Source organism: Artemia franciscana, chromosome 1 (genome assembly GCF_032884065.1).
Source record: "Artemia franciscana chromosome 1, ASM3288406v1, whole genome shotgun sequence".
Classification (NCBI taxonomy): domain Eukaryota; kingdom Metazoa; phylum Arthropoda; class Branchiopoda; order Anostraca; family Artemiidae; genus Artemia; species Artemia franciscana.
In genome coordinates this window covers 11,390,294-11,534,472 of record NC_088863.1, presented here as the reverse complement: position 1 = coordinate 11,534,472, position 144,179 = coordinate 11,390,294, and the positions used below count along the sequence as shown (strand labels likewise).

The 144,179-nt window shown below is 35.3% G+C and overlaps 1 protein-coding gene and 1 long non-coding RNA gene across 4 annotated transcripts; both read left to right on the top strand.

Moving 5' to 3' along the window:
* Positions 1–36,942: 36,942 nt before the first annotated feature.
* LOC136025542 (UDP-glucose 4-epimerase-like) lies at positions 36,943–105,068 on the top strand. 3 transcript variants are annotated; one of them, XM_065701583.1, is made up of 9 exons: positions 36,943–37,153; positions 65,254–65,350; positions 69,700–69,852; positions 76,132–76,245; positions 84,779–84,955; positions 91,363–91,543; positions 98,444–98,532; positions 101,142–101,334; positions 104,586–105,068. In XM_065701583.1, exons 2-9 carry the CDS (start codon positions 65,261–65,263, stop codon positions 104,726–104,728), a joined length of 1,140 nt encoding a protein of 379 aa, XP_065557655.1. In that variant the 5' UTR covers positions 36,943–37,153; positions 65,254–65,260; the 3' UTR covers positions 104,729–105,068. The 3 variants fall into 3 exon arrangements, with proteins under 3 accessions (XP_065557655.1, XP_065557645.1, XP_065557650.1); XM_065701578.1 differs by lacking the exon at positions 36,943–37,153 and adding an exon at positions 65,055–65,152; XM_065701573.1 differs by lacking the exons at positions 65,254–65,350; positions 69,700–69,852; positions 76,132–76,245; ... (3 more) ...; positions 101,142–101,334; positions 104,586–105,068 and adding an exon at positions 51,714–54,484 and having other exon boundaries at positions 37,080–37,153.
* An 11,684-nt stretch (positions 105,069–116,752) lies between these two features.
* LOC136025536 (uncharacterized) lies at positions 116,753–130,022 on the top strand. Its single transcript, XR_010617110.1, has 3 exons — positions 116,753–116,899; positions 124,875–124,989; positions 129,525–130,022. It is a non-coding gene; the product is annotated as an uncharacterized LOC136025536 (long non-coding RNA).
* Positions 130,023–144,179: the final 14,157 nt, after the last annotated feature.

Genomic DNA, 144,179 nt, shown 5'->3' with positions numbered 1-144,179 from the left:
TAAATAATAGAATGAGTGTGGTTGTGGCACCTACTATAATCAAAGTGTGAAGTAGTATTATCAACCACATATCTGTCATAATAAATAGCTCATCTTAGCATGGTTGATAATCCTAGGAAGGATTAATTAAACTAAAAAATTATGAACATATGACGTTCCTGCTTCTGTTCTTGTCTTCAGTTATGTACTTGTTTCAGTTGTGAACCTGTCTTGTCTCTTTTTTTATATGTTTGTTTTGTTCACAGGATAATGAACACACAGTAGCCACAGGATAATGAACACAGTTTCTAGATAATGAAGTAGCTGGCAGTAAATTTCGGAACTCTCTGTATAAGCCTGTTCTCTGTTGCATTCGTCTTTTTGTGTATAGACGCTTATTTTTACATAAAAAGACAGTGCAGCAGAACTGGTTTCTTATAATTTTAAAGTTTAAATAAAAAAAAAACGCGGGTTCTAAACCTCAAGTTAAATAGAATCTCAGTAAAATTTGCGTATTTTTTTTTCTCCCCTTTTTATATTTTACTAAAAAAATAGAACCCTCAAAAAATTTTTAATCAATTTTGCTTCAATTTTTTGCTCATCCTTCACCTAACGAATTTACTGCTCATTGAAGCTGTGCAATTATGTGGCCTCTGCTCCTGCCAAAGAACCTCTTCCTGACTCAACATACAACAACATTTTTTTTATTTTATATTTTAATATAAATTTAATCAATAAAATATTGTTTCTTTGTATTCTTGCAAACTGCTTGTTGTTCTTAGAGCTAGGGATAGTTCATAGGGACGGAGTACAAGATAGAGAAAATTAAAATAAATGCATAACTATGTTTATCAAAACAATTTATGAAGAGCACTTACTATACACGAACAACTATTGTATACTTTCAACTTTAAGCATCCCCTTTTAAGAAGGGGATGCCATGAAGGAAAAGTGATATTGTGGTTATGTTTCAAAAACAGTTTCGACACACCTATTTTGGGCCCGCCATTTTATATTTGCGGATGCCATGAAGGGGATGCCATGAAGGAAAAGTGATATTGTGGTTATGTTTCAAAAACAGTTTCGACAGACCTATTTTGGGCCCGCCATTTTATATTTGCGGATTAATGCTAAACTTAAAAAATGTAGCTAGGAATTTTTTATATATAGAGTGAACCTGATAAAAGTAGGAAAGGGGATCTTGCTTGTCCAAAAAACCCAATGCCAGGGTTTACTGTATCTAGTATGTTATATATGTTGTCGGCGGTGTTTGTGTCAAAAGAAATAAAACAAATCTGGTGAATTTTTTGATCCAATTAAATCTAAAGCCGACAATTATTTTTTTTATAATTCCAAAATAATTATAAAACCTATTTCGAGTTTGCATTTTGGTATAATATATGCTTCCTGGCCACAGTCCCAAATACTTTACATATTTGTGTTCCGAAGTCAAAAATTCCCCTCAAGAGACTAGATCCAACTGTAATTGGAGTGTGTGAGAATGAATAAATTACACCAAGGGACTAACCATCCTGATTGTTAAAGAGCGATTCAGTCTAGTATTAGTTAGTTGTAACTTGCTTAAACAGAATCTAGAGAATAAGTAGCGTGCAGACATCAAACTACCGGTTAATAAATACATGTAAAAAATTATATTGTGTTAATAATTACAAGAAGAATTGCTAAGGATAGCCTAATCGTAATTTTGAGTGATAAAGCTCTTCAGTTCAACCTTCTTATGTTTGTTTAGCTGAAGCGAGGAAGAAAACTAATACCTTTGTATTTGACCGAGTTGCCGCCTAAGAAAAAGAATTGACTAGGGAATAAAATGCTTGGACTTAGGCTAGACCTTAAGTTTCCTGTATAACTCGAGTAGTTTCGTTTATCTCTCCAAAAATACCAGCTGTTTTAGTTTCTATAACTGAGCTGCCAAGATTATAAAGCTGGCCACTGCAAGCTAAAGTTTTTTATGGTTAAAAGTTGTTTTCTTGTTTCTTGGAAAATCGTGTTTCATTTTGTTTCCCAGAGATGGCTCTCTGCCCCGTAAGTCTCCAATGACAAGAATTGAACATTTCCCAAGGTCTCACTTTGCTCTTTTTCTCATAAAAAAGAAAAAGAAAAAACAAGAGCTAAGAGCTCGTATGGCATTTGTGACGAGGTCGAAAGGGCTAAGAGCCAAAAGCTCATATGGTATGAGCTCTAGCAAAATTTTAAGAATCAATAGATTGCTTTAATAGAAAATCCGAGGCCTAATGCCGGTTGGGATTTAAAATATGAGCTCTGAGTCACGAGGTCCTTCTAATTATCAGAATTCATTAAGATCCGATCACCCACTCGTAAGTTAAAAATACCTCAATTTTTCCTGTCCCTTCAGCCACCCAGATGGTAGAATCGGGGAAAACGACTTTATCAAGTCAATTTGTGCAGCTCCCTGACAAGCCTACCAATTTTCATCGTCCTAGCACGTCCAAAAGCACCAAACTCGCCAAAGCACTGAACCCCACCACCTAACTCCGTCAATGAGAGCGGATCCAGTTCGGTTACGTCAATCACGTATCTACGACATTTATAAGCGTTTTCCAAGATTTTCGGTTTCCCCTTCCAACTTCCCCCAATGTCAGCAGGTCTGGTTGGGATTTGAAGTAAGAGCTCTGAGACACGAGTTCCTTCTAAATGTCAAATTTCATTAAGATCAGGTCACCTGTTCTTAAGTTAAAAATACCTCTATTTTCCTAATTTTTCCAATTAACAACCCCCAGCTCCCCCAAATAGAATGGGTTCGTACCAATTATGTCAATCTCGTATCTATAACTTTTGCTTATTTATTCCCATCAAGTTTCTTCCCGATCCCTCCACTTTAAGCGTTTTCCAAGATTTTAGGTTCCCCCCTTAATTCTCCACATTGTCACCGGATCCAGTCGGGATTTAAAATAAGAGGTTTAAGACACGATATCCTTCCAAACTTCAAATTTCATTAAGATCCGATAACTATTTCGTAAATTAAAAATCCCGCATTTTTTCAAATTTTTCAGAATTAACCCTCCCCGCCAACTCCCTAAAACAGAGCAGATCCGTTTCGGTTATGTCAATCACGTATCTAGGACTCCTGCTTATTTTTCCCACCACGTTTCATCCCGATCCCTCCACTCTAAGCGTTTCCCAAGAGTACAGGTTGCCCCCTCCAACTCCCCCAGTGTCACCAGATCTGATCAGGAATCAAAATATGATCTCTGAGACAAGATATCCTTCCAAACATCAAATTTCATTAAGATCCCATCACCCGTTCGTAAGTTGAAAATTCTTCATTTTTTCTATTTTTTACGAATTAACCGCCCGCCTACCTCTAGATGGTCAAATCAGGAAAATGACTATTTCTAATGTAATTTGGTCCGGTCCCTGATATGCCTGCCAAATTTCACAGTCGTAGCTGACCTGGAAGTACCTAAAGTAGCAAAACAGGTAAAGACCGACAGAATTTGCGATCGCTATATGTCACTTGGTTAATACCAAGTGCCATAAAATCACAAAAGTAAGTTGTTTTTCAAATGAGAGTAAACATTGAAATTAAACAGTTGAGATTCTCAGCTGATTCCTTGATATTTTGAATCCATCACGAGTTTAATTACGTAATAACTGCAAAGCCTTAATGATGATTCAGATGTAATACCCTTTTGATTATGGAACACGATAAAAATAATATCATTCCCGCCAAGTTAGCTAAATTCTATTCGGGTAAAAGCATACCGAATAAAAAAGAAAATTTTAAAACAGAAAATAATGAAAGAAGATCACTTTATCAAAGCAAGAGTGAAGACCAGACTCAAAGAGGATAGCACGGTCAGAAAAAGTTGAATGAAATTTCGTGAGACCGCACCTATTATAATATCCGCGGTCTTCAACTACAAACCCATATACTGACGCCTTGCCATAATTATTAGTTAAATATTAATAATTAAATAATAAATTAATAAATTAAAATAATAAATATTTAATAACTAAATAATTATTAATTAAATTAATAGTTAATGTTCCTTTTTGTTCTTCCAGGCTTATTCTTCTTTTTTCGTAAGAATTTTTCCGAAATTTTAATTTTGGACCGAATATTAATTTGGTTTTCTATTCGAGGGTCGGTTTTTTGTTCTAGCCCTCTTTTTCTCTTCCTTGTTGATTTAGTCCTCTTCTTATTTTCTGAGTTTATTTTTTATTACTTCTTTACTTGTCTTTTATCTCCAATCAGTTAATGTCCTTTTTCTTTTCTAGGTTAAAATCAGAGAGCTGATCAGTAAATTTTGAACTTAATTCTGTGTAGTCCGTATACTGTTGCTGTCTTTTTGTGTGATAGCATTCATTTTCACAGAAAAAGGCGCTGCAACAGACATGGCTGCTTTTAATTGTAAAATTTAAATAAAAATCAAGGGTTCTCAACATTTAGGTCGTTTCATTCTCCGTAAAATTGTCGTCAATGACTTTTTTCTCCCCTTTTCACATTTTAAAAGTAATAGAACCCTTTACTTTTTTTAATAAATTATATTTTTGACTCATCCCTAGCTAAACGTATTTACTTCTCATTCAAGCTCTTCGGCTCCTTTTACAGCCTCTGCTCATCAGCCAAGAAATCGTATCCTAAGTCAATAAACAGTTAGACAAGAAAATAAGTTGGAGACATTATATCTAATAAACATTGAAAAGTTCGTTTGAATAAAACTCTAGAATTTTGTATTCTTACAGCTAATCATATACTTACTACTTGCTGCTCCTAGAGTCAGGATTTGTTTAAGGAATCCTGATAAAAAGATTGAGTCAGTTGGGAAGGTGATCTTGCTCAAAATAATAGTTCTGGAATCCTCGAATTGTTTCTTTTGTTAGAAAAAAAGTACCATATCTGTACGCTCATTAATCTATACCGCTGAATTAATAGAATAAAAATTATAAAATAAATAAAATAGACTAATAAGTTGAATATAATTTTAGAGCAATTCACTGGCAAAGCAATACTTTCAGTCTTAAATTTGATAACAGGGAATTTATGCTAAGGGGAAGAGTTCAACGTCAGTGTTCCATAAGAATCTTTGTGGAAAATTAAGAATGTCCTGCAGCGTCCCGTATTACTGCAGGGAATTGTAACAAAGTTCATGGTTTATATTTTAAATATTTATAAACAGATAATAGCATGAAGTGGATAGCATGAAGAGCGAGGCGTTGAGGAGAGAACAGCCCCTTTCATATAAGGAGTCATTTCTGTTCGTTTTAAGTTTTAATGTCGCTTCTTACTTTCAGTTGAAAAAACCTTTTTTTTTTTTTTTTTATTTTCCTTCAAAGTCTGCATCAACTGTCTTTTGAAGTAAGGAAAGTCATGCTTTTAAAAGATTCAAAGTTTCTCCTAAGTTTTATGTCCTAATCTTTTCCTGAGCTATAATCTACTTAATTACTTATTATCTACTAACTTTTTGCTGTATTTTTCGGAATCGGTTGCTGCTTCCCGAAGACAACTATTTTCAAATATTTATGAAATTATTTGGATGTTCGAATTTTTTCATCTATAAAAGATTTTGGTTTTCATTGATTTTACGCTACAGTCAACATACTAGGCAAGCAGGCATTTTTTCTGTTAACATTCCCTTCCAGCATCCAATAGTCGGGGAAAAACACCTTTCCCTTCTTGTTCACCTTACCCACCCCTTCTTGTTCTCTTTTCCCCAAATGTTTCTAATAGAAGTTTTTGTATAGTAATTTTGTTAAGAAAAAGTAAAAAAAAAAAAAAAACAGGTAACAAGGCTTTCGGGGTTGATACCAACTCCCAAAGGCTAGGGATAAGAGTTGTCAGTTATGCCTCAGGGGCATACAAGGCTTTTATGGAAAGGGTGGTCGTTAAAACTTTTGAAGAGGCTTTTTTGATTAGAAATTTTAGTTTTTGTTCTCTTTCAAAAATCAAAAGTAATAGGATGGGAGTTAGCCCCCTCCCGTAGCCCTCTTTTCTCCAAACGTATCTCATTGAAGTTGCGATATACCAATGTAGTTTAAAATAGTTCAACGAACATTCAGGTCACTATCAAAGTTCATAGAGTGCAGAGCTAAACAAGTTTTCAATTGAATCGGATATAATCCTTACTGAAATTTCATAAACTTGTTTGAAAAGCCCAGCGCATATTACAAACATGTGTACGTTTGGGGTGGCAAATTTTACTATTGAATTTGATACCTATAGTGTCCCCGTCGTGACTGCAGATCGTAAAAGGGTAAAATACAAACCGTTTGATCTTTTTCTAACTTCATTTTAGAGATACCACTTATGGCCATCAGTAGTTATTAAAATTATAAGGCAGGGCATTAATCTGAATTAGAAGACAGAGAGTTGACCAGCTTGAACAGGATACCTAACTTGATATTTTATCTACGGTAGGAAACCAAACCCCAATATTGTATTGATGGAATCTTAATGGAGTGAAAACACAAATAATGCACTCTCAACATTTTATAAAAAATGGACCTCTAAAAGGCTAATCGCTTCCATATGCCTGCTACTCAAACTGAGAATGTGAAAATCGCCACCGTTCTGGTCAAATTTTCAAACTTGGATATTCCTGGAAAAGTGTTTGCAGCAAAAATTAAGCTCGCAATGTCAGGTGTATTTGTTTCGGAAAACCTAACTAAAAAGCGTCACGATCTATTAAACGCGGCTTGTAGCACCTTTGGCCCAAGAAGTGTTTGGTCTGATCCTGGACAGGTTCTTGCCAATGTTCCGGGTGAAACTCTTATTCGTAAAATAAATTATTTGCATTAATGCATTAGTATGTGACTAGTTAATATTTTTCTTGATTTGCAAATACCTTCATCAGGTCATTATATTTCATTCTTTCACAATTTATTTTTCATTTCGTTTTATTATTTTTTTCTTTATTCATTTAATAAAATACCATAAAATACCACACACAAAATACCGTACGCACCTGGAGAGACTAGTCCTCTAAAGGACTAGTACTTTGACTCATTCTTAGAGTACTTATACCAACGTAATTTTACAATGAATCAAAGTTTTCAAAATTTGCTTACTGAGAAAGAAATTACAAAATAACAGTGGCTTGCAGCCAAAATGTAATAAATGACACTTCGAATTCTAGTGCTGTAAATAGCACAACAATATGACAAGTGTCTGAGATCAGTGTGGTGGCAAAGGCTAATTAAAAATGATTCAGCCTCACAAGAATAGAAACCTCATAAAAAACGTTCCATCAGAGGTAACGCTATAGTGTTGCTTATAGAAAACATAATAAGGCTCAAATGTTTTATTTTTTTCCCCAGAGGCACTTCATATGGAAGGGGTTGTCGTATAAACTTCAAGAGTTCTAATGTCCTCTTTAAGAGTCAAAGTAATCGGAGGGCAACTAGCCCCTCCACGCACTTTTCTCCTCAGATACATCCAATAAAATTTTTAGGTAGGCATTTTTTTTTTAATTGCTAAAAAACCACACAACAAAAACTCCAGGGTCAACACAACTCCCCAGGGCCCAGGGACGGCCGTTTTAAGTTATGCCCTGGGGGCAAATATGAATCTTATAGAAGAGCTCGAATAAATTTCAGAGAGGGCTCATTTGATTGGAAATTAAAAGTCAAAAGGTTGCATTTGATGGCAAAAATGGAATCACAAGACCAAAGAAAACTTCAGAAATAAAGTTTTATTGCAGTCAGAAAAAGGAAACATAATTTCCAAAGGAGGAATTAGAGCCAGTCTGGGGATTATTCAGGTTCAGGAAGAGTTACCTGTTGCTGCAGAAATTCTGAAGTGAGAGTGGATCAGGAAGACTTGCTGTTTGTTACCCCCTAGTGAAGAAAATCACTAAATCAACAAACACTAAACTACAGTGTTTTTCTATCACCGGGTGAGAACTCTGAGTCAGAGCAGCCGAGAGCTGTTTTTCAGGACCTTTATATATGTTTATATCTGATCCAAAAAAATTATTTTTCCGTTCACTTTAAGGTTTGAATGAAAAAAAATATCTATAAACAGTAATTTTTTTTAGTACAGAAAAAGTGACAGTTGTCTTCAGGGGGGTAGATTTACGAAAGAACCGCTCTTATTTTTGTTAATTAATTTTTTTTAAATTGGAATCTATTGACACCACATTTGTAACCCAAAATTTGAAAGAATGTTATATGCATGAAGTCAACAAAGATCGTAAAACACTTCCAGAAATCTGATTCTTTTCTTAATTGTGTGAATGTTAATAAATTAAGAAAAATTAGCTATTAAATTTTCAATAAAAAAGAATAAATTTTAATAAAATGCAGATTGGACCCTAGATATGATCAACAAGGTTACTTCCAGATTGAGTCATTCTTCTGACATTAACTATAGTAGAAATTTCTCACTGATAAAAAACTGAAAAAGAGGATAAATTTTGGTCCCCCTCTCCCACAACAGATATTGAATATAATAGTAGTTTGAGTGGGATGAAAGGGAAGCAACTGCTTACTAATGTTTTCTTAGTTCAAGAAGAATCTTATCGACTCAGGAAACAAAAAAAAATAAAAATCTATTAAATCTATTACAAACGTCATTTCCTGGGATTCTTTAAATTCTACTTTTATGGACAGTTCATCGCAATATCCAACTGCATGAGGGTGAGGGCAACTCAACTTTGCACGCTTCATCTCCTCCCCAGACCGTTTGGAGCTTTACTCCTTACTCTCTCTGATGAGCTCTTTCCTTTTTTGAGACCATCCACCCTCCCTAAAATAGGTCCTAGCCATCTTATCGTCGTAAACTTGGTGCACATTTTCGAAGTTATCATCTGGTATTAATTGTTCAAATGAGTACCCAAGGCTGTATCCAGGGGGAGGGCTAGTAGTTTTCAACCCCCACCCCCCAAATGTTGGTTCGACTCGTAGAAACGTAACAAAAATGAATATTATATAATTTTGTAGGTGTTTTTTAAAGTTTTTTTTAACAGTAAAAATAAACCGTCAAAAGAAATTGTTTTGTATCCCCCTCCCCCCAGTGGAGGTTTTTTGTCAACATACGGCACACACTCCGCAATCGTTCAAAGCCTCCATGTTTCATAGCCAACTTTATAGCTGTCATAATCCTGACTTCTAGCATTCTTATCTTGTTTTTAGGACTTTTATTCATTTTCTTTAAACTTTCTTCAACTGCGAGAAAACTCCCTGCGCCTTGAATATTCCTCCTTCAAATCTTAACGGCATCAATTTTCTTCCTTAAATATTCTAACTGGGTATGAACACCTGCTGAAACGGTTCACTACTACCCCCAAAAGTCCCCTAAGCCATCTAGCACTGGCAATTCTTGACATTTTCTTTCAAGCTTTTGTAAATCTGTTTTCCTCTAAAACTGAGATCAGGCAGTTATTGTTACAGTAATATTCCTCAACTAATTTTGCTTTATTACACGAACAATGGGAGAAGGGGTATTGCGGACAGTTAGGATAAAAACTCGAAAAGATGGCAACGATAACTCAGCATTGTGAAAGTACAATTCAAGGAATATTTATAAGTTACTGTCAATTACTAATCTTCAGCTGTGAAAATAATTGTTTAAGTTTATACAACGGGTACCTGAAGTTTCATGCTGATCGAGTCTCGTTACTCTGTTAGTAGGTTTCACTAAAAGGGTGGCTAATTTTATACATAGTTTTAAAAATCCTACCATGCTTTGTCTCACAGCTGAGGATTGAGCTGGAACTTTCAGGAATCTATCCTTTGGAGGGGGGTGTAAGTGAACTTCATTTTTTCCGACGGGGGTAAGGGGGCAACATATATTTTGTCTCTGGTCATCACAAAACAGTATATGCTATGGCTTTAGTTTTGATACCTGCTATAGTAGTTTTTACAGTCAAAAACTAGATTTTTCAGTTCTCACAATGGGTAACCTATATTTATGAAATCGGCCAAAATTGCAAAGAAGAAGAAAGAAGTCTATATGAATCGTCAAAGTGATGTAGACATACTTGCTCGTTACCTTATGAAGGTAAAGAACAGTTTCGTTTGGCGGAAAGTCCTTCTTGAGAAATTTAAACACGCTGAAAATTTAAAAAAGCTACAAATGCACACTTTTTCTCATAAACCCAGACCCGAAACTTACCCTCTGGGTAAAAACAGGAGGGTTCGCCTTCTTTTTCCTTAATAATCTTTATCCTTCTGAAATATACGTTTCATGTTTAGCTCCATTTGATGGAATTTTATGGGTGTGTGTTTGACCTAAGGTCTTACCACGTCCTTTCAATTTGATTGTCCTGTGTTGTTTTATCACTCTCCTAGGTAGAAAACGGGTAGCAAAATTAATTTTATTGAAAAATTGCATGCCATAGCTGACTATGTGCTATCCAAATACCCATATGCTGGTTTTTTTTCCGGTTAGGTGATGCAAATGAATTAGAACTTTAATCTACTTGCAATACTTTTAGTCTAAAACAGATTGTAAAAGTCACTACAACCAAAGGCAGCTCTACTCTTGATTTTATATGCACCAATATGTCAAATTTCTAAAATAGTTGATAAATAGTGTTAGCCTTTCACAAAGCTTTAGAGTAATAATAGAAATAAAAAAAATGTTTTCATCGAGAAATGAAATCAATCGTTTTTATTCAACTTGAAAAAGTTGAGCCAGCTTCACCTCTCAGAGAGACTATCTGTCTTGGCTTCCCTCCAAATGGCTATGGCTCTCAAGTCTTTCATCAATTCCATAAAGTTATTAATCTTTCATATCTAAAGATTTGACTCTTGGTGGGGGGGCTAGTTGCTCTCCGATCAGTTTTGAATCTTAGAATGGAGCTAGTAATTAAATAAGCACCCTGCGAAGATTATACGACCACTCCTTCCACAAAAAACTTATTTGCCCCGAGGCATAGCTTACAAAACTTTTCTCTGGACTCTGCGGAGTTGTGTCGATTTGTTATCCGATGTTTGGACTATTTTGAACAAAATGAATATGTCAAAATTTTGACCGAACGCATTTGGGGAAACGAGGGTGTGGGAGAGGGGTTTAGTTGCCGTGTAATCAGTTTTGACTATTAAAAAGAGCACTATAACTTTCAATTTCCAATCAAATGAGCCCCTTACGAAGTTTGTGCAACCACCCCTTCCATAAAATCTTAAATGCCATAAGTATAATATTCAGCAGTATATTACTCTGAGAGTTTGATAAAACTATAGCATTGTCTGTATCAAAAATTGGTACTCAGGAGACAAGCATGATTTTTTTTTGCGTTTTCAACGTGGCAGATGAGCAATACTCTTGACCTTATTAATTTTTGATAAGGTCAACATTAATTTTAACCTCATTGCATACTTTTGGTCTATTAAAGTAAAGAGGAAGTCCCCCTCCGATGGGAACGCTTAGGCAGGAGCTATATCAAATGCTGGTTGTAAACTTTGAAAGTAGTGAAAGTAGTTTAGATACATAATTAAATTCTTAATCATAATTAAGTTCTGTGAAATTCCCACTTCCTAGATGACAACATTAATATTATAAATTATGAATATTTGCAGGAACTGACAGATTAAATCCGCTTTGACAGATTAAATCAAAAATTATTTTGAAATATATATCTTTTTCTTGGTCGAGTGGAGCTTCAAGCCGAAAAAGGCGGAAAGCAAGTGCCGCTTCACCAATCCTAAATTTAAATATACAAAACAAAATGAAAACAAAAAGAATGGTGAAACGTAAAAGTAATAGGCTACATTTTTATCCACTTCTGTAAATAAAATCTAACTGACTTGGTAACGGTATTAACAACGGTCTAACCATCAAGTATGGGTTATTGGCCATTAAAAGATCATAAAAAAAGTGACACATTTGCATAAATGCGAGTGTGGAATTTTTTGGCATCATTTGAAATCGAGGCCTGATACTTGACTCACTTTTCTTAGCCCAGTTAATACGTCTCCCCTAACTACATCGGATACATCACGGGCCAACAGCCAGACAGAAGAGGTAGAAGAATATCCAAAACAAAAGCGATTTCATACTTTTTCACCTCTTACCAAATTTATTTTATTTTCTTAATTATGTAGTTTTGAATATAATGTTGGCTATAATTCAAAGTAATTTTTGTTATTTTTACTTTTTTATATTTAAGATTTCAGTTGCCTGTCTCATGTGCAGCTACGTTTTCCTCCCATTCTGCAGCATCATTTGAAATCTGAGGCCTGACTAGAGTGACTACTTGACTCTTGACTCGTTTCTTCTCTCAGTCCAGTTCAGCTACTCTATCAGTCAGGAGCCTTGTGACATTTCTCTACAAATATGGACTGTATGGCTGAAGGAGCCCCATAAAGATGGCTTGAATAGTCTTATGAATGTGTGTATAGTCTGTTTAGGGCAAATTTTTCCGTTTTTTGGGGTAATGTCGCTGCCAAGAAAAGGGGTAAATGCTTTATCTGAACTTATAATACGTCTTTTTAAATACACCTATAATTTTGAAACTGGCATTTGAAACATGGTGTTAAATTAAATAAAAAAAAATAGTTTTTTCAACTAAATGTAACGATCGGATATAAACAAACGGATTTTATTACATATGTGAGGGAATCCTCACTTCAAGACCTCGCTCTGTATATTACAGTTTGCTTTAGAACTCTTATTACTTTAGCTTTTTTTCTGAATTTTGCTTTGGAAAAAGCTTATTATTCTAATTGAGCAACCCTTTTGCTTCAGGAGTCGAACTTGAAGAATTGGGACAAAAAAAAAAAAAAAATCAAACACCTTGTGGTAACGAACTGTAAGTAAGGAGCGATCCGGCTAAATAGAAATAATAAAAAAAAATGATACCAATAGACATATCAAAAGAATCAGCTAACTATACTGTAACTAACTATACGAAACTATATCTAACTATACTAACTAACTATAACTAACTATACGAAATATATACTATATATTTCTAATATATAAGTTTCACTAAGTTTAGTTTTACTCATTAAAGGCTACAAGCCTGAGAAAATTTGCCTGATCTTCAAAAAAAGAGGGAAACACCCTTTAAAAAGCATATAATCTTAATGAAATCCACACAATCAGATTTGTTCTATCAGAAAATCCAACTTTAGAGGTTAAAAAGTCCTATCTTCAATAATGTTGAATTTTGTATTTTTGCCAGAAGAAGATACGTGTTTATTTGTTTGTATTTTTCGTTGTTTTTTTTCCATGAGTAATTATATTGACCCAGTGACCCGAGAATATCATGTTCGAAAGAAAATGAAAAATTATAGTGCCGTTTTAAGTGAAAAAAAAAGATTAGAGGATGGCCATCCCCCTCCCCTTTATATCCCACAGCCGCCCGATCAAAATTTTGAGATAGCAATTTTGTTCATCTTAGTTGAAAGGCCCAATAACTGTGTCTCTAGATATAAAATTAACCCCACAGAGTCCCAGGAGAAAGGTCTTCAGTTTATAAAATTTGTCTCTTTGTTTGCGCGTAGTATTTGTTACCGGGAAGTATGTACACATTTTTGGGTGGGGGGGGGAGAGGACAAATTTTATGCTTTGGGCTTTTCCACAAGAGAATTTTCCATGGGGTGAACTTGTCAGGAGAAATAATACACTGTTGGAATTTGCCAGAATTCTCATATAAAGTTTCTTTTTATAGGTCTTGATTTCTCAATTCCGCCTCAATTTTACGCGTGGAGTTTTCAACGGTAATTGTCCGGAGTAAATTTTCAACAGGATTGAATTGTTTACAGGATATTTCCTTGGGGAGTGGGATTTCTCAGTGAATGTGGGGCCAGATTTCCTGACATTATTAAAAAAAAAACGATCAGAAGTTAAATTTAAAAAAGATAAGTTTTTTCGACTGAAAGTAAAGAGTAAAATTGAAACTTAAAACGAACGGAAATCATTACGTTTATGAAAGAGATTGCACCCTCCTAAACTACTCACTCTTTACACTAAATTTTATGTTTTGTTGAATTTTGAAAGAGGCGTTTAATTAGAACAATAAGAAAAACAACAATAAGAAAATAACAAAAAAAGAAAAAAAACAACTCAGATCTAAATAATCAGCCGAATTGTTTGATATATCTATTGATTTCAAAATTCTGGTTTTTAGAATTTCGGCTACTATTGAGCCCCGTCACTCCTAGCTTACAATTTATTGTCATAAGACTGTTTGATTAAACTTAAAAAGATCTGAGCTTTTTGCATAAGAAATTGATAAAGACAAGTGGTCAAAAATATTAATTATTATTTAATTATTTTCCAATTTTAATTTTTGGTAAGTTTTTCTTATAATCTACTAATGGAATAGCTAAGATACAGACATAGCCCACTTTCATATTCAGGATTTCATCCAGAATCCAAATGTAGAATCCTTTGCATTGAAAATTAGTTTTACCCCCCTCTCCGCCCTTTCCCCGCTGTAAAAGTATATATCTTGAGTTGTGTATACACACTGAATTCTCCACAAGTTACTCTTTTCTTTTGCAAAAAGTTGCACTTTCTAGTGTCGTGGCAGTTATTTCTTATATTATGGCATTGTTTTTTTTTGTGTTGTGGTGTTTATTTTCGTACACTGAAAAGATTCAACGCTACCTTGATATTTCAAAGTTTCTAGACCTACAAGTTTATTTTTGTGCAAATTTGAAGATTTGGAAAGCCTTTCAGCATCTTTGTAATAAAAATCTAATTTATTTTAACCATTATTATAAGTAAATAGCTCTGTTTTGGCTATTCTTCAACCAATTGAAGTTTTTAATAACACATTCCTGTAAGATAGGTGTCTTCACCTCGGCTGCTTCAACATTTTTACAAATTCAAACCTTATTAGTCTACCTCTGAGGACTATAGAACATAGTCCTTAACTGGTCAGGTGTTTTCTGTTTCTTATATTCCATATAAGTGGGGTAAATATTTGCACCATAAGTTATGCAATTGTAAATAAAAACTATCTCAGATATTACTACTCCTACTGCTAACAACTCATTTCAGCACCAAGTAGCCTGAAGTAATTACATCTACACATGGTCCTCCCCCATCCCAATCTATTTAATACCTTGTTCCTTACAAACTCCCAGGTAGATCAAGATCTTTCCTTACGGCATCCTCCCCCTAACTGGGATGATGTTCGGCCCTGAATTGTCGGCTTTAAAGGACAATCTGTAGCAATCATTCCTCCCTCATCTGCACAAAGTAATCTAACCATCTAGACCTTTCTTTCATTATTGCTTTGAAAGCAGGACTAGACCACACGCTTTTTACAGGCTACTGTACAAGCGGGGGTTCCCCATTTGACTTGTTGGCCCTGACCCCTAAACATTCAGGTGAGAACACATTATCCCGAACAAAAAAAAAGAATCTACTATTACGTAACAGACAGGTGTACTATAGTATTACGTGACACACCCCTGTGTGCCCCGTCCTCAGCTACAACCAGGGATTCAACAATCAATAAATATGTTTGTATCTTGATTCGGCGGGCCCTGGTGGTTTTCCTCCTACACCCCTAGGCTTTTAAACAATCAAAGAAACTGTTACGTAACACTTACGTTTACATAATTTACAATCCTTGCCCTTGAGGCTGTGGGTGGCATTGCGTCCCCTGAGATATTGTTTCCGACTGGTTTCTGGTCGGAAACCAGTTCAGTTTCCGACCGGGTCTGGGTTGTGCTCACGCTCTCTTCAGTCTTGCCGCTATTCTAGCAGATTCTCACGAATCGGGTGATCCTATGATATGATTCTATATATACGTGAGATCCTATGATTCTCACGAATTGGTGCTTTTGATATGAGTAGAGCGTTTGATTCGTCGATTCATGCTCAGGCCCTTTTAGCCGCTTACCAGCAAGGTGTAAACCTCCGTGCCACTAGCGTACTGTACAATATGTATTGCCATTTAAAAGCGCGTATAAAAATAGGTAACCGCATCACATCAGTGGTTGTCCGCCAGGGTTCATTATTATCCCCAAGTTTGTACAATAGCAGTGTTTTAAATGCCCAGGCATGTGCAAATGTTTCATGTATCTCCAAGAATATAAATGTGTCGCTACTTACATACGCGGACGATCTATTAAATCTAAGTCGGTCTATTAGGGGTCTGCAATCGAATTTCTCGATCCTGCGTGATGAATATAAAAAAATCGGCCTGGCTTTCAATACTTCTAAATCTGCAGTTCTTTTTTTCAACGATAGTCCTTCTCAGCCTGAACACCTCCTACTGGGTAGCGAGTCAATTACCGTTTCATCTCATGTCGTGTATCTGGGTTTACCCATAGGCCGTAACCTTAATGAAACTCGTCTACTGCTCGTCAAACACGTCGAGAAAAAACTCCGCACCGCGTATGGGTCTATCGTCGCCAGCAGACTCCTCTTATGCCGAAAGTATCTCGCCAATATGTATAACGTTGTCGCACTGCCGCATATTTTATATATCGCGCCATTTTGGAATTTATTAACTGACACCCAAAAACGCAAGCTCCGGTCCCTTTATTTTAGGTTCGCGAAGTTCCTGCTGCGATGCCCCCTGTGGACGAGAAATACTTATATGATTGATTAACATAGGATTAAAGACCCCAGTATCGCGGTAAACCGGTTGATTTCTAATTTCCAGGCAAAATGGAACCACCCCTGGCTTAAACATTTCTACAGTTCTTGATTATGTATTTTTCCATGTTGTGTCTTAAATTTTTCTCCGTTTTTCTTCTCTTTTTTTTCTTTTCTTTTATTTGTTTTTTCATTGTACTCCGTTTTGTTCCATGTGAAAAATACGGGTAATAAATATTTTACTTACTTACTTACTTACTTACTAGACCTTTTAACCGTTTTAAACAAAATCACATATCCTCAGGCGTTGTGAAATAGTGCAGATCATTCTTTTACATAAATTACGTGCGCATAGTATATTTTGATTTATTTTAGCATACCCTTCAGCCTAAACAAAAGTTTTAACTTTATAACCGGCCTTTTTGAATCAAATAGTTCGTGGTCAGGACCAACCCGGTTCAACAGTAACCGAAACTCTAAAAAACCTATAAACTCTAAAAATTTTGATACCAATAGTCACACTGAAAGAATTGCATTCTTATGCTGATTCTAAATATTGAAGTTTCATCAAGTTTAGTTTTACCCATCAACAGTTACGAGCCTGGGAAAATTTGCCTTAATTTAGAAAACAGGGGGAAAACCCCCTAAAGGTCATTGAATCTTAACGAAATTCACACTATCATATTCAGCGTATCAGAGGATCCTATTGTTTCAAGTTCCTGTCTACAAAAGTGTGGAATTTTGCATTTTTTTTTCTCCAGAAAACCGATTACGGGTGCGTGTTTATTTGTATTTTTTCCAGGGGTGATCGTGTCGATCCAGTGGTCCTAGAATGTCGTGAAATGGCTCAAACTAACGAAAATTAAAGCTCTAGTATCATTTTTAAGTGACCAAATTAATTGGAGGGCACCTAGGCCCCCTCCCACGCTCATTTATCCCCAAAGTCACCAGATCAAAATTTTGATATAGCCGTTTTGTTTAGCATAGTCAAAAAACCTGATAATTATGTTCCTTGGGACGACTTAATCCACCACAGTTCCCGGGGGAGGGGCTGCAAGTTACAAGATTCAACCATTGTTTACCTATAGTAATGGTTATTGGGACATGTACAAACGTTTTCAGGGGGAGTTTTTTACGTCAAAGGGGGTCGCGGGGAGGGGATTACGTGAGAGGATCTTTCCATGGAGGAATTTATCACGGATGAAGAAAATTTCCATGAAGGGACCGCAGAATTTTCTACAATTATTAAAAAAAAACAATTAGGAAAAAAAAAAGTTTTTTTCAGTTGGAAGTAAGGAGCACAATTAGAAGCTAAAACGAGGACAAATTATTTCGTATATAAGGGGTTTTTCTCCACAATACCTCACTCTTTACGCAAAAGTATTTTTAGTAACTTCAACTATTTATTCTAGGGTTTTTGTGATTCAGGGGTCAATCTTGAAGAGTTGGGACAAAATTTAAGCTTTAGCGTAAAGAGCGAGGTATTGGCAAAGGGAGGAACCTCCTAATATACGTAATAAAACTATACAAATATAGAAGTTCATTACGTTAGTTAATTCGTAAGCTACGTATATTTAGTACAAATAAAAATGCTTGTAAAATAAAAAGTTTTTGTTGAATTTTTAAGTGACCAACAATTGGTTTGCAACTAGGCCTCCTCCCCCACCTCTTTTTAAGGTAATAAGGGCCCAGCCCTAAGGATGATTCAAATGTAATATCCTGTGATTATGCAATAGAATACACATAATATCAGTTGCGCCTAACCGAGAAGTTTATTTTAACTTTCTTGTCCAGCGAGAACATAGGTAATAAAAGATAAACTTTTACAACAGGAAATAACAGATATATATTTTATTCAGATCACTTATTCGAAGCAAAGAGTGAAGGCTATAACCAAAAAAGATGGCGCGGTCAGAAATAGTTAAAAAGAAATTTCGCGAGATCGCACCTGTTGTTAAAGCAATGCAGTAAACACACTCAGTTTTAAGAACCATGTTAGTAGTAGTTCTACTAATAAGTGTCTTCCCATGCACTAACAGTCAGAGACAGTTTTAGAGGGAGGGCGCGAAATATCAAGAAAATAATCTAACAGCTATAATAATTTTGTAATCAGAATCTATTTTATTATACTAGAGGGTATTTAAAAAAAAGTAACAATTATAATTTACTAATATAGTAAACATAAGCAAACTGCATCTGAAATTGTCATTTTCCCAGATTTTTTCCTATATAAAGTACAAAAAGTCAAATTCAAATAAATGAATAAATTTGATAATAAATGATAATATTGTTAACTAATGATTTTTTTTTTAATTTGACCTGGAAACTTTTGGAGACAAAGGGATTGGTGCTAACTCATCAAGATTTTGCCCTGGGGTACAAGAGAGGCCAGAACCAGTCACCATTTGCTTGGCTTTGATTTGTTTATTTTAGTTATTCTTTGGCTGATAAAAGCTAAGACTAATTATGAATAAACGTCACATTAACTGCTTTATATCTGATTTAATACAATCCGACGAGAATTTTTATGATTTTATGGTTTAATGGTTATTAAATGATTATTAAATGGTTTAATGATAGTTTAAACCATAAAATGATTTTATGGTTTAATGATTATTATGGTTTTATGATTTTATGGTTCAATGATTATTAAATGATTATTAAATGGTTTAATGATCATTTAAACCATAAAATGATTTTATGGTTTAATGATTATTATGGTTTTATGATTCTATGGTTTTATGATTTTATGGTTTTAGAATTTTGTGGTTTAATGATTATTAAATGATTACTAAATGATTTAATGATCATTTAAACCATAAAATGATTTTATGGTTTAATGATGATTATGGCTTTAGGATTTTGTAGTTTAATGATTATTAAATGGTTTAATGATCATTTAAGCCATAAAATGATTTTATGGTTTAATGATTATTATGGTTTTATGATTTTATGGTTTTATGGTTTAATACAATCTGATGCTGATATTTATGTCAAGCTGAGTCGCAAATTTTTGCTGATTGCCTTTCTCAAATCACTTCTTTGTAGCTTGAGAGCGATCTATACTTGCTTAGAAAATAGGAAAAAATTCCTTTTTTCACAGGGTTTCAGTCAAATTTTCATCACATTTTTCAATTAAACAAAATAATGTAAATTTCAAATTGTAATTCGGTTGGTTGATATATTCGCCATTATGATCAGTAAAAAACTGGAGGGTCCAGGGCTTAACAGCTTGGCAGAATATTTCATACCATTTCATATATAGGTTTATGCGTAAAGTTTTCCGAATTTTATTTATAGAATTAGAGTGAGAGAGGGAATTACCGAATACATAATTTGCTTGTGATTCAGTATAATATGTATGTCCATTTAATTTATGGCTTGAATTATTAAGGAGTGGCCAATAATCACGTCTTCCACTCTTTAGATATCTGGATAGAGCCATCTCTTTGGCTCTAAAGTCAATAGGAAGGCATCCTGCTAAAACCGTTATTGTCTCAGTTTTAGTGGATAAAAAAGCTTTGGAAATCAAAACCGTAGAAATTCTTAGGACAGATACTAGCTTTTTTACAATTTTCTTTTTATTCAGCGCTAACAACCATAAAATGGTGGATTCAATAGCAGCTTTTTGTAACTTTCTTAGGGCAAAAGGCTTAAGACCCCAAGTGGTTCTAGCGGCACATAACAATTTTGTTGAATATTGTCTTGCGACTTCTACTTTACTTTCAACATGGTCATCTTTACATGGTATCTTACTTTATCAGTTATCGGTATTCTATGACTTAAAAACTGATATTAATTTGTGGGATTACTCTTTTCTTAGTAAAGATGATAGCTTCGCATTCACTAACATCGAATTTAGTCTATTTTTATCTGTCTATTTCTCAAATATTGTAAATACCTTTTTAGCTGTATGATCTAAGAAATTCGCATCTTTAGAAGATATTAAATTAAAAAAACTAGTTTTTTTTAGCTGAAAGTATGGAGCTACATTAAAACTTAAAACGAACAGAATTTACTCCGTGTATGAAAGGAGCTGTTCCCTTCTCAACGCCCCGCTCTTTATGCTAAAGTTTGATTCTTTCTCTCAATTCTACTTTATTAGACAGTAAGAAACTTTAGCGTAAAGAGAATGATAATTTTCCTCAGTTGCGTGAATTTTCAATTTTTTTAATGCTCTTCTGTAATTTCGCTTTAATTCAGTTAGTTCTGGGGTCCACCATCTTGCACACTTGGAGTTTGGGTTTTTTCTCAGGTATAACGATTTTAATTCTGATTTGTATTCCAATCCACTTTCTTGCAACTGGACCGTGGATCAACTAAATTTATTTTGAAGGAGTTGTCAGTAGAAAACCTTAGCTTAAAAGAAATATGCCCGTGACCAGAAAGACTGGGATAACTTAAAACTTTCCAATCATAAATATCACGGGACAAACAATTACCGACAGCTTTTACGTCCTGTCTCGTGATGTTCATTCTTGTAGGGACGACTTAGAATAAGCCTCAAGACAATTAAATTTTTCTGGTAAATTGACTTCTAGCTTTTTACATATATGGTTAACTTGAACTTGGTTAAATTTTCCGTTTCTGTAATAATACATTTTCTTTTCCGGTAGCTGGTCAAGAGCAGTTGGTATTAACTTATGTGGACTTCCTATATCGAGATCTTTCCCTGTTATATATTCAGCTATTTGCAGGATCTGACAAGCTGAAAATGTTAGGTCAATTGTGCTTAAGCAATTAATTTGAGGATTCATATATTTTAATGAACTAAATCTGGTTGCTGTTATAAATGTTTCTGCCTTAAACGCTAATATCTTTGTTATTCTGACTAGTCCCTTGATCCACTCCCTGTTGTTGGTAAAAATTCTTCTTCTATTTCAGATCTTGTTTCGTCAAAACTAGTTATTCCAAGGAACAGTTTTTCTGCAGCTCTTTTTAATTTCTTCAATCTTCAACTTTTCATTTACGTTGGGTTTTAATACAATTTTCATTGTACGGATAAGGAGTTTTAATTCTTTCTGGATTTGTGTAGTTACATTTATTTCTGGATTTTCAACTGTCGTCGGTCTTTCTTGTTCTGTTATTGCTATTTCAGCATATTTCATTTTGGCTTCTCGCCATGGAACTTGATTCTTGGATGCTTATACGATGCTTGATCCTTTATACGAAATTTTTATCCCCACTGATGTGGTCTGTGCTGTGACAGTTTCTGCGTTTAATTTGATTTTGGGTACTATTTTCTGCGGAGTGGCCTCTGCTGGCACATTTTCCACAGGTCTTTGTGCTATTACGGCACACATCTTTCGCATGGCCAAATAATTTGCATTTAGTACACCTTTTAGGTTTGGTGTCCATGGCCTGACGGAAAAACTTAGCGGCCCAATAGTAACTTTATCTGGTGTTGTAACATTTGAGTATAATATTAAAAATATAGTGGGCTTCAAATCCTCCCCAATTTTTAGAAGCTTCTCAATTTTTGAAATTCCGTATTTATTTTTCCGTTCAATCTTCTTTTTATTCCCTTTCTTCTAAGCTAATATTTTCGTACAAAGTACCAACTTTCTTAAAGTGGTTTTCGCTTTATGGTCATGATACTTCAACGGGGTATTCGTAAATAACAGAAGGGTCTCAAAATCATCGAAGTCAATTTTACTTGTTTTGGAGAGCCAAAGGCATGCGGTAATTTTGTTAATCTTATGGCCTTTTCCATTTTCTTTTAGTTTGATTATTGTTGGTACAATTTCTAGGCTATTCTGTGAGTTATTTCTTCACTTATGAGAGATACAAACTTTTTGGTTTTTAGCCATCCCTTTTGAATCCTGTTTTCAGGCACCGGTGCACGTTTGAGGCATACGTTTTCAGGCACACGATCAAAGACGTGTTTTAAGCAGGTTCGGTAAATATTTGTCTTCAGGTTCTCTATGTTCAACCCAGTGGGAATTTAAACGTTTTCAAAAAGTTCGTGGTAACGAACTGTAGTAAGGAGCGACCCGGCTCAATAGTAACCAAAACTCGAAAAAATTGAATTTTGACATCAATAGCTACATCAAAAGAATCGCATTTTAATGCTGATTTTAAATATATAAGTAACATCAAGTTTAGTCTTACCCATCAAAAGTTACAAGCCTGAGAAAATTTGCCTTATTTAAGAAAATAGGGAAAACACCCCATAAAAGTCATAGGATCTTAACGAAAATGACACCATCAGATTCAGCGTATCAGAGAACCCTATTGTACAAGTTTCAAGCTCCTATCTAGAAAAATGTGGAATTTTGTATTTTTTGCCAGAAGACAAATCACGGGTGCGTGTTTATTTGTTTTTTTTTTTTTTTCCCCAGGGGACATCGTATCGACCAAGTGGTCCTAGAATGTCGCAAGAGTGATCATTCTAACGAAAATGAAAAGTTCTAGTGCCCTCTTTAAGTGACCAAAAAAATTGGAAGGCATCTAGGCCCCCTCCCACGCTCATTTTTTCCCAAAGTCAACGGATCAAAATTTTGAGATAGCCATTTTGTTCAGCATAGTCGAAAACCATAATAACTATGTCTTTGGGGTTGACTTACTCCCCCAAAACCCCTGGGGGAGGGGCTGCAAGTTACAAACTTTGACCAGTGTTTACATATAGTAATGGTTATTAGGAAGTGTACAGACGTTTTGGGGGGATTTTATTTTTTTGGGGGGTGGGGCTGAGGAGAGGGGGCTATGTTGGAGGATCTTTACTTGGAGGAATCTGTCATGGGGGAAGAAAAATTCAATGAAAAGGGCGCAGGATTTTCTAGCATTACTATAAGAAAACAATGAAAAATAAACATGAAAACTTTTTTCAAATGAAAAGAAGGAGTAGCGTTGAAACTTAAAACGAACAGATATTATTACGAATATGAGGGGTTCTAATAATACTTTAGCATAAAGAGCGAGGTATTTAGGAGGAGATAAATACCTCGCTCTTTATGCTAAAGTATTTTTAGTAATTTCAACTGTTTATTCTACGGCCTTTCTGATTCAGGGGTCATTCTTAAAGAATTGGGACAAAACTTACGATTTAGTGTAAAGAGCGAGGTATTAACGAGGGTACAAACCCCCTCGTATACATAATAAAAATATAAGGTTATGAAAGTTTGTTACGTAAGTTAATTCTTAAGTTACGTATATTTTTTACTAATAAAAACCTTCGTTAAAAATTTAAAGTTTTAGTTGCCTTTTTAAGTAACCGAAAAATTGGAGGGCAACTAGGCTTCCTTCTCCACCCCTTATTTCTCAAAATCGTCCGATCAAAACTAAGAGAAAGTCATTTAGCCAAAAAAGAATTAATATACAAATTTCATTTTAATAATTTATGTGCGGAGAGCCAAAACCAAACATGCATTAATTCAAAAACGTTCAGAAATTAAATAAAAAAAAACTAATTTTTTTAGCTGAAAGTAAGGAGCGACATTAAAGCTTAAAATGAACAGAATTTACTCCGTATATGAAATGGGTTGTCCCCTCCGCAATCCCTCGCTCTTTACGCTAAAGTTTGACTCTTTGCCACAATTCTACTTTTTAAAACAATTAAAAGCTTTAGCGTAAAGAGCAAGGGATTGCGGAGGGGACAAACCATTTCATATACGGAGTAATTTCTGTTCGTTTTAAGTTTTAATGTCGCTCCTTACTTTCAGCTAAAAAAATCAGTTTTTTTGTATTTATTCGTTTACGGGCTCGAAGCGTGTTGGACATGTGTCTGTCCGACTTTGGATTGGAAATATTTCTGGATTTGGCTCAAATCCAGAAATGTTACATTTGGAGTGTTAATGTTCTGCCTGCTTTATTACGTATTTGCTTACTCCTTACTTTTGCTATTCCAGTGTGCTTGTAAGCAACGTTCGAATTTTTCCCACAAAAACGATATATTTCCCCCTAAAATTTATGCAATCTAATCTTGGGTGGGAATTTGGAACCCTAGTAATGTTGACTTTCCATTAAGTAAATAAAATTATCTCCATCTTAGGCGTTTGACGTGATGAAGTATTTTATTATTTAGGAATCGATTAGGTCTAGGAATAAGAATCAACAATCCTTACTACGTCTGCTCTGGTTTGAAAGTTTTGATTTGGGATAAACAAGAAAATATTGTAATTGTAAGTCTATTCTCTACTGTCAGGGCCGTATCCAGGATTTTGTGTCAAAGGGGGGAGGGGTAAGAAACTATAAAAGCTCATCAAAAAAAATTTATACGCATTTTTGTTATGTTTTTAAGATTTGGATAAACTTTGTTTTTCTTTGGGGGGGGACCCCCTCCCTAGATGCGGCCTTACCTACTGTCTGGCTAATTGTGCTTACCTAGTACCCTCATTTCTAAGATGAAGAAAAATATACTAGATGGAGCGACAGCGCAGGTCATAATGCTCCCAAATTAATGAATCAAAGAAAATAATGTTATTCCAAAATCATGTCCTGTGGCCTGGACGGGAACTAGGACTTTTGTTTGTGGGATAATTTTGTTCGGGAGAAGGATTAAAGAAAAACAACTTCAAAACGGGACAAAGATTTTCTTTTACTTCTATGCTGTTACTTTTTTACGAGTCGAAGAAACATTTCTGGGGGGGGGAGGTCGAACCAGATGAAACCCCATTCTGAATGCAGGCCTTCTTGTACAAAAAGATAATAATGAAAATCTTACTAAGCTACAGAGTAAGTGTTTTATGTCTTAGTATATGGGCCATATTTGTCAATCCTGTAGTTTATTAAACAAAAAAAAACAAGTTTTTTTGAATGAAAGTAAGGAGCGACATTAAAACTTAAAACGATCAGAAATTACTCCGTATATGAAAGGGGCTTTTCCTCCTCAACGCCCGGCTCTTTACGCTAAAGTTTGACTCTTTCTCTTAACTCTACATTTTAAAACAGTACAAAAATTTAGCGTAAAGACTGGGGCGTTGAGGAGGAAAAGCCCCTTTCATATACGGAGTAATATCTTTTCGTGTTAAGTTTTAATGTTACTCCTTACTTTCATTTAAAAAGACTTGTTTTCTTTTGTTTAATTTCTGGACGTTTTTGAATTAATGCATTTTTTGATCTTGGCTCTCCGCGCATAAATAATTAAAACGAAATTTGCATATTAATTTTTTGGGGCTAAATGGCTTTTTCATAGTTTTAATTTGAAGATTTTGAGAAAAAAGAAGCGAGAGAGGAGGCCTTGCTGCTCTCCAATTTTTTGATTACTTAAAAAGGCGACTATAACTTTTAATTTTTACGAACGATTTCATAAGTAAAAAATATACGTAACTTACGAATTAACTTACGTAGCGAACTTCTATATTCGTATGTTTTTATTGCGTATATGAGGGGGCTCACCCCTTGTCGATACCTCGCTTTTTACACTAAAGCTTAAATTTTGTCCCAATTCCTTAAGAATGACCCCTGAATCACAAAGACCGTAGAATAAATAGTTGAAATTACTAAAAGAGCTCAAGCGTAAAGAGCGAGGTATTACGAGGAGGTAAACCCCTCATATACGTAATAATTTCTGTTCGTTTTAAGTTTTAATGCTGCTCCTCACATTCAGTAGAAAAAATTTTCATATTTATTTTTTCATTGTTTTTTTAAATAATGCTAGAGAATCCTGATCCCCATCCATTGAAAGTCTCTTCCCCCATGAGAAGTTCGTCCATGGAAAGATCCTCCCATGCACAACCCCCCTCCCCTCTCCCCCCGGACCAAAAAAAAATCCCCCTGAAAACGTCTGTACACTTCCCAGTAACCATTACTATATGTAAACACAGGTCAAAGTTTATAACTTGCAGCCCCTCCCACGAGAACTGCGGGGGAGTAAGTCGTCCCCAAAGACATAGTTATTAGGTTTTTCAACTATGGTGAATAAAATGGCTATCTCAGAATTTTGATCCGGTGACTTTGGGAAACAAATGAGCGTGGGAGGGGACCTAGGTGCACTCCAATTTTTTGGTCACTTAAAAAGGGCACTAGAACTTTTAATTTCCGTTAGAATGAGCCCTTTCGGGACATTCTAGGACCACTGAGTCGATACAATCACCCCTGGGAAAAAAACAAACAAATAAACACGCATCCGTGATTTGTCTTCTGGCAAAAAATGTAAAATTCCACAATTTTGTAGATAGGGGCTTGAAACTTCTGCAGTAAGGTTCTCTGATACGCTGAATCTAATAGTGTGATTTCCGTTAAGATCGTATGACTTTTAGGGGGTATTTTCCCCTATTTTCTAAAATGATGCAAATTTTCTCAGGCTTGTAACTTTTGACAGGTAGAACTAATATTGATGAAACTTATATATTTAAAATCAGCATTAAAATGCGATTCTTTTGATGTAACTAATGGCATCAAAATACCATTTTTTAGTTTTGGTTACTATTGAGCCAAGGCGCTCTTTACTACCGTTCGTTACCACGAACTGTTTGATTCCATAAGGATGTGCATCTTACGTGCTGAATTTGGTCAATAGCTTTAAGAAGGTTCATTCCTAAAAACCTAGGCAAGTACTAACCAATGTTTCTCCATTTTAGTGTGTCACTGAAGAACTGGATATACCAGACACTGAAAATGAAATTACTTTTGAAAGGTCCAATTTTCCAATTTCTGATGAAGGATCCATCACTCTTGAAATGCCGCCTGAATTGACCGTGGACGATGATATAAATGATGATATAAAGCTGGTAATTCTTTGTTGTGTAGGACTGGTCAGGGATAGCTGTATATAGGTCCATCGGCTGCCGCAACCTACCGAATCTGCCTAAAAATATGAATTAAAGTCACAGCAACTAATTATAAAGTAAAATGAAAAATAAATAAAATAATGGTTATCAAGATTATAATTTTAAAGCTATTTAATACCATAGATTATAGATCTGAAGTTGAGATGACAATGGGGATAGGACGTTTCTTTTTCTTTTTAATTAATATACCCTCTCAAAAAACTTCCATTTTAAAAGTTTAGCACAAATACTGAGCATTGTGCTCGCTTTTTTCTTCTACTTTCATGCTTTCGACGTATGTTTTGATTTAATTTTAGTAGTGATTATTGGCTTGAAATTTAAGGGTAAATTTGTCACTCAATCATTTGTATATTGTACCGAAGATGTTTTAATAGAGAGTGTTTAGAAATTGGTACCCTTCTGAGTGGTTTAGTTAAAAGTGAACCATCCTTTGAAGTAACATCAACTGCTTTTTAAAATGCCCCGCAAACATTACTCTTATAATAAAGGCACATATATTTAGATCTGGCTTTTTATATGCATTAAATAGGATTCTAATGGATTATTTGCTGTTAAATTTTCGTCATTGATAAATTGATCTTGTTAGTGAATACCTATATTTAACCTTCAAATTAATTTATTCATGGTTGCACTCAGATTTGAAAATTAAGGAAGGGGGGGGGAACTAATTTTTCTGATGGGAAGAAACTAGAAACCGGAAATAAGTTTTCTTTGGCCAAAATATGTTTGGGACTCAGCTTCATGCAGTGGTGTTGGAGCAGTGGTCTATTGGCGACTTGCCAAGAGCTGTGTCCCCGCCGCTTTGCGGTTAAAAGGTTCACAAAATATTTACTAAAAATAGGAAAATATTCCCCAACGTCAATATAAAAACAGACATTGCTTAATTCTTAAAGAATATCTATGGAAATCCTTGCTTCCCCACCTTCGGAAAATAATTGAAATAAACTCTCAACAATTGACCAGCATCATAGGAAAAGGGGGTCTAGTGACCTGTTGTATGACCAAAAGTATTCCCGGGAATCAAGAGGGGATATATATTAATTTCTGTCCCTCTTCCTCCTTTTTCTGTTGAAAGAAGCTTAAAGCTTCTGTTGAAAAATTCTTTCTTTGTATGCTTAGTGTTTTTCTTCCTTTTTGGGGGTATTTCCAAGCAGGACTTTCTGGAAAAGAATTGAGTTTCTTTAATTTTCTGAACTATATCTCTTTTTTTATTAAATAAATGATATGAATTGAGTTTCTGTTATTAAGGCAGGACGGATTCTCAAGGAATCTTCCTATACCTCACATGTTAAACATTTGGAGTTTGCCTTACGTTCCTGAATCTGTGATTTCGGCGGTGTTTGTGTCAAAAGAAATAAAACAAATCTGGTGAATTTTTTGATCCAATTAAATCTAAAGCCGACATAATTTTTTTTATAATTCCAAAATAATTATAAAACCTATTTCGAGTTTGCATTCTGGTATAATATATGCTTCCTGGCTGCAGTCCCAAATACTTTACATATTTGTGTTTCGAAGTCAAAAATTCCCCTCAAGAGACTAGATCCAACTGTAATTGGAGTGTGTGAGAATGAATAGATTACACCAAGGGACTAACCATCCTGATTGTTAAAGAGCGATTCAGTCTAGTATTAGTTAGTTGTAACTTGCTTAAACCTAATCTAGAGAATAAGTAGCGTGCAGACATCAAACTACCGGTTAATAAATACATGTAAAAAATTATATTGTATAAATAATTACAAGAAGAATTGCTAAGGATAGCCTAAGCCTAATCGTAATTTTGAGTGATAAACCCCTTCAGTTCAACGTTCTTATGTTTGTTTAGTTGAAGCGACGAAGAAAACTAATACCTTTGTATTTGACCGAGTTGCCGCCTAAGAAAAAGAATTCACTAGGGAATAAAATGCTTGGACTTAGGCTAGACCTTAAGTTTCCTGTATAACTCGAGTAGTTTCGTTTATATCTCCAAAAATACCAGCTGTTTTAGTTTCCATAACTGAACTGTCAAGATTATAAAGCTGGCCAGTGCAAGCTAAAGTTTTTTATGGTTAAAAGTTGTTTTCTTGTTGCTTGGAAAATCGTGTTTCCTTTTGTTTCTCAGAGATGGCTCTCTGCCCCGTAAGTCTCCAATGACAAGAATTGAACAGTTCCCAAGGTCTCACTATGCTCTTTTTCTCATAAAAAAAGAAGAAAAAACAAGAGCTAAGAGCTCATATGGCATTGGTGACGAGGTCGAAAGGGCTAAGAGCCAAAAGCTCATATGGTATGAGCTCTAGCAAAATTTTAAGAATCAAAAGATTGCTTTAATAGGAAAATCTGAGGCCTAATTCCGGTTGGGATTTAAAATTAGAGCTCTGAGTCACGAAGTCCTTCTAATTATCAGAATTCATTAAGATCCGATCACCCACTTGTAAGTTAAAAATACCTCTATTTTTCTAATTTTTCTTTCCCTTCAGCCACCCAGATGGAAGAATCGAGGAAAACGACTTTATCAAGTCAATTTGTGCAGCTCCCTGACAAGCCTACCAATTTTCATTGTCCTAGCACGTTCAAAAGCATCAAATTCACCAAAGCACTGAACACCACCACCTAACTCCCTCAAAGAGAGCGGATCAAGTTCGGTTACGTCAATCACGTATCTATGACATTTATAAGCGTTTTCCAAGATTTTCGGTTTCCCCTTCCAACTTCCCCCAATGTCAGCAGATCTGGTCGGGATTTGAAATAAGAGCTCTGAGACACGAGTTTCTTCTAAATGTCAAATTTCATTAAGATCAGGTCACCCGTTCTTAAGTTAAAAATACCTCTATTTTCCGAATTTTTCCAATTAACAACCCCCAGCTCCCCCAAATAGAATGGGTTCGTACCAATTATGTTAATCTCGTATCTATAACTTTTGCCTATTTATTCCCATCAAGTTTCATCCCGATCCCTCCACTCTAAGCGTTTTCCAAGATTTTAGGTTCCCCTCTCAATTCCCCATATTGTCACCGGATCCAGTCGGGATTTAAAATAAGAGGTTTTAGACACGATATCCTTCCAAACTTCAAATTTCATTAAGATCCGATAACTATTTCGTATATTAAAAATACCCCATTTTTTCAAATTTTTCAGAATTAACCCTCCCCGCCAACTCCCTCAAACAGAGCAGATCCGTTTCGGTTATGTCAATCATGTATCTAGGACTCCTGCTTATTTTTCCCACCACGTTTCATCCCGATCCCTCCACTCTAAGCGTTTTCCAAGATTTCAGGTTTCCCCCCCCCCCCTCCAACTCCCCCAGTGTCACCAGATCTGATCAGGAATTAAAATATGATCTCTGAGACAAGATATCCTTCCAAAAATCAAATTTCATTAAGATCCCATCACCCATTCGTAAGTTGAAAATTCTTCATTTTTTCTATTTTTTACCAATTAACCGCCCCCCCACCCTACCTCTAGATGGTCAAATCAGGAAAACGACTATTTCTAATGTAATTTGGTCCGGTCCCTGATATGCCTGCCAAATTGCACAGTCGTAACTGACCTGGAAGTACCTAAAGTAGCAAAACAGGTAAAGACCGACAGAATTCGCGATCGCTATATGTCACTAGGTTAATACCATGTGCCATAAAATCACAAAAGTAAGTTGTTTTTCAAATGAGAGTAAACATTGAAATTAAACAGTTGAGTTTCTCAGCTAATTCCTTGATATTTTGAATCCATCACGAGTTTAATTACGTAATAACTGCAAAGATTTAATGATGATTCAGATGTAATACCCTTTTGATTATGGAACACGATAAAAATAATATCATTCCCGCCAAGTTAGCTAAATTCTATTCGGGTAAAAGCATACCGAATAAAAAAGAAAATTTTCAAACAGAAAATAATGAAAGAAGATCACTTTATCAAAGCAAGAGTGAAGACCAGACTCAAAGAGGATAACACGGTCAGAAAAGGTTGAATGAAATTTCGTGAGACCGCACCTATTATAATATCCGCGATTTTCAACTACAAACCCATATACTGACGCCTTGCCATAGTTATTAGTTAAATGTTCCTTTTTGTTCTTCCAGGCTTATTCTTCTTTTTTCGTAATAATTTTTCCGAAATTTTAATTTTGGACCGAATATTAATTTGGTTTTCTATTCGAGGGTCGGTTTTTTGTTTTAGCCCTCTTTTTCTCTTCCTTGTTGATTTAGTCCTCTTCTTATTTTCTGTGTTTATTTTTTATTACTTCTTTACTTGTCTTTTTCTCCAATCAGTTAATGTCCTTTTTCTTTTCTAGGTTAAAATCAGAGAGCTGAGCAGTAAATTTCCAACTTAATTATGTGTAGTCCGTATACTGTTGCCGTCTTTTTGTGTGATAGCATTCATTTTCACAGAAATAGGCGCTGCAACAGACATGGCTGCTTTTAATTGTAAAATTTTAATAAAAATCAAGGGTTCTCAACATTAAGGTCGTTTAATTCTCCATAAAATTGTCGTCAATGACTTTTTTCTCCCCTTTTTACATTTTAAAAGTAAAAGAACCCTTTACTTTTTTTTAATAAATTATATTTTTGGCTCATCCCTAGCTAAACTAATTTACTGCTCATTTAAGCTCTTCGGCTCCTTTTACAGCCTCTGCTCCTCAGCGAAGAAATCGTATCCTAAGTCAACAAACAGTTAAACAAGAAAATAAGTTGGAGACATTTTATTTACTCTCTATCTAAATAAAGATTGAAAAGAATAACACTAGTATTCTGTATTCTTACAGCTAATCATATACTTACTACTTGCTGCTCCTAGAGTCAGGAATTGTTCAAGGAATCCAGATAAAAAGATTGAGTCAGTTGAGAAGGTGATCTTGCTCAAAACAATAGTCCTGGAATCCTAGAATTGTTTCTTATGTTAGAAAGACAAGCACCGCATCTTCACGCTCAATTATCTATCCTGCTAAATTAATAGAATAATAATTATAAAATAAATAAAATAGACTAATAAGTCGAATATGATTTTAGAGCAATCAACTGGCAAAGCAATACTTTCAGTCTTAAATTTCATAACAGGGGATTTATGCTAAGGGGAAGAGTTCAACGTCGGAAAACCCAGTGTGTTTTCATAAGAATCTTGAATGTCCTAAGACATTAAGAATGTCCTTCACCGTCCCGTATTACTGCAGGGAATTGTAACAGAGTTCATGGTTTATATTTCAAATATATATAAACAGATAATGTTTATCAGTCAAAAATAGAAACATTTTAAACCAATGGAAATCTGTAGAAGAAAGTTGTTAGTTTTGCTAAAATTATGCGATTAAGATGGATTTTGACATACTTAAAAAAGGGGTTTTCACACACGAAACTGATCAAGATGCTAATGGTATTTGAAGCAAATATTTTCCTAATTTTCTACTGAGTTTCTGCCTTTTCAACCGTCTGGTTGCACAGATTGGCTTATGATCAAACAGTTTGTGGTAATGAACTGTAGTGAGCAGCAACTCGTCTCAATATTATACGAAACTCTAAAAAACGGAATTTTGATACCAGTAGTCACATCAAGGGAATCAGATTTTTATACTGGTTTTAAACATATAAGTTTCATCAAATTTATTCTTACCCATGAAAAGTTACGAGTTTGAGAAAATTTGACTTAATTTGGAAAACGGGGGAAAAAATTCATAGAATACTAACGAAAATCAAACCATTGCATTCAGCATATCAAAGAACCCTACAGGTAGAAAGTTTCAAGCTCTTATCTAGAAAAAAGTGGAATTTCTTATTTTTTGCCAGAAAGCCGATCACGGGTTCGTGAGTATTTGTTTGTTGTTTTGTTTTCCAGGGGTGAGCGTATCAACCCAGTGGTACTAGAATGTCGTGAGAGGGCTCATTCTAAGGGAAATTAGAAGTTCTAGTGTCCTTTTTAAGTGTAAAAAATGGAAGACAACTAGGCCCCCTCCCACGCTAAGTATTTTCCCAAAGTCACTGGATTAAAATTTTGAGATAGCCATTTTGTTCAACATAGTCGAAAAACCAAATAGCTATGTCTTTGGGGACGATTTACTCCCTCACAGTCCCCAGGGGAGGAGCTGCAAGTTACAAACTTTGACCAGTGTTTACATCTAGTAATGGTTATTGGGAAGTGTAGAGACGTTTTCAGGGGGATTTTGTTTGGTTGGGGGGGGGGTGAGATAGGAGAAAGAGTTACGTGAGAGGATCTTTCCAGGGAGGAATTTGTCATGTAGGAAGAGAATTTCCTTGAAGGAGGCAAAGGATTTTCTAGTATTATTTAAAACAAAAAACAATGAAAAAATTAATACGAATAAGTTTTTTCAACTGAAAGTAAGGAGCAGTGTTATAACTTAAAACAAACAGAAAGTATTACGCATTCGAGGGTTTCACCTCCTCTTAAATATGTCGTTCTTTACTTTAAAGTATTTTTAGTAATTTCAACTATTTATTCTACGGCCTTTATGATTCAGGGATCATTCTTAAGGAATTGGGGAAACATTTAAGCTTTAGTGTAAAGAGCGAGACATAAACCAGGGGGAAAATTTCCTCGTATAAGTAATACAAATATTCAAGTATAGTTCGTTAATTCGCAAGTCGCAAGGTCGCAGGTTAATTCGTAAGTTACGTATATTTTTTACTAATAAAAATGCTCTTAAAAATTTAAACGTTCCAGTTGCCCTTTTAAGTAGCCAAAAGATTGGAGGGCAACTAGGCCTCTTCCCCCAAACTTTTTTCCTTAAAATTGTCCGATCAAGAATAAGAGAAAGCCATTTTAGCCAAATAAAAATTAACATTTAAATTTCGTTTTAATTTTTAACGTGCAGAGAGCCATAATCAACACATGCATTACTTTAAAAACTTTCAGAAATTAAATAAAAAAACAAGTTTTTTCAATTGGAAGTAAGGATGCGATGTTAAAACTTAAAACTAACAGAAAATACTCCGCATATAAAAGGCACTGTTCCCTCCTCAACACCCCGCTCTTTACGCAAAGTTTCTTACTGTTTTAAAAAGTAGAGTTGAGAGAAAGAGTCAAACTTTAACGTGAAGAGCAGGACAATCAAATTGAAAGGACGCGGTAAGACCTTAGGTCAAACATACACCCATAAAATTTCATTAAAGGACCGAAAGGGACGAAACGCTGCCGAAAGCAACGAAACAGACAAATCAGGACAAATTCATTGTCTCTCTGGAATATCACAATGCAATAAAACAGCATCCGGGATAGAGTTGGTCATCTGAAATTGAAATCCAGCAAAATGAAACAGTTTATTATTATTTAAAAAAATCTCGTATGCCTCTGGTTGAAATAATTATAATTAAATACAAATCAAGAAAAATGTATTGCGTTCGGCAAATTGCATAAATCTTTTCGCTTTCTAATCTGAAAGAATCACGTTGATGCTTTACAAAATGCATTTCATTTTAAAGTTTATTATAAGGTTCAAACATGTCTGTGCCCGATTTTGCGGAAAGTCATTATTTGAAGTATTTGAGAATTGACTATTATAAGTACTATTATAAGTATGGCTCAGTCTATATTCTCAGTCATCTCTATTTAAAAGATCCCCTCATAGATAATTATTCTGTAATTTCTATTATCTGCCAAAATCTTTATAAGGCAGAGAACTATAATCAATTTCTTTTTTGTGTCAAATTGTGGCTTATGGTGCGAAAGATCAAACTAATGTTTCGTGGCTGCTGATTTTTATTTCATTTTAAACAAGGATCAATTGCGTTTTTATGCTGTTGAATCCTAAATTATGTTGTGTTCTGCCCATAAAAAAAAATTATGCAGGAACAAGGTAATTATATGCTCCGCTTTGTATATTTTTTCTTGTTACATGTTTCGGAAAAATCCTGTTACTAGTTGGGATTTAGAAGCAATTGATATAGTATGGTTTTTAATTCCTTTCTCAATTTTTACACGAAATAGGAACAAATGGTAAAATCATGCAATATTTCTTATATAATTCTTTTTTCTTCTTTTCCTCTGGGCTCATGTAATTTTTGATTATTTTTTTCTATATAAAAATATATTATAATTATACAAACTAGAACTATAAAGACATATTATATCATCTGCTTTTGAATCACAACTATCTATAGGATCTTTACTGTATAGTGAAAAAGACATAATGTCAAAAAGAATATACGAAGCGGAATATATAGAATATGTTGTCCCCGTGGAAAATTTTATGTGGGCAAACAACAGCGAAAATTTCGAAAATGCACAACAGCAGCACAAAATTGCAATAGATTCTTATTTAAAAGAAAATTTAAAACCGGATATTTTTGATTCAGCAATCACGGAGCATTTGTGTGAACTTGCTTACCATAGCATACTGTTTAATTAAACAAAAATAATTGATAAATAGTGTTGGCCTTTCACAAAGTTTTCGAGTAATAACAGAAAAAATTTTTAAAATCTATCATCAAGAAGTGAAATTAATCATTTTTCTTCAACTCTGAAAAAGTTAAGCCAGCTTTACCTCTCACAGAGACTATCTGTCTTGGCTTTACTCCAAACGGCTATGGCTCTCGAGTTTTTCATCACTTCCACAAAGTTATTAATCTTTCATATCTTAAGATTTTGCTTTTTGGGGGGGGGAGGGGGTGGCAAGGCATTTCCTGATTACAGAGGCAAGAAATTATACTCTCAATAACAAGCTGATGACCTAAATTGGATTCCTTACTTTCAATTTTAAATGATAGAACATCATAAGTAACAAAAAAAGTGTAAAATATGCCTTAAGTTACTAATGAAATATAATTGCTAAAGAAAATTTTTTCTGTTCCCTTTACAGTGTGGAACTGGTCAAGTCTGGATATTCATCGATTTTTTTTTTCTCAAAAATATTCTTTTCTTTTTAAGGTCAGAGATGTGCTTGGCAGCAGTATTGTATCAATGTCCTTCACTTACTTTCTTATGTATATTCTATTTTTATCCAGGTATACGGAAATATTAGAAACAGCAGTGAAAAAACAAAAGCTGTTCTGGAGTTTTTTTTACCTTCACCATAAATTTAAAACTATTGTTAACTTTGTCCTCTGGCCCAAATTCGAGTTTTGACGTAACAGCATTGTAAGAAGAATCGAACTGGTATAATTGCCTTTGAAACTTCCACAGATATTTAATTTCCGTATAAAGTCATGGTGGTAACATTCAGATGCAAAGGCATATTAAAGTTGGCGAGAATCAATCTACTAACGCTGACGAACAAGGATTTTTTTTACCTCCCCCCCCCCCACCAAAGGGCACTAGATATTTTTGTGTGTGTGAAGCTTTCAGAATTTGGCCAGACCATGACAAGCCTAATAGACAGTAAAAATGTTTACTGTAAAAATGTCTTGTTTAGAACCATCAGTTTTTTTTTACGATGTGGATCATTCCCTATATAAAGCAAAGAAGAGAAAGAAGGCAAGAAAAACCTGGCAAGAAAGAAACATGTTATATGTGTTCTTTCATGTTTATGCGAGTTTGGCCTTTCGGGGCTTGTGATAGACATTTTTAAAAAATAAATATCTTATGTTTCCCGTGATTTTCGGAAAATCTACCAGCTATCGCTTGAATCATAGACAAAATATATTATATTCATTTTGTATGCGGTTTAAACACTTTTCCTTTCGTACCCATTGGTTTTCGGTATCCATCGGTATCTGGTATCCTATACATCTGTACCAAGCATTAGGACATGAGAATTTTCCAATCTTCTCTTAAAAAGTAATAATCGCCATCTAGGAAGTAGAATGTCAAAATAAATTAAAGTAAGAATATATTGATTCTATTCACGTATATTTGCCAAAATCTTTACAGAGTAAGGGAGAGAAATCTTTTCATTAAAGATAAACATAAAAATTAAAACACAACTCATAAAGATTACCAAACTCCAAAGGCTGATAAAGTGTAAATGTTAAAACACTAATCTGTTCAGAAACACTACACAAGTGGAACACTTCATCAAGTCTCTGAAAAGCTGAAGGTAATATAAACCTGTCATTTTCAGGTTGTGCTAGTAGCCTAATTAAGGCTTTCAAGAGCCAATACAGGAACCCAAGACAAATAGTTTTACAATTTGTTTATTACTATTATCCCGATCTTTCTGTGGTAGCTGGTACTAATTTAGTGGTTAGTCTCTCCAGAAGAAAATTTGGTAAAATTCTAGTTGATTGACTTCTTGCTATATCAGAAAGGGTATAGGTTAGGAAAATAAACTTTCAGGGATGTGTCTACAGGCTAAAGTATGTCTGGGAAAGGTATTTTAAAGTACCCACCTCTACTCCTCCCTCTAGAGGGCCATGAAATTTGCCTACATGACAGGTGTATGCCTATTGAAATTTTGACAAAACAACATTTTACCTTCATTTTCAGTTACTAGTTGCTTTTTCTCTGCCTTTAGTTCTGGAAAATGCAATTCCTGTTATTTGAGTAGAATTTTGGGTAAAATTGTAGTTAATTGACTTCTTGCTATCTTGGAAAAGATTTAGGTTAGGAAAATAAAACTTTCAGGGATAGATCTACAGGCTAAAGTATATCATGGGAAGGTATTTTAAAGTACCCACCTCTGCTCCTTCTCCCTCTAGATGGCCCTGAAATTTGCCTACATGACAGGTCTATACCTATTGAAATTTTGACAAAACAACACTTAATTTTTAGTTTCTAGTCACTTTTTTGCTGCCTTTAGTTCTGAAAATGCAATTCCTGTTATTTGAGTTAAATTTTGAGCCATATCAATGTTTTTTTTCAAAATTCAGGGAATCTGTTTACATATCTTTAAAACCTTGTAAAATGGGATTGAGCAAAGTTATGAAGCTGAAAACAATTTTGTTGTACTTCCATTAAGCAAAAGATCTATTTTGCAAGGTTTCACTTTTATAGCACACATATTTTTAAAGGTCATCAAAGGTCTGGGCCCTCTAGAGGGAGAAGGAGTGGAGGTAGTTGCTTCAAAATACCTTTCCAGGACATTCTTTAGTCTGTAGACCCATCCCTGAAAGTTTCATTTTCCTAACCTAAACCCTTTCTGAGATAGCAAGAAGTCAATTAACTAGAATTTTACCAAATTTTGAGCCATATCAATGTTTTTTTTTCTTCAAAATTTAGGAAATGTATTTGTATATCTTTAAAACCTTATAAAATGGAATTGAGTAAAGTTATGAAGCTGAAAACAATTTGGTTGTACTCCAATAAGCAGAAAATCTTTTTTGCTAGGTTTCACTTTTATAACACACATATTTTTAAAGTTCATCAAAGATCAGGGCACTCTAGAGGGAGAAGGAGTGGAGTTAGTTGCTTCAAAATAACTTTGCAGGACATACTTTAGTCTGTAGATTCATCCCTGAAAGTTTCATTTTTCTAGCTTAAACTCTTTCTGAGATAGCAAGAAGTCAATTAACTACAATTTTACCTAAAATTTGTTTGAAAAAATAATTCTTGGTTTACTCTTTAAAAGCATAGGCTATGCAGAAACATTTTAGCTAACATATATTCCAGAGGCTTCCACTTTCATTAAATTTCTCCTTCTTTTTCTTGACAAAAGGACCAATTGCATGTTGCTACAATCTTAAAAGAAAAGAAATACAAGGAATATCCCCCTCCCCCTGTAGGAAAACTTACAGTAAAATTCCCTGCAGTAGGCCTGTAGCATAGGTAAACTTGTAGTTGACAAGATTATTTAGCTAGAATGAAAGTCAATACACACTTGACGTTTTATATATCTTAGACCTTAGTTCCTCCTGTGTTGCCCAAGGCATCCAGAAAGAGCCACCAATCATCCCTCATAGCTGCTGCCCAGACATCTTCCCATTGGGGTTGGACTGTTGAATTGATAAATTTCAGGTACCACCAGTATGTACAATGAAGTGTATGTTTTGGCTTTCTTCTTCTTTGGGCTCCCTCTGGTTGCCACTCAAGTACCATTCTGGGGAGTCTATCTTCTGTTACATGGATAATATGTCCCAAATAGTGCCATATTTGTTGGTGTATGATATCTGTTACCAGGGACTGATACATGATAGAGTAAACTGTCTGGTTAGTTATGTGGTACCTCTAGTTAATATTCAGTATCCTGCAAAGACAGTAATTTTCAAAAGCAAGAATCCTCTTTCCTTGCTGTTGGTTGAGTTTCCAGCATTCACAGCTAGAGGAGGGCACAGATGACATTACCATTGAACAGCCTTTTTCAGGGAATACTTTTTCAGTTGCCAAAATTGCTTCAGTTGATTGAAAGCTAAACTGGCTTGTCCAATCTTAAACTGTACCTCTTTTTTGCTTGATCCAGCTCATTAAACTATACCTCTGAGTTGTCTGAATTTGATTACCTACTCTGCTGAGTTGTCCCTGCACTTTATGCCAAGCAGTGAATTGCTGGTTGCCATGCTTTTTATCTTGCCTAAACTAATCTTCAGTCCCAAAAGACTTGCTTTCTCTCATATGATATTGAGAAGCTCCTGGAGCCTTTCCTTGTTTGCCTCAATCAGGGTGATATCATCAGTGAAATTAAGATCTGCTAGTTGTTTATTATTGCATATTTGGATCCCAAACCTTATGCAATCTCAGAGCACATAATTGATAACAAGGACAGAAAGCAGGAGGGAGAGGACACATCCCTGTTTGACCCCAGAAAAGATACTGAAATACCTTGTATTTCCTTCATGGGTCCAAGTGCAGCACTCCATGTTTTTGTACAGTGCAATGATCAGGGATATCAGTTTATCTGGAATACCATAGTGTTGGAGGATTTTCTACAGCAACTCTTGGTGTATTGAATCAAAGGCTTTTTAAATCCACAAAGACAAGGTACATCTTTTGCCTCCATTCATTGCATTCCTCAATCAACATGCACAGGACATATACAAGGTCTGAGTAGGAGCAAGATGGGTGGAAGCCATGCTGCTTGTCTCTCAAGTGCTTATCTAGTGCTCTCTGGATGTGGTGGGGGATTATCTATGAGAATAGTCTCCCCAGGGTAGAAAGGAGGCTGATTCCTCTCTAGTTATTGCACTTCAATGCATCTTCTTTCTTGAAAAGCTTGATGAGTGTGCTTTTTCTCCATTCTTCAGGGATTTTTTTCTGATTTCAAGAAGCATGCAAAGAATGCATTCCACACCATTATGCAAGTACCTAAAGAGGTTTTGGTCATTTCTGCTGATATCTTGTCATTTTTTGGTGCTCTACCATTCTTCATCTTGCAAGGGGCTTGAACCATTTCTTTGGTCAATGGCTGTTCTGTATTGATTTGCAGGTCCAGGAAAGGGGTTGTGGGGATGTCTGCTATGTTCAGAGGACTAGGTCTGTTGATACAGCCAAAACTTTAGAGATTTCATCATGGTTTCAGAGGTGCCATTTGGGGGGGGGGGTCAGGGTGGGCAAATGCCCACCCCAAATTTTTCAGGGGGGCCCAAGCTTCCACCACAAAGGGCCCTTTGCTGGCCATAATAATCCATTATGTCCAACATAATCCATTCTGTCCAATTGATTTGGAATTACTGCACGCCTATTAACCAAAGAGCACAATTACCTGACGACCCTTTGGGTAATTCTGCTATTTGCTATTAATCATTGTAAACTTAGAAAGTATGCTAGATGCATAATAGAAGTCTCTAGTTCTGTCAAATGCCCATTTCCTAGATGATTGGCAGGGCCAGCCTGTAGTCTGGTTGAATTTTCCACTTTCAGTTTAATCACTTAACCTTGTTGATTATGATCTTTGATGTTATAATTAATCTTAGGTCAGTGTGGCTGAGTTCCACATTTGGTTACAGTACATTTCCATGTAACACATGGGTGCTGAAAATGCGTTTTGACTTAGAATATTCAATCAATGTGCTGCAAAAACTCGCATTTTTGTCTTACGCGAAAGTTGGGGGGGGGGGGGCAAAATGGATTTCATGCCCTTCCCAAGATTTGGCCCAAATGGCGCCTCTGCATGGGTTATATATATATATATATATATATATATATATATATATATATATATATATATATATATATATATATATATATATATATATATATATATATATATATATATATATATATATATATATATATATATATATATATATATATATATATATATATATATATATATATATATATATATATATATATATATATATATATATATATATATATATATATATATATATATATATATATATATATATATTAGGGTGTCTCTTATATGACAGTTGTTTTTTTTGCAATTTCAAAATGCATACCCTCTATAGTTTTTACTTATGCTATAAGATACTCAAATAAAAAATTTCGTCTTTCTAGCATTATTGAAACCAGTGCTGACTGAGCTTCAAAGTTGAATACAAAACTTTATTTTGTCCTGATACTTTAGTCTGCTATAAAATCACTATAAATACTATAAAATAAGTGAATAAAAGTAAAAATTTCAATTAGATGAACATTAACTTTTAATTAAAATTATAAATTAATAACAATCAGTTAGGGTAATTTCTTTCTAGAGTAGTTTTTTTTTTTTTTTTACAGTCCAGATACGATTTTTATGTTCCTTCACACAGCACAGCAAGAAATTTTTTTTTTCCGTGATAAATCCATTAAAATCTTGCATTAATTTAACAACCCTTTTGGCAGTATCATTCACAACTCTCAAACCACTTATTCTTCTTTTATCTTCGAGAAAAGCAACATTATTGTTCCATGAAGATGCATCTTCCTTTAGAAAACTATCGTCGATCTGCAGTCGTAATAAAAACTGTTTGTTCTTTTCCACTACAAAATCACCCAGTGTTTTTTTTTGTCCAAAAAAAGATAAAAATTATTTTAATAACAAAAAATCAACAACAATTAAAAAATATCACAAAAATTCATTTTAACTTACTAAACAATTTTTGAGTGTTCTTCCTCTGATGGGTCATAACGTTTGCTAAAATTTGGGATTCTGTCCCTGTTGAAGTTGGTAATCATTTTCTTCTTAGCTTGGCTATCAACTTCATCATCGAACAGTGACAGAATGACTGTCTCTTCACGCAAATACCACAAATGATGGCTAAACTTGCTTATAGAGGCTTTAGAAATTATTGCGTCAACTTTTTCGCACTCTTCAAACATCTTTAAGAAGTGCAATAATTGAGAAGTGCGTGGGCCATCAAACACTTTTAGCACTCAGCTTTATAGATTATGAGCAAGCATTTGATATGGCTGATAGAAGAGCTATAGCAAACGTCTTATCCCTGTATGCTGTGGTATACCAGGCAAATATATTAAAGTGATTTGTGATATGTATGAGAATAACACTGCAGGCAGTTAAATTAGGAAATGAGGTTAGTAGCCAGTTTTGTATCAAATAAGGGGTTAATCTGAGTTGCATTTTATCTCTATTTTTGCGGATTGTTAAAAATAAATCATTCAAAATTACCCTCTAATCGACAAGTTCTATCAGTTCTATTTTAAACTGACTGTTAGTGTTAAACTGATGGTTAGTGAAAGTGCAAATTGTTAAACTGACTGTTAGTCAGTTTGACTGTTAGCGAGGTTAAACTGACTGTTATTGAAAGTGCAAATCTTTTGATTAAAGAGTGTATCATAATTTGGGAAAAAAAGTAAGAATTCGAACAAGGTTATTTCCTAACTGCGTGAAGACACTTATTGATATACATCATGTTTTGAGAGAGTTGCAAATGTTTGTAAGAAAACTCAGAATGCTTTCAGAAGCCCTGAAAACAATTTTAAAATTGATATTTATAATTTGTTTGATATTGCACATGCTGATGCTTTGGAGAGAGTGAAAATAGAGGAAGATAAATTGTTTTTAACGAAACAGAGAGAGCCAGATTGACTGGAATGCTTGGGTGGCGTTGATAAAAAATTGAATAAAAGGGAAAAATCTAGACAACGACGATTGAAAGAACATGTTAGGATTGCAAGACAAAGAGAATCACTAGCTGTTGCATCTACTTCCACCACAAATAAGTTAGAGAGTTTAGAAGATTCAGACAGAACAGATCTTAAATTCTGAACTCAGCTTACCAGATGCTCCCTGCTGTAAACAAATTTCAAAAAGTGGTTGAAAGATTCTCATTACACCAAAACTATTTGCAGCTTTAGATCGTTGTCAGCTAAGCATTAGAGACTCCGGTTACATTCTTAATGTGGTGGTAGAAGTGCTTGGTCTGAGCAGCGATGGTTTCCCTATTAATAAATCATCGATTCAGTGAATTCGTACTGAAACTAGGAAATTAAGGGCAGAAGCAATCAAATCTGACTTCCAAAACAGTGTACCCGACGTAGTCACAGTTCATTGGGATGGGAAAGTATTACCCGGACTGGATGTACGAAGTTCAAAAGAAGAATGCTTGCCAGTTATTGCTTCGTTTCACCATAGAGAACAGCTCCTTGCAGTGCCAAAACTAGAAAGTTCTTCTGGAAAGCATCAAACAAAGGCTATCTCAACAGCTGTCTTTGACTTGAATGTTCTCGATAACGTACAAATAATGGGCTGTGACACAACAGATTCCAATACTGGCCGTTTCAATGGAGCTTGATCAAAGACGAAGAACAGATCTTAAATTCTGAACTCAGCTTACTGGATGCTCCCTGCCATAAACAAATTTGGATTTCAAGCTGGCCGTTTCAATGGAGCTTGTGCTATTTTGGAGCAAACTTTAGGAAGAGAATTGCTGCTTTTCACCTGTCGTAGTCCTAAAAGCTGTCTTTGAAACCAAGATTAAGCAAATTGCTAGTAGCCCAGATATTCCTATGTTCAAAAAGTTTAAAAAAATTGGAAAAAATACAGATTCTAGTAACTTGAACCATCTCTTAATTTCTTAACAGGACGTGTTGCCGAGACAGATATTCAAGCTTTGTTAATAGTTTATAAGGCAGAATTAGAGAAATATTTTGTTAGAGATGACTACTGCGAATGAATCGAACTGTGCTTAATATTTTTGGGAGGAGACACAGAGAAAAAGCTGAAACTAAGGCCCCCCGGAGCTGTGCATCAGCCACAACACTTGGCGGGGTAGAGAATTTAAAGTGGCGAAACCCCATATAGGCCAGTGTATTCTCCTGACGAGCCCTTGTGTTGGGTTGTTGCCTCTGAATTATTTGTCTCTATTATTTTTTCTATTGTTTGGTAAATGACGACTTATACTTATTGACGACATGACTGCCTGTCCATGGATTATTCTTTATGGTTGATTGTGTATGGCTATGCTGTTTGACCTATGTGATTGTATGGATGAGTAGGGTTAAGGCCTCATTCAAGTGCTGGTCTATATTAATCACTAATTTAGGAAAACAGTCTTCCTTTTCTCCTTCTCTCTTTTTTTTTTTTTTGTGCTGTTGCATTGGTGATTTCTCTTTTCATGATATTATTCCAGGTTGGATCCAGTGCTGGTGGAGAAATTTTTTTTTTAGTTTTCTCCCCGACAGACCTTTACCCTGGTCCAGGTTTTTAACCTGATATTGTTAATTATTGGTGAGATGGCACTTATGCAAATTTCATGTTCTTTCATGTTTTTGTTTATGTATTTATTGACCTTGGCATGTTTTTTGGACTTTGATTGTTGGATTTTGATTTGGATGTTGGTTTGTTTTGGATTTATTTTCAATAACTTTTTATGCAACAAAACACAAATATTAGCCTCGGAACTCGGAACGATTTTTTGAAAGTTAGTAAGTGTAAGAGTCGTTGTTTTCTTTGCCAAGATCATTTTGTCCCATGGACTTCTGTTAAGAGTACATTGTATAATAAAAATTTTGCATGCAAGTTACGTGGTAATGTTAATTGTAGAACAACCAATGTAATTTACCTATTAGAATGTAATAAATGCTGCCTACAATATGTGGGGGAAACAACTAATAATATATATAAAAGATTTTCTGGACATAAGACAACAGTTAATAATAAAAAAAACTAATAACTATCTAGTTCAACATTGTAATAATGGTAAATGTTCCATATCAGATATAACTGTCACAATTTTAGAAAATTTAGAATTAGAAAATTTAAATAAAGAAGAGAAGAATAACAGACTACGTAAACAGGAGGATTTCTGGATCCATACTCTTGGTACAGCTTATCCTTTTGGGCTAAATGATCATGTAGCAAAATATGGCGACATGTCTCATGTTGTTGTTAAATGTATTGATGGTTTTATGGACCATCCTTCTTTTACTTGTCCTACTAAATGTAAAAAACGATCGAAAGGACATAGGAAAAATACTAGAAAAAATGAATTAGATGTACATATGCTTTCTATAGATCTATGCCAGCTACTTGAATCTAGGGGTATGATTTCTGTAATAAAATGTCTAAATAATTTATCCAAGAGGAATTTAATCAAACTTTTCTGGATTGTTAAGAATAATACAGCTCTTGATTATAATTTTAAAGTAATATGTGATACAATTTGCATTCTAACTAAAACGAAATTTATTTCAAAAAAGAAAAAGTTCGATAAGATTAGCAATAAGGATAACAGATTATATTTACCTATTTATTTTACTTGTAAGCAGATTGAAGATATTAATTTACCAGAAATTTTAAATCAGCGGCATGTGAAACAGGCCCTTCTTAGTAATTTGAATTATAATGATAGTCCAGTTTTAACTTATAAATTTTCAAAAACTATTGGGCAAATTATTTTTAATTTAATTTAATACTAAAAAGATTATATAGTGATATAAATTGGAAACCGGTTTGTAATTGTAAGCAACTTGGCCCATTTGTAAATCCTACTTACAAACATGTTACAACAGGGGACTTGTCAATAATAAAGCAAGATGATCTTCAAATTATAAGGAATAAAGGGGCTAATTTCCGTCTTTCTCATCATCTGAAACCATCGAGTGTTCTTGATGGCTTGGAAAATGATTTTGATTTATTTATTGATAAGTGGTGTAAGAAAGAGAATAAAAATAAAGAGAGTTTTCAAAGTTGGAAGAATTTAATTATTAGTAGAATAAGAAATAAATTATATTCTAACTTAAAAAATAGTAACACTAAATCATTATTTTATAATGCGAAGATTAAACAAGCAATTGCTAATCTAAAGAATGAATTTGTAATTGTGCCAGTGGATAAAGCTAATAATCATTTTGCCATAATTTGTCAGAAGCTGTATTGTGATATCTTAAAAAGGGAGTTATGCACAACTAATGTTTACGAAAAGGTAAATATAGAGGATGAGAATTTAATTGAAAAGACTGAAGAAATACTTTTTAAAAATTTTAATATTAAAATAAATGACAATGATAAAAAGTTCCCTTTCCTATATTGGACTGTAAAATTTCATAAGAATCCCCCTAAACCACGGTTTATTGCTGGAGCAGCTAAATGTCCAACCCGTATTGCTGCTACTGACCTCTCTTTAATTTTAAAGGAAATTGTAAATAAACTTAAAACCTATTGTTCTGGTATTAAAAAATTTTCGAATTTTAATCCATATTGGAGTGTTAATAATTCACTGCAGGTGATAGATTCTTTAACAATGGTTTCAGCTAAAAGAATTGAGTCTTTCGATTTTGTGACAATGTATACTAATTTATCACTTAATGTAGTGTTTGATAATTTAAAAACTGTCATCAAGAAATCTTTCCTCTTATCTAGTAAAAGGTTCTTAAAAATAGACACTTATAATAAAAAAGCTATATGGACAAATTGCTTTAATACTACAGTTAACTTGAGATGTTACAGCTTGGATATGATTTTTGAGTTATTAGAATTTGTTTTATACAATACTTATATAAGATTTGGTGGTGATTTGTATAAGCAAATTGTGGGAATTTCCATAAGGGGGGGGGAATGCCAGCCCATTTATAGCTGACTTGTTTTTAAGTCAACTAGAATGTAAATATATGATGGATAAGAATAATCCAATTAATTTAAAACATGTTTTGTCAAATAATAAAAGATATTTAGATGATATTTTGGTCTTAAATTGTAAGGATTTCATTGATATTTCCAAAAATATATATCCATCAGAGCTTATTCTTGAACCTAGTCATGGCGCTGGTCATGAAGATCATTTCTTAGATTTAAATATTAATATTTGTGCTAATAATAAATTAAGTTTTAAAATGTATAATCAAACGGATGATTTTGATTTTGAAGTGATTAGTTTCCCATTCCCTGAAAGTAATATACACTCAAATATCACATATTCAGCGTTTTTCTCACAGTTACTTTGTTATGCAAGGATTTGTAGTTATTATATTGATTTTAAAAATAGATGTAAAATCTTAAGCCAAAAATTGATATCAAGAGGTTTTTCTGCAAATAAATTAACTTGGCAATTTAAAAAATTTTGTTTTCATTATAACGAACTTTTAAATAAATATCAAAAGAATTATCTAGAAATACTTAAAGAAATTTTCAACTAGTTTCGGAGGTTCGAGAATTGTTGTTGCAGCGCCATTTATTTTGAATTGTGTTTCTAATTGAGCGGATTTTTTTTTTTTTTTTTTTTTTTTTTTTTTTTTTTTTTTTTTTTTTTATTAGCCACATGGTAAAGATGAATTCTATTATTGTTTAGTTCATTCAGATTTTTTGCAATGTGTTAATATTTGTGATTTGGTAAAATTTATTATATTTAGTTTACCTATTGTTGCAAAAAAGAGGGATATATTAACAGGATAAGCTTTTTTTGGTGTTACTTGGTTGTTTTACATTTGCTGTTTTTTTTCTTTCATAGGCATGTATTTTGGGGGTGATACCTGACACGGGGATGCCATGGATATTCTGTGGTAGCCACAACACTTGGCGGGGTAGATAATTTAAAGTGGTGAAACCCCATATAGGCCAGTGTATTCTCCTGATGAGCCCTTGTGTTGGGTTGTTGCCTCTGAATTATTTGTCTCTATTATTTTTTCTATTGTTTGGTAAATGACGACTTATACTTATTGACGACATGACTGCCTGTCCATGGATTATTCTTTATGGTTGATTGTGTATGGCTATGCTGTTTGACCTATGTGATTGTATGGATGAGTAGGGTTAAGGCCTCATTCAAGTGCTGGTCTATATTAATCACTAATTTAGGAAAACAGTCTTCCTTTTCTCCTTCTGTCTCTTTTTTTTGTTTGTGCTGTTGCATTGGTGATTTCTCTTTTCATGATATATATATATATATATATATATATATATATATATATATATATATATATATATATATATATATATATATATATATATATATATATATATATATATATATATATATATATATATATGTATATATATATATATATATATAATTCTTTTGAACTTGTTTTTAAAATGGACTGCCATGTAGAAATTGTTTTAAAACTGGACTGCAATGTAGAAAAAGATTTTTTCTTGAGAATCTATGAATATAATTGAAAATGAGGGGCATAAAATCGATTGGGCCTTACATAACTTTATCTTTTTACCTTGTTTTCTTCAACTTACCCACTATTTTGATTTATGCATGTATAACTTAGATCAATTTGATATTTGTGTCATGCAAAGTCCAATCTGTTCGGCAGTTGGTTTTCTAAAGCCAAAAATGGTATTTCCCTCCCCTGAAATATCATCATTTTGACAACGCTGTTCATATTTTCGGTAAAAAAGTGCAGAACTTCCAAGAGGTAGATATACTCACCCAAAGACCCCTTGCTTGTAAGGGGGACCCAGCCACACTGCTGGTTGAAAAAAAGTGAGTCCAAAGCTAGATTTCTGAGCGATACAAATTTCTAGAGTTCTAGAAATATTTCCTTTCTTTAGACTATTATTATTAATGTTAACAGGATTTAGACTATTTATGACTTGTAATAGTTTTAATTTTGTACCCTTTTGAAATTTGGCACTCAAGTGAAGAGCCTCATGTTATTAAATGGATATGTTTGAATAGACTATATTTGAGTTTAAACTAAAACACATCTCCTGTCAAAAACTAAGAATTCAGTAAATTTTCTTGATTCCAATACTAATTCTGATGATTCAAACATTGTACATTGTTTTTGACACAGACTACAGGCTGTTTTCTGCTCCAAACAATTGAATAAAGTGGAGGGGGATTTGTTGAAATAGGTGTTTTACATGAAGACTCTAGAAAGTTACACGAGATACCCTTCATCTATGGACATTCGGTTGTTTGTTTAAAACTGATAAGCACCAAAACGTTTCTTGGCTAATTTTCTGGCCCACTGATACCTTCTCTCCCAACAAAAACATGTGCTCCTCTTGGCACATGGAGGAATTCTTGAATGTTTAGGCCAATCTGGTGGCCAAGATAAAATGTGGCTATTTTTCCACTATGGAACTCGTCTGTTAACAATGGCTAATGGGAATTATTTAGGGCCTCTGTTCCAGAGCTAATCGGTCTTGTAATCCCTGGAGGCATTTCTATTGGACCTTTTAACTCTTTTGAGACAAATGGTTATCTGCAAATTTGTTCTCGATATCTTGGAGGTTATATGAAGCACGAGGGGGGGGGGGCACGGGTAGTTGGCTGGTTGCCCTCCAATCCCGTTTGATCCTTACAAATGGCAAGAAAACCTCCAATTTTGATTTGAGTGAACTCCTCCCCAGTTTCTACATACTATTTACATACACTGTGGCTGGCAATTATAATAATGATAATGCAAGGGAGACAGAGACAACGGTAGTGTGTTGACTCTGAAAAAGTGACCATATGTCACTTTGCGAAAACCAGCATCTTGTAAAGGATTTGAGATACCAGTGTACAATTGAAGGCATACATTGGCCCACGGTTAAGTCCAAGCTGCTGAATCAAAGGAGTTAATCATGGTTGAATCATGGTAATGTTGAAAAGCAGGCTAAGTCTTTGAAGCAGAATTTTGCTGCATAGCCAATTCACTGACTCGGTGCAGAAACGAGTTAAGTCCTGATTAGGTATAGAAACGATCTAAGTTCTGAGTTGGTTCAAAAAGGAGGTGTATCCAAGCTGCAGAATGTTTATGATGAGCTAGAAATACAAACAGCAAACAATTCCTGACGCCAAAATGATCTAAGTCTAAGCTACAGAATTTTGAGGATGTATTTCACAAATAAACAAAATTCTGATTCAAGACTCTTAGACTTCCATCCGTTTTTCACCTTCTTTCACTGGCCATGCTTGTTATGGTTGGCAGCTTGTAAAAGACCTAAGCTTTTTTTGTAGTGCTTAAGAGTGTTGGCCCTTTTTAATGTTTGACCTTCTTTGCCTTGGGCAACAGGAAAAATCTATAAATAGCAATTTAGTTGAAAATTGAACAATATATATGCTGTTTGCCATCTCCAATGACTTACTTCCTTTTCTATGATTGACAGTTCAGGTATTTGGCCCTCGCAGCAATGGTGTCAATTCACAAAAATGCCGGGGAGGGGCAAAACGTATTTTTGAAAACCTAAGGGGAGAGCAACTTGTTTATTTTTCTATTAAAATACCAAAAACGGTGTCGTTCCAAATCTAGAGGATGGAAAAGCACCTGGGACAAAGTTATGGTTATTAAACCAAAAATCTTTTGCCCCCCCCCCAATAAGTGCTAGGGTCTTTGGCTCTTCTTATGACGTCGCCCCTATGGTTGTCTTCATGTTGTTGTTTTTTCAGTGAGTTTAATATTTTGGCGATTCAAGAATACAAAAAATCATCCTCTTGGTCCCTATATTAGTCTACAAAGATGTGACCTTATGACCAAGCAAAGATAGCTTGAGCAATTTAGTTATAAAATGGTTTAATATGGTCAACAAGTATAGAAATAAAAAAAACACGCTTTTGCCTCTTGCGTACTTTTATCACTGTATACAGCAATTGTTTTAAGAGGAGTATCTGTTTTTTCATGTTGTTTTTTTTTCTCAGAAAGGAGGGCACTTAAAATGCCGAAAAATTGTGTTTTCAGGCAATAGTTTTCTAATATACAAGTTGTGTACTTTATTATTTAGGTAGGTAGGTTTTTATTTAAAACCTTTATATCACATACACAACAATTAGTCGCAAAAATGCCGTTCTAGCCTATAATAGTGACTATATTCATATTACTTCAATCATCAATAATGCTAACTTATCAAATAGGCCTACACAAAAAAATTTTCAGATAATAACTCAGACCTGAAAAATTCCGGATAGCCCACTCGCATTCAATACGCTTCTCTTTAACATTTTGATCATTTATCGTTAAAAAATGCACTTTTAACCGGCACTTATGCTGTAGGGGACTCTCAGACTCCCTTATATACTCTGGGAATGCATTCAAAACTGTCGGGCCTATAGAAATAAGTTAGGAATGTGAAAATTAGACAAAAAAAGAAGCTTTTACGTCCAAATTTCGTAGGTCTTACTGGGGGGTCCTTTGAATTGACTTTAAATGTAATATCCCTCCTGTTTTAAGGTGTTTCACCTTTAGACAAGGGCTGTACAGAGTGCTTAAAAATGTCCTATGGTGAAACATGGTGAACAGCAAATCTTGTATTAAAGAAGGCCAAAGTAAGACCAACCATCAAAACGCAAGTAAAATGCTCAATAAGAAGGGATTTTATTACCAAAGTGATTTTTCTAAATGTTAATTTTAACTGTAAAACCTTCTTATTGAGCTTTTATTTGCAGGTCCTTTTGTAAGATGGCAGCACAGGGCATCCGATTAAATTTGCAAAGGGACATATTTGCACCAAATAATGAAGTTTTGGAAACCTTTGTACATGTCACAAAGTCAAAACATGCCCACGGAAAGCGTAAGAAGGAAGGTGGACATAGTGACTCTTTCCTATGCGTATCAATTTGGAAGGATAGAATAGGAGCAAATATTACACAAGTAAAGAAAAATGAAAAGAATATTTATTCTAAGAAAAGGGCTTGGAACCTGTCAGAGCTTAATACAGTTGATGGAAAGAACAGTGACAAGAATTGCTTAGACTTTGACTTAGTTTTTGATAAAACTTATAAATGGTCTTCCAGTAACAAACAAGAACGATTTTCATTTCTATTGACCTTAGCTAAATTGAGTGAACGATTTAATTTAAGACAGTCGCCACAGTTTTTAAACCTTCCCCCTGAATTCTTCTTAGAGCTAAAAGCAGATATGGGATCTACGTCTCCTCTAATGTCAGTACTTTCTCTACAGTCAAGCATTGAAGAAGAAGCTATATCTCCACAAGAAGAAGCAACACTTGAAAAGCTATTGAATGACTGTCAGACAGTAATCAGTGGTGGTGAATCATTTACTGACTTTATTTATAAAAAGCTTGCTCAACTAGAGAGTGTTAATATTAAACAGCTGATTGGTGCAGAAGATCAGGTTGTTGCTGTACTGTCAACGTTAGAACTAGCTGAGAAACAAGCAAGTGAAATTGAGTTGGCTTTGGTTCACTATGCAAATGTGTTAAAAGAGGCGCAAAACGCCATGTCTTCTGTTGGAAAAACGGTATCCCTTCAGACAACTCAGCAGAATCATAGGTTGCTTTTAGAAACACTGGAATGTGTTGTAGAGCACTTGGATGTAAGTAACTCGCATTACGCAGTTATTAATAATCCTGACTTGACACCTGGGCCAGGACTCGCTGCTGTCCGTGAAGCGGCGAGAGTTTTGCAAAGAGCTATTTTTGCAGATTTCCCTCCTGAGCTTAAAAATATGAAAGGCATAGCAGACCAACTTCAAAGAATTAACAGGCTTAAGAATCGACTATCTGGATCTATTCATAGATATATGTCCAATTTATTTGTTCACTATAGTAATGATGCTGGTGATACAATGAGTCAGTCAAGTTACAGCTCAAGAAGCTCAAATTTAAGTCTTCAGAAACATGGTTATATTCATAATCAACTTCTGCCTTATGTAGATCTCATTCATTGGCTGAAAGTTATGGAACCTTCTGTATATTCGGATTTACGTGATACATATGCTAGTAGTATGGCAAAGTTGTATGATAGAAATAGTGCACAGTTTTTTGAAGAAGCAAGGCTAAAAATTTATAATGTAAAGGAGAAGAAGATGAAAAGTGGTGATACTGGTGGAGTCAAACGTCTAGACCCATCATCCCCTGCTTCTGGATCTTCTCAGCATCAGTCATTGCTTGGAATCGAAAAAGATCAGTGGTCAATCGAAGTCGATATGAATGATAGGAAAAAGTTTGACGAGCTTCTTGAATCAGTCCTCTCGGAATTAGAACCTGTTTGTCTTTCGGAACAAGAATTCAGTACCAGTTACTTCCTCTTGGACCCAACAATGAGCTCTGAACAAGATAGTTCTGTCGTTTTCAAGTCGAAAACTATGAAACAAGCAAGTGAGGAAACAAGGAAGCTGATGTCAAAAATATTTCCATCAGTCGAGACAGAACTAGTAAAATTTATCGCTTATTATGAAAAATTAGATAACTTCTATGTACTATATGCGTTAGTGAGATTGACACAGCATGTTTTGTCTGCTCAAGATACAGGTTCCTTCCTAAGCGTTACTTTTGGTACTGTTTTAATTCAGATTAAAAGGGCATTTGATCGATTCATGCTTGCCCAAATACAGTCGATTCAAGAGGCCAAGCCCCCAAAACGTAGCAAATGTGGGATATTGGCCGTTGTTTCCAATTTTGAAGATTTTGCTAATGCTGCTGAGGCTGCTTTCCGTGGATATGATCGTCGTGTTGAATTAGACAAATGTTATGTTAACCTCGTTGAATCTATATTTGCTGCGATTTTGCGTTTGTCTAACGAACACGGGAAAACACCCTTTGAAGTGATTAGAATGGAGAATTTTTATTTTTTTCATCAAATGATGTCAAGGTTGAAAATCAGTGCCCTTGAAGCTGAGAAAAAAGAGGCCAAAGTACGGTATACGGAGGCACTAAAAGATTACGTTAGTCATTACTTTGGCCAGCCTCTGATTGGACTAAATAACTACTTTGAACGCGTACAAGCAAAGGTTAATCAAGGGGTAAAAGAATCAGAAATTAGTTACCAGGCTCAGTTTAGCAAACAGGAGCTTCGGAAGGTGATTGCCGAATACCCTGGGAAAGAAGTCAAAAGGGGTCTTGCCAACCTCTACAAAAAAGTTGAAAAGGATTTATCTGAAGAGGCGAACTTGCTTCAAATTGTATGGAGGGCTATGCAAGAAGAATTTATTCGTCAATATAAATCGCTTGAAGAAATGATTCAAAGATGTTACCCAGGGGCTTTAATTGCTGTGGAATTTACAATCGAAGACATTTTAACTTATTTCTCGGACATTGCATTTTCTCACTAGCTTGTCTGTTATTTTTCCACGCGTTTTATTTATCCATATTTATTTTATTGAAGGAAATTTGCTTTTGTGTCGGTCATTCCACATTGAACATAAAGATGATTGAAAGGAAGGTTTTCTGTTTGTATTACAACACATTCATACTTGTCTTTTTTTCTACTATCATATGTGGATGCAGGTCAGATCCTTGGGGTGGAGGGAGGAGGGCTTGCCGGAGAAAGGTATCACATAAAAAACAAGTCAAGATCTTCGTTTTTCAAGAAAGAACGAATTTAGAGAAGCCGGAAATCTCCCTTTATGCAGTGAGCTTTGTTTGCGCCGTAAAATTAGATAGATAGATTGATAAATTTATTGCCCATTCGAAAAACGGTACAAAACCACAAACGGACTAAATAAATAAACAAAAAGGAACAACAGTTTAGGTACTATAAAAATACACAAAGACACTTAAGGATGAATCACGATGACAAGGCTACTGGACTTAATTGACTTTAAAAATTAAGTCTGACGTCTAATGAGAACTGCAATGGGATCTACAACACCGAACTAACCCGACACTGACGGATTCCTTCTTTCCTGGTCTTAAATTGAGCAGAAATTTTGTATATTTATAAATCTGAGCGCAGCTGTTTTTCGTCACTCTCGGAAAAGATATTCAAAAATGGAGGCATAGCTAGAAAATAAGGTATAACCAAAGTATTGTGTAGCCAGGCTCGAACCTGCCGGTTATATTTTTTTGTTGCTGATAGAACGCCATGAGCTTTTCTCCAAAATGATTTACCTGTAGAATACATGTAAAAACTATATTTGACCCAATAGGCATTCCTAAATAAACAATAGAATTGGATAAAACCTCATCATCATCACCAAACTTGTCAACACGGTCCCATGAATTCGCTCCCTTTTCTGCAAAATACAACAACTTCACTTTTATTAGTATTAAATTAAAAAAACTATTTTTTTTAACATAAAGTAAAGAGCGACATTAAAACTTAAAACGAACAGAAATTACTCCGTGTATGAAAGGGGCTGTTCCCTTCTCAACGCCCCGCTCTTTACGCTAAAGTTTGACTCTCTCTCTCTCAATTCTACTTTATTAAACAGTAAAAAAAAGTTTAGGGTAAAGAGCGGGGCGTTGAGAAGGGATCAGCCCCTATCATACACGGAGTAATTTCTGTTCGTTTTAAGTTTTAATGTCGCTCCTTACTTTAAGTTAAAAAAACTAGTTTTTTTTTATTTAATTTCTGAACGTTTTTGAATTAATGAATGTTTGATTTTGGCTCTCCGTACATAAATTATTAAAATTAAATTATTAAAATTAAATTTGCATATTAAGTCTTTTTTTTGGCTAAATGGCTTTTTCTTACTTTTGATCAGGCGATTTTGAGAAATAAGGGGTGGGGAAGGAGGCCTAGTTGCCCTCCGAATTTTTCGGTTACTTAAAAAGGCAACTAGAACTTTTAATTTCTAACGAACGTTTTTATTAGTGAAAAATATACGTAACTTCAGAATTAACTTACGTAACAAACTTTTATATTCTTATATTTTTATTATGTATATGAGGGGGTTTGTCCCATCGTTAATACCTCGTTCTTTACACTAAATCTCAAGTTTTGTCCCAATTCTTTAAGAATGACCCCTGAATCAGAAAGGCCGTAGAATAAATAGTTGAAATTACTAAAAATACTTTAGCACAAAGAGCGAGGTATTTAGGAGGAGAAGAACCCCTCATATGCGTAATAATCTCTGTTCCTTTAAGTTTTAATGCTACTCCTAACTTTCCATTGAATAAAACTTTTTCATGTTTATTTTTTCATTGTTTTTTTTAATAAAAATGCTAGTAAATCCTGCGCCCTTTTCATTGAATTTCTCTTCCCCCATGACATATTCCTCCAAGGAAAGATCCTCCCACATAGCCCCTCCCCTCAACCCCACCCCTAAACAAAAAAAAACCTAAAAACGTCTGTATACTTCCCAATAACCATTACTGTATGTAAACACTGGTCAAAGTTTGTAACTTGCAGCCCCTCCCCCAGAGACTGTGGAAGAGTAAGTCATCCCCAAAGGCATAGTTATTAGGGTTTCCGACTATGCGGAACAAAATGGCTATCTCAAAATTTTGATACGTTGACTTTGGGAAAAAAATGAGCCTGGGAGGGGGCCTGGGTGCCCTCCAATTTTTTGGTCACTTAAAAAGGGCACTAGAACTTTTCCTTTCCGTTAGAACGAGCCCTCTTGCGATATTCAAAGGCCTAGGTGCCCTCCAATTTTGTGGTCACTTAAAAAGGGCACTAGAACTTTTCATTTCCGTTAGAACGAGCCCTCTTGCGATATTCAAGGATCACTTGGTCGATACGATGACCCCTGAGGGAAAGAAAAAAACAAACAAATAAACACGCACCCGTGATCTGTCTTCTGGCAAAAAATGCGAAATTCCACATTTTTGTAGATAGGAGTTTGAAATTTTTGCTACAGGGCTCTCTGATACGCTGAATGCGATGGTGTGATTTTCGTTAAGATTCTATGACTTTATGGGGTATTTTCCCCTGTTTCCCAAAATAAGGCAAATTTTTTCGGGCTCTTAACTTTTGATGACAAAGATTAAATTTGATGAAACATATATATTTAAAATCAGCATAGCAATCCGATTCTTTTGATGTATCTTTTAGCATCAAAATTCCGTTTTTTAGAGTTTCGTTTACTATTGAGCCGGGTCGCTCCTTACACGAACTGTTTAAATGCGAGACTGATCTGTTTATATGCTGTGCTAAGTATGTCGAAGTTTTCTTCAATTTAAGAAAGGCAATGTTTCGTCTTTAAAATATCATCCGCATAATTTAATAGTGAGAGATCCATGTCCCGGAAAATAAAACTTCTTTTTACTGGATTCTGGCTCTCAAGGACGCTATTATTATACAACAGTGGTGACGAAATAGCACCCTGTCGGATCCTTTTTCTTACTGGTACTGAGTTATGCAGAATAATTTGTCCACTTCTAGAAGGCACTTTAACTGTACATATTACGAAAAGCACTGTATTACTATTATAGCACTATATTACTGTATTACGAAGGCACTTATGTGCTGCAAGTAATATCTGAGCCGGATAGTCAAATGCCCGGATAGTCAATTCCGGAGTCAAATGCCCTACGGATATCATGACTTGCCAGGAAAATGCACTCACTTAACGCATCAGCTTCTATAAGTATATTAGCTAAAATATAATGGGCGTGCTCGCGACCGATACTTTTTTAAACTAAATTGATTATCATGAGTACGACATTTACTTGAAATATCGTCAATAAAGAACATTTCCATCAGTTTACACAGAACAGGTGACATAGATATAGGACGGTGAGACACGCAGTCTGCCGGGGTTTCCCCTCTTTTTAACAAAGAAGTAACAATGCAGGTACAAAAAAATATCAGGTACAAGACCTGATACTTACCTAGTATTTGATAAGATAATCTGAAACAAAAGCTCAAGATGACCCAAAAGACAGTCACTTCCATGGTGCAAACCACAGAGTCCATCAAGACGACGCGATTCTTTTCTTTTACTCTTTATTTGTTTACTCTTTAATCTGCAATTAGGCTGTAATATCCATGTAACATGGTCTTAGTTAAAAGGTTGTACCAAAAAAATCATTCCATATTTCTTAGGTGTCTCATGAGGTCAAGCCATCCTGACTTTCAAGAATTTGTAGGAACGCTTTGGGAAAGGGACGTTCTAACAAGAAATGGAACATTATCATGCTTTAGAAGAGTCTGTGTCTTATCCTCTAAGTTTTTGTTTCTAAACACGTAGGGTAAATCCATTTTTCAACTGTACTAAAAATATGTTCTTTTCCAACTTTCCCGGAAACGCTGAGCCTGTTCCTGATCACTCGTCTAAGTTTTTGAATCAGAAAGTTTATTTGGTGTAAACTTTAAGGGAGAGAGAGAGAGAGGGAGTTGTCCAAACACTGTTTATTTGTAAATGTGTGTCAAAGGGGCTTGTTGATGTTTTGCTAATTTTCATATATGACGTTCAAGAATGGAATAAAATTATGAGTGTTCATCTGCCATGGTGATACTGGACGTTTTTTTAACTTAAATATAGGTGACAGTGTAGGCTATATCCTAATCCTTGTACTCTTAAAAATCCGTTGACCTGATCTTTGAGAGCTGAAGCGTGAAGCTGGCTTTATTTTCTGTAAGTATTTGTGCAGCAAGTCCCATGAACAAAATCAGTTTCACGAGGAGAAAAATCAATTTACAAGTTTTACATTGAAAAAAACCAACATGTTACAATTTTTACGAACAAAAGTCATCATGCAACAAGTTCCACGAACAAAATTCAGCACGTAACAAGTTCCATAAACAAAATCAGTTTTACGAGAAGAAAAATCAGTGTACAAGTTTTACGAAGAAAAGAATCAACATGCAACAAGTTTCACGAACAAAAATCAGCACGCAACAAGTTTCACAAACAAAAATCTGCACGCAACAAGTTCCATAAACAATTCCATGCTTAAAGTTAAGGTGGGATGTGTTAAAAGAATTTTTCAGAGAAGGTGGGACTGAAATCGAACACCCAGTCAAAGAAATGAGGCATTTTCAATAAGGCCTCTCAGAAATATGGTCTAATTTTTTCTATAATAGCTACCTTCCCCATCTGGAATTACTTGCTAGGGTGGACTAGCCACATATTGTCACGATGGCATGAATATGTATAACCTTGGCTCACAGAAACGTAGTAGTTCCGTTAAAACTTCGCAGAAATAATTCATAATTTTGTTCAAATTTATCTCTAATAACAATCTTCAATCCAGAGTTAGTTGCTAGAGGGGCCCCGCTGGAATTAGATGTTACTGGGCCCCGCTGAAATTGCTCTATACGGTCCCAATGGAATTGGTTTCTAGGTCCCCGGTGGAATGGTGTGTTAGGGGTCCCCGCTTGAATTGCTCGCTAGGGGATGGGTCAGCTATTGAGTGTTACAGGCTGGGAATTGGCATGGAACATCGCAATCTAACAATAAAATGGCAGGTCTCTGCTGTCCAAATAAAAAAAGGTCACTTCTTCGTTTATATATTTATTTTTTGAGAGAAAAAGGTTGACAAACCCTGAAGTGTGATAATATGCCCCCTGATGATATCATCCGGGCTGGTACATTGTGCCACGCTGGCCTCAATTATTAGGACTTATCAGAAGAAACAATAATGGGGATATTTTTCGTTAAGTTTAAACTATCGATTGTAGTCTAAACGAAAATTTTTGCTGACAAATTCCTTAAAAATGCCATGGGTGCAATGATGTCTGCTAGAGGGTGGCGTGTGTCATCCATTTGTGTCATAGGCTGGGAATTACCATGGGACATCGCAATCTAGTAATGAAATGGCAAATTTCTGCTGTTAAAATAAAAAACCATTGTCATTTTTTAGTTTATAAATTTGTTTTTGAGAGAGAAAGGCTGAAAGACCCTTATGTGTGATAGTTTTGCCCCCAGGGGGTGTCACCGGGGGTGGTACATTGTGCCACGCTGGCTTCAATTGCTAGGAGTCATCAGAAGAAACGCTAATGGAGATTTTTTCATTAAATTTAAATGGTCAATTCTAGTTTAAATAAATATTATTGCAGGAAAATACCATAAGTGCAATAATACCCGCTATGGGATGCCTCATGATAGCCATTGAGTGTCATAGGCTGGGAATTGAGAGAAAATTATACCAAGAATTAAGAAAAAAAATATAGAATCAAGTCACAAGTCGTGAGTCCCCATTTTCCTATGTTTTGAGCAAATTTAGATCATTCTCTAAGAAAACATCTCTAAACGCTCTCCAAGAAGGATTATTTTCCTATGTATATGTTCCTATGTATTTTCCTATATATATATATATATATATATATATATATATATATATATATATATATTTATATATATATATATATCATTCTCTAAGAAAACATCCCTTGAAAGTTTCTAAGAAGGACCCCCCCCCAAAAAAGCTCATATTGCTAAGAAGTGAAGAACCGCTTTGTCTGGGTTTATAATACCCTTCTATAGCATTACTTAGCAAGCAGATGCGCTGCATATATAACCAAACCCTAGTAATCGATTTTCCCCTTTGTATCTCAATTATTGCAGTCATAGGAAACACGTAATCAATAGCTTAATTAGTTTTGTAAGCGGGACAGGGATTTCTCCATGAGTGGTTATTTTGTAGAATTTATTTCCTGAATCATAACATTAGAAAGGTTTTCATAGTCCACCTGTTTAACGCTCCATTCTATTGAATGTAAATGCCGGTTCGAATCCTAATGGGGACAAAAATCATTAGAATATAAAGGTTCCCTGAGAAGAACTTATTGATAGAAAAATGAAATCTCAAAATGAAAAAAAATACCTTAAAAGAAAAATACCGAAGTTAAAAAACGCATTGAAAAAGCAGCTTTGAAAGAAGGAAAAACGCCTTGAAAGGAGAAAAACGCCTTGAAAGAAAAAGAAATCCCGAAGAAAAAATCTCTTAAGTATTATGTAGCACCGATGTGTGTACCGTCATTACATTGTCTCACTTCCGTAACCTCCCGGTCTGTTATTTTTTGACCAGTGCGCTTGCGCACTACTTCTTATAGAAAGGTTGTCTTATCATAGATATACCAATTTCAACTGAAAGTTTCCGCACCCTCTCCCAGCTGGGCAAAAAACCCGGCACAATGTCTGAATCCAGGAAAATTAAATATACTAAGCGGGAATCGATCTCTGACCCTCCCATAGCAGTCGAGCCAGATGTTTGTATCTTGGCATTGCTGGAGCAATTGAATTTGTCCTTGATTCTAGTATTTTTAATTTTATGTTTTTCATTCATCAGGAAGAGGGGGGGGGGTCAACCTTTTTGGTCAAAATTTGTATATACATGAAAAGCCGTATTTTCATTCTATCTGAAGTCTAGCACCAATTGAAAACTATAACGTAATTGAAGAGAAAAGTAAGAAAAAGTAGGCTTTACAATCAATTAAATAAAAAAAAAGTTTTTTTTTAAACTGAAAGTAAGGAGCGACATTAAAACCTAAAACGAACAGAAATTACTTCGTATATGAAAGGGACTGCTCCCTCATCAACGCCCCGATTTTACGCTAAAGTTTGACTCTCTACTTTTTAAAACCGTTAAAAACCACAAGAAACTCAATTGCACATTTACAAAATTCTTAGAATTCAAACCCCTTGTTTATTCTCTGTCAAGACAAAATTTGCTATTATTTTCTATGCAAACTAGTAACTTCAAGCTGTAATTAACGAAACATTGCTTCTGCATGAAACGCATTTTGATTTTATGGGGGGGGGGAGGTTGTGGATGTGCCTCGAAAATGATAATAAGCTTCACAAACTGAAAGCTCTGTCCTTTGCCCTGCCGTCTTCTTTTCCCTATCGTCTTTAGTGTAAAGAGCGAGGGTCGAGGAAGGGATAGCCCTCTCATATAGGGAATAATTTCTGTTCGTTTTAAGCTCTAATGCTGCCGCTTACTTTCAGTAAAAAAAAACTTGTTTATCCTATATATAATATCTACGAAAAGCCAAGCCTTTTTTCCGTCTAAATCCTGAAACTCCATTGAAAACTATAAAGAACTTTTAAGACAAAAGTAAGAAAAGCATGTTTATTATAGACAGCGAAATAGCGCTGCCTAAGTAAAGAACAATGTTGGCAAAATGAATATATATATATATATATATATATATATATATATATATATATATATATATATATATATATATATATATATATATATATATATATATATATATATATATATATTCGATAATACTTTTTATCGAAGGATTTGTCGTAGAAACTTCAAAAAAGGCTCATTCGATTGGAAATTGAAAAGGCTAGTACCCTTTTTAATAGTCAAAAGTGATTGGAGGGCAACTAACACCCCTCCCACGCCCACCATTTCCCCAAACACATTCAATCAAGATTTTGAGGTAGCCATTTTGTTCAACATAGTTGTCCCTCCACAGTCCTCAGGGCAAGTGTTATACGTTATACCCTGGGAGCATATAAAGTTTGTATAGAAAGTGTTGTCGTAGTCCCCTTATTTAAAGTCGAAGATGATCGGATAATGAATGCCCCCTCCCCACGCCCATCATTCCCCTAACACGTCCGATCATTATTTTGATATAGCCATTTTGTTTAACGTAGTTGAAAGGTCTGGAAATCATGTCTTTGAGGATGACGTACTCCTGACAGCTCACAGGACATGGTTAGTAAGTTATGCCCTTGGGCCATATAAGGTTCTTATAGAAAGCGTTTTCGTAGAAACTTTAAAAAGGGCTCATTCGATTGGAAATTGAAAGGGATAGTGGCCTTTTCAATAATCGAAAGTGATTGGAGAGCAACTAATCCCCGTCCTGCATCCCCCATTTCCTCAAGGCCATCCAATCTACATTTTGAAATAGCCGTTTTGTTCAACGTATTTGAAAGGTCTGGAAATTATGTCTTAAACTCAAAGGATAACAAATCCCCCCATCCCTCAGGGCAGGGGTTTTAAATCATGCCCTGCGCCATATAAGGTTGGATAACTTCCCGACGGCACTTGGATCGGATTTGATAACGCTTTGCCCGCTCTTGGATATCGCCAACCTTTAGGAAGCCTGATCGGATCGGAATCTGATCGGATTGCTTTGAGGTTTACAAAAATATTGAAGTGAGGAATGAGTGCATGCATCAGTAATCTGAAATTTCAAGATTTGAAAAAAAAAATCTATCTTTTTTCGAGCGATCCCGTGTTTAGAAAAAAAAAATTGGTACTCTTATCCCTTTCCCTGAACTAGGTATTTAAGTCCCTTTGTCCTCCTCAAAGACTCCCTAAAAGTTTTAATCAATCTCACCAGTCATTCTCGAGACATTGCAGATACACTTTTGATAGCCTGGGTGAATATTTTGTCTTTTGATTTACCTCATTACTTCACTGTGAATGGATTAAAATTTCAGCTGGGGTAATAAGGCCAAAATATTTAGGCTAATCAGAACCAAACATTTGTTCTCATCCCTTTTTTATCCATCTGAATAAAAGGCATGAATAAAAAGCATTGATGAGCGCTGAACATTTTGGAAAGCTGTGAACAAGTCTTTTATGGGGTGAAAAGAGATGGTCTTCGATTTTTGTAGAGTAGATTTTTTAAGTTTAAAACAAATAAGAGTTTCTGAAGCTGCTCCACCAATTTCTCGTTTCTTTGAGCGGTGTTTCTGCTTTTGAATGGAAAGCTCCGTTCAAGCAAGGAGCAGGCAATTTCAAATTGTACTTTAGGCTGTAATGCTTAAGGGAATTCGATACCTTAAAAATTATTTTGAAAGCCTCTGTGTTGGCTGACCGTCTCAAAGACAAAGAGTCGATTAGCGAATCCTCGCAGGGGACTAGCAGTCGAGAATTTGTGGTTTTACTGAAAAAATAGGGAAAATCTACTTCCCTTCCACCAGTGGGCCTCTCAATTAAAGCGGATAGTATCACAGGGAACTCCCAAATCTACCAATTTACTCAAGTAATATTTCTCTTGCGCTGAATTTTAGAATTTTCCGAGCAGGTATGCTAGAACATGTTTAGGGACTACCCTTTCCTGAACCTGAAGAGCTGAAGTATGTATTTCGAGTCAGTCTATTGTACACAAGTTTGTTTATGAGCTACCATTATAAAAATTTTGGAGGGCTAGCAACTTCTTTTTTACGGTACACTGGAACAATATTGAATACTGACCGAGACCTGATGCCATATCCAGGGCGGGCTATTAGGTTTGAACCCCTTGGAAAAAACCTTTTGTCCCCCGCCGGAAAATTATCCTGGATACAGCCCTGCTCTGACCTGATTTGTTGTAAAGAAGTCGGAAACCCAAGGATGGTCCTTGCCTCCTCCAATCTGGTCTTTGGAGGAAAGGTATGCATAATAATTACACTTCTTTAATCTGAGTCATGCAAAGATTTCCCATTTGTATGATTGAAGAGTCAGAATATAATCCTACCAGTCCCCCCATAATTTGTCAAGTTAAAAATTATAAGGATTACCTCGTACATTTTTCTGACTGATCGTATTTCATAAGCTGTTCAAAAAGTTTGATTCTATTCCGCATTTGGGGCGGATGAGGGAAGGCAGATGGCGAAAACTCTTCGGTTCTTTGCGGTAAAACATCTATGGCCAACTGAAAAAGTAGGTCCCAGACTAGGGAAGGATTTAAAAGAGAATTGAATTTCTAGGGAGGGTATGAAGAGGTAAAATATCTATGGCCAACTGAAAAAGTAGGTCCTAGACTAGGGAAGGATTTAAAAAGAAAATTGGATTTCTAGGGAGGGTGTGAAGAGGTAAAACATCTATGGCCAACTGAAAAAGTAGGTCCCAGACTAGGGAAGGATTTAAAAAGAAAATTTGATTTCTAGGGATGGTGTGAAGAGGCAGGCTATGAATAGATTTGGATGGAGGAGGTGTGTGCGTGCTGTATTCGCCCTTGACGGTTTGGTGCTACAATGAGTTTTTAGTAGTAGGTTTCTAATTTTTCCCATTGAAATCACTTAAATTGTCCCTGAATCACATAAATTGACATTCATCTTCTTCCGTTGTATTTTTGACTTCGTAACACGAAATTAATTCGTAGTTGGCTCATTAAAATAAAAATTCTCCTTTCATAATTAGTCCAAGCCCGATTTGCGGTGAACGCAACGTGGCGGAACCAGTTATTTGTAATTACAAAATAGCGGAATCAGCTACAAACCTGCTGGACATTTTAATTTCAGGTACTCTACTGGTGACTACTAATCCTTGGCGATTTTCTTACAGAGATATGGGAATACCGTAAGTGAATTTCATAAGTGCTTATCTATTCAGTTTGTAACTGTGTCATTTTTTTATGTAAATCTAAGTTAACACGTTGAGTATTGGGTATGTTGTTGCAGGGTGAAGATGCCTCCTTTTAAAACCGTTTTCGTTACTGGCGGTGCTGGATATATTGGATCCCATACTGTGCTTGAGTTAGTGGAGGCTGGATATGAGGTAAGTCATATTATGTTCAATTTTATATTTAGGATACACTGTCAGAAAATAAAGGCCCCGTTAGTTGTCATTAGGGTGGCAATTGTAATCACATATTCTTAAACAATAAAATTTTGGCATTTTTTATTAAAAAAAGAAAGGCAAAATTCTAGTTAATTGACTTCTTGTTGTCTTGGAAAGGGTTTAGGTTAGGAAAATGAAACTTTCAGGGATGGATGTACAGGCTAAAGTATGTCCCGGGAAGGTATTTTGAAGTACCCACCTCCACTCCTTCTCCCTCTAGAGGGCCCTGAAATTGCCTACATGGCAGGTCTATACCTATTGAAATTTTGACAAAACAACATTTTACCTTAATTTTCAGTTACTAGTTGCTTTTTCTCTGCCTTTAGTTCTGAAAAATGCAATTCCTGTTATTTGAGTAGAATTTTGAGCCATATCAATGTTTTTTTTTCAAAATTTAGGAAATTTTTAATTTAAATCAAATTTAGGAAATTTGTATATCTTTAAAACCTTATAAAATGGAATTGAGCAAAGTAATGATGCTGAAAACAATTTTGTTGTACTTCAATTAAGCAGAAGATCTATTTTGCAAGGTTTCACTTTTATAACACACATATTTTTAAAGGTCATCAAAGGTCAGGGCCATCTAGAGGGAGAAGGAGTGGAGGTAGTTGCTTCAAAACACCTTCCTGAGACATACTTTCGTCTGTAGATTCATCCCTGAAAGTTTCATTTTCCTAACCTAAACCCTTTCTCAGACAGCAAGAAGTCAATTAACTAGAATTTTACCAAAAGAAACAACCCAAATGCTTAAATTCTAAAAGCATATTGTTTGGTATCGTCATTTTTTAAAAGTGGAAAAAATCCTCCCCTTTAAATTTTCTCAAAGTAGCCCCCTGCCAGAAAATACGGAAGTTTAGCAACGGTAGCAGTGGTGTCATTTTTTTTTTTTTTTGGGGGGGGGGGTCATAGATTTTTATCTTCCTCTAGATTTTGAAAAATAGTTTTTTTTATGTATTTTCATTGTAAAGTACCTTTTATTACTAAAAAACTGACATTTTTTCAACACTTCAATTACGTTGAAAAATACATGTTGCCCCTCCCCCTCTGAATTTTTGTGAATTGGCGCCACTGAATGGTAGGGGTAGTCCAAGTCTATGTCTAGGAACTATTTCTGCAATTTTCTTGCGGATTTATATAAGCTTTGCTTTAAGTCCTGTTTAGGTGCATCCTGTGCCTCCATTACTCAACCTCTCTTCTGTTGTGCATAGTGGTGCCAATTGAAGATATATTGGGGGGAGGGGAGATGATGTATTTTTTTATTTTTCTAATGAAAATACAAATATAAAGGCATTTTTCAAATTCCGAGACAAGGATTTTTTCAGTTTTTGGAAAAACAAAGAAAGGGTACTTTTCAAGCTACAGGAGGGGAAATCACCCTCCCTTCGATTTGTGCTGTTACATATGTACAGTTCCAATTTAATCAAATATGAAAGTTGGCATTAGGCATGAATTCATAAGGAATTTGGTTTATAGGGGTGACCCCCCCCCTGTCAAAAAGGTTACCTTATGGATCATGACAAAAATGGCGGTTAAGCTCATTTAAGCTATGGATATCCACTATCCTAGCATCAAATACGCGTTTTGAAGCTCGAATATCCATAAATATAGCTGGCCTTAGACTGTGAATATCATTGTTTTGGAGTGTACTGTCTGTTATGTATATTAATATCAACCAGGCTATGACACGTGTCATCCTTTATGGGTAAACTGATGGAAAAATAGTATTGATAGTCCAAAAATAGATAGCTGTATAAAAGTACTCCCCTGCGATTGGACCTTCTTTCCCTATCAAGTCCCCCCCCGTGTCTAGTAGACGAAAATTCTAATTAATTCCTAAGAGATTAAATGTAGGTTTAGCCGTGATTACAGTTTCAATTTTTTTAAATTTGTTCCATAAGGTACTACAGTTTGGCTCTACTAGGAGTTCCATTTCTACTATTTAATTAACCATATAATTCAGTAAATATTAGTTCTAAATTTTTCTATCAATGAAATACTTATCTCGATCTTATCGGTCATCTTATCTCGACCGATTAGAATTTAAGTCACATCTTTTATGTTGATCTTGCCAAGTATGGGCTCTACATCGTTTTATAATGACTAATTCGTAGTATTAGTGTAAATACCGATGGCAGGGGTTTTAGTATAGAGGGTGTGGTAGAAAGAATATGCCGACTAAATCATCCAGTTGGCCGACAAATGCTTATATGTAAGCTAAATTAAAATGCCAAAGATGCCCAAAATTCCAAAGCGTTTGCGACTCCCCCCTCCTTCCTAGCTGCGCCCTTGACCAGTAGACTGAGCATCAATTGGCTAAGGGAATTTCAGACATAAAAAGAGTGTCTGTTATATTCCCTCTTCTTGTTCAAAAGGAGAAATGTTGCTTAGCTCTCCTCCCTGAATAACTGTAGACAGAGGGATAATTATATGAAAAGTAAAGGTATCTTATTGCATATTCGGTGGTTTATTAGTTGCAAAGTTGAAAACTTAGTGAGAAATATTCGATTTGGACTTTTTTTTTCTAGGTCATTCTAATCGTTATGAGTTGCAAAAGTTATCTGACACTTTTTTCAGACCAAACTGATTTTCTGTTTCTCTGTTTTTGTTATATCGTCTGTTATACAGACTTGATGCCTTTTCCGCAAACTGGAAAGCGAAGTCGGCGTAGCTTTCGGTAGCTTATTTCAATGATTTTCTCAGTTTATTATTTCCTTCCAAGACAATAAGACAATATTATTTGTCGTAGTGAATAATCTGTACTCATATATGAAGGTGTGTAAAGGTTTATGGAGGAAAGAGGGGGTTTATCCTTCTTTTAAAAAAGAATCTTAGAATCCCTGAATAATTTCAGTGAAGCCACGGCTATCCAGAGGAGAGGGGGAGAGTAAATGGGAGGAGATTAATTCAGCAAGGAAATTTAGTTTTAAAATTCATAAGAATTTAAAATCAACTGGATATCTAGATAAAATTGGAGAATATTCATTGAATTGTTAATCCTGTTCTTCCCGGAAATATCTCCTGATATCCCAAAAAATTTTATTTTTCCATCGATGCCGCTTAAAAAAGAAAAAAAAAACTTTTAGATTTAAGTCTTTCTCGCGGTAGCCGACATTTTATGTTAGGAAATTCAAGTCTTAATTGTCTTTCATTTGGGTGCATATTCAAATGCTAAAGAGAATATAACCGGACTTATTGATCTCCTCCACTTCAGAATCAACTCTATAAATCCTAAAAAACGATTATTTTGGATTTTTTTTTTTTTTTTTAGTTGATCGATGACACCTAAACAATGGTTAAAATTTCCTTATATTTCTCTGTAGCCCACATGCTATTTTAAGGGATATTCAATCTCGAATCGTTTTTATTCTGCTCCATATTTTGATATGGACAAATATTCTCGGAATCATCGATCTCCGCCATTCCAGAACCAGCTCTCTAAATCCTAAATAATTACTTTGGATTTATTTTTATATTGAAGTTTTACATAAAAAAAAATCAGGAAAAAAAATTCGTTGACGACATTTAACTCTACAGTGTTACCGAAGATTTTTGTGTATTTTTGTCTTTTTTTGTCTATTTTTGTCTATTTTAGATTTTGTCTATTTTGATAAATAGATTTTGTCTATTTTTGTTTAGCCTATTCAGCTTGTGAACAATATTGTGATAACTTTGTATTCAGTATTTTTGTAAACGCTAACACTTTTGGAGGCAATGGGTCTTTGACTCAATTTTTTTACTCGTTTTGTTTTACTTTTTTACAATTTTGTTTTTACAATTCAATATTTACAATTACAATTTTGTTTTTATAATATTCAATATTTTTATAAATGCTTTTGGAGGCAATTGGCCTTTGCGGTCTGGGCTTCGACTCAGTTTTTACTCGTTTTGTTATTCTTTTTTACAGTTTTGTTTTTACTCGACTCAGCTCGACATATCTAATTCCTTTCATCTATTCTTTTCTGTTATTTGATTTATTGTCGTCTATTCTTTCATCTATTCTTTTTCATTCGAGATCAATCATTCAACTCACGTAATATGTGCATATTGGGTAAGATCTTTGCTATCCCCAATGAAATTACACTTGAAGATTGATTAAAAGAGCGTTATTTCATACATCTTGCAGTAAACACAATAGGGTTGGCAGTCTTTATTTGACAATCATTACTACTAATTCATTTAAGATCACAATCTTGTTACTTAAGATTCAGTCTATTTTTATGTAGCCCGCAGACTATATTGTTAAATTCAGGTTTTATTTTGTTTTTATTTAACACTTATTCTCTCAGGTTATTGCTGTTGATAATTTTACAAATTGTGTATGTGGGACTGAAGGGCAAGCGGCTAGTTTGAAACGGGTTGAAGAAATAACTGGGAAGAAAATCACCTTTTACCAATGTGACCTCCTAGATAAACCGAGGTTAGCTGAAATCTTTAAAAAGGTAATTTTTTATATTCTACCTTCCGTATTTTAATAGTTGCAGCCAGGCTCGTACGTACGAGTAAAGCCATGACAATGTACCTCCCCTTAAGCCTCTTGACGTAAACGGTTTGTTTTAGTTGTCAGGTTTTGTTTGTTTGTTGTCAGGTGAAACCAACCTAATGAAAAGCTACTACTACTAATAGGTCATTGCAGCACCAAGCCGCATGGGGTCAACACAGTTGTGTATACTGGTCCTTCACTCCTATACATTCAAAGCTTCCCTCTTTATTCCCTCCCATGGAGTTTCTTTAAGTCCTTGCTTGTGATCTTCTCCAACCCCTTTCGGGAACGACCTGATTTTTGTTTGGTCGCAGGTGGTTGGCACAATGAAAGAACAGTGAAAAACAATGTTAGACAATCTGTCATCCTTCATGCGCAAAGCGTGTCCTAGCCATATTGACATTTATTTCACTTTTGCCAAGATGAGAAAATACTCGAAATGCAGACAAAAGCGAGAATTTTTACAGCCAATGAAGATGAAAATGTAATGCAAACATTTCGGCCGAGACCTACGATCGACTGTCCTCAGCGCAAAAATACAAAATTGTAAAAACAGCAACTTTAGAACGCGGCCTGGTTATTTTTAACCGTTCGTTCATAATTGCCCTAGAAAGTAGGATACAAAAAAATGCTAAAGCTTCTTTAATTTTTGTGAAATGGCTCCTTTTTTGTTACAACCATCTTCTTTGTTTTGATGATTTTGGCCGTTAGGTGGTTAATAGACTCAGCTATAACCTTGTCATGAGTGACCATTGCAAAAGCTTCATCATCTATAACAGGAGTAATACCCGCTGATCACTAAAAAGCACTCACACTGCTACCCACTAGCACTCGCATTGTTGCTTGCAGAAGCTTGTACGAAGAGAAACAATATTGTTATTATTGAAAATAATAAAGTACTTTTCTTCTTTGCTTTACAGCCTTACCAACACAATATTAAATCTGAAATTTTATTATGTTTTTCTCTAATGAGAATAAACACAAATACACATTCAAACAATCGTGGACTGATTTCAAACAGAAAGAATGGCAGTCACATGTGAGGGCAGAGGGTGGCTTTTAAATGCTCCATAGCTGAAAACAAAAATGTACATAAAATGAAAATTTCTGCAGTATTCAGAAAATGTGACATTTTTTTTATAAAGGACCTTTTTAGTCACATTTTGTCCACTTTTGGTGCAGGTTTGTCCCCTTAGAAAAGTTTTGCAAGTTTTCCTGGACATATGCTTATTGTCTGGACGTAAAATATTGATACAAAAAAAAAACACAACTCACGTTCCTAATACTTTTAAGCGTGTATGTAGAATATACGTATAATCAGTGATATACGTATATATCACTACATACATACATATATACACTACATATATACATACATTACATATATATCACATACATACGTATCAGTGACTTGCCATCCTCTGAGAAAAATATTGTGTTACCTTAGAGAAAGTGATTGTCAGAGTATTGGCTGGTAATGCTGCTAATGTTGGCAGCCAAATTTTGGCTGCTAATTTTGGCTGGTTTGTTATGAAGCAATATTGCCATATGCAATATATTTGTGCGATGTGCGTGTATTTTGCGTATAAATGCGCACAAATGACTAATAATCCTACACAAGAAAAAATGGTGCACTTGGAAAAAAAATATCTGGCTATAAAAATATCTGTGCTGTAAGTATAGATGTTAATTGGTGTGAAATGAAGCAGGTTTGCCATTAACTAAAATATTATGCTTTTTGTGTATTTTGGATTCAAGTACGTACCAAAGAGTAATTGTGCCACGAAAGAAACATAAAAGTACCTGGAAAAAAACGATTGTGAAAATATCTGTGCCGGAAGTTGGGGGTTGATCAGCTTGTGACGATCAAAAATGGTTTTTTGATCAGTTTCGAGGTAATTTTAAGGCTTCGTTTTTAGGTAATTTTGTTTTATTTTTGTATATTTTGCATAATTGCCGTACCTGGGAAAAAATTGATTAATGATATCCCTGTCGATTGTTTGGGCAGTGTCTTCATCTCCCTTTTCCGGGCGGAGCTAGTCAAGTGACATCATAACTAATGGCCAATTAATGCACCGGGGGTGGGGCCAACACCTCCATAGTTGAATTTGACCTGATTGGCTATCCATGTTGATGTCACTCGGCCGACAAATGAAAACACACTTCAGTCCGTGCCTCCTTTTGCCCTTGTAAGAGGATGTTGGCCATATGACTTTGAAGTGTGTTATCAGTCAAGTCAACCCAACTAGTAGTTTTTCTTAACCTTTGTTTGGTTTGTATTGAAGCAAGGTTATCATCTACGACATTTTTACTATTTACAGCACTATTTTTGATGTATCTACTGCCTGAACAATACTTCTTGAAAAAGATAGCAATTTCCTCATTTTTAAAGTAAAAGAGTTTTGAAAAATGAGATCCAAAGTTAGTTTCAACCATATTCAACATGATTTTTGTTCTAAGCCTGATGAAATAATACTTAAAAATCTTTATATCTCAGTGAAACTAAAATTATCAAATGACGGATTGGTTTAAACTTTTCAGATTTAGTAAAGTTTATAGAACCTGATTTATGTTTTCATAAATGATATATTTTCCTGGAGCGCTACAAAGGCCAAGTTTTGTATTTTTTGTGTTGAGTTTCGTGTTTTTGTTTAGGTTTTTAAAAAGTATTATGTTTTCGGATTATTTTGAACAGAAAATTGCTCGTCCAAGGAAGGCACAGACAAATTATGTATGATTCAGATGTCCAACTGAGCAAGTTTTTGGTAACCGAAAAATTTTCTTCATTTTATTTCCATGATTGTTTTCATGCTTGGTGCTTGTTGTAAAATTATTCAAAACATTTGGTCTTCTCAAATGAAATTCAAGACATTGTAAAATAACTAGTGAATTTTTCTTGTTATTACTTGCCGGTTTTGTGATCATTTAATAAATGTTGTTTAAAATATGAATTGATAGTATCAGTAAATAGATCCTTTAAAGAACGTGGCAACCCTGTCTTCTATTATATTGCACCATCATCACAAATAGCTTTATTCCACACTTAAAATGTGACCCCTTTTTAATATTGCATAATAGGCCAGTTCGACATCTGTATCAAAGAGTATGGGTAAGTTATAAGAGTAAAAATTGTCATTTATGTTGACAAAAACCACACCAGTGCCATCTAACGTTTGCCGTTTCTTGACTGGTGCTGGTGACCAGTTTTTTTATCTCTTTGATCTGTGTTATATACCTTTGTTTGTGAAGGAAAACGCGGTGAACTAAAATTTAGTGTTCGAAATTGTAATTTCCAGCTTAATATGAACTCAAGAAGAATGGATAAAACATCAACAACACTAAATAAAAAAAAACATTTCAAGAAACCAACACTAAATTTACTTATAAATTTCATTCACGCGGTAAAAATTCAAAACTCAAATCCTGTCTGATTTATGCATTTTTCTAGTCATCTAGTAGCTCATTCAGGCGTTGAAGAAAATAATGAAATCCTTGCCGATTGAAAGAATTTCTGTAGGGTTTTTCTTCAAGAATGAAAGGAGATAGGCTATTTAGTTATTTTTTTTTCAGTTCCCCCTTTTAGCAAACTTAAATCTTATGAGAAGAAAAATCATATTTTTCAAAGGAGACTGCAATCTTGTTCCAATTTTCCACTTAAAGTTTTTCGGAGGAACTTGCGTAAACACGTTTTTTATAAGTTTCATTAACGCATAATTAAACAATCAACACGTTTCACTATCGCTCCGCTCGTGGGAGGCTTTGTCTGAGAAATTTTTATTTCACTGAAATTCTCTAGTCAAGCTGCTCAGGTACATCGTCTTAAGCTCTGTCGAAATCAAACCTCCAACGAAATGGAAGCCATTTGCACGATCACATCCAAACTATTTTGGAAAATAAATCGTAAATCCTAAATTTGAACTCGAATTTTTGTTTTTGGGGGTATTTATTCTGTAAACCAAGGTTTGGACACAACTGTCCCTCTTCTCTATAGGAAGATACATGCACGTGAGAGAGGTAAAATTTTATCCTTTTACCTTTATCTAACGTAAATACGGATTTGTTATGACTTCAAAGCATTGCTGGTTCTGTAAACTAGTTAGTTGCAGAAAGAGTTTCCTAACAAAGCAAAGTTACCGGCAGGTACGTTTTTATTGTACCCATAGAATTTCAAAATATACCTACTTATAAATAGTACCAAAGACGGTACAATTATACCACGTTGGCAATGCTGCTAACAAATCTATGGCTATTCGAAACAAAAAAGATAACTGTCTATTTATTTGTACAACAGAGATTGCAAGTGCGCCTGTTGCGCAAGCTGGAAATTGCGCATACTGGAAGGTGTGTGCAAGTTTTCTGGAGACGGTTATCTTTTTTGTCTCGTATTGCCGTAGATTTGTTACCAGCATTGCCAGCGCGGTATAATTGTACCGTGTTTAGTACTATTTATAGGTCATGGTACAATGCGGTACATTTGGAGATATTTTGGGTACAATAAAATTTTCTAGCTTATTTTAGTTTTATATGCTCCTTTCTGACTCGGATGTCTGTTCAAGTTCTAGTTTATCGAAAATTTTGTCATTGTTACTCCAAAAAACTGCTATTCAGATAGCACAAAAAAGATTATAGAGGTGCAATTTAGGCAAAAATAGGTTCAGTTTATTTCAAAGCATTAGCAGTGCTGTTTATTACATAAAGAAGAATTCATACTTGAAAATTCTAAGCTGAAAATGTTCTGAACAAGTCCGAAATGGGCATATTAAAACATATAGCTTAGTCATATAATAAATCAAACATAAAACAAACACAAACTACTATCATTGAATAAATTAAACCCAAAACGAACAGATATTAAAATTTAAAACGAAAAAGTTACCACAAATAATAGTAAGCTACCACCCCTTTAAAGTTTCTAACTTCAAAGCATCAATTGTGCTTACTGAAAAGAAATAAATGTTATAGTTTTATACTTCTTCAGAAAAGTACCATCAGGTGAAGCAATATCCTGACATGTCGATTAGCTAAATAAATTTATTTAATTAGCTAAATAAATAAAAAGAAGCTCTACTAAATTGAACTTCCCTGCTGGCTGTGGCGAGCTATGGAATTAAGCTCAGATCAGTTATTAAGAGTTGTTAAAAATTATTAATTATTTGATTAATTAATAATTATTTATTGGATTAGTCATTACTAAATTATTAAGAATGGATTTGTAGCAGCCAAATCTAGGCAATTGTTAAATGTAAATTTGTCTTTAAACAGCTTTAGGGAAGAGACTTTTCAGTTAGCTTAGAAGAAAAGCGAATGGAGCTCACAAAACCTCTACCTTATGCCGTCTATGTAAATCAGTGCATGGCACAGCTTAGACACCAATATACAGTTATGAAAACTCGATTTACTTTTGGGACACAGTGCGCGGTATCGATGCTAGCGGCTGGAGACAGGAAACTGGTATTGGTATTTAATTGGTAACAGTAAACTGGTATTTGTAACTAAGCTGTGTATGAAATAAAACAAAATTGCGTTCCCGCCTATGATGTTGTAGTACGATCTACGCGTCGGAGCGTGGGCTTGGAGGAGGTGCTAAGTTCAGAGCTCTATATCAAAAGCTTTTCACTCTGACAATAAAATTGGATTCTACTTGAAAAAAAAACCTGAAATATTGCGCTTGAGATTTATAATAACCATATTCCTATCATTCCAATTGTTAACATCAGTCCTTGGTAGATGCATGGAAACATAAATATTGACTGAAAAAAATGTTGTTATCAATTCGTGGAAACATCTTACTGACTTGAAGTTTGAAATTGTATCCCAAAATAATAAGACGTGAAAACGAACATAAAACTAAAATGCGAAACTTGATAACATATGTACAAATTTCTTTTTTTTAATGAAATAATCTAGGAGCTTTATTGTTGATAAAGGTCCTAGATTATTATGTATGTTTTTATGTTATGTATCTTATGTACGTTTGATCGATTTAAATGGACCTTTTGGCCTATTAGGTAAATTGTTGAAATATTGCAAGAACTAAAAAAAATAAAAAAATCCTAGACTCAAAATTTTTGTTCAGTATATTTTACTATAATCTTGGATATTTTTTCTTTTAACTTGTAGCATGTTTATTTCTTTTTTACAGGATTTAGGCGACTTGAAAATATTTTAAACGTAAAATGTTTATTCAAAATCTTTAATATAAAACTAGTAGTCTAAATATTGGTTTTCTATTTTCTAGCACAAGATAGATTGTGTTATTCACTTTGCTGCAATGAAAGCTGTCGGAGAATCCATGATTTTACCCCTCCTTTATTATAAGAATAACTTAATTGGTACTATAAACCTCCTTGAGGTAAGTTTATCTTCTTTGCTACTCTTTGTAAGCACTTGTATTGAATGTTTATGTTTATCAAACATCACTTGGCTAGTTTTATTTGAATTGGTGATGACAAATGTTTGGCTGATCGAAGTTATGGTCTTTGAAGTATCAAGGGCAGTGACAACAAAATCGAAGTGTTTCAATTGTTTTTTAAATTTAATATCAATTATTAACATAACTCTGCATATAGATCAAAGTATTGAGGACCCCTTCATATGTGGAATAATTTCTGTTCGTTTCGAGTTTTAATGTTGCTCCTTTCTTTAAAGAAGTCTCGTTATTTTAGTCTCATAATCAGACTCATAATTTTAGTCTCATATTTCTCATAATTAGATTCCGTTAAAGAATAAAGTCTGTTTTTTACTTATTTTGCTCCGAACATGCAGGCAGGATTCAATAGGCTAGAACAGTATTTTGGAAGACAGTATGTTAGGATAGTCTCTCTCTCTCTCTCTCTCCATACCACTGCATAGATCCATAGTTATTTTTAATAGACTTTAACTAGATATGTTTGTACAGTCTATTTATGGAAATTCTATTTATACAGAATTATATAGAAATCTATTAATCCATATAGATTTTATCTATTTATTGAAGTATCAAGGACAGTGACAATAAAATCAAAGTGTTTCAGTTGTTTTTTAAATTTAATATCAATTATTAACACAACTCTTAACTTAACCACACCCCTTCAAATGTCACGGATAAATAAAAGGAGGGATAATCAAACAAGTTCACAAAAAAAAATTCTTAACACGCGTTACTCAAAATAAAATGCTAATATTAATGCAAAATATTGTTATTAGAATACTTGCTAATTTAAGTTCTTCGGAATCATGTCGTGAGGCTTATGTTAGGTTGAGAATACTTCCAGTATTCTCAAGTGGCTGCTACTTTCAGTGGCTAATATTCTCCAGTGGCTGCTACTTTCAGTGGCTAATATTCTCCAGTGGCTGCTACTTTCAGTGGCTAATATTCTCCAGTGGCTGCTACTTTCAGTGGCTAATATTCTCCAGTGGCTGCTACTTTCAGTGGCTAATATTCTCCAGTGGCTGCTACTTTCAGTGGCTAATATTCTCCAATGGCTGCTACTTTCAGTGGCTAATATTCTCCAGTGGCTGCTACTTTCAGTGGCTAATATTCTCCAGTGGCTGCTACTTTCAGTGGCTAATATTCTCCAGTGGCTGCTACTTTCAGTGGCTAATATTCTCCAGTGGCTGCTACTTTCAGTGGCTAATATTCTCCAGTGGCTGCTACTTTCAGTGGCTAATATTCTCCAGTGGCTGCTACTTTCAGTGGCTAATATTCTCCAGTGGCTGCTACTTTCAGTGGCTGCTACTTTCAATGGCTAATATTCTCCAGTGGCTGCTACTTTCAGTGGCTAAAATTCTCCAGTGGCTGCTCACCGTGATTTTTGTACTGTTTTTTTTTCATGTATTCTTGCGTCTTATAATTGCGTCATGTATACCGGATTTACCTCAAAGGTAAGTCCGCCTCTTGTTTAACGTGGTAAAACGTGGCGTATACTTATAATTAGGTCAAAGCTAAGTCTGCTTCACATCTATGTGTGTTCACACAAGTTAATGAGGTTCATTCCTATGGTAAAAGTTTAGTGAATGAAATTTATGTTCATGCATTTGGTTAGGTCTAGGTCTGGGTTTTCCCTTGTTTCTAGAGGGGCCAAGTTAAAAATTTCGTTAGATGAGAACATTAAAAGTAATGATTGAAGTAAATTTAAAACGCTGTTGAAGAATGAAATGCTTTTTAAATACAATTTTAATGATTAATTTAATAGGATACATAATTGATAGAATAAAATTACATTAAATCATTGAAATTACTATGTTATTTTGATTGATATGTGTTGAGGAAGGACTTGAATGTTGAGTGTTAAGTTTGTGGTAGCATGGTACATGATGTTGTAGTTATGTATTGTTTTTAAACCCCTTCTGAGGTTAGTGTCAATTTTAAAGTTTTTGTATGTTTGTTTGATTATCCCTTCTCTATGTCATGCTGTTGCATTTGGAGGGGGTGTGTTTATGCTAAGGTTTTTGATAATAATTAATATTAAATAAATATCAAACAAACACAAAGTAGAATAATAGGGAATTTTTTTTTCACAAAACAATGGAATTCACTTTAGTGGATATTTTGGCCCTATGTCCAAGGGCCGTCTTCAGGACAATACGAGAAAGAATATATATATATATATATATATATATATATATATATATATATATATATATATATATATATATATATATATATATATATATATATATATATATATATATATAAAGTTACATTAAAATGTGAGAATTAAAACTAATATTTTTTTTTTAGACTTTTTAAAAACAGCCCTAGCATCCTTACTTCAAAGAAGCTCAACCAGGACTTCATTTTCGCTATTTTTTTATTAAATAAATAAATGATTTAAAGTCATTTTATTCTATCAATTATATATCCTGTTAAGTGGAAACCTAAACAACCATGTAGAAAATTAAATAAGTTATATGAAATCAAATTTAAAAAATGAGATATTAAGAAATAAAAAAAAAAATTAGGAAAATCGGTAAGTCAATTTTTAATGAAAAAGATCTGTCATAACTGCACATGGGTGCAATTACGTAGTTTTTGGTAGTGACGGGCACCAAATTGGAAAAAAAGAAACGTTTGTGAAAAATCAGCTAAAAAAATTCACCCCAAGAGTAGTCGATGTAGCTTTTCTTTGGAGACACTTTCCTTGGGACAAAAAAAACAAAAAACACTCAAGTTTGGCCAATTAGTTCTGCTCATTTATTTTTGTGGTTCGGGATGTCAACAATGACGAAGATGTCATATGAACTAAAAAGTTCATAATTTTGAAACTGGCAGTTTGAAATAAGCAAATATTCCATGAAGCTCAGTTAATGAAACATACAAGGATCAAGGCCGTATGTAGGGAGGGGTTTTGACCCCCTACCCCCTTCCTGTTTTTTTTCTGATTTATAAAAATGCAATAAAAATGTATATAAACAAATTTTTGATGTGTTTAAAGAAAACATCAACAATTTGTGTTAATTCATCTTTGTTACGTTTTTACAAGTCGGACAAAAATTTAGGGAAGGAGGGGGGTTCAAAACCTTTAACTCCGTTTTTCGGATACAGTCCTGCAAACAATCTTTAAATTTGTCGTTTATTTACCGGGCTAATACCTGTTATTAGAGATTTGATAACAACTGTAGCCACGAATATAGCCGATGAGCTGCCGTAAAGAAAATCTTAGAGAATCGCACGAAAAATTGAAAAATCTCAAGAGAGCAGAAAAGAAAAATATTAAATAATCACATTTTTTTTGGGAATGAGTAGATCTAAGATGGATCCAAAATACAAAAAAAAAGTTTAATGTTGATGTCCTTGGTAATTTGAAGGTTGCCTGTTCCGTTTTTTTTTGTGTACATAAAATCACAATAATTTTACCGAGAAAAAACTAAATTCTGCTACTAAATCCTTGAAACTGCGTCCTAGCAACCTCTCAACTCCTCCTGCAACCTGCCTCCTCTCAACCTTCCTTTCGTTATAGTCCCCACATTTTTTCTTTTTTATCTTTGTATTCCTTTTTGTCGTTTAGTTTTTCTGTATTGTCATTATGTTCCTTAGCATCTTATAGTTTTTATCTCATCGCCATTATTTGAGCCACTGTATATGATAAAATAAAAATATTTACCCCCTCTCTCCCCTAGATTTTGAAAAATAACATTCTTTGGTCTTTACCTTGAAAAATACCTTTTTTGTGTTTCCATCAAACAGTTCGTGGTAACGAACTGTAGTAAGGAGCGACCCGGCTCAATAGTAAACGAAACTCTAAAAAACGGAATTTCGATGCTAAAAGATATATCAAAAGAATCGGATTTTTATGCTAATTTTAAATATATAAGTTTCATCGAATTTAGTCTTTGTCATCAAAAGTTACGAGCCTGAGAAAATTTGCCTTCTTTTGGATAATAGGGGGTAACACCCCCTAAAAGTCATAGGATCTTAACGAAAATCACACCATCGCATTCAGCGTATCAGAGAACCCTATAGAGAAAATTTCAAGGTCCAATCTACAAAAATGTGGAATTTCGTATTTTTTGCCATAAGACAAATCAAGGGTGCGTGTTTATTTGTTTGTTTGTTTTTTGTTGTTTTTTTTTCCCAGGGTTCATAGTATCGACCAAGTGGTCCTAGAGTGTTGCAAGAGGGCTCATTCTAACGGAAATGAAAAGTTCTAGTGCCCTTTTTAAGTGACCAAAAAATTGGAGGGCACCTAGGCCCCCTCCCACGCTCATTATTTCCCAAAGTCAATGGATCAAAATTTTGAGATAGCCATTTTGTTCCGCATAGTCGAAACCATAATAACTATGTCTTTGGGGGTGACTTACCCCCCACAGTCCCTGGGGGAGGGGCTGCAAGTTACAAACTTTGACCAATGTTTACATACAGTAATGGTTATTGGGTAGTGTACCGACGTTATCAGGGGAATTTTTTTTGGTTTAGGTGTGGGGTTCAGGGAAGGGGGCTATATGGGAGGATCTTTCCTTGGAAGAATATTTCATAGGGGAAGAGAAATTCAATGAAAAGGGCGCAGGATTTTCTAGCATTACTTTTAAAAAAAAAACACTGAAAATATAAACATGAAAAAGTTTTTTCAATTGAAAGTAAGGAGAAGCATTAAAACGAACAGAGATTATTACGCATATGAGGGGTTCTAAAAATACTTCAGCGTAAAGAGCGAGGTATTTAGGAGGGGATAAATACTTCGCTCTTTATGCTAAAAAATTTTTAAGTAATTTCATCTATTTATTCTACGGCCTTTCTGATTCAGGGGTCATTCTTAAAGAATTGGGACAAAACAAGATTTAGTGTGAAGAGCGAGGTATTAACGAGGGGACCAACCCCCTCATATCTATAATCAAAAATATAATAATATAAAAGTTTGTAACGTAAGTTAATTCTTAAGTTACGTATATTTTTTTACTAATAAAAACGTTTGTTAAAAATTAAAAGATCTAGTTGCCTTTTTAAGTAACCGAAAAATTGGAGGGCTACTTTGCCTCCTTCCCCACCCCTTATTTCTCAAAATCGTCTGATCAAAAATAAGAGAAAGCCATTTAGCCAAAAAAAGAATTAATATGCAAATTTCATTTTAATAATTTATGTACGGAGAGCCAAAATCAGACATGCATTAATTCAAAAACTTTCAGAAATTAAATAAAAAAACAAGTTTTTTGAAATGAAAGTAAGGAACGACATTAAAACTTAAAACGAACAGAAATTACTCCGTATATGAAAGGGGCTTTTCCTCCTCGACACCCCGCTCCCTGCGCTAAAGTTTGATTCTTTCTCGCAACTCTACTTTTTAAAACAATAAAAAACAACTTTAGCGTAAAGAGCTGGGTGTCGAGGAGGAAAAGCCCCTTTCATATACGGAGTAATTTCTGTTCGTTTTAAGTTTTAATGTCGCTCCTTACTTTCATTTTAAAAAACTTATTTTTTTATTTAATATAAAACAAGAGCTAAGAGCTCATATGGCACTTGTGACGAGGCAAGAAGAGCTACGAGCCAAGAGCTCATATGGTATGAGCTCTAACAAAATTCTAAGAATCAATAGATTGATTTAAAAGGAAAGTCAGAGACTTAATGCCGGTCAGGGTTTAAAATAAGAGCTCTGAGTCACGATGTCCTTCTAAATATCAAAATTCAAAAAATTCAAGATCCGATCATCCACTCGTAAGTTATAAATACCAAATTTTTTCTAATTTTTCTTCCCCCTTTAGCCCCCCAGATGGTCGGATCTGGGAAAACGACTTTATCAAGTCAGATTGTGCAGCTCCCTGTCACGTCTACCAATTTTCATCGTCCTAGCACGTCCAGAAACACCAAACTCGCCAAATCATTGAACTCCTCCCCCCAACCCCCACAAAGAGACCGAATCCGGTACGGTTACGTCAATCCCGTATCAAGAACATTTGCTTATTTTATCCGCCAAACTTCATCTCGATTCCTCCACTCCAAGTGTTTTCCAAGATCCCCCCCCCCCAACTCCACCCAATGTTAAAAGATCTGGTCGGAATTTGAAATAAGAGGTCTGAGACATGAATTCCTTCTAAATATCAAATTTTATTAAGATCCGATCACCTATTCGTAAGATAAAAATACCCCAATTTTCACGTTTTCCAAGAATTCCGGTTTCCCCCAACAATTCCCCCCAATGTCACAGGATTTGGTTGGGATTTAAAATTAGAGCTTTAAAGCACAAGATCCTTCTAAATATCAAATCTCATTAAGATCTGGCCACCCTTTCTTAAGTTACAAATACCTCAATTTTCAAAATTACCCCCCCCCCCAACTCCACCAAAGAGAGCAGATCCGGTCCGATTATGTCAGTCACGTATCTTAGACAGGTTTTTATTCTTCCTGTCCAGTTTCATCCTGATCACTCCGCTTTAAGTGTTTTCTAGGATTTCTGGTCCCCCCCACTGCCCCCTCCCCCCAATGGCGCTGGATGCGGTTGAGATTTAAAATAAGAGATCTGAGTTACGAGGTCCTTCTAAATATGAAGTTTCATGAAGATATGATCACTCCTTCGTAAGTTAAAAATGTGTCATTTTTTCTAATTTTTCATAATTAACCCCCCCCCCCCCAATTGAGCGGATTCGTTCCAATTAAGTAAATCATGTATCTAAGACTTCTGCTTTTTTCCCACCAATTTTCATCCCCATCCCTCCAATCTAAGCGTTTTCCATGATTTTAGGTTCCCCCACTTCAAACTCCCCCCCAGTGTCACCAGATCCGTTTGGGATTTAAAATAAGAGCTTTGAGACCCGATATCCTTCTAAATATTGAATTTCGTTGAGATCCAATCACCCATTCGTAAGTTGAAAGTACCTCATTTTTTCTTATTTTTTGGAATTAACCCCCCCCCCCCTCCAACTACCCCAGAGAGAGCGGACCTGTTCCGGTAATGTCAATCGTGTATCTAGGACTTGTGTTTGTTTTTTCCACCAAGTTTCATCCCGATCCCTCCACCCTAAGTGATTTCCAAGATTTTAGGTTTTCCCCTCCCAACTCCCCCCCCCCCCAATGTCACCAGGTCCGGTCGGGATTTAAAATAAGAGCTGTGAGACACGATATCCTTCTAAATATCAAATTTCATTGAGATCCGATCAACCCGTTCGTAAGTTAAATATGCCTCATTTTTTCTAACTTTTCAAAATTACCCCCCCCCCCCCAACTACCCCAAAGAGAGCGGATCCGTTCTGGTTATGTCAATCATGCATCTAGGACTTGTGTTTATTTGTCCTACCAAGTTTCATCCCGATCCCTCCACTCTAAATGTTTTCCAAGATTTTAGGTTTTCCCCTCCCAACTCCCCCCCAATTTCGCCAGATCTGGTCGAGATTTAAAATAAGAGCTCTGAGACACGATATCCTTTTAAATAATAAATTTCATTGAGATCGGATCACCCGTTCGTAAGTTAAAAATACCTCATTTTTTCTAATTTTTCATTATTACCCCCCCCCCCTCCCTCAACTACCGCAAAGAGAGCGGATCCGTTCTGGTTATGTCGATCATGTATCTAGGACTTGTGCTTTTTTTCCCCACCAAGTTTCATCTCGATCCCTCCACTCTAAGTGTTTTCCAAGATTTTTGGTTTTCCCCTCCCAACCCCCCCCCCCCAATGTCACCAGGTCCGGTCGGAATTTACAATAAGAGCTCTGAGACATGATATCCTTCTAAATATCAAATTTCATTGAGATCCAATCACCCATTCGTAAGTTAAATATGCCTCATTTTTTCTAACTTTTCAGAATTAACCCCCCATCCCCAACTGCCCCAAAGAGAGCGGATCCGTTCCGGTTATGTCAGTCATGTATCTAGGACTTGTGCTTATTTTTCCCACCAAGTTTCATCCCGATCCCTCCACTCTTTAGTGTTTTCCAAGATTTTAGGTTTTCCCCTCCCAACTCCCCCCAAGGTCACCAGGTCTGGTCGGGATTTAAAATAACAGCTCTGACACACGATATCCTTCCAAACATCAAGTTTCATGAAGATCTGATCAACTGTTTGTAAGTTAAAAATACTTCAGTTTTTCTATTTTTTCCGAATCAACGGGCCTCCCACTCACCCCCAAATGGCCAAATCGGGAAAACGACTATTTCTAATTTAAGCTGGTCCGGTTCCTGATACGCCTGCCAAATTTCATCGGCCTAGCTTACCTGGAAGTGCCTAAAGTAGCAAAACCAGGACCGACAGACCAACAGAATTTGCGATTGCTATATGTCACTTGGTTAATACCAAGTGCCATAAAAATAAAAAAAGTGGTATTCTAAATTTTTTAAATACATCGCCCCCCCCCCCCATTTGTTTTAATGGCCCTAATTTGCGCCACTGTTTATTACAAATAAAAACGTATAGTGTATCAAATAATAATGATTTTATGCTAATAGCTGGAATGCAACTTGATAGGCTACTTTATTTACAGGTAATGAAGGAGAACAACTGCCTGCAACTGCTTTTTAGTAGTTCTTGTACTATTTATGGAAACCCAGACCATTTACCAATCAACGAAAAACATTCAATTGGGAATGTAACCAATGTCTATGGCAGAACTAAATACATCATTGAAGAAATGCTCGTGGATCTAAGTAAAGCAGAACCGGTAAGTTTGTTTTTCAGTAAATTAGTAAATCATGGTTGCAGGGGCAGCAGCAACCTAGTAAGAGACGATCACGTCTCATAGTAAGAAATACAATAGCTTATAGCTCCTAAAAATTATGTCAGATTGAAACACATAGTTCACTATTATTAAAATAAAAGAGGGGTGTCTGGCCCGGAAATAGCCTACGCTAAGCTCGGAGTTAGACATGAATTTTTAAAATGGTTGAAAACTCATTAGTAAGAAAAATTTGTTATTCGTGAAAATTTTATTTTTAACATGACCAGATTCGTTCAGTGCAAATTGGACATCTTGCACAGAACAGATCCAATTAGAGTAAAATAATAAAACATACAACCAGTCCTCAGGGGTGTCAATCGGGGGAAGGACTACAGTTCCCCTACCACTCCTGAAATTGAAACAATCCTTTTTTGATTGAGAAATGTCTTGTTTTTATATTTTCATCGAGAAATAAAAAAATCTCCCTAGATTTCAAAATATACATTTTTGCTTCCCTCCCCCCCCCTTTACATTGTCGTGAAATGACGCTACTGTCAGTGACACCACTTGTTGGAATTTTGGAATGCCACTTCTAAACATGAGGTTATGGCAGATTGGGATGTTTGTGCATCGGTGATTTGTTAGTAGTAGTAGTTCGATTGTTTATTTATTGTCTAATAATATATTCATTTTATAGTAAATTTGTATTTATAGAAAATTATGATAAAATTATATATATATATAAAATATATGTATATATCTATATATATAAAAATAAGTTGTCTGTCTGTGGATCAGGTGACGTCATGTTTCTGTGTCGGCTGACGTCATGAAATGACGACCGAGACAGAGGGAATATAAGTGACGACCGGGAACCTCAAAGAGAAATTACAGACTGGGACACCCGGATACAAATCACGACCGGGACACAGGGAATATAAATGACGACCGGGACACAGGGACACATCATTAGAATAATGAGGTATAGATCTGAATACGGGTTGTTTTTCCCATGGACAATTATATGTTGCATGTTCAAGAGTCAGTAAACCTGACAATCTATTTATATGCACAGACAATGGGACAGCGAAGAATGTTGTATATTCGCATGTTTTACGTAGTTAAAAACATATATTTATATCTATCTCTATTCACAGGTGGGACACAGGGACACAACTACAATGGCGCGTAACTAATATGGCGCGTAACGACTTACGCGCGCGGGGAGGCTTGGGGGGGCGCGAAGCGCCCCACCAACTAGCTGTTGGGGTGGCGCTTCGCGCCACCCCAACAGCTAGTATATATATATATATATATATATATATATATATATATATATATATATATATATATATATATATATATATATATATATATATATATATATATATATATATATATATATATATTCACAGGTGGGACATAGGGACATAACTACAATGCCGCGTAACTAATATGGCGCGTATCGACTTACGCGCGCGGGGGGGCTTGGGGGTGGCACGAAGCTCCCCCTCCAACTAGGTGTTCTATATTCACAGGTGGGACATAGGGACACAACTACAATGGCGCGTAACTAATATGGTGCGTAACGACTTACGCGCGTGGGGGGGCTTGGGGGTTGGCGCGAAGCGCCCCCACCAACTAGACGGTGGGGTGGCGTTAAGCGCCACCCCAACAGTTAATATATATATAAAATAGCTGGGAAGGTATTAATAATAGAATACTAATTGCTCATTTTATGACTAAAAAGTTTAGGGTATCAGTTATAGTAGTATATGTCCCCATTGAACCAACTGATGGAGATACTAGTGACTCAGATGAATTTTACTTACAGTTACAGGAGCAAATAGACAGGGTACCAGGTAGAAATATGGTGTTTTCGCTAGGAGATTTTAATGCTCAGGTTGGTAGAAATAGGGATAGATGGTATCCTAGCCTAGGTAAATTTGGTGTAGGAAAAAAAAAACAGTAATGGCTATAGGCTTTTGCATTTGTGTAGGTATAACAACCTAGTTATAACCAATACGGTGTTTGGTCACAAAATGGCCCATAAGTTGACATGGTATTCACATGATGGTAAGACAGAAAACCTTATTGATTATGTTATTGTAAACAGAATACTAGCAGGATCAATACAAGATACTAGTGTGTATAGGAGTGCCGTTATTGATGTTAAAAGTAAAGATCACCATCTAGTAGTGTCTAAGGTTAATTTAAAGCTGAAATTTCGGAAGGGTAACTCCCTCCCGGAAAGTTATGATGTTGGTAGACTTCAGGATGAAAATTTGAGAAAAATAATTCCAGGAACAGTTGAGTACTAAACTTGAGAGTTTAAAATTTGACCATATGGAAGGTGGATGGAATAATTTCAGAAAAACAATTTTTGAAGTTGCTGATGGTGTCCTAGGGAAGAGTGCTAAGACTGCAACTAGGAATATTAGTGAAAAAGCTTTAGGTTTAATAGAGAGTAGAAGGAGTTTGTATAAGAATTATCTGAGTGATAGGTCATATGAAAACAAAAGGAATGTAAAGAAAGTGGAGAAAGCATTAAAATATGAACTAAGGAGATGTGAAGTGGAGGCGATGGATAAAATTACTGAAAATCTGGAAGATGCGGCCAGACGGCATAATAGTAAAATATTATACTGGCATGTTAATAAATTGAAAGGGAGTAGCCAATCCGGACTAGTCCCAGTTAAAGATAGAAATGGGGCCACAATTAGTGATAAGGAAAAAGTTAAAGAAAGATGGGTGGAACATTTTGAGAATGTGCTAAACCGAGATACAGTTGCAGGAAAAGATATAGATGAAAATGAAAAAGTTTGTGATACCTTGGATGTGAAGGAAGATTTGTTTAGTGAGGAAGAATTAGCGACAGTACTAGAAGGATTAAATAATAATAAGGCCTCAGGTTCTGATAGTATGATTAATGAGTTCCTTAAATATGGTGGCTCTGAGGTTAGGAATAAGCTACTGAAGATTATAAACTTTTTGAAAAAGGGGAAGTACCCAATGATTTTAGGAAAACCTTAATTAAACCACTGTATAAGAAAGGTGACAAGAGTGAGTGTCGTAATTATCGAGGCATTAGTTTGGTCTCTGTAGGTAGCAAATTACTGAGTAATATGATACTTTTTAGACTGAGACATGCTGTAGACAAAGTTTTAAGGGAAGAACAATGCGGTTTTAGAAAAGGTAGAGGATGTGTCGACCATGTTTTCACTCTTAGGTTAATAATTGAGAAGTCCCTTCGTTGTCAAACACCTTTGGTCCTCAGTTCTATCGATTATGAGCAAGCTTTCGATTCTGTTGATAGAACAGCGTTAACAAAGGTCTTGTCGTTATATGGTATACCTGAAAAATACATTAAAGTGATTTGCGCTATGTACGAGAATAACACTGCTGCGGTTAAGGTAGGAAATGAGGTTAGCAACTGGTTTTGTATTAAATCAGGAGTTAAGCAGGGTTGTGTTCTATCCCCCTTTATATGGATCATTTTGATGGACTTCGTCTTAAGGAGCACAGGAAAGGCAATTGGAGACCATGGAATCAAATGGGGAGGAAGAACGCTCCTGGACTTAGATTATGCTGATGATTTAAGCATATTAGATGAAAGTGTGAGCAAAATGAACGAATTTTTAGAGGTTTTACGAGTTCAGGGTGCTAAAATAGGCTTGAAAATTAATGATAAGAAGACTAAGTCACTAAGGCTAGGAATAAGTGAAGATGAACAGGTGACAATAGGTAACGAAAAGATTGATCAGGTTGGGAGCTTCATTTTAAAGATGGTGGGAGCAGTGAAGATGTTAAAAGTAGAATGGCTAAGGCCCAGGGTGTTTTTTTCACAGTTAAAAAAAGTTTGGAAGAATAGAAAGATAAGTCTACAAACCAAGATTAGAATATTGGAAGCTACAGTGATGACAGAGGTCAAATATGGCTCTGAAGCATGGGCACTCCGAAAAGCAGATGAAAATTTACTAGATGTTTTCCAGAGAAATTGCCTACGGATCGTTCTGGGAACCCGGCTGACTGACCGTATTTCAAACAGTAGGTTGTACGAAAAGTGTGGTTCAATCCCGCTTTCTGGGGCTATAATGAAAGAAAGGTTGAGATGGCTAGGCCACGTTCTACGGATGAAGGATGACAGATTACCGAAGATTTGTCCTTTTTGGCCAACCGTCTGGGGCTACACGGAAAGCAGGTCGTCCTTGTCTGGGTTGGGAGGATGTCATAAATAAAGATTTAAAGGAAATGGGAACTTCCTGGGAGGGTTTAAAGAGGGAGGCTTTAAATAGATTAGGTTGGAGGAGGAGCGTGCGTAGCTGTGTTGGCCTCAGGCGGCTTGGTACTGTAGTGAGTTATTAGTAGTAGTAGTAGTAGTATAAAATAGGTTTATTATCATATAAAAGTAATTATTTTTATTTAATACTATCGATACATATTAATTATTTATGTTATAAATGAGCCTGAACCTAATATTTAAAAATTATCAATGATTATCACCAAAATTTGTTGGTGCTTGAAAAGCCAAAATTAAGTCACTATAAACCCCGTATGATTGGCTTGCTTTTCCCCAATTCTATGAATTTTATGCATTTGAACAAGGGCTATGTACAGGGTCGCCAATCATGAATTATCACTAGTTTGTTCCTTCCCAAGTAATATCTTTTCAACTCGTTTTCCTTAACTCACCGAATTTTCCGCACTCTCGTCTTATAAATTTGTGATAATCCTTCGGCCCAGTCCGAATGCTAAATTACTCCCATATTTTATCAGTAAATGCACTTCCGATGATAGTGCAAAAATACAATACAAAAATCCCCCATTCTTGTCTAATTTCCATTGCATAAATAAAACCAAATAAACAGGCAATTCCCCGGTAAACTTATATATTAATGGAGTATATCCGCTTTCCCCCTAATTTGCAAATATATACCAAGCATTGCATCTTTAATCCAAATATAGAATTCATTTGTTTCGCAAATAAGTTTTACCCTCACCTCTAAATATATCCAAATCAGGATATATATTCGCACGTTAGGCGGGTCAGGGTAAAGTTCATGTCCGTCTCCCTGCTGAAAATTCTGGGGGAATTTTTCTGAGAGGGGGAGGGGAATACGCCTGGCACCATAAACAAATTAAAACGATGGGAACTAGCGCTAGTGTTTAAAAGATTCACAATGCCATCTAGTGTTTGGTGTTTCTTGGCATTTCTTTGTGCTTTGCAATTGTTTTGTTTTTTTCATAACTGAGATCAGACACTCATTGCTACCCTATTTTTCCCAGTTGCACTAATTTTGTTTTAATATTACCCTGAAAATAGGCCAACAAGCATCAAGCGCTAGATAGCTCTGGTAATTATCTTCTGTCGCCATAAGTGCTAATTGTCGATCTTTCCAGTATACCTATACCACTATCTAAGACATATTTTTTAGTCATTTATGGGTATTAAGTTGAAACTAAAGAGTGACCTATGGCAAAATGTATGGGAAATAAACCATTTCGTCTATACTTTTGAACATTAGGGGGGTGGGGGTAAAGTAAAGTGAAGCACTTCTTGGAATGATACGATGAAATATTTTAGGATTAATCAGATTCCTGAAAGCTCTCACTTTACCCCTAGTTCCCCCACCCCTTAATGGACAAATATGGAGCTCAAAATATATAGCTATCTGTAGTTGCCTGCTACACGAAGAAGGTTCATAATACAAAACAAACTTCATCGAGCAATGAAAAAATACTGACCCATAAATGATAATGCACCCATAAATAATGGTATGGAAAAGATTTATTGTTTCCACTCTTGTACTTTGTACAGGAGATTATTTCGTAGGATAGGACACTAAAAAAATTATGATATTTGTCAATTATTCGGAACATACTCAAGAATTTTGATCTGCATGATCTGACAAAAACCGGTTTAGCTATCTGGTTTATATCTGACAAAAACTGGTTTAGCTATCCGGAGATGATTAGCTTAGGTTCAGTGGAAAAATATGATATAGTTTTAAATGTTGAATCAAATATTTAATATAAAGAACTGGTATTTTGGTTAGGTTATGTTAGTTTGGGTGTTTAATATAATGCGTTCTGGATGGCCTGCTTTCCATAGTTCTTTGTTGTAGTTTCCGTAATTTTGTCTGTAAAGTATTATATTTTCGTCATATTTTGGTATATATCATTAAGATAAACCGTACTTTACCTCTTGGGTGTGTTCCGAATTTTGACAAGTACCAAAACTAATTAATTATTTAAAAAAATGGAATTATAAGAAAAATCGTATGTATGTCAAAAATCAGCCCCTGTCTCTCCAGGAGGGGAGGGGTGGGGCACGAAAAATGTCCTCTCCATACGTAAATGCGTGTAAGGACCGTTGATAGATCCATAAAATCAATACTTGTTTTTTGTAGGAATGGAATATCATTTCATTGCGTTATTTCAACCCAGTTGGGGCGCATCACAGTGGGAGAATGGGTGAGGATCCTACAAAAGCGTTTACGAATATTATGCCCTATATTGGGTCTGTTGCAATTGGTCGAAAGCCATATTTAACAGTATTTGGCGATGATTACAATACACCAGATGGGACAGGTTTGTTGACGTATTTTTTCTTACCCGTTTTTGAGTCTAGTGTTGTTCTAGTCTTTACATCCAGTTCCTTAACTTCTTGGCCAAGTGAACTCTTTTGCTTTACAAAAAATTTATCGAGGAGTCGCTCTCGCAGACGTCATGCACACCAGGTGGTACGTGCCAAGCGTGGTGGAACTATGCCAACTTTTTTTAAGAGGGGGGCAAGTGTTTTTTGGGGCAGTGCAAAGCGTGGCGATACTATGGGTCTCACGTGTTGTTCTGTGATGTGCGCCGGATAGTGGGAAGCCAGCACAATTCACAATTTATATCTGTTGGTTTTAGTGGAGACACGGCGGGATTGAGACCTTTTGGCGCCTTTAGGGTAATGAAATATAGAGTACTTTCCCATTGGTAATTTTAACATAATTAATGTTAAAATTAACTCTTCAAAATTAATGTGAATTAACTGCGACCCGGAAATGGTTTATTAGCTAATGCCTTAATAGGAAATATAATAACTATTGAAATAGGAGTAATATTAATGTGTAGTGAATAAAATATGAAAAGTATTAATATTAATGCCTTGATACTCATTAATCTTCATAATTTTGGTCACTTGCCTCCCTCTTTCCCAATTTAATGATGATTATGCAGAAATTAAGATAATAAGGATGTTAGTTAACCATATTCAAAAAATTTAATATACAATTACTTTTTATTACTTTTTCGCATTGTTAATCATAGGCAGAACTAACCCCCCTCCCACGCCCACCATTTTCCCAAACATATCCAATTCAAATTTTAGATAACCATATTGTTGAAGTAATTGAAAGGTCTGGAAATAATGTCTTTGAGAATGACAACCCCCCCCCCCCAGAGCCCTCAGAGGGCAAGGGTTGCAAGTTGTGCCCTGGGTACGTATAAGGTATATATATATATATATATATATATATATATATATATATATATATATATATATATATATATATATATATATATATATAGAAAAGGTGATCGTTTAAACTTTGGAGGGGTCTCATTGGATCATTAATCAGAAGTTTTAGTCCCCTTTTTAAGATTCAAAGGGTGGATAGCCCCCCCCCACACACACACCTCGTATTTTCACGAATTATTTATAAAAATTTGAGATGGCCGTTTGTTATCGAAGAAACTTCGAAAACAACTCATTCGATTGGAAAACGGAAGGGCCAGTGCTCTTTTTAATAGTCGAAAGTGATTGGAGGGTAACCAACCCCTTCCCCCGCCCACCATTTCCCCAAAGACATCCAATCAAAATTTTGAGATATCCATTTTGTTCAATGTAATTGAAAAGACCAGAAATTATGTCTTTGAGGATGACAACCCCCCCCCCCCCCCACAGCCCTCAAGGCAAGGTAAGTTATGCCTTGGGGGCATATGAAGTATATATAGAGAGCAATCAGAAGTTCTAGTGCCCTTTGTAAGATTCAGATTGATCGGAGGGTGGATAACCCCCTCCTTTCCAAACTTCGTATTTTCCCTCAATGCATCTGATAGAAATTTGGAGATGACCATTTGCTGTCGTAGAAACATTGAAAAAGGCTCTTTCGATTGAAAATTGAAAGGGCTAGTGCCTTCTTTGTTAGTCAAAAGTGATTGAAGGGCAACAAGCCCCCACGCCCATCCATTCCCAAAACACATCTAATCAAAATTTTGAGATAGCCATTTTGTTCAGTGTAGTTGAAAGGTCTCGAAATTATATATGAAAGGTATGGAGTAACTGGTTACTCCAATGTTCCTGTAAAAAAGGAAAAAAACAATTTATCTATTTATTATTATTATTATATCTATCTATTTATTTAGCTATTTATATGGTCTTCTCAAAACCAGAACACAATTTGCGCTTCACTGAGAACAAAATACGCTTGAAATGTTTTCACGTTTCTTACTTTCATAAATGAAAAATTATCAAAACCTTAACAAAGAAATGTTAGTATATGTCAATTTAACTGACAATCCATGGTCATTTGTTTTTTTTTGTTTTTTTTTTTTTTCAAAAATGATCCGCCTACAGTTCAAAAATGATCTGCCTACGAAAAATGTTGCTGGCAGGGTAAATGATGTCAATCAAGACGAGGCCAAAGCATAAAAGGTCCCGGAAGTTGAGGCCATGGAATTGAGCAATAAAATCTAGAACTTTGAACTGACGGTATATGTCTGTAAGTAAACTGTGGAAATCCTTCAAGCAAAGTGTAGAAATCCGAGGAATCATTTCTATAGTTGGTTTAATGGGGAAATGAATTTTGGGTCCTCGTTAAATAAAGCATTTTTTATAAGCTGAAATATCGAAGCAATCATATAAGATCCCTCAAACCGAGTCCTTTTTCTGATGTATAGGACTCCATGTTTAGGTAATTTACCTTAATCACCTCTTTGCATTCGTTTTATTCTCAGAAAGTTTTTTTCTTTTTTTTAAACAGGAACATTGGAGTAACCAGTTTACGGCATTTAACCCCCGATGTTCCCCCCCGCGTGAAATACCCACATGGAAAATAACCGCCGTGGAAAATATCCCCCCGGAAACATCCCCTGGAAAATACCTCCCCCTTGGAAATACCCCCATGGAAAATCCTAACCCCCCTTGGAAAACAAGGCTTTCCAAATTTGAAAATTTTATTTGAACTTTGTTTTTTATTTTCCGTAGGGGGAGGGAATTTTGTGGGGAGGTAAACGCTGGCCACCGGACTAACTATATATGGTCCCGGGAATTTTTCTATTGTTGGATTCCTCGGGTAATGAAATTACAAGGCCTCCTCAGGAGTAAACTCAGGGAGAGGAGGAAAGGGCAAGCTTCCCTCCCAGAAGTTCGAAATTTGTACTAATTCAGGATATTGAGATTTGAAAAGTACTGATAGGGGAGCTTAAGTTCGGTTGGTGCCAATCCTCCCCAAACATAAGTTGTGTATACGTCACTGGGCCTGCTTTGATAAAGCTTCTTCTCTTAAATATCGAACCCTCAACCTGAGTTTACTTGTAATTGCCCTTTATCTCTAGCTTTGGTTTCTATTATATTTTTAAATTCGTCACTTATGTAGCCGAAAAAGAGATTATAAACATCTTTGGTCAAAGATATGTTAACATTGCCGGAAATTAACCGGCTATCAGTGGCTAAAATATGATTCCAGGTTAAGAAGTACGTAGGTGCCAAATGGGGTCGGGGGCTTAGACGCAGTTGTCTTCCTACCAAGGCCGTATTCAGGAGCGTTGGGGCTTTGAACCTTCTCCCCCCTGAAATGTGTGTCAGACTCGTAAAAACGTAATGAAAATGAATATATAATTCTAATATTTTTGCGTTTTTTGAGGTTTTTGTGTACCCCCCTTGAAAAAATTCTATTGTGAACCCCCCCCCCCCTGAAAAAAATCCTGGATATGGCCCTGCCTCCTATCTTTCAAAAATAATTTTTTGGCATTTTCTTTGAGAAATACCTTTTTTGTGTCTTCATTGAAAAAATAAATAAAAATGACAAAATTGCCCCTCCCTCATAATTTTTAAAATACATTACCGCTCTCCCTTCATTTCTTTGAATATTTTTTTTTTTAGTTTAGCATGTATACAAAGGACAAATAAAAAATCAAACATTAAAAACAGAGAAAAAAGTCAAAGCAAGGTTAGGAGAGATGTATGATTTCAGATATATATTCGAACATAAATTTTCTCGAACGAAAGACTTCAAAAATTGTCTGAGTAAAAAAAAACAACACTCAAACATAAGTTCCATAATATAAGCACATAAATTGCCTCTAATTTTGTGGGGGGGGGGGGAGGGAAAAAAAATCGGCAAAATTTTTGGGAGAATAATAAAATTCGTATGCAGTGTAATAGAAGTGAAAATCAATCTACTTCAGCTGAGAACGCTAGCGATTGAATTTTTTTTTAATGATAAATGTCTTAACAACGGTAGCTGATATGCATTTCGACTGTGCTCCCTAAATGCAATTAAACTTGCATACACTTATGCCATTGCTAAGAGCATTAGAGTACCGGATAACTGAAAAGGCAGAGGTAGTAGAGATAATAAGGGAATTGCAGGTAAAGTTCGGTACCATGATTTTATGGATCGCCTTAAAACTCTATCAGTAAGAACGCCAGAAGGTACAAGCTTATGATGGGCAACTGCTTTCAACCGTTGCACTGTAGGAGCTTACGAATCTGCAGCGAGGACTAGATAAACACATGTTCTGACCTCAAGAGATTTGGAATGTTTAAAAGTAGGATCTGAAAAAAATCATTGGTAAAATCATTGCAAAGTGAGGACTGAAGTAAGTAGGGAAAGTCACGTCAGCAGAAAGAAGTCAGTTGGCCACAGTTTGTGCTGGTGTTGATGCATTGGGAGCCCAGTCTCTCCTCTACTTATTTCCCCCGGAAATCAGTGTCCGAAAATTTTACTCAAGGGAGCTTTATCAGGAACCGTCATGGTCGGCTCAGAAAATACTTCTGGCTGGATGACTGTCTCCCATTTTGTTTTACGTGCAGCATTTTATCAATCAAGTTAAACCTTCCAAATAGTCACCCGTACTTCTGAAAATATACGATCAGATCAGCCGGTATATCGTTAAATTAATTGATCTAGCTAAAAATCATTGGGTTGTAATTTTGACTGTCCCTCATCACACTAATCACAAACTAAAGCCTCTAAAAAAGAAACTCATGGATCCCTTTAAGGCCTACTACAACCAAAATGCCGCAAGTCTTATGATGGCCCTTAAATGTAAATCTATGTCAGTTTATAACATTACTGAGCTGCTGGGGAAAGCATATTCAAAGGTTTTTTCTCCTGAGGATATAATCAGTGGATTCAGAGAAAAGTGGGGTCTACCCCACCAACAGAGATGTCTTCAAGGACTCTGAGTTCCTCTGTTATATGTCTCAGAGAGAATGCCTACCATATCTAGTGAAGCATTTACCATGGATGTTTCTATGCTCAGTGCATGTCCTGGGTGATATTTAGACTCCTTCTTTAACATAAAATCTGAAACGGAGCAGCACAGATTCTGTTTCTAAATGAGAAGCAAAGATCAGCAGATGATTTTTTTAAAGATATTGTCCACGAAAACCCCTTTCCAAAAGGTTCAACACGAAAAATCAAATGGAAAAAAAATATTAACAAAATCAGAAGTGCTCACTGACACCCTTGTAAAATAACGCATTACCCCTGGGATAAAAGCTGTATCTGCTAATAAAGCCCTCGTCCTGGAAAGAAAGAAAGTCAGAGAAGTGAAAATGCTACTAAGCAAAAGACTTGTTTCTTGTAACCAGAATTGCAGTTGAGTGAGCATTCTGGAACAGATCTCAGCATCTGATCCCGGAATCTGACGATTCTGGCGTAGATGAACCTGTATACAACTCATCGGAGTTCGGTTTGGACGTGGAAGATGAGCCCTCTTCCAGCAATTTCCAATTTGACACCGAGAAAGTCAAGGCTGGTGATACAGTCTGGTTGAGCTGAAGAGCAAAAAAAGAGAATCCTGTTCACTATATTATCATTATCAAAAAAAGTAGTAACTGAAGAACTCAAGGTACATTTTCTGAAAGAGACCGGAGTAAGAGACTGCGCTATCTGACGAGATAGATAGTGTCTTGAGGGTAGAAGTTGGAATAACATTGCAACCACTGACTAGTTTTATATATATATATATATATATATATATATATATATATATATATATATATATATATATATATATATATATATATATATATATATATATAGCTTTTTAGCATACCGACCATATTCTTTCATTATTTTATAGCTGAAAAACACGTTTTAAGGTTTTCCTGGCCACTTGCGTTTCTTTTGTCAGGTGACCGAACGTAAACCAGGGATTACTGAACCAGTACTGGGGTAGCCCAGGTTCGGCCCTTTTGACTACTTGGATAGAGAGGCATCCAAGTGGAAAAGTGGTGGAGTATTTCTAATTGTCTTTTTCAAGAATGATATTGAATGAGTTAACCTTTGCTTTGGCATACTCAGCAACTTTTTATTGCTTGAATCGATTCTTGGAAAATTAAAAAAGCCAAAACTTTTCGATTGTGGGTCCGTCTCCTGTCTATATATCGGACCTAAAATCAATACTGAATATCGAAAGCTAAATATCGATATGGAAAACGATATTTGGAAATTTCTGTTTATTTCCAGCCTTTTCAACCATCTACCAGTGAACATCCAACAGAAAAATTCCAACATACGAGAAGTTTCTCGTTAATATCTATTGCAAATTTGAAATTCTAGAAGGGGGTAGCTTCACCCCTGCCCTCTTGCCGTGTTAAATTTTGGAATTATTATTATGATGAGATGTTGATGGGTTTTTTTTCTGTGTTATTGCACTGTCCCAGCCTTACGAGCTCTGCTCTCTGTTGGGACATAATCTTATTTTTGTACTTTTTAAGTTGAATAGATAAAAAGTTGAAAAAACAAACAAAATGTAGTAAAAATTAATAAAATCACTAAAATTACTTAAGTTTAACAAAATTACTTAAAAGTAATAGAATAATAAAATTACTTGAAATGAAATTTCAGGTAACCCCCTCTTCCCCAAGAAAGTCAATTTTGACTCTGGTTCCATGCCTGTACAAATATTTCTTGTATTTTGGCTATTCTCCATCATAAACAATTAAATAGCTCGTTTAAATTTTATTTTTATTACCATTATCAAATTAGAGTTTTTCTTCATTGTAGAATTTTCGGCTACAGCGTGAAAGAAAACTTATTGAGACATGCTGCCTCTTAGATTGAAATTGAAGCAAAAGCTTTTCATCAGGTGTTTTATATAAGCCGACGAATTGTCTGAAAATTGTTAAAATGACACTAGAAATGTGTGTTTATTTAGTTCAACGTCCTTGCTGACGTCATTTCCTGATAATTATGCTATTTATTTGAACAGGTGTTCGTGATTATATCCATGTAATGGATTTAGCAAGTGGACATGTCGCTGCTATGGCTAAGTTGGCTGCGAGCCATCTTAAAATTAAGGTAATATTTACTTTGTTACAGGGCCATATTTTCTTTGAATATTCTTTTTTTTAAATCAAAGTTATTTTAAGAACCGATTCTCGAGTAAAATTGAGTTTTTCTACTTCGTTTTATTTATTTATTTTTGTGGCAAACCGCTTGATCATTAATTAGGATTATTATTATTTAAGAATTAACGACGCTTCTTGACTACTAAGGTCCCTGCGTCGGCCCTGCAGTGCATTCCTGCAGCGTGATTCGATCTCTGGGTCCCGTATTACCAAGCTAAGTTCAAATCCACAGCGCCACCACAGGACCCATTAATTGGGAATTTTTTCCACAACACATATTTATGCAATACAGACGAGTTAAAACTTTCAGTCATTCAATGATGTTATTACTTAAACGCAAGGGGGTATCCAGGATTTTTTCCTGGTAGGGGGTACAATTTTTTCTTTACAAAACGCAAAAAAATTTTGTTTCTATGCATTTTTTACTTTTCATGCAAAATTACTTAAACAAATGCTAAAAAATGCTGAATTTTTCTTCCATCAGGTGATTAGTAAATTTTGATAAACCAACAATCTCTTTCTTTCTCCTTTTTTTTGTTCATGGATCTGATAGATTTGAGAAGGGGTTGCTCAAATATAGTTAAAAGTACTAAAAAATGCCAAAAAATTCTGATTTTTTTTTCCATCAGATGATTTGTAAATTTTGACAAACCAACAATCTCTTTCTTTCTCCCCTTGTCTTGTTCATGGATCTGATAGATTTGATGAGGGATTGCTCAAATATAGCTAAAAGTGGTTTTAGTTGAATAAGGCTACACAGTGTGTAAATAAGGGGGCATAATTAATTAGGTTTTGTTCGAGATAAATTTGGTTTTTAATCCGTTTAAGGCAGACATATCCGAGGGATGTTCACCTTGCAATAATTGTAGGCTACCTTTGTTGAGGGTATATGTCTGGTAGAGTACTTTATTAGACAGATAAGTTTTTTTTACGTTATTATCTTCAATATTATGTGAAGCAAAAACAAAAAATAATAGACAGAAATAATAACAGAACTTGGTAGTACGAGATGGCATTGTTTACTATTTTTGTCCCCCAGAGATGAATTTGTGTTTCCTAGAATCAGTTTATTGTATCCTTTAGTCATGTCCTTAAGCCTGTGGGCAAATATTTAACTGCAATTTTGTAGGTACACAAATGTTGACTGGCACTTTTTCAATTAAAGGAAGTTGCCACATAATAGAATCTTTTTCAAAGTTTTAAGAAAATGAGAACAAATTAGACGAAGAAAAGAACATAAATAATGGGTAATATTGAACTAATTTAAATGAATAATCGAACAGGGGCGCTTTTAAGGGGGGATAGAGGGGGCACTTGCCATGGGTGCTAAAATTTTAGGGGCGCAAAATTTCAAGTATTTTGTAATTGGTAATTTTTTAGTTTCGATTTTAATTAAAATAAAGTCGTGACGTTTCTTTTGAGCTGATTTTGGGCATTTTCTTAGCAGGTATACTAGAACGTTTTTAGGGACAACCCTTTCCTACAGTTTAAAAAGGATTTTCTGCTCCGTTCGATCGAAAAAACAAAATTTATACTTTCTGATTATATAAGTTTCTCTAAAACTGAATATATCTCTTTCAAGCACAAAACAAGAAAAGTTACAAAATTTTTTCTAAAATTTTGGGTTTTTTAAAGGTTAATTGGGTATGCAAAAATCGTTGCTAACAGGGGTAAATATAATCGTAAAGAACCAGTGAAACTGTGCTTGACCTACTGCGACCACTCATTGTCGTCTTTATCTGATTTCTTTCAAATTTTCCTTAAAAAAGATATTAGTTTTAGTTTCCGCTCAGCCTATTTTCAGTATTTGAGATTTTTACTTAATTTGAGATCTTATACCATGGTATAAGAATAGAAAAATAGTGCAGATTACTATTACACTATTACATACGTAAAACCAATCCTATGAGCGAAGATACATTCGAATCAGCTGTAAATATGGTGATAGCTTCTCAATGGCTCTTGCTAACAGCCACAAATAATTTCCTGTGTTTTGTGTCTAAGAAATAGTAATCAGTATTTAAATTTGGGTTTTCATTATTCTTAAGATCAAATAGCTCAAAAGACAAAGCTAAGAAGGGTTTTTCTAAAAATTTCTGGGAAAGTAGGTGGCGGTTTTCAGTTTTCTTTCGTTTACTCGGATCACTTATTAAAGCTCTACAATTTATGGCAAGACCGCCCAATAAATTTTAAATAGTTTGGCCACACAAACTAAATATGCTTATAATGGACGAGATAGGCTGATTCATTATGGTATCAAATCCCCTTACAATGGTGGATCCAGGTGAGGGGCGCGGTGGGTGACCCCCCCCCCCAAATGTAGTGATGGATTTGGGGATAATATCATGTTGCCATATTAAATATCATATTTGTCGTAGATGGTGAACAGCTTTTCATTTTTTATGGTCTGGTGGTTTCTATAACTTACTATTTTTTGTATCAGTATTTGATACAAAAAAATCCTGGATCCACCCCTGTCCCCTTAACCATACAAAGAAGAGATGTGGAGAGGGAAAGAGAGAGGATGGAAATAATTAAGCTAAATTTGTTTAATTACAGGCCTACAACCTTGGCACTGGTCGCGGTGTCACTGTTCTAGAGTTGGTAAGAACCTTTGAAAAGGTTACAAAAACTAAAGTTCCTGTACAAATGTTGCCAAGGCGAGAAGGAGACATCGAGTCTATGTTTGCTGATGCAACGCTGGCTTGCGAAGAACTGGGATGGACTGCTGAAAGATCCCTGGAAACTATGTGTAAGATTTTAACTTTTGAATGAATGAATGAATGACAGTATTTAAAGCCATTTTTCATATCGTATGCATACATATACAACAACAAACAAACTAAATCATGTAACACTTGATTTTCGAATAATAAGACCCTTCCGGACAAAATTTCCCACTGCTACTATATTTTCTTTCGACGTCGACTTCAAAGTTCTAAGGAGGAACTTTGAAGCTTTTTTTTGAAGCCATATTTGCTTTTTCGAAGTAAGGTGGGACAAATATAAAACAAAAAATGAAGGAAACTGTTTTATTGGTCAGCTGATCACATTTTACCCTTAGAAACTATTAAAACAATTAATTTTAAATGGAATAAGCCCCTCCTGGAGGTTCTACTACCACTTTTCCTATGAAAGCACTATGGATCCCCATAGCCTCTTTTGATTTAGTTCAACAACGCTCTCTGCATTTCCTGGAATTTTGTGTGAAGGATTGTAGTTCTAGTTAAATTTGTAAACTTAAATTACATTTTTAATGGAAGTTTAAAAAGTGAATTAGCCGCTGGAACGATTGAAAATTAAATTTGAGGTAAATTTTGTATAAACGTTTTGCGAATTCAGTTAACTATATCTTTACATGATCATCATCAAATAGGGGAAAACGAAGACAAACGACTGAATTTGTTAGAATAATGCATAAACTCTGATTTTTCATATTTCGTTTTTCATATTTTATTACTCATATTTTAATCATCAATCATTAAAATTTTCATAATTTAATAATCATTATAATACGTATTAAGAAATTAGTTAATAATCTGTTCCAGGTACGCTGTTAATTTTAATTAAATTTGAAGTAAATATACATTAAATTAAAATATCCAACAGCAATGTTCTCTATTTTTCCGATCCATTTGTGGATAATATCTACATGACCAGATCATTAGAAGGGATAAGAGCTTGTGAGAGCAGAAGAAACTTTGATTATAACCACAATGGCAACTATTTTATGTGACTTTCTAATCTGTTGACAGAGTTGTCTCACAATTTATCTCTTTTGTAAAGTAGGCTACAGAAATTAATAATCAATGGAAACATAATTCATTTTTTGAAGAATATTATGTTCTCCAGGTGATCATTGCAATGATCACAATGTATAATGATGCACGTGCAGCTATTATAATGCAGCTGGTAAACATTTTTTGAAGAATATCATGTTCTCCATGTGATCATTGCAATGATCACAATGTACGATGATGCACGTGCAGCTGTTGCAGCTGGTAAACATTTTTTGAGAATATCATGTTCTTTATGTGATCATTACAATGATCACAATGTACAATGATGCACTTGCAGCTGTTATAATGCAGCTGGTAGTGGTTACTTTGTTGTTGTTATTGCGTTTGCTTTCAGATATACCTGAACCATGTTCAAATTGACGCGTTCCGTCATATGCGTTTGTATCACGCAGAAATAGTCTAGTGGCCAAGTTTATAGTAGCCGTTTAGTAGTAGGTAGTATTCAAAGAGTATTTCAGTAGGCCTTAAAATTGAAGAATCTTCTTCTGCCAATAATATTGATACATAGTTGACTGGTAGCACTGTATATACCACCATCGGAGTGGTATATATTACTTTGACCAATGATCAGAGTGTCATTGACCAATAATCAGAAAATCATTGACCATTGATCAGAGTATCATTGACTGATGGTCAGAAAATCATTGACCAATGATCAGTTCTATGCTTGTAAGAACAAATGAGACTTTGATTAAAACGTTAATCATGAACTGCAACTCGTACTAATTTGTGGCGCTTTATAATGTGCTTAAAGAGTGCTTAGAGAGCTTTTTGTTTCTGAGGAACTCGAAGGTCTCTTTTTCACGGAAGTCTTTAGAACGTGAGAATCGATCGAGATTCAATCGGTCAGTTGGAGAATAACGGCAGTAATAAACGGCAGCACCAATTTGCGGACTTTCTATTATGTTTAAAGAGGTCTTTCCAAGAAGCTGTGCTTTTCACACAAGAAGCTGTAGAACGTGACTACCACCGCTCAACTTGTAGCATCGCATTACATGCTGAGCTCTTACCTCCACGTCATTTATAGTGACTTGGTTCTTTAAAACTATTTGTTGAAAGAAGAGAAATACTCCATTGAGACCATGTTTCGAGTGGGAAGTGGGGAGGTATCGACTTAAATTTTAATCTTTTTCAACTTTCGTCATGGCTTCCTATAACTTCTGTATGATTTATGTGTATGTGTATATGTATATATGTGTGTTCGAACACTGTATATGTGTTCGAAATATCCAGTTAAATAATTTTATATTTCACTGTCAATAAAAAGGTATCATCCCTATTTTGAACTGTTTTACTTTCGTCATGGAAAGGCAGTGTGGTCTTCGAAGTTATCTACGAGGTAGACTGAGTACTTCGAAGCTCACCATGACGTGGAGTGAAGACTAGCAAAAAGCTTTAATTACAACTTTAAATTGAAACTAAGATTGACAGGAAAATGTTGAAAAGTATTGGATACGAAAGTCTCCATTTCGAGCTACTCATAACGAAAATTGTACTTCTGTTAAATATCTGTTTATAATATTAATTGTTTTGCATATAATATTTATTTTATTGTTATCATTTGTATTATTTTCGTATATTTCATTTAAATATATTAAATTATATAATTGTGATTTTGGCATTAAGCCACAACTGTATTTTTAAGTTGGTACCATTTTGCTAACCCTTTTTTTAATCCCTCATTGATCGATGCTTTCTTCAAAAATTTGTGTCCAGAAATTACATCATATAAAATTAAGCAAGCACCTCTTTGGGGTTAAGAACTGAACTGGCATCAATTTACCATCGTAGGTTATTAATTTCTTTAATCAGTGGGACTTTTTTATTTCTCATGTGTTCAGCCTCAAAATATTCTGTCTGAAAAAGAAAATACTTATGACCTGGGTTGTCTGGAGGCTCGTTGAAAAGTTAATGAACTGTATTTAGTGATTAATCATAACACAGTATGATAATTACGATGTTTTATGGAATAGCTGAAGGATAAGAGTAGTCATTGCATAACTGAAAACAGAAGAAGGACCCCTCCTCTTTGAGAATTATGTCCTAAAATATACTTTTTTCATGTTTTGGCACCCTTAAGGGTCCTATGCAGAAAGGCTGCCTTATCTTTCTAACTATATTTTTGCTTCCTAAGAGGGGCCATTGCGTCCATGGTTTGATTTGTTATTTTGTTTACTATTAATTGTTATAATTTCTTTTATAGGTGAGGACTACTGGAGATGGCAAATTGCCAACCCGAATGGATACCGTGAGACGGATACGGCTGACGTTGCTGCTAAATTGGCAGCAATCAAAGAATCCCACGGAGAGTGCAGTTGTCAATCAACGGTTAATGGTGTTCACTAGTCTCAGTTTGTGCTGCCAACTATAGAAGAAAGTTTGTCGTTTTTACAAATTGTGCTACCATCACAGGAAAAGCTCCATTTTCAAAAATTTGCATTTTGTTTCTTCTAAATTAATTGATTTTCTTAAAGTTGTAATTGCAAGATAATATTTTTAAATTTGAATATTTTGCCAAAAGAAGGTTTTGCCGATCTTGAATTTCTAAGCAGGAGCTTAGGCTGGAGAAAAACAAGTTAATACCCTGAGATCGAGATGGTTGTAATTTTTAAAAGATTAACAAATAAATTTTCTGTGAATCTAATATTCACAAATGCTTTTTTGAATAAAAACAACAGGTTTGTGACTTCTGTACTTTATGTATAACTGCGTTTTGTATATATTCTGTATTAATCTATTCTTTTCTTTTTGTATATTGCCTGTTTAATAATTTTTTACATTCAAGCCTAGAAATAAGTCACAATAATAAAAGGTTTTAATGTTTGGTCATTTTGAAATTTCCGAAAAGACATCTCCTGCGTTTTAAGTGACTTTCGTAAAAAAAAAGTGAAATCATCATTGATTTGGATGTATTAATGCTAGATTATTAGAAGCTTAAGTCTTTTTCTTTTCTTTTTTTTGTCTTGAATTTTTACTTTTCTGGTTCACTGGTTCAGTGAAAGAAGAAAACAAGAACAAAACTCAAGGGATTATCAGCAGGGTAACCTAGATCAAGACAACCAAGGTGTGATCGAACGCACATTGTCCAGCTGATCACCCCCTTAAGAGCAGCTCAGCGGGATATTCTGGACAACTATTTCAAAAGTTATAAAATGTCAGATAGGATTTTTGGAATTAGTATCTATATGCTTCGGTGAAAAAGCAAAATCTGGTAAATGTCTACATTCACCAGCGAATGTCCAAGATTTCTTATTCTCTGCTTGGATTCAGTATGCATTGTCAGTATGCAAGGTTTATTAGCAAACGTTAAAGTTAGGTTACACATCTCAGAAATGGGATAAAAACCTAACCTGTCAATATTAAACATTGCATAAAACTGACAAGGTTGACTAAATCCAAGGTAAAAAAGTAATTTCGGACATTGTTTACAGTAACATAAAAACATATATTTGTTGTTTCGTCATTAGGTTAAATAAGCGCAAATTCCCAGTTTTGTTTCGATAAGTGAGCAAAGTTAATTCTCTAACATAAAGTAATAGACATAGAACAAGTAAAGAAAATAGAATAAGCAGAATAAAAGTAAAAATAACGCTCTTGGTAGTGTCATTCCTTATGATGAGATATTTTAATGATGACAATGATGATATCCGTTTTTTTTTATTGTAATAATTAAGTGTAAACCCTTTTGTTTAAGGACAACGCTATATTTGTATGTTCTTAGCATTAATTTTTTTAATTTATGTTGCAACGGAGTAGAAACGAATATGAAACAAAGATTTAGATAACATCTGCTCTGACCATAAGTATTATAATAATCTAAGACAGTTTTTCCAATTTCCTGGAAATTTTTTTTTTCTTTTTCAGATAATACGCAATATTGACCTTTCAGGGCCCAATTGCACCAATGCCATAAAACTATTCGTTACTGGTCTTTATTTTAAATTTTTTCACGTATTTTTTTATAGACTTTTTTTTCTCTTAAAAATCTTTTTTTTCATGAAATTAGAGTTAGATTTTTCTAGATCTTAGAATTTTTTCAAGTTTATTCTGATCTGCCTGGGTATCAAGGACATAAAAATTCTAGTATTAGTTAGTATTTTTGGGAGTGTTGTTGTGAGTATATAAAGTTAGGAGTCAATAAAACCCTTTGACGTTATGTGTATGTTTAATTAAAAACGAGCATATTCATTATATATATATATATATATATATATATATATATATATATATATATATATATATATATATATATATACATGTATATATATATATATATATATATATATATATATATATATATATATATATATATATATATATATATATATATATATCGCCTTTATATCCAGGAAAAGAATCTATCCAACAAATTTGAATTTATAAAGGCGTATAATATGCTTTATAAAGGGATATTTACTTTCATAAGGAAAGGAAATAAATATTTAAAAAAATAAGAAATTTGGGTCAAATTTGTTTCTGAAGGAATTACGATCCTTCTGTAAAACTGAGTCTTTTCTTATGGAAGTTTCTGATGAGTTCTTTTAACTAGTATGGTATCAAATTTTTGTTTATTGTTCATGTTGTACTTCAGCTGGGTGGGAAAGGTTTTAATGTATTTTTAGTCTTTTTTAACTACTTTTGTTACATGATTTTTTTTTTCAATATATTTGTTCTGTTTTGCGCTTCAATGAATATACACTTGAGTTGTATTGAGCTTTTAAAATAAAGAATCTTTATTTCAAATGCAGAAAATTAATTTCGAAATAAGCATGTGTATGATTAAGGGATTTATAAAGTCTTAGTGATATAGTAAATCTAAATGGGCTGCATATTTTGGGCAGTTCTCTTGTAATTAGAGTCGCTAATTTTTGTCAGTTCTGAATCATAAGCACACGCTGCGCAACACGGACACGGTGGTCCTTTTCCTGTTCATTTTAACCGTACCTCAGAATTGTGGACATCAGAACCGTACATCACTTGTGGTGGGTAAGCAAAGTAATCATTAGTAATTCTTGGAATAAGGAACCTTCTCGATTTCAAGGGAATGGCTTTATCTTTTTGCTGAGTGGGTTCATGCTGAGTGGCATGTAGCTACCTGCTCAGTAAAAAAGCAGCCAATGAATTTTAAACCTAGCCAGGTTTTAAAAAAAATCTGCTCAGCTTTACCCCCTTCCCTCTCCCAAAAAACTTAAAAAAGCAACGGAATTAGATAAATATTCAAAACGAGGAAGTTGCCTATATTGGACGTGTGTTTTTTTTGTCAGTCCTTAATGCCCAATTAAAGTAAATGCCTTACCTTAAATCCCCCAGTGCCTCCGGAGGCACACAGGGTGCCGGTGAGTAGCCTCAAATCTTCCCTCATATGAGCTGCTGCGTATACGTCTTCCCACTCTGGAATGAGACTCGTCTGAAGGGCTCTTCTGTCTCGTTCATACGTCCTACAGAGCAAATTGGTCTTTCTCGGCGAAGGTTGCCTTCCGGTTGCCAGTGGAGGAGCTTTTTTGGAAGTCTCGATCTGGCTTGCGGAGAATATGTCCAAGGTATCGCCATCTACGTTGTCGCACAACGGTTGCGATACCTGGCTGGCCTGTGTGGGTACGATCTCTCCAACTGGTACTAAGAATTCGGCGAAAACAGTTATTCTCGAAGGCGGTAAGGCGTTTCTCCTGTTCCGCAATTAGCTTAAGGCATTCCATAGAGTAACTCAGGACAGACATTACATTGCTCTGGAACAACTTGAGTTTCAACTTCAGCGAGTATACGGGTCATTTCCAGACTGCATTGGACTATTGTAGCAGGTACCCCTTCCACTGATCTACCTTGACTTAAAACCCGACTAATAGATGGAATTGGAAAGAATTGTCCTATTGCATCGGGCTCTCTGGCAGGTTCATAAAAAAGCCATACCCAGTATTTCACTGGACGGAACCCTTACTCAATATATCGCCCCTTTTAATCTTTTAGTTTCTTTTCTTCGTATTCTGTGTCTTACTGTAACACTTGAAAAGCAAATATTTAGATTTTCATTTTCCCTCTCAAATATATCTACCGCCTTAAGCGTTACAGGATATTGCGCCTTTAAACAATTGAAATCAACTTTGGGAAACTCTGCCCTCTCCTCGCCACCATTAACTGTCAAAGTGTCCAAAGGTATCTTAGGTGCATCCCTTTGCAACGGTTTATGTCCTGCGACAAGGACTGAATACTTGAATTACTCTAAGCCTATATCGAAAGAGAAGTGGTGGACACCTTTACATCCCCTTAAAGCTGCCTCTAAAAACAAAATCCTTTTTAAGTTTCATTACATTTAAATCTAATTTTTCAATTAATAGAACAACTGACTCCCTCCCATTTTCATTATGACTTTCTGCCCTATTAGAAATACTTCCCAATCAATCCGGATGAAGTCCAGAGGAAGCGTCTGTATTTCTGTTTGTATGGTATGTGAGTACACATCAACTGTCTTTTCATTAAAATGTTTTTTTGAGTAATGGATGCTTTCACAACGTCCTGCTCTCCAACCTCCCAAATGTTGTTTTCGACAGGTGCGTGGATCTTCCTGACATAAGAGTGTGCTATGTCCACCGGATCCGTATGGATACTGCCACTTAATAGTGTTGAAGAAATCTCCAAACTCAGCTCCAAAAACACCAATATTGTGCAAAGCAGAACCGGCTAAATGAAAATCAAGCAATACATTGGGCGAGTTAACACCCCTTTGTTCTTGTTTCCCCTGTCACTCTGAGGGGTGGGCGCCTGTTCTTCTAGCATGCGTTCGACCTCGTTTGTTTGCACATGCACTAAGAAATTGTCCAAAAATTCATTGTCGATGCCAATATTCGTCAAGAAAGTGTCCAGATCAAAGTTGGGGAAAAGTATACTAATGGAGCTCACACCAGCACTATGGCCCCCCTCACATTCACTATTTTCAGAGGGCGCACAAAGATTGTTACGGAATTGTGTAGACGTCGACAAGATAACCGTCTCAATATAGGTGCTTTGTGATGAAAGCTTGGGAATCTAGAAAAAAATAAGAGCTTATTAGCTCATTGAAACACTCTTGATTTCATCCTGTGAAAGATATTATTTAGGCTTAAAGAGAATAATTAAGAGTGACCTTACGGATGCTTTGAGACTACTTTACCAGGTAAGAATTTAAAAACCATACATGGGCCTCCAAAGGGATCCTTCCGACGTATTGAGACCACGCTACCAGTTATGAATTCAACGACCAAACAGGGGCCCCAAAGTAACTCTTCGGATGTATTAAGGCTGTACTATTACCTATAGGTGCAATGAGGAGAAATTATTCTAATCACGGACCCTCCGGGATTCACCGCACTATTAGTTATAAATTTAATGACCAGAAATTACCACGGTAATTGTCCCCCTTTACTTTTCAGGTACTGTCATATTCTAAAGAATCTTAAAAAATATACTGAGGGGTTTTGGGTGTTCATCGTCGGGGTTCGCTCCACTCTGGTCTGAAGGAGGTCCGAATCGTCTATTATAAGGTCGAATTTGGGTGCTGCCTGGAAAAAGAATACAAATCTTTTAATTTCTTGATGTATTTATGATTTTAAACAGTGAAAAGTATATTAATCTAAGGCTCCTCAAAGTCTTCAGGACTAATGAGCCAGGGGGCACTATTAACCCCGAAAAGAATTGTGGATTTTCATTCTTATGAAAAACTTAAAGGCTAATACCCAAAAATTCCCTCTTCGAAAAATTTTCAATACTATAACGCACTATTTTTAAATGTATGAAGATATTAGTTATTAGTCTGAAACGAATTTCTTATTTTAGTTATTTCCCCGGGGGATCTGCCCTAAGAACTATAGTGAGGGCTTCTGATATTTTCCCTCATTATCAAGTTGAAAAGAAGAGACCCATCATTAATCTTGGGATTAGGACCCCAAATCTCTTTCTTAGAGGCAACAGTAGAATGCATTTTTTAGAAGCATGAAGATATTCGTCATTAACCTTAAAGGAATGTGTTATTAATCCAAGGAGCAGGCGCACCTCAAACCATTCAGAACTAACGACCCGTTTTTAGCGAAAATCCTCTCAAAGAATGGATTATTTTTAGGAGCGGCAAGATCCTGGCTATTTCCTGTTTATTTAGGTAAAATGAATGAGCTACTTTCGCAGTAATCAAGATGGGGAGGGGGATGCCATCTCCTCTTCCACTAGCACCAAACATGGCTCTCCAACACTTCCTAGTTATTTTTTCCCTTTTTAGCCTGATTAAGAATACATACTAGATAGAAATTATTACGTTTTTACCGCTAAAATATTAAGCTTTCCGAGAAATAATGCAAGGAGGACCTAGATGGTCTAGCAACTTCAATGTCATATTCATTTTGGTGGAGGTCTTGAGTGAGCCATTGAGGGACCACCAATTTCACCATGTATGGCGAAAACTGGCAAGTCTACACCATTAAGGGCTTAACACAACCTATTCTTTTTTCTACCAACTTGCTTGTAAGCACTTTTAATGAATTTGAAAAAATATAATGTTATTCTATCATTGTGAGAACCCTGTATTAGCAGGATGGAAGGGATTTTTTAAATATTTATCTAATATAGAGAATTATAGTAGGTTAAATCTAGGTACGCCTAGCCTTTTATTGGTGGGATATACATAAAGAGAGACTCACCAGTTTGTCTCTTTGAGACAAAGATACAAAGTGATGTAAGTAACGTAAATAGGGAGCAACAGGTCATTTGCATTAAAACAAACTCAAGCTATGCCAGCGCTCAGTCATTGGTCTCAATGGACGAAACTTTCAAAACCGTCTGTTCGGGCAGTGAGAGCGAGCATGACAACAGTGGCAGTGAGAGTCGTGGCGAAAGTGAAATTGAAATTAATCGCTCTTGTCCTAGCGGCAATACTGCTATATAATAAACGGAAATAAACACAAATTCTCTTGCAAAATTCTCTGATACTCTTGCTTCAAAACTAAATGAACTAAAAGCCGTATGTTTTGATCTTGATATAGACGTTACTTGTGTTTGTCAAATTTTCCTTATGAATTCAGTGTCAAAATAGGAAGAATCTAATATTCAAGTCCCTGGATTCAGTTTATGTAGCAATTTGGATAACCCTGAGTGTCGGAGAGGAGCAGCAATGTATTTCAGAACTGGACTGAGAGCTAAAACTGTGAGTTACTCTTTTGTTTATTCTGATAGTAGTTGGGTTGAGTTTTTTTGAAACTCCATGTTGTATCTGAATCATTTATAATAGGTGTTGTTTGCCTTAATCTGTCTGCACCTGATCAATAGATTTCACACATAGCTGTATCTGATCTCATATCTAAGATGAACAGCCGTGAGAATTGAACAATCTTTTTGTTTGAAGATTTTAATATACCTCATGTTAAGGGAGTTGAAGGTAAAGGATTCTCCCCTGAAAGTAGCCCCTCCTGTGTCACTACTAAATCCCTCACTCACAACCTATTGACACAGATTATGGACCAACCAACCCGATTCAAGCACCAGCAACAACCCTCCTTCCTAGAATTAGTTGTAACAAATGACCCTGAACGAATTATTTCTACTTTCTATCACCCTGCAATTGGAAGTAGTTTCCATATTTATGTCTTGACTGAAAATCAGGTGAACTTTAAGAAGGAAAATTAAGTGAAAAATCCTTTACAGCCTATGAATTTATACGGCAGGACCTGTCAAAAGTAAAATAGGAGAATGTGGTTGACAATGGTAACACAGAAAAAAGCTGGGAGGCATTTAAGACAATAGTCCTAGCTGTAAAAAATATACATACCTGGGTATACTGGTCACCCTCGCCAAAAGACTCTCCTTCCTACCCAAAGAAGTCATAAGGGCTAGATGGAAGAAGAAAAGAGCACGGACCAAATACATAAAGTGCAGATGTGATAACCACTTTGACACGTTCAAGAAATGCAGAAACAAGCTAAGAAATTTGACTCGGAAGATCGTAGAAAATATGAGTAGGCGGTTGCAGCTGACGCAAAGCAGAATCCAAAGGGGTTCTGGTGGGGTATCTCAGCAGCATCCCTCCAGTCGTGATATCCTGGACCTTATGAAAAAGGATGGCACAAAGACTTCAGAGGCTAAAGAAAAAGTAGATTTGCGCAAATCTAGCATTGGCACAAATTTCTCTACTCAGCCCATAGCAAACCCCCAACCCACTTTATTAGAGCAACCAATCGGATAACCAATGTACATGACAATTATAAGTATAGAAAATGTTCTGGAATGGCTTACAAGACTGGATGCAAATAAAGCTGCTGGACAAGACAACCTACGACCCAGACTATCAAAAGAAGATGCTGATCAAATTGCTGAGCCAATAGCAGGGATGTTTGGACGTCACTCACTTAAAAAAGTGCTCCAAGTGACTGGAAGCAGACCAACTTCAAGCCCATTTTGAAGAAAAAGAGAAAGGCTCAAGCTTGTAATTATTACCCTATAAATCTTACTTATGTTGTATGCAAGATCCTTTAGAGCATCATAAATGATGCAAGGGTTTCTCACCTTGAAAGAAATCAGTCACTTTCAAAAAGTCAGCACGGTTTCCGTAAAGGTCGCTCAATCAATAGAAACCATATTGTATCATATGACTTTGTCACCAGATTCTTGGATGACAGCCTTCCGGTGGATGTTGTATTGCTTGATCAAGCAAAAGCGATTGACAAAGTACATTATCTATTTCTTCTCCTGAAAATGGAAGCATACAGGGTGCACGAGGATATAGTTGCCTGGATTGATGCCTTTCTCCCTGGAAGAACTCAGAGGGTAGTAGTTTATGATGCTAGCGATAAAACTATTTATTCTAAAGAAATTTCTGTAATTAGTGGAGTCGCGTAGGGCACAATCCTTGAGCACACGTTGTTCAGCATATATATTAACGACTGTACAACTCACCTGAAAAACCTACTGATAATATACGATGACGATTGAAAGCTCTTAGGACAGGCACAAATTAGCTCCAATTCCTCAACGATGCAAAGAAAATTAGATCAACTATCTAAATGGTAATCTGAGTGGGGTTTGCAGTTCAATTTCTCATAATGCAAAGTCCTGCATCTTGGACACGACAATCCTAGACGACGTTTCTTCATTGGGGATGACTTACTTGAGGCTGTAAGTGAGGAGAAGGACGTGGGTGTTATTGTTGACGACGAACTCAAGTACCACAGACACAAATAAGCTCAAGTTGTTAAGGAAAAAATAGCCCTATGACTCATAAAACGAACGTTTAACACCAGGAAGTCGTGTGTGGTCACGAAGTTGTACAAAACGATTGTACATCCACACCTGGAGTTTGGAATGACTCTAGCGTCTCTCCATTATAAAATGGACATTAAAGCACTCGATAGTGTCCAAAGACGAGCAACAAAGCTCATACCGGCTTTGCGAGACAAGCCGCATGAAGAACGCCTTGTATCTCTCAAACTCCCCACCCTAGTCTATCGAAGGAAACGCAAATGCTACTCGCGAACTGTTAGAAAACGATCTCTCAAGTCAAGTATTTTCTTCATCCCTTGCAAGTACGACAAGAGATCACACATAAAAGCTGTAAGTCCCCCGTTGCCATCGACATGAGTGTCGGCAATTTTTCTCTGTAAGTGCTGTCCCCTACTAGAAAGCCTCTCCAAAGCCACCATCCAGTCCCAAACCATAAATGCGTCCAAGAAAGGAGTTGATCAGAACTGGGCGAATGCAGAGTATAGACTAACCTGGGATTCCAGACCATAGTCATGTCACACCACCAGCGGAATGTTCCACAGGAGGCCCTTCGCCACCTTATCTCTCTGATTTAAGGTAAGGTAAGACTAATGGAATTTCCGTTCTAATAGCCGTTTTTTATACCCCCAGAGACAATGAGATTACTCGGTTCCTCGTTAGAATAGCTGCAGACGAAGCTTCTGTTTTCCGAGAAATAACGGGAGGGCTTTGTTCCATAAAATCAGTAGTCTCTATAACGGTTCTCTATATAGAAAATGGCTGCAAATTTGCGAGCACGAAATGGCTGATATGTACGAATATATTGGGATGATGTAAGGCATATGACCTTACAAGAGAAGGTAGCCCCTGAGGGTTTTTAAACCAAAATCATGATTTTCTGAGGGGGGAGGTTGAAGGTTTTTCTTGGCCCTCGAAGGTTTTGAAACATAACACCCAAGGAAATCCAGATTTAGCGTAGGTTTTTTAAAAAGAAACTATAAGGTAAAACCCCTGGAAGTCCTGATTTAGAGGGCCCCCTGAAAAAAATTTTTTCAAAAAGAAACTATGACGCAGCAGACACCTGAATCTCTTAGAAAACATTCCCAATGACGTAACAAGCAAGGATATCTTTTTTTAGTGGGCTCCCTGTAGGTTTTTCCCATACCCCAGGTTTAAGAAAAAACAGACGCCTGCATATCTTACAAAAACATTCCCTATGATGTGGCAGACACCTGCATCTCTTAGAATATTTGTAAAATCTGCGTCTTGAGGGGGTTGCAGTTCAACTTAAATCATTAAAGGAGAAAAGGAGTAGTGGCTATAGGTGTCATAGAATTTGTTGATAGGTCACTACTTACCCTCCCCTCGTCTGTCCGTTAAAGGTAATTTTGTGTTTATCTGAAGGTTCAATGAGAGTCGGAATACTTTGGCATTAAGGCATCTTTCTCTCTTCCCAGCTGGAAAACAATCAGAGAACCCAATTGTAGAGTTTTAAGCCTTTCTATGCAAATGATTGGAATTGTAAAACAACAGGGAAATTACGCAAGACAGTAAGATTTGTTTAGACCTTAAAAAAATTTCAACTAATTAGTGAGGTAGGGATATACCTCAATGGATGCATTTTAATGCTAAAATATCGCAACTCTCTTTGAGCCTTCAGAAAAAAACCTAGTTATTTCTAAGGAGTAGGCGAAGAGGGGAGGTTGAAGTATATATATATTGAAGTGTTCCAGAAAAATAACCCGCCCCCTAGTAGAAAGTTGCTCCCGCAGAAAATTCTCCAAGGAGAATTTATCCTGTGGAAATCTTCTCAATGGTGAAGTTCTCTCGTGAAAAATTCCCCTCCAACATAAATATACTCTAGACAACTCCAGCTCGGTAAAAATTACCCATAAACAATTCCCCTTAACATCTCCACATGTAAAATTGAGTCGGCAAAGAGGAAATAAGACCAATATAAAAGAAATTCGTCTACAAATTCTGGCAAATTCCTCAGCATAAAATTCCTCCTGGAAAGTTCAATCCCTCCCCCTGAAACTTCTCTTCTCATGGAAAATTTTCCCCGTGGAAAATCCCACCAGCAGACCGTATCCCCTGGCCGTAAAATGTAGGCATACTTCAAAATAACACTTACCATATGTAAACAATGAGCAAACTGTATAACATATACACCCTTCCTCATGGGCTGTGGAGGGTCATAATATTTCCATAGACATACTTATTGAGCCTTTCAAGTATGCTTAACAATATGACTTTTTAAAAATTTTGAAAAAAAGAAGAAGACAGAAGGAGAAAAGGAAGACTGTTTTCCTACATTAGTGATTAATATAGATCAGCACTTGAATGAGGCCTTAACCCTACTCATCCATACAATCACATATGTCAAACAGCATAGCCATACACAATCAACCATAAAGAATAATTCATGGACAGGCAGTCGTGTCGTCAGTAAGTATAAGTCGTCATTTACCAAACATTAAAAAAAAAGAAAAATAATTCAGAGGCAACAACGCAACACAAAAGCTCATCAGGAGAATCAGAAACAATTGATTATGAGCATTGTACACACTCAAAACCACTTTTAACCATTATATATATGTTTCCGAAGTGTTAAATATATTTTCTCAAAAAACGATTTCCAGTAGAGCTGACCAGTAGTTTTCCCAACATATCCTATTTTAACCTTTACATTGTACATTTCTCTGTTTTTTTTCCCCAAAAGCAGTAAAATTCACAAAGGTAGCCTAATCTCGTGTGTATTTGGAAAAAAAGTCATATTTAATCTTAAGCGGGTGTCGGCTATATTTGCAAAATAAATTGTACGCCATGTTGCATTTTGACCATCTCTTAACTAGCTTATGAATAAATACCCACAATGTACCCTAATTTCTGTTCATCTTAGGCTTATATTATCAAAGAAAATTTTTGATTGTCTTAGATTTAAATACGGCCCTTTACTTTTTTCTGAAAGACGGAATCTTTTAACAATTATTGCACAAAAAAAGTCTAACTATCATACTGACTATAATATCCTTCTTTTTCATTCTTTTGGTTTTAAATTTGGTGACAGATTCTGCTTGCGCTGACTTCCAAGTCATTCTTTACTTTATTTAAAATGTCTTTGAACTTAAGTGAAAATAACGACGAACAAACTGTTTATGACAGTTGAATTTCAATTTGATTTCGCAACTAAAGTTAGCTGAATTTAAGTTTGAGATCCAATTGAATGAGAAAAAAATCCTTCTGTCCTGTATAATTTCATGATCCAGTTTGGTTTGAATTTTCGTGAAGGCAAGATCTGACCAGGTAGATTTTAGTTCTTGATTTTAGCCTATTATATTTCTGCTACTTGTTGTTTGTTTTGCCTCTGGCTTATAATAAGGCTTATTATTCCAAATAAGCCTTAGACTAGTGGTTATTTTGGTAGATATTTAGATTAGCGAAGTACTCAGATAGCTAAGAAACAAACTTACCTCTAGAATCAGAATTTGGTCGCCTTTCTTTAACAAATGCATCTCATCCAAATTTAGAGATGTTAATTAGTTTGAGAATATGCCAAAAGTCTAATAAATATACCTTCAGGGTTGAAAAAACCCTCCACAGCTCCTGGGATAAGGGCTGTAAGCTATAGAAGCAGCCAATTGCGAAGACACAGGTTTTTTTGTTGGAAAAAGATAGGATGTTTGATCTTGGGTCTCCGAAAATCTCAGAGTATCAAGGAGAAACGTCGATGAAATGTTAAGAACGATGCCGAACACAATAAAACACACGCTTAGGGTGTTACGTTGAAAATTTCAGGGTATGTTGACGGGGTTAATGAAGAGTAACCAGTGGACAATCAGCCCCTCTCATCCTTTTTAGATGACCCTTTCTCTCAGGAAATTTTGAAAAACAACAGCCTTTTCAAAATATTCAGAAGGCGTAGTAGGCTAACTATGCTTTCAGGGATGCCATACTCCCCCACAGCCCCTGGGCAAGGATTATAAACTACCTATGCTATTTTCCCATTTTTTATATAGATGATTTATCATTAGGAGAAGAGAGAATTTTTTATCCTGGATGTGTTTGAAAAGGCTAGGGGGTTATAGCGAAACTTCGCGTAAAGTTGAGGGGTATGCTATACTAAATCAAAAGACACTATGCGGAATCAGTTTATCAAGAAAGCGTATCTGTAATATGTTAAGAACAGATGTCGGTATTAAATTTAAACTTTCAAGACATTTTGAAGAGAATGGGGAAAAGTGCCCGAAGGACAACCAGTTCCCACCTATGCCCTTTTTATTCGCATTCCCCCCAAAAACATCAAACTGAAATTTGGGTCAGCATTATTTTTCAAATTGTCCAAAGGTAAAATAGATATTCCTGGGGGAAGGGAACATAACCCTCTGGAGCCCCTGGGGCATCTGTTGCAAGTTATATAAGTTACCCATTCCTTATATGCAAGGTTTTCTGTTGGGAAAAGGGGGCAGATATGATCCTGAATCTCCAAAAACTGAAGGTATTAAGGTAAAACTTTTAGAAAGTGTTGAGTGAGATGTCAAACTAAATAAAAAAAACAATATCAGAGGTAATTTTCGAGGGGAGACAGAGCACTTTCCCTGGGCGTAGAAATATTGGGGATGCAGAATTTCAAATAAATAACCTAACGGTTATAATCATTTTATAATTTGTGAAGTTTTATTTTTATTAAATAAAGCAGGCACAGTTAACATTTTTTTTTTCAATAAATAAAATTCTGCTAAAATTTGGCCTGAAAATTTTTGGGAGACAGGGGGACACTAATCAACATTTTGCCCAGGGGCGTAAGAAAGGCCAGAAACGCCAATATACAAATATGCAGGATGATTGTCAAATGGGCGCAACAACAATAGAATTTAAGTTGAAACTGTCAATAGGTTTCCAGGGAATTCGGGAAATGAATTGGGCGGTAATCAGCTTCCCCAACCCTCTTACTGTTTTAGATCCCACCCCTCAATACCGATAGATATTTTGATAAGCTGTTTGGTCTCAAATAGTCAAAAGATCTAGCTATAATGCCTCCAAGGATACCATGCTCCCCTTGGGCCTATGGGTAAGGAATGTATATTATGCAATTTTTCCATTTTCTACATGGAGGTTTTATCATTGGGAAAGGAAGAGAGTGGGATCCTGGGTGTTGGTTTGAAAAGGCTAATTGTATTGAGGTGAAATATCGAGGAATGTTGAGAGGTATGTTGAGCTAAATTAAAAGAAACTACACATTAAAGTTTTCAAAAAGGCATAGCTGCTGTATCTTGAGAAAGGGTAAGGGTATTAATTTTCAGTGCCACTACTACTACAACTGCTAGAAGGATATATCAGCAGTATCTCGGTGACGACTTGGGGTAAAGCTGAAACTTACAGGATGTATTAAGAAGGATATGTAAAAAAGATTGGAGGGTAGCAAACCACTTCCCAACTTACCTGAGTTAGATGGCCCCTCCCCAACTCTGATGGAAAATAAAAAAAATATTGGTACTCGTGTATTATATGGAACACACTCGGGAATTTGAATCTACAGATCAGACAATAGCCGATTTATACCTGTCAGTTTTTAAAGAAAAATATCGTAGGCTCAGTTGGAATCTACGTTGTAGGTATATTTTTATTAAATATTTAACTTATACGGATGGTATTTTGGTTGGGTTAGGAGGTACTGATATCGGTACTTGTGTATAAAATAATATACACTCGAGAAGTGAAGTTTAGTGAATGCTAATGAAACAAAACAAAATAAGATTAAAATACAATACTTTAGTAACAAAAGTATGAAAAGTACTACAAAGAGTTATAACAGGGGGCCACCCAGAGCGCATTATATTAAATACGTAACCTAAAATAACCTAGCCTAACGAAAATACCAGCTAAATATTTAATTAGAATATAGCTATAATTTAGTTTCCCAACGAGCCGAAGGTAATTGTCTAGTATATACAGCATGAAAACTGGGTATTGTCTCGTACAAACTCTCGAGTGTGTATTATATGATAAACAATTACTTTTATCTCTTATACCCACAGGGTTGCCACCAGAATAAAAAAAAACTAACGCACAATCTAAAAAAGGTAAATATTTCGTAACTTTTGCTAGGTAAGACTCTCTTCAAGTCAGAGTGACTTTATTTCACTGCCAAGAGTAGCACTTAAAGGGGGTGGGGGGCTTTTGTTGCCTGTATATTTTGAAAAAAATATGTAATTTTATTAGGGAACCCCTCCTCCAAATTTTAACTGGTACCTTTTTTGCATCTTAATCAAAAAGTTTTAAAACCCCTCCTCCTTTTTAAACTTTAACAAATTGTACACTCTTTTTGCTTTTGCAGCTTAAATAGCCATGCATTAAAAAAAAGGGTTGATTCGGGTACAACTTGGCCTTGATTCTCGAGCAATTTTGAATGACACTTTGTTCTTGCGCAAGAAAAATAGAAATAAACCATTAGTTTGATCTTCTTTCACTTTTTTAAACAAAAATCCCCGAGAATGTAGACGAACGAAAAAGCAAGTGCGTATTATGGAAAGGGTGCATCTGCTTAATTTCTGCCACTGATTTGCCACTGGATTCTGCCACTGGCTTGCCACTGATTTGGATGTAATTTAGGATACTTCGAATAAAAATATGTAAAGATTTTTTTTTTATTTAGCAAAATCTAGACAAACAACTCAAAGAGATAATTACTTTGGAATTAGTCTAAATCTTACCTTTTATCCAAATGCAAGACACAGCATATGAAGTACTTATACAGAGAAGCAAACTTGTCAATTTGAGAACGTGGTTAACTTGGGAGTTTACTTTTTCCACTTTCTTGCTTTTCTTAAAAGGTTACCCGGGGTTTCCCAAGAACTTGAGTCAGGAATCACTCTTCCAACATGCACAAGATGATAATTTTTTTTTTTTTTTTGGATTGAGTTCCTAGTGCCCCAGCACTGGAATGGAGTAGACCAGTGAATGTCAGCATAAAATTCGGAAAAAAGATAAGGAAGGATTGTCAGCCCCATCTTTAAAATTGGCAACATACTTCCAAAAATTAACTACAGACTGATTATCATCTAAATGACTGTTAACCGAGGAAGATCCGTTGTTAGCTGAAGAATGTACCGTTTTTAAGACGTTACCGTAAAAAGTAACCTTTTAGGTAAAACATGCCAAAATTGGAACGAATGTAACCTTGGTGGCAACCCTGTATACCCACCACACTCAAGTTATTGATCTGACAGAACCGGTTTCTTTCTGTATTTTTGCTCCTTGACAATCAGCTTAGTGTGAGAGAGTGTATATACACTACAATGTAGGTATATCTTCATTAAATTTTTTTGTTAGCATTTTGCCTAGGGTAGGTTAAAAACCATTTAATATAATGCGTTCTGAAGGGTCTGATTTCCATAATTGTTTGTTGTAGTTTTCATATTTTATTATTAAAATAGGTATTCGTCTGTTATAGCGCCGACCACTCAAGAAGTGAAGTTAGGTTAATCCTAATGAAATATACCTAAGTATGACAAAAACATAATACTTTAGAAACAAATCTGGGCTATATCTTTGGACATTTAGGATGGGGTACAAGTATAGCAGGTCTGTATTCAAAATGTGTTTGGTACATTATTCTGTATATTATGAAGTAAGAATTGTTTTCTAACTTCGCACTGTCCAAATACTAAACCCCCTCTAATATGCAAATATATAGTCAAAATTATATATTTCTAATCTAATGTGTCACTTCTCATTGTTTTGTCTTGCACTAAGCAGAAAAAAACTGACAAAGAAACCGGTTCTACAACGAGACAATGGATGAACAACTTAAGTGGTCAACGCTATAACATACAAGTGCCCTAAAGTATTTTATTTTTAGCATACTTAGGTACATTTCATTAGGATTAACCTAACTTCAGTTCTTGAGGGCAATTTCTAATCGACCACTTTTCACTCTTAAAAAAGAAATTAGAAATTTCAATTTCTAATCAAATGAGCCATATTTTCTATATGACAACCACTTATATAAAAACCTTACATGATCCTGGGCCATAACTTAAAACACTTACCCTCGGGCTCTGGGGGTTTGTGTTGACCCCGGAGTTTTTTTTTTATTTGATATTTGAACTATTTTATCAAAATGAATATTTCAAAATTTTTATCGGATGGGTTAGTAGGAAAAGGACGTGAGGGAGGCTAGTTTCCCTCCAATATTTCTTGTCCACTTAAAACGGGCACTAAAACTTTGGATTTTTGTTAGAATGTACCCTTTCTCGATCTTCTAGGATCATTATTTCAATACAGCTCTTTTCTCTCTTTGATTTCTCTCTGCTTTTGCCGAAAAAATAAATAAATCGTCACTGAATGAGAATTGAATTCTAAAGTTAGATTTTTATGGCAACTGGTATATACCAAGCGACATATAGCGATCGCAAATTCTGTAGGTCTGTCTGTCGGTCTGCCTGTCCCGGTTTTGCTAGTTTATGCACTTCCAGATAAGCTAAGCCGATGAAATTTAGCAGGCGTATCAGGGACCAGACCAATTAAAAGTAGAAATAATCTTTTCCCAGATTTGCCCATCTGGGGGGGGGGGTGGAGTGGGGGGACGGTTAATTCGGAAAAATTAGAAAAAATGAGGTATTTTTAACTTACGAACGGGAGATTGGATCTTATGAATGGAATTTTATATTTAGAAGGATAGCGTGATTTAGAGCTCTTATTTCTAAAATCTAGACCAGATCCGGTGAAATTGGGGGGAGTTGAAGGGGGAAACAGAAAATCTTGGAAAATGTTAAAATTGAGGTATCTTTATCTTACGAATGTGTGTTCGGATCTTAATGAAACTTGATATATAGAAAGATCTTATGTCTCAGATGTCCCGTTTTCAATTCAAATCGGATCCGGGGACAAAGGAGGCTGGAGGGGGGGAGGACATAAATCTGGGAAAACGCTTAGAGTGGAGAGAACGGGATGAAACTTGATGGAAAGAATAAGCACAAGTTCTAGATTTAGGTCATTGAACTTTTCAGTCACTTTCTTTATTATATTTTCCAGCAGATCACTTTTTGTCTTCCTCAGCTGGGCTTCAGTTGCAACTAATTGCTTGTAAATTCGGCCGATACTTTGAAAAACCAAGTTAGACCCTAATTTATCACTTACTTTCAGGACTAAAAATGTCTTAGAAAGCGTTTCGTAAATTTCAGGGTATTAGCAATTTCCACAAATGCTTTTTTTAATAGCAGGTGCGGATGAATCTGTCGTTTGAGGGTTGTATCCTTGATGATTCTTATCTAATAACCTAGATTCATTGTGACTACCGTAAAAAAAAGACCAGATAAATGGGCTCTCCGCGCAAATCCTTTCCTATCTGCATATTTGAAGTTAGACAGCGCAACATCAAACAACTTGTAACGCTGCATAATTTTTAGTATCCTTTTATTAGAAGTCGATAAACAAAACAAAAATACTTATCTTTGAGTCGTTATGTCTATCGTTATCGTTGATTCTTTTCTCTGACATTTTCACCTTAATACCCCTTAGTTGCTACTGAGATATTGTAGATTTTCCGTTTTGAAAACCTCTATACAAATACTATGGATTCTGTTTTAGCGACCCGGCACAATAGAAACCAAAACTCTAAAAAATGGAATTTTGATACCAATAGCTACATCAAAAGAATCGCATTTTAATGCTGATTTTAAATATATAAGTTTCATCAAGTTTATTATTACGCACCAAAAGTTACGAGCCTGAGAAAATTTGTGTTATTTTAGAAAATAGGGGGAAACACCCCCTAAAAGTCATAGAATCTTAACGAAAATTACACCATCAGATTCAGCGTATCAGACAACCCTACTGTAGAAGTTTCAAGCTCCTATCTACAAAAATGTGGAATTTTGTATTTTTTGCCAGAAGGCAGATCACGGATGCGTGTTTATTTGTTTGTTTTTTTTTTCTTTTTCCCAGGGGTGATCGTATCGACCCAGTTGTCCTAGAGTGTTGCGAGAGGGCTAATTCTAACTGAAATGAAAAGTTCTAGTGCTCTTTTTAAGTGACCAAAAAAATTGGAGGGCACCTAGGCCCCCTCCCACGCTAATTATTTTCCCAAAGTCAACGGATCAAAATTCTGAGATAGCCCTTTTATTTAGCGTAGTCGAAAAACGTTATAACTATGTCTTTGGGGACGACTTACTCCTCCACAGTCCCCGTGGAAAGTCATAGAATCTTAACGAAAATTACACCATCAGATTCAGCGTATCAGACAACCCTACTGTAGAAGTTTCAAGCTCCTATCTACAAAAATGTGGAATTTTGTATTTTTTGCCAGAAGGCAGATCACGGATGCGTGTTTATTTGTTTGTTTTTTTTTTCTTTTTCCCAGGGGTGATCGTATCGACCCAGTTGTCCTAGAATGTTGCGAGAGGGCTCATTCTAACGGAAATGAAAAATTCTAGTGCCCTTTTTAAGTAACCAAAAAAATTGGAGGGCACCTAGGCCCCCTCCCACGCTAATTATTTTCCCAAAGCCAACGGATCAAAATTCTGAGATAGCCATTTTATTTAGCGTAGTCGAAAAACGTTATAACTATGTCTTTGGGGACGACTTACTCCTCCACAGTCCCCGTGGGAGGGGCTACAAGTTACAAACTTACAAACCCCGCTCTTTACGCTAAAGTTTTTACTGTTTTAAAAAGAAGAGTTGAGAGAAAGAGTCAAACTATAGCGTAAAGAGCGGGGCGTTGATGAGGAAGCAGCCCCTTTCATATACGAAGTAATTTCTGTTCGTTTTCAGTTTTAATGTCGCTCCTTACTTTCATTTGAAAAAACTTGTTTTTTTTATTTAATTCCATAAAGGTTCGACATAGTTCGTCATAAATGGTGGCAGTCAAAAGAATCTCATTTAATAGTTATTGGTATGAATTTTATTTAGACTTTAAGTTGACAAATGTTTCAAAATTGCCTGTCCCAGGAATTGAACCTGGGACCAAAGTGGTAGCTTTGAGGCTGTTGAAGTTGCAAGCGGTAGCTTGCAGCCTACTAAGAGACGATCATGTCCAATACTAAGAAATACAATAGCCCATAACTTCTATAAATAGTGTTAGATAATCTAAAAAACTTCTGTATAAGAGGAAACTCAAGCTGCCACAAATCTATTCGAACAGACAGCTGATTGGAGTATTGAAAAGTACATATGTATATAATTTTACCTTTAGACGAGTAAATGTTTGTTGTGTGTATCATTAAATTTGTCAAGAATTGATTTAAAGAAATAATTAAGCTGTAATGACTTCTCTGTTTAGCCCCAGCCGTCGAGTTCACTAGGAGACTGCCAGAAATTACAAGTGTCTTGAAAGGCAGTGAAGCTACTTTTACTGTTACTTTGTCACAGGAAAATGCAGAGGATACATGGTATAGGTAAAATTTCCATTACTATAATTGGCTAATAATGCTCAAGCCCTTTCACAGTGTGGTAGAGGAGGGGATTAGGTGCAAATCGTATAACAAAAAAGCCAGTGAAAAGAAAATACTTGAAACAAAACTTCTCCTTTAGTGACAAGTTCATAGATGTATCAGAAAAAGACTGTACCTCCTCCTATTACTGATTGGCTCAGATACTTACACAATAAGGGAAGGGAGAACGTTAGCTTGAACCTTTATATCCCCCCCACAAAATGTAGTTATCTTCAGATACCTGTATTTAGGGGGGACACAATTTTGTTATTCGTGCTAAGGCTCTCATCCACAGGGTGAGACAGGAAGGGGTCAAGTGCTAATCCTATGATGTTGCACGACATTGACAAAAGTTTGTTTATTCCATTTTTTCGATCAGTATTAATAGTACACTAGAAGGATAAACACTTAAGTCTTATCTAAAAAGTGAAGACGAAATAATTCAAGAAAGTGTGAATAAAGAGTTGTTTCAGCAATGAATGCTGACAAGGACAAATATTTGAACTATGAAAGAAGCACTCAGGTGGCTTGTAGAGCTTAAACAGGCAAACATAGAAGATTTGTTTTTTCAAGGGTCTAGCAAATAATGAAATACGTTACTTAAATCTAAAACCATTTATAAATACCATTAATATCATATCGTATATTATACACTTATTCATTGTGCTTGTTTTTAAATTTTCCTTAGTTTAGACTCGTCTAGTATTATTTTCTTTAACTATATTTCATAAATGCTTACGTTTCAAGGAAACCCTCCTCTTTTCTCAATGTTTGTACCCATTAAAAAAAAAAGTTGAATGTGTAACCTGTGCTAGGCGGTTTAATTTGTACCAAATCCTTATATGAAAAAGTTTGTGAACATTTCTGTCTTTGAATCTATCTCTTTTAAACGATCTCTGAAGAGATTAAATAAAAAAAACAAGTTTTTTTAAATGAAAGTAAGGAGCGACACTAAAACTTAAAACAAACAGAAATTACTCCGTATATGAAAGGGGCTTTTCCTCCTCAACGCCCCGCTCTTTACGCTAAAGTTTTTTCCTTTTTTAAAAAGTAGAGTTAAGAGAAAGAGTCAAACTTTAGCGCACAGAGGGTGGCGTTGAGGAGGAAAAGCCCCTTTCATATACGGAGTAATTTCTGTTTGTTTTAAGTTTTAGTGTCGCTCCTTACTTTCATTTAAAAAAACTTGTTTTTTTTATTTAATATTGTTCAAAATCCACCTCAATATTTCCTGAAATTTCAACTTAATAACCTTAACCGTTTCTAAGATATAGCAGATACATCCTTTTGGGTACCTGGGTACATATATTATCTTTTGATTTAGTTCCAAATACCCTTGAGCATGCCCTTGAGGGTTCAACTTAGTTTCTTACATATTGCAGATATGCCCATCAGGAAACTGAACGCACATACTGTATTTTGATCTAATTCAGCATGTCCTGAATGTTTAAACGTAATGCTCTTAGACGGTTCTGAGATATTCTTGATACGCCTTTTCCATAACCTTGATTCACCTAGTGCCTTTTGATTTTGTTCAACATCCTTCCCCAATAATTCCTGGAACTTTCAACTCAATTCTCTTAGGTGTTCCTGAGATATTGCAAATGAGCCCTTTTGAAAGCTTGTGTGCATATAGTGTCTTCGATTTAGTTCAATATCCCCTTCAATATGCTCTAAGAATATCAACTGAATATATTAAGTCTTTCCTGAGAAACAAAGATATTCCCTTTCGACAACCTGCATGCAGCTAGTGTCTTTCGGTATAGTTCATCACCCCCTCAACATGCTATGAAAGTTTCAACCTAATGCTCTTAGGTGTTCCTGATATATTCCAGATGTGCTCTTTTGACAACCTGGATGCACATATTGTCTTTTAATTCGGTTCAGTACCACCTCGAAATTGTATGAGCGGTTCATCTTAATACTCTTAGACTTTTTAGGCACCAAGGATCAAACATGGCACCCATTCCCAAAGATAAAGCCTATATCCAAATAATGGGCAACCTTAATTAGAGCCATTACCCCAGAGGTATTCAGTGTCTTTATATCTTTGGAGGCGAAGTTATTTGACCTTTTGAATATTTTAACAAAAGGATTATCTGAAAATTTTCATCTGATGTCTTTGTTGTTTAAGGTATGATAGTTAAAAAAGAGCGTGGGAAGCGGACATATTTGGTGTCCTGTCACTTTCAACTCTTGGAAAAAAAGGACTAGAACTTTCAATTTCCAGACGTATGGGACAACTCCGAATTTTCTACATTCATTCTTTTGCTATGAGCAGCGCGCTATTGCAATGCATAAAATTATACTTATATTAGCTTTGCTTAAATAAAACCTATAATCCTCCATCAATGCCAAGATATCTCAAGTTCAAGCTGGGGTAATTTGTTAGTTACCCCAAGCTGGGGTAAAACACATTTAGGCTTGTGTTTTTGACAAATGTTCCAGCACCCCTTTTCCCTTAAGGATATCCCATGCCCCTTCATTCCCTGGATGTGGACCCCCTCTTGCCCTCCCCCATCCCAATAGAAATCCTGAAGCTACGCTCGTGGGTATTATAAACCTCAGATAGGATTCTAAACAATGGAGATTATTCATTGTACCCTTTTCATTCTTCCCAACCTTCCTATTCTGGAAATGGCACCCAAAGTGCAATTTTTGGTGTCACATGCCACTTATTGATTAAGTGATCAAGTCTAATTTACAAAAAAAAAATGATTATATATGAGAATTAGCTCTATAATTAGCCGTTAAACAGCCCTCTATGATGTTCCAGAGCCCCGTCAGTGACGAGGAAAAAAGTGGACACATCGGTCCTAGTCATGCAAAAAAGTGATTTTCCTTGTTTTTCAAAGCGGGGGGCTCTAAGTTTCCCATTTATGGTTTTCGACAATGGTGAATCCTCTGACGTAATTTTCGAGGCATTTCAGGTTCCTTTTAAAAATCCCAGCAAATTTGCTTTCAAAATAACATTTCCCATTTATGGTTTCCCATTTATTGTTTTCGACAATGGTGAATCTTCTGACGCTATTTTCGAGGCGTTTCAGTTTCTTTTTAAAAATCCCAGCAAATTTGCTTTCAAAATAATATTTTACTCTCAAGATTTATCGAAATTATAGTTAAGACTCCTGAATTAGCTACAAACGATGATTTTTCTCACTAGAAGTTTTTCAATTTATTTTATATACTTTGGTTACTATGGGCCGTGGTTTGCTCTTTACTAGGTTGCGGCAGTAGTTGTAACCATTTTTGAAGTTTTCATATACTTCTGTGTGTGTAAAATCCCTAAGGTATTTACTCTCTTTTCTGTTCATTCCGTCTCAATGCTTTTAGTGTAATTTTGGACTCTCACTAAATTATTTTAAATAACACATCTTCTTGTACTTTTTTTTTTATTTTACTAACTTATTGTTCAACCATCTTTTTTGAGTCTATAATCCTTGTTAAGCACTGTTTGAGTGAAAATAATACTTAGAGTGGTTTTTTCTTTATTAAGGAAGTTGCAAGGATTTACTGCTATATCAGGTAATATCAACTCAGAAATAGCCAATCTGCACGTAAAAACTATAGAAGGACTTCTGGATAGGCTGCTATAAGAGGCTTGGGGTGACCCTCTCTCGTGTCTTAAGTATCACCCACGTATTTATTTTTGGACTATTCGGAGAGGTTTTTGTTTCTTCTCGCTTTTAGTAGCAACTTATTGAAGAAAAATGGGGAAAAGCACGAGCGTCCCTCCCCCCACATTCTGAATAAAAAAATTTTGCCTTCATTAAAAAATAAATGAAAAAAACCTTGCCCTTTTACTACATATCTGATGTACATGTCTGAGGTGATGAAGCTGAAAGTGGGATTTTCATTAAGATTGACTGTTTGGGGTGCTTGAACCCTTGTTCGAAAATCAGGCATATTTTCACAGGCTCGTAGCTTTTCATTCGTAAGATTAAACTTAATGAAATTTATGTTTTTGGAATAAGCCTAAAAATTCATTTCTTATCATACATAAATTGTTATCGGATTTTTTTTTTAGAGTTTCGGTTACTACTGGGCAGAGGTCCTTAATACTTAAAGTTTATTGCCACGAAGTGTTTGAAAGATTTCCTATGTTTTGCTCCAAGACTATTAGAAAAATTGTCCTGTGATATGGGGCTTTATAACGCGAAAACTTTCTATTTTCTACGCCGTGATTTTTCTAGTTTTTGGGGGAAATAGTCTTTAAAACGAATTTTAAGGAGAAAGAGATTTCTTTCCCTTTCCCTTTGTGTATAGGTATGTGTTTTTTTATCATTGGCATCAAAGAAAATGTACAAAATGAATCGTCAAATAAACAAGACGTCAGTAAAAGGCACTATCATATTATCTAATACCCCAAAAATTATCAACTTAGTATAAATATGTTTTTTTAGCTCACTCTGATTGAAGCATTCAACAAATAACGGCAATTAAATTTAAGTTAATTAAGCCCAAAATATACACGCAAGTACAGAAATTTTTTCTATTTTCAGGTAATTTGAGCGGAATTCAGACTTCTGGAAGAGAGAAATCAGTCAATGTCGCCTTATTCTGGGTTATGTTTGTAATTTGAGTTAAAGATTTGAAGTTAAACACAATTACCGGGCATAATCTAAAGGCAGTTTATAATAAATTTTCTTAGCAGAAATATACTTTTCAAACACAGGGTGGGGGTTTGGGGGCATTTTTAAAAATTTTTAATGATGATACAAAAAAGGTGTTGTTCTTCTTTTTTACTTATTCCTTACAATTTTGAAATAGTTTATACCTTACCGCTTCACATTTTTTCCTTTCTCATTTGTCATTGCTCAAGAGGTGCACCAAAGACTTCACTCCAGTTTTTGTATAGATCATCCTGCCTTCACGAAAACCAGAACCAGAACTCAATTTGTTTTATGTCTTTACTGTTTTGTAATTTTTTTTTTTAGCTTCAACAATATTGCTCAATTGATTCAAAATTGTTTGCTTGAAAAATAAATTGATTTTATTAACTGTTTTAATTTAGTTTTTATACTTCAGAAGTAGATTTACATAAGTTAGCATTCAGAGTATGAATCGAGATTGAGTGAACATTTGCATCTCTGGAAATTCAAATGAAGAACCATTTTATTGTTGTCACATGTATGCTCTAGTCTAGAGGGATTTAAGTGACATAAGTTTTGTCAGGGACTAGATGTTTTTCTTAAGTGGTAGAAAACCAATAATTTGCAAAAGTAGAAGTTTTGTAGCTTTGCAACGGACGGGTTTGGACTGGTTGGAAGACAGCCAGCTTTGCAGTTTAAGTAAGACTAAGTACGAGACTAACTTCGCCGCGTATAAGGTAAAAAATGGGATTAGTAGCTGATTTCGTAATAAATCAGGAGTTAAGCAGGACTGAGTCCTATCCCCATATATATGAATCATTTGATGGACTGTGTCCGAAGGAACACAGCAAAGGCTATGGGAGAGCATGGAATCAAATAGGAAGGTAAAATCCTTCCAGACTTACATTATGCTGATGGTTCGAGAATCCTAGATGAAAGTGGTCGCAAAATAAATGAATTTTTAGAGGTTGTATGAGTTAGGGGATGCAAGAATAGGTTAAAAATTAATGTTGATAGAACTAAATTGCTGAGACTAGAACTAAATGAAGGTGATGTTGGGTAACAACAAGATCGATCTAGTGGACAGCTTCATTTACCTAGGTAGTATTATTAATATAGACGGTGGGTGCAGTGAATATGTTAATTTGAAACAGTCAAGGCCAAGAGTGTTTTTTCATGGAAGATAAGTCTATACACCAAGATTAGAATAATGAAAGCAACAATGATGACAGAGGTCATGTATGATTATGAAGTTTGGGCCTTCCAAAAAACGGAAGAGGATCTGTTAGATGTTTTCCAGAAAAAAATTGTCTACGGATTGTTTTGGGTAACCAACTGACTGATCGGATCTCAAACAGTGAGCAGCACAAAAATATGGGTCAATCCCTCCTCCTGGAGCTATAATAAGAGTTGATATATAATAAGGTTGAAATGGCTAGCACATGTTTCGTGGATGAAGAATGACAGATGGCCCAAGATCGTTCTTGTCCCGCAGTCGTCTAGGACCAAACAAAAGTAGCTCGTCTACGGATAGGACTGGATACGAATAGGATGTCAAAATTAAAGACTTAAGAGAAATGGGAGCTTCTGGGAAGGGTGTAAAGAGGGAGGCAATAATTATGTTTGAATGGAGGAGAAGCGTGCGTAGCTGGGTTGGCCTCAGGGGACTTGATGCTGAAGTGAGTTATAAGAAGTATTAGTATAACTAGAATAAATACTGCAGAATAGAAACAGGGATAAAACCTAACAGATCCTGCAAATGTGCAAAGTGACCAACAGCTCTTTGGTTGCTCTCAAATACTTTCTTTTTGCATAAAGATCCATTTCTGAGTATAAACCAGAATAACAGCTAAGAGCTCATATGGCACTTGTGACGAAGTCGGAAGAGCTAAGAGCCAATAGCTCATATGGCATGAGCTCTAGCAAAATTCTAAGAATCAATAGATTGATTTAAAAGGAAAATCAGAGGCTTAATGCCGGTCGTAGTTTAAAATAAGAGTTCTGAGACACAAGATCCTTCTAAATATCAAAATTCATTAAGATCCGATCGCCCACTCGTAAGTTAAAAATACTTCATTTTTTCTAATTTTTCCTCTCCCTTCAACCCCCAAAATGATCGAATCGGGTAAAACAACTTTACCAAGTCAGTTTGTGCAGGTCCCTGACATGTCTACCAATTTTCATCGTCCTAACACGTCCAGAAGCACCGAATTCACCAAAGCACTGGACCTCCCCCTAACTCCCTCAAAGAGGGCGGATCCAGTCCGGTTACGTCAATCACGTTTCTACGAAATTTGCTTATTCTGCCCACCAAGTTTCATCCTGATCTTTCCACTCGAAGCGTTTCCCAAGATTTCCGGTTTCCCCTCCAATCCCCCCAACGTCACCAGATCTGGTCAGGATTTAAAATAAACGCTCTGAGACATAAGTTCCTTCTAAATATCGAATTTCATCAAGATCCGGTAACCCTTTCCTAAGTTAAAAATACCTCAATATTTTTTTAAATTGACACCCCCCTTACTCCCCAAAGAGAGCGGATTCAGTCCAGTTATGTCAATCACGTATCTAGGACTTGTGTTTGTTCATCCCGATCTCTCCACTCATAACGTTTTCCATGATTTCCCGTCTCCCACTCCAACTTCCCCAATATCACCGGATACGGTGGCAATTCAAAATAAGAGTTCTGAGACACGAGGTCCCTCTAAATGTCGAATTTTATTAAGATCGGCTCACCCATTCGTAAGTTAAAAATATATCATTTTTTTCAATTTTTCCCCTCTCTCCAGCTCTCCAGGTGGTCAAATCGGGAAAACGATTGTTATCAAGTCAATTTGTGCAGCTCCCTCACACGCCTACCAATTTTCATCGTACTAGCACGTCCAGAAGTACCGAAATCGCCAAAGCACTGGAAATCCCCCTTCAGCTCCCCCGAAGACAGCGGACCCGTTCTATTTATGTCAATTGCGCATTTAGAACTTACGGCTATTCTCCCCATCAAGTTTCATCCCGATCTCTCCACTCTGAGCTTTTTCCAAGATTTCCGGTTTCCAAGATTTCTGTTTCCTCCATTCAGCCCCCTACGTCCCTGGATCCAATTCAAATTGGAAATGGAGCATCTGAGACATACTATCTTTCTATATATCAAGTTTCCTTAATATTCGACCACCCATTCGTAAGATAAAGATGCCTCAATTTTCACATTTTCCAACATTTCCAGTCTCCCCCTCCAACTTCCCCCACAGCCACTGGATCTGGTCGGGATTTAAAATAAGAGCTCTGAAGCACAAAATCCTTATAATTATTAAATTTCATTAACATCTGATCAAGTAAGTTAAAAATACCTAATTTTTTCTAATTTTTCCGAATTACCCCCCCCCCTCCACACGCCCAAAAAGAGAGTGGATCCGGTCCGGTTTTGTCAGTCACGTATCTTGAACTTGTGCTTATTCTTCCCACCAAGTTTCATCCTGATCTCTCCACTCTAAGCGTTTTCCAAGATTTCCGGTTCCCCCTCCCAACTCCCCCAAAAGACATTAGATCCGAAGGGGATTTAAAATAAGAGATCTGAGTTACGATTTCCTCCTAAATATTAAATTTCATTAAGATCCGATCACTCCTTCGTAAGTTAAAAATACCTCATTGTTTCTAATTTTTCAGAATTAACCCTCCCCCCCCAGCTCCCCCAAAGTGAGCAGATCCATTCCAGTTATGTCAATCACGTATCTCACGTATCACGTATCAATCACGTGTCACGTATCCCACTAAGTTTCATCCCGATCCCTCCACTCTAAGCATTTTCAAGATTTTAGGTTTCCCTCTCTAACTCTCCTCAATGTAACTGGATCCGGTCGGGATTTGAAGTAAGAGCTCTGAGACACAATATATTTCTAAATATCAAATTTCATTAAGATCCGATCAGCCGTTCGTAAGTTAAAAATACCTCATTTTTCTAATTTTTCGAATTAACCGTCCTCCAACTCCCCCCTCCCAGATGGTTGAATCGGGGAAACGACTATTTCTAATTTAATCTCGTCTGGTCCCTGATACGCCCGCCAAACTTCATCGTCCTAGCTTACCTGGAAGTGCCTAAACTAGCAAAAACGGGACAGACAGAATTTGCGATCGCTATATGTCACTTGGAAAATACCAAGTGCCATAATAACGAATTATAGTCATTTCAAAGTGACTGATTAAGCACGACACACTAGTTACAGAATAGTAAAGTTAATCCCCCTTTAATGGTTTTGCACATTTCGTTTTTGGATGGATACATGGACGTACTGTAAATCCTATTTTAGAGAAATGGACTTCCTGGGTATTTCTTTACTAAATTGCAACCCTTGAGGGAGCCAAAATAAATTTCAAGACCATAAAAATCCTGCTAACTTAATAATTTTTTCCTTGATTAAATTCTTCGCTGCAACATTATTCTTATTCTCCTCCAGGAAATATTTTCACCCTCTGGCTCCCTCTAAAACAAATTTTTCTATATTGTTTACCCGTATTACCGGGTGTACCCGTGTATTACCCGTACAACAAGGATACGATTACTGGATTTCTTTTTTAGGAAAAGAATAAGATTTATACTAAAAAAAATATATTGTATGTCCTTGATCTTCCAGCATTTGATTTCTACATTTAGAACTTTTAGAGATCTCCAACTTCTAGAGTTACAATTCTAGAGAGGAATCATAATCTGATTATTAAAAATCAGTTCAAAGAACAGGGAATCTAAAGCACACCTTCCTTCTGGCTTTGACATTTTGAGCAAGATACAGACAGCTCTTAGAGAATATTTTATCGAGTCAACTTAAGTTACTTTTTGTAGCTACCAGTTAAAAATCAATTCTCTGAGACTCACAAAACTCATAAGCTCTTAAGCACTCTTAAGGTGCTTATGACATACCTTTTGGATATTCTACGTGCACACAATGTCTTTTAATTTAGTTTAGTATCCCCCTCAGCATTTCCAGAAATTTCACCTTAAAAACCATTGCCTTTTCTGACACAATGACAGATGAACATTCCCCCTCTTTCATAATGATAAATTCTGTTTGTAACAATCAGCACATTGCATAATTTATAATCATTTCTCCAGGGGCTATGGGGGGCATTACATTCCCAAAGGCATGGTTATTAGACCTTTTAACAATTTTAACAATCTATGGTGTTTTATGAATTTTTCACCCGTGTTGTGTTAGTTTCCAAGTTTCATGATTTTGAATAGCTAAAGATAGGTGCAGTATTTTAAATATTGGTAATGTGATGTTTTCGTACATGTATGCTTACTTTCTCATGTCGAGTTTCATAAATTGAGCTGAGAGGGTTGAATTTCGCTATAAAATGTTTTTCGATTATTTCTTCCGTAAATTATGGTGTTTTATTAATTTTGGCCCATATGTTATGTTAGTTTTCTAGCTTATGATTATAAATAGCTAAACATATGTGTGAATTGCCGCATTGCCAAACTGGTGTTTTCGTATATGTATGCTGACTGTCTCATGTCAAGTTTCATAAATTCAGCTGAGAGGGTTGAATTTCGCTATAATATATTTTCTGATGATTTCTTCTGTAAAATATGGTGTTTTATGAATTTTGACCCGTATGTTGTGTTAGTTTTCTATTTTTGTAGTTTATTATTTTGAGTAGCTAAAGATATGTGATAATTGCCAAATGTCGATATATCTGGTGTTTTCGTACATGTATACTAACTGTCTCATGTCGAGTTACATAAATTGAGCTGAGAGGGTTGAATTTCGCTATAATATGTTTTCAGATTATTTCTTCCGTAAATTATGGTGTTTTATGAATTTTGGCCCGTATATTATGTTAGTTTTCTAGCTTTATGATTATAAATAGCTAAACATATGTGTGAATTGCCGAACTGGTATTTTCGTATATGTATGCTGACTGTCTCATGTCAAGTTTCATAAATTGAGCTGAGAGGGTTGAATTTCACTATAATATATTTTCCGATGATTTCTTCTGTAAAATATGGTGTTTTATGAATTTTGACCCGTATGTTATGTTAGTTTTCTAGCTTTATGATTATAAAGAGCTAAACATATAACTGTCTCATGTCAAGTTTCATAAATTGAGCTGAGAGGGTTGAATTTCACTATAATATATTTTCCGATGATTTCTTCTGTAAAATATGGTGTTTTATGAATTTTGACCCGTATGTTATGTTAGTTTTCTAGCTTTATGATTATAAATAGCTGAACATATGTGTGAATTGCCGCATTGCCAAACTGGTATTTTCGTATTTGTGCTAACTGTCTCATGTCAAGTTTCATAAATTGAGCTGAGAGGGTTGAATTTCACTATAATATATTTTCCGATGATTTCTTTTGTAAAATATGGTGTTTTATGAATTTTGGCCCGTATATTATGTTAGTTTTCTAGGTTTATGATTATAAATAGCTAAACATATGTGTGAATTGCCGCATTGCCAAACTGGTATTTTCGTATTTGTGCTAACTGTCTCATGTCAAGTTTCATAAATTGAGCTGAGAGGGTTGAATTTCACTATAATATATTTTCCGATGATTTCTTTTGTAAAATATGGTGTTTTATGAATTTTGGCCCGTATATTATGTTAGTTTTCTAGGTTTATGATTATAAATAGCTAAACATATGTGTGAACTGCTGCATTGCCAAACTGGTGTTTTCGTATACGTATGCTGACTGTCTTATGTCGAGTTTCATAAATTGAACTGAGAGGGTTGAATTTCACTATAATATATTTTCCGATGATTTCTTCTGTAAAATATGGTGTTTTAGGAATTTTGACCCGTATATTATGTTAGTTTTCTAGCTTTATGATTATAAACAGCCAAACATATGTGTGAATTGCCGCATTGCCAAACTGGTATTTTCGTATTTGTGCTAACTGTCTCATGTCAAGTTTCATAAATTGAGCTGAGAGGGTTGAATTTCACTATAATATATTTTCCGATGATTTCTTCTGTAAAATATGGTGTTTTATGAATTTTGGCCCGTATATTATGCTAGTTTTCTAGCTTTATGATTATAAATAGCTAAAGATATGTGTGAACTGCCGCATTGCCAAACTGGTGTTTTCGTATACGTATGCTGACTGTCTTATGTCGAGTTCCATAAATTGAACTGAGAGGGTTGAATTTCACTATAATATATTTTCCGATGATTCCTTCTGTAAAATATGGTGTTTTATGAAGTTTGGCCCTTATATTATGTTAGTTTTCTAGCTTTATGATTTTAAATAGCTAAACATATGTGTGAATTGCCGCATTGCCAAACAAGTATTTTCGTATGTGTGCTAACTGTCTCATGCCAAGTTTCATAAATTGAGCTGAGAGGGTTGAATTTCACTATAATATATTTTCCGATGATTTCTTCTGTAAAATATGGCGTTTTATGAATTTTGACCCGTATGTTATGTTAGTTTTCTAGCTTTATGATTATAAATAGCTAAACATATGTGTGAATTGCCGCAATGCCAAACTGGTATTTTCGTATGTGTGCTAACTGTCTCATGTCAAGTTTCATAAATTGAGCTGAGAGGGTTGAATTTCACAATAATACATTTTCCGATGATTTCTTCTGTAAAATATGGTGTTTTATGAATTATGGCCCGTATATTATTATAGTTTTCTAGCTTTATGATTATAAATAGCTAAACATATGTGTGAATTGCCGCATTGCCAAACTGGTATTTTCGTATGTGTGCTAACTGTCTCATGTCAAGTTTCATAAATTGAGCTGAGAGGGTTGAATTTCACTGTAATATATTTTCCGATGATTTCTTCTGTAAAATATGGTGTTTTATGAATTTTGACCCGTATTTTATGCTAGTTTTCTAGCTTTATGATTATAAATAGCTAAACATATGTGTGAATTGCCGCATTGCCAAACTGGTATTTCCGTATGTGTGCTAACTGTCTCATGTCATGTTTCATAAATTGAGCTGAGAGGGTTGAATTTCACTATAATATATTTTCCGATGATTTCTTCTGTAAAATATGGTGTTTTATGAATTTTGGCCCGTATATTATGTTAGTTTTCTAGCTTTATGATTATAAATAGCTAAACATATGTGTGAACTAACGCACTGCCAAACTGGTGTTTTCGTATACGTATGCTGACTGTCTTATGTCGAGTTTCATAAACTGAACTGAGAGGGTTGAATTTCACTATAATATATTTTCCGATGATTTCTTCTGTAAAATATGGTGTTTTAGGAATTTTGACCCGTATATTATGTTAGTTTTCTAGCTTTATGATTATAAATAGTTAAACATATGTGTGAATTGCCGCATTGCCAAACTGGTATTTTCGTATTTGTGCTAACTGTCTCATGTCAAGTTTCATAAATTGAGCTGAGAGGGTTGAATTTCACTATAATATATTTTCCGATGATTTCTTCTGTAAAATATGGTGTTTTATGAATTTTGGCCCGTATATTATGTTAGTTTTCTAGCTTTATGATTATAAATAGCTAAACATATGTGTGAACTGCCGCATTGCCAAACTGGTGTTTCCGTATACGTATGCTGACTGTCTTATGTCGAGTTTCATAAATTGAACTGAGAGGGTTGAATTTCACTATAATATATTTTCCGATGATTCCTTCTGTAAAATATGGTGTTTTATGAAGTTTGGCCCTTATATTATGTTAGTTTTCTAGCTTTATGATTATAAATAGCTAAACATATGTGTGAATTGCCGCATTGCCAAACTAGTATTTTCGTTTGTGTGCTAACTGTCTCATGTCAAGTTTCATAAATTGAGCTGAGAGGGTTGAATTTCACTATAATATATTTTTCGATGATTTCTTCTGTAAAATATGGTGTTTTATGAATTTTGACCCGTATGTTATGTTAGTTTTCTAGCTTTATGATTATAAATAGCTAAACATATGTGTGAATTGCCGCATTGCCAAACTGGTATTTTCGTATGTGTGCTAACTGTCTCATGTCAAGTTTCATAAATTGAGCTGAGAGGGTTGAATTTCACTATAATATATTTTTCGATGATTTCTTCTGTAAAATATGGTGTTTTATGAATTTTGACCCGTATGTTATGTTAGTTTTCTAGTTTTATGATTATAAATAGCTAAACATATGTGTGAATTTCCGCATTGCCAAACTGGTATTTTCGTATGTGTGCTAACTGTCTCATGTCAAGTTTCATAAATTGAGCTGAGAGGGTTGAATTTCACTATAAAATATTTTCCGATGATTTCTTCTGTAAAATATGGTGTTTTAGGAATTTTGGCCCGTATATTATTATAGTTTTCTAGCTTTATGATTATAAATAGCTAAACATATGTGTGAATTGCCGCATTGCCAAACTGGTATTTTCGTATGTGTGCTAACTGTCTCATGTCAAGTTTCATAAATTGAGCTGAGAGGGTTGAATTTCACTATAATATATTTTCCGATGATTTCTTCTGTAAAATATGGTGTTTTATGAATTTTGACCCGTATGTTATGCTAGTTTTCTAGCTTTATGATTATAAATAGCTAAACATATGTGTGAATTGCCGCATTGCCAAACTGGTATTTCCGTATGTGTGCTAACTGTCTCATGTCATGTTTCATAAATTGAGCTGAGAGGGTTGAATTTCACTATAATATATTTTCCGATGATTTCTTCTGTAAAATATGGTTTTTTATGAATTTTGACCCGTATGCTATGGTAGTTTTCTAGCTTTATGATTATAAATAGCTAAACATATGTGTGAACTGCCGCATTGCCAAACTGGTGTTTTCGTATACGTATGCTGACTGTCTTATGTCGAGTTTCATAAATTGAACTGATAGGGTTGAATTTCACTATAATATATTTGCCGATGATTTCTTCTGTAAAATATGGTGTTTTATGAATTTTGACCCGCATGTTGTGTTAGTTTTCTATTTTTGAGTAGTTTATCATTTTGAGTAGCTAAAGATACGTGTTAATTGCCATATGCCGATATATCCGGTGTTTTCGTACATGTATACTGACTGTCTCATGTCGAGTTTCATAAATTGAGCTGAGAGGGTTGAATTTCGCTATGATATGTTTTCATATTATTTCTTCCGTAAATTATGGTGTTTTATGAATTTTGGCCCGTATATTATGTTAGTTTTCTAGCTTTATGATTATATTAAATAAAAAAAACTAGTTTTTTTAACTGAAAGTAAGGAGCGACATTAAAACTTAAAACGAACAGAAATTACTCCGTATATGAAATGGGTTGTCCCCTCCGCAGTCCCACGCTCTTTACGCTAAAGTTTTTAATTGTTTTAAAAAGTAGAATTGTGGCAAAGAGTCAAACTTTAGCGTAAAGAGCGTGGGACTGCGGAGGGGACAACCCATTTCATATACGGAGTAATTTCTGTTCGTTTTAAGTTTTAATGTCGCTCCTTACTTTCAGTTAAAAAAACTAGTTTTTTTTATTTAATTTCTGAACGTTTTTGAATTAATGCATGTTTGATTTTGGCTCTCCGCACATAAATTATTGAAATGAAATTAGTATATTAATTTTTTTTTTGGCTAAAACGTCTGTACACTTCCCAATAACCATTACTATATGTAAACACTGGTCAAAGTTTGTAACTTGCAGCCCCTCCCCCAGGAATTGTGGGGGAGTAAGTCATTCCCAAAGACATAGTTATTATGGTTTTCAACTATGCGGAACAAAATGGCTATCTTAAAATTTTAATCTGTTGACTTTTGGAAAAAAATTAGCCTGGGAGGGGGCCTATTTGCCCTCCAATTTTTTTATCACTTAAAAGGGCACTAGAACTTTTCATTTCCGTAAGAATGAGCCCTCTTGCGACACTCTAAGACCACCTGGTCGATACGATGACCCCTGGGGAAAAGAAAAAACAACAACAAACAAACAAATAAACACGTACCCGTGATTTGTCTTCTTGCAAAAAATGTGAAATTCCACATTTTTTTAGATAGGAGCTTGAAATTTTTGCTATAGAGTTCTCTGATATGCCGAATGCGATAGTGTGATTTTAGTTAAGATTCTATGACTTTTAGGGGATGTTTCCCCCTTTTTTCCAAAATAGGGCAAATATTCTCAGGCTCGTAACTTTCGATGACAAAGACTAAATTAATTGGAACTTATATATTTAGAATCAGCGTAAAAATTCGATTCTTTTGATGTATCTTTTAGCATCAAAATTCCGTTTTTTAGAGTTCCGTTTACTATTGAGCCGGGTCGCCCCTTACTACAGTTCTTTACCACGAACTGTTTGAAAAGAAAATAATTCGGTATTTCTGGGCTTCTGACATTATTTCTCCTTTGCGGAAGTTAGGCTCAAAATTGAAAAAGGATTATATTTTTTCTCTGGGCCCCTTCCACCTCTTAGTTCGTTTATTTTCCCGTTAGTTTTCACCTGTTTTCGCTTTATAGTTGTGTTATCTCTTAGCAGTTCTTTCGTTAGTTGAGTTATGGTTGTGGTATATATGTTTTATCGCTCGTATAGTTGTGTTATTTTCAAATTATACTCCATAATAGAGAGGCTCCGAACACCCAGCATTGTATATTAAGCTCTGAATTTGACGTTTTTTTCTAACGTGACCAGATTCGTCCTGCGCCCTTTTCATTGAATTTTTTCCCCCATGGCATATTTCTCCAAGGAAAGATCCTCCCACATAGCCCCCTCCCTCAACCCTACCCTCAAACCAAAAAAATCCCCCTGAAAACGTCTGTACACTTCCCAATAACCATTATTATATGTAAAAACTGGTTGAAGTTTGTAACTTGCAGCCCCTCCCCCAGGAACTGTGGGGGAGTAAGTCACCCCCAAATACATAGTTATTATGATTTTCGAATATGCTGAACAAAATGGCTATCTCAAAAGTTTGATCCGTTGACTTTGGGAAAAAAATGAGCGTGGGAGGGGGCCTAGATGCCCTCCAATTTTTTTGGTCACTTAAAAAGGGCACTAGAACTTTTCATTTCCGTTAGAATGAGCCCTCTTGCGACATTCTAGGACCACTTGGTCGATACGATGACCCCTGGGGAAAAAAAAAAAAAAAAAAAACAAACAAATAAACACGCACCCGTGATTTGTCTTCTGGCAAAAAATGCAAAATTCCACATTTTTGTAGATAGGAGCTTGAAACTTCTACAGTAGGGTTTTCTGATACGCTGAATCTGATGGTGTCATTTTCGTTAAGATCCTACGACTTTTAGGGGGTGTTTCCCCCTATTTTCCTAAATAAGGCAAATTTTCCCAGGCTCGTAACTTTTGATGGGTAAGATTAAACTTGATGAAACTTATATATTTAAAATCAGCATCAAAATGCGATTCTTTTGATGTAGCTATTGATATCAAAATTCAATTTTTTAGAGTTTTGGTTACTATTGAGCCGGATCGCTCCTTACTACAGTTCGTTACCACGAACTGTTTGAAATAGCAAAACATATGTGTGAATTGCCGCATTGCCAAACTGGTGTTTTCGTATACGTATGCTGACTGACTCACGAGTTTCATAAATTGAGCTGAGAGGGTTGAATTTCACTATAATATATTTTCCGATGATTTCTTCTGTAAAATATGGTGTTTTATGAATTTTGACCCGTATGTTGTGTTAGTTTTCTACTTTTGAGTAGTTTTTTGAGGGTTTTTTTTTTTGAGGGTTGAATTTCGCTATGATATGTTTTCATATTATTTCTTCCGTAAATTATGGTGTTTTATGAATTTTGGCCCGTATATTATGTTAGTTTTCTAGCTTTATGATTATAAATAGCTAAACATATGTGTGAACTGCCGCATTGCCAAACCGGTGTTTTCGTATATGTATGCTGACTGTCTCATGTCAAGTTTCATAAATTGAGCTGAGAGGGTTGAATTTCACTATATTTTTTTCAGATTATTTCTTCTGTAAATTATGGTGTTTTATGAATTTTTACCCATATGCTTTATGGTTATGAATAGCTAAAGATATGTGTGAATTCCGAAACGTTGGTATTTCTGGTGTTTTCGTACATGTATACTGACTGTCTCATGTCGAGTTTCATAAAATGAGCTGAGGGGGATTAAACTTCGCTATAATATGTTTTCCAATTATTTCTTCTGTAAATTATGGCATTTTATGAATTTTGACCTGTATGTTGTGTTAGTTTTCTAGCTTTATGGTTATGAATAGCTAAAGATATGTGTGAATTGCCAAACGTTGGTATATCTGGTATTTTTATATATGTATGCTGATTGTCTCTTGTAGAGTTTCCTATATTGAGCTGAGAAGGTTGAATTCCCCCACAATGAGTTCCAAGATTACTTTCTACTGGAGGATATCCTGCAAGTCTTCCATTAGCGCAATGCGTGGTCGTGGTCAGGGACGAATCATACGACGCTCCCCATTTCGTCATGTTTCCTATGAGTTTATAAACACATAGAAAGAAACTCGCATTTATTTAAGAAACAGAACAAATAACAGGCGAATAAATAATTTTATAAACGGTAATTCAATCACAGCATTCATATCACGAAAACTGAAATCTAAGGAAGAAGATCAAATGAAACAAACATTAGAATGTACAATTTAAAACAACTTCATGATACCAAAAACAAAAACTATATCAGGGACGTGATTGGAAGGTAGAAACATGATTACGAATAACATTATCAACTATCATTTATCCTGTTAACATGTAAAAATGTGGTATACTATCCTGCTCATGAAAATCTGCTAAAACAAGCCAACTCAATTTATTTTGCTACTTTGTCATACCAGATAAAGAGTGTTCAAACCCTGGACTTTAGTTGAGCAACAATCACCTTCAGGGATTTTACCATCAGTGGCTACAGCTACACTGACTGTTTTAAGCTTGAGGTCTAAATACTTTAACAACTTAAAAAAAAAAAAAAACTTTTTTTGCAAGCTGAGCAATGGTCTGCGTTGCACAGTAACTGATCTCCTGATTCAATGCCTTCGGCAGGGAGTGCAATGCGTGGTTTGGCGCATGTCATCTGACGAGCCACTGAATCTAGTCGAGTGGTTAGCGCACAAGACTTGGAATCATGAGGACAATGGTTGTAGTCCTGGCGTCACTGGTTAATTAGTTCCGAATAAGGGTTAGTGGCGTGACTCTGTAAGCTCAGCCGGAGGCTGCCCAGGGAGAAATATGGGGGAAAAACACAGGAGATATCGGATGATTTGCCCTCAACCACGCATTACACTCCCGAACAAACGCAGAAAGTCAGGAGATCAGTATCTGCGCCATGTAGACCATTGGTCAACATGCCAAAAGGTGTTTTTAACAAAAATCTAACAATGCTAGGAAAATCCGATATACTAAACACGTATGCATCTGAAATACCAATGGACTCAACAAGTTACTTGAAATATGTGCATAGATTGTCACCCAAGGATGATATATATATATATATATATATTTATATATAATTGTGCGAAACAGCCTTGTCCCTTATATTGGTTTTTTGAAAGAAATTGAGCTTACAGTAATGAGCACCCTACATAAATTTTTATTCTTCTATATCTTCAGCAAGCTAGTAAAATTTAGTATTTGTATGATATACCGCCTACCGCTCAAGAAGTGAAGTTAGGTTAATC

What these genes read in the sequence shown, in the direction of transcription:
- LOC136025542 (XM_065701573.1), top strand. Translation starts at nt 51,727, where the DNA reads ATGGCAGCACAGGGCATCCGATTAAATTTGCAAAGGGACATATTTGCA.